Here is a 144179-nt window from a genome sequence, read left to right as displayed (position 1 = left end):
GTGGGTTCTTGTTCTATGTTAGTTGCATGCACTATCCATATTAGCGTATCGTTTTGTTAGTTTGTTAAGTTCTTTATTAGAATGTACGCATGTCACACTGCGCCTTGGTCTCCTCCTTACAACGGTTGTGACGTATATGTAAGCGTTCCTAAGTCTTTTCTTTCAGTGATGGGGTCATAATATTTTGAAGCATAAATCATTCAAAAGATGTGTAGGAAGAAAAAACATTTATTACAGCCGCATCTAGCGGCTACCGGATGTTACGGACCTAACCCCATTCTATGTCCAAGCGCAAATTTCTCTCGTGCCCCTATTTTCAAATCAGGGGTCACGACCCCTAGTTTAGGAAACCTTGCCTTAAGGAAATACTGGAGCACGGATCCTGTGTTTGTAACTCCCTTCTTTGCCACTCTCTTTTCCTAAGACCTCTTCCTAGTTCTGCGTCGATGCCTGCATTTCATCACATTGCTACTGCCAACCTAAGTGACCCCTTACACAAAATAAGTAATGGTCTTACCAGCCTGACATCTGCATTTGGTCCTGTCTTTGTGCAATACAAGGACCTATGCATTGATGAGTCCCTGATGTTATGGAAGGATAGGCTGGCGTTCCATCAATACATTCCCTCCAAAAGGCACAGGTTTGGGGTCAAGTTCTTTGTTATGTGCGACGTGAAGACAGGATTTGTCCAGGAAATTATAGTCTACGCAGGGCCCACCACTGACATCCAACATCATGAGGGATTTGGGGTGTCCGGGTCTGTGGTGATGACCATGCTGGCTCCTCATCTCAGGAAGGGGCACACTTTGTATGTGGACTATTGGTACTGCAGTTCCATACTCTTCAAGCATCTGCACTCCAACAGCACAGGGGCCTGTGGCAAAATCCAGTTGAACAGGGAGGGGATGCCAGTACTCGGAAGCAGAAAAATGCAGAGGGGGAGGTGGGGTTCATCTGAATGACACTGCTGACCTCAGTGACCACATAGTTCATTGCCAGCTAACAGGTGAGATGATTACTGAACAAGTTGTTTTTGTAATTGGACATGCAGTTCACATACAAATCACATACTGTTCCATTGGGCAATTATATAGACAATATCTCACTCACCTTTCCACTCCCTCATCTTCCCCACTCCCTCTACCTCATCTCCATAGGTGAGGTGATTACCGACCAAAAGTACAGAGAGAACTTCATGAGAGAGCTGCTGGTGGAGCACCACACCCCTCGGTGCCCGTCCTGCTGCAGACAATCCCCTATGCCTCACTGCACGGCATTTCCGCTCCAAAGTCCATCAAACTGCTGCTGAAGGCAGTTGCACATGGAAACACTGCAAAGTCTGCCTGTCCAGCACCAGGAAAAGGAAGCAGAGGAGGTAAAGTCTGCCTGTCCAGCACCAGGAGAAGGAAGATCATTTGTAAAAATCCCAATAACTTCACATATCTTCATTGTAAAGAGTTTAAACACCATTTCCCATGCTTGTTCAATGAACCATAAACAATTAACACGCACCTGTGGAACGGTCATTACAGTAGGGAATTAAGGTCACAGTTATGAAAACTTTGGATACTAAAGAGGTCTTTCTACTGACTCTGAAAAACACCAAAATAAAGATGCCCAGGGTCCCTGCTCATCTGTGTGAACGTGCCTTAGGCATGCTGCAAGGAGGCATGAGGACTGCAGATGTGTCCAGGGCAATAAATTGCAATGCCCGTACTGTGAGACGCCTAAGACAGCGTTATAGGAAGACAAGACGGACAGCTGATCGTCCTCTTAGTTGTAGACCAAGTGTAACAAACGAACATCACACCTGCGGGACAGGTACAGGATGGCAACAACAACTGTCCGAGGTACACCAGGAACGCACAATTACTTAAAAATCATACAATGTGATTTTCTAGATTTTTGTCTCTCTCAGTTGAAGTGTACCTATGATAAAAATTACAAACCTCAACATGCTTTGTAAGTAGGAAAACCTGCAAAATCGGCAATGTATCAAATACTTGTTCTCCCCAATGTAAATTGACTAGTTGAAACATAGCCTATAGATAATAAGCAGGCAGCATGTCTTGGTTTGAAGGCAGCACAAGTTAACTGTTCTGTTGTGTAGCAGTCAAATTGTGGAACATTGAGGGCATTCTGACATCAAACTATGTTTTTCTTCAGGGTAGCTTTAGTGTCGCTTAACTTCTTCCAGTGTGAAGTAATTGGTAGCTTGGTAAACTCTATTTTCAGAGTAGCTTCCCCAAAACTGGGGAATAATATCTATAGTCTAAATCACTTTGATTGTACCTAGCCTCTCACTATACCTCTCACAATAAGAAACAAACTCATTTGGAACATTGGAATTAGTTCGCTGACGATGGATGCCATTTTCATCAGTCACATCACAGTGCTAAATTCCCCTCGTCATACAGGATAGACCTCTAATACAGACTTTGGTCATTCATTTCTTTTTAGGATTTGTTTAGGGCTTGTACTAGCCGTCTCATATCACCTGTTCCCATCTGGAGAAGCATAGAGTGTGGAGGAGTATGTACTCTGTAGAGTGAAGTCTCCTCAGTCATCTCCTGACAGTCACAGCATGTCACAGCTCCGGCAGCATGTGAAATGTTCCATTACGACCTAATGAATCAGCACTTGACGCTCCTGCCGTTGGTTCCTCTTTCTACACCTGTTTATGACACATGTTGGTATATCTAACTCATGATTGGCCTCTGATATAAAGGCCCAGTCTGTGGTTAGTGAGGGTTTAATGGAGGCCCATGTGAAAGGCCAGTATTCAAGTTTTATTTTTATTTAACTAGGCAAGTCAGTTAAGAACAGATTCTTATTTACAATGACAGCCTACCAAAAGGCAAAAGACCTCCTGCGGGGACGGGGGCTGGGATTTATAAAAAAAATAAAAAATAAATATAGGACCAAAAACGCATCACGACCAGAGAGACAACACAACACTACATAAAGAGAGACCTCAGACAACAACATAGCATGGCAGCACAACATGACAACAACATGGTGGCAACACAACATGGCAGTAGCACAACATGGTAGCAGCACAAAACATGATACAAACATTATTGGGCACAGACAACAGCACAAAAGGGCAAGAAGGTAGAGACAACAATACATCACGCGAAGCAGCCATGACTGTCAGTAAGCGAGTCCATGATTGAGTCTTGAATGAAGAGATTGAGATAAAACTGTCCATATTAATGTGTCTGCAGTCTAGTCTGGGCTCTCCTGGTGAGGAGACACAGAGGCTAATAACAGTGTCCAGCTAATTAGCTCCAAATTCACAGACCTTGTCATGGGTCATGCCCAACTTCACAAAAACTCATAAGGCAGTATAATTATCTGCTTAGTGGCGAATCCTTGACACACATCTGACCTAACTTGTACTTTCTGCCTCAGTATGTTTGGGGGGATTTCTACAGACTATTTGCCACATTATTCACGTACCATTATCAGAAAAGACCTCAGTCAGTATTAGGATTTAATCAGATCAAGCGTACTGGCGATAGCCGACACCCGCAGAGCTGATGTTTTGGCGGTGTGTCGAAGGTGTAACTGCATCTGTCAAATCCGTGAGTAGCTGCTCTTTATCATTGTCACAAAGCCACACCTGTCCAACTTGCATTAGAAGTTCAGAACATGAAAGTATAGGCTATATAGAAATAATGACGCTCAAATTTGAAATCATTAAACAAAATAATTTGGATTTCTATCAGCCTAATCGAGCTGTAGATTACATCTCACATTTTATTGTTTGAACATGTAAACAAGGCTGCATGGAATTTCTCTTAATACGACTCAGTGCAGCCAATGGCAATGTCTGCATTAGGTACATTATAACGCTAGGAACCGCTTGTGCATACGTATATACTGTACTCTATATCATCGACTGTATCCTTATGTAATACATGTATCACTAGCCACTTTAACTATGCCACTTTGTTTACATACTCATCTCATATGTATATACTGTACTCGATACCATCTACTGTATCTTGCCCATGCTGCTCTGTACCATCACTCATTCATATATCCTTATGTACATATTCTTTATCCCCTTACACTGTGTATAAGACAGTAGTTTTGGAATTGTTAGTTAGATTACTTGTTGGTTATTACTGCATTGTCGGAACTAGAAGCACAAGCATTTCGCTACACTCGCATTAACATCTGCTAACCATGTGTATGTGACAAATAACATTTGATTTGATTTGATTTGGATTTAACAGTGCTAATGCACCGCCAAAACTATTGCTACGCGGATGTCAGCTAAAGAGAATCTGATTGAACAGAGCCCTTCATGATCTCATAGTGTATGTTTTTTTTTTCTTCAAGCAAGCAACAGATCAACAAATCTTGAAACATGATATGCCACTATTATTCTCAGCATGTCTTCAAGTCCTCTCAACAGGTCTGATTTGATTACATTTCTGAAAATGTTTAATAAATGATAATTGAACTGTTCAATTATCAGTTAAATATTATTTATCAGACAAATGTGGGAATGAACCTTAGACAAAGGTCATATCACAAAATCAATTTTTGAATAAGTCGACAATGTAATCCAACATTAACCCTGCAAACTGGAATTTGTGGTTAGGGAATCTCCAGGCCGCCACAAAAGGGTGGCCTAAAGTGGTCAGGATGCTGTGCCATTGTCCCCTTAAGGTTTTGTTTTTATTTATAGGACACTCTTACAACGTTCTGTCACGGTCCCCTGTTTTTTCAGTTGTCTAGTTCAACCTGATGGTTGCAAAGAAACATTTCCCCCTCCCCACAAACAAATAAATACACTTATACCCAGGGAACAGGCACCCACCCATTTTTTTTTTTATGTTGCCATCCCATCAAGGCCCTGATTGGTGAACAAATATTGTAATTGGTTAAGGATTTTTACACTATTTTAGCTGAACAGCATACCACTTACCGTAATAAAACCATTAAAATATAACTAAATTAAATCTAAAATATAGTCACGCAATCCCCCAAAGTGATTATCATAAGAGGGCCATAAACAAAAACTGGTAATGCTGCATACTCAGAATGGTTAAAATCTCACCTTTCTGGTAACAATAGTTATAAATTGCTGAGGTGTATTCCCTTTTGAGGACACCAGCGCAAGTACACAGTACAAATATGATACAAATATATGGTCTATTTACTATTAAACAAAACTGTAAGAATAAGGGTTGAAATGACTTACAGTTGAGGTTGGAAGTTCACATACACTTAGGTTGTAGTCATTAAAAATCATTTTTCAACCACTCCACAAATTTCTTGTTAACAAACTATAGTTTTAGCATGTCGTTTAGGACATCTACTTTGTGCATGACACAAATCATTTTACCAACAATTGTTAACAGGCAGATTATTTCACTTATAATTCACTTCATCACAATTCCAGTGGGTCATAAGTTTACATACACTAAGTTGACTGTTCCTTTAAACAGCTTGGAAAATCCAGAAAATGATGTCATGGCTTCAGAAGCTTCTGATGGGCTAATTGACATAATTTGAGTCAATTGGAGGTGTACCTGTGGATGTATTTCAAGGCCTACCTTCAAACTCAGTGCCTCTTTGCTTGACATCATGGGAAAATCACAAGAAATCATCCAAGAACACATAAAATAGATTGTGGACCTCCACAAGTCTGGTTCATCCTTGGGAGCAATTTCCAAACACCTGAAGGTACCACGTTCATCTGTACAAACAATAGTATGCAAGTATAGACACCATGGGACCACGCAGTTGTCATACCTCTGAAGAAGGAGACGCATTCTGTCTCCTAGAGATGAACGTATTTTGGTGCAAAAAGTGCAAATAAATCACAGAACTACAGCAAAGGACCTTGTGAAGATACTGGGGGAAACAGGTACAAAAGTACCTATATCCATAGTAAAACAAGTCCTATATCGAAATAACCTGAAAGGCTGATCAGCAAGGAAGAAGCCACTGCTCCTAAACTGCCATAAAAAAGCCAGACTACGGTTTGCACATGGGGACATGGGGACAAAGGGGACAAAGATCGTACTTTTTGGAGAAATGTCCTCTGGTCTGATGAAACAAAAATAAGACTGGGAATCACTGGGAATGTGATGAAAGAAATAAAAGTTCAAATCAATAATTCTCTCTACTATTATTCTGACTTTTTACATTCTTAAAATAAAGTGGTGATCCTAACTGACCTAAGACAGGACATTTTTAAAAATTTTTTGAATTAAATGTCAATTGTGAAACCCCTTAGCCAAATACATTTAAATTTGGTTTATGTAAATGACCGACTTCAACTGTATATGTGTCACGCCCTGGTCAAAGTATTTTGTGTTTATCTTCATTTATTTGGTCAGGCCAGGGTGTGGCATGGGTTTTTGTATGTGGTGTGTTGGTATTGGGATTGTAGCTTAGTGGGGTGTTCTAGTTAAGTCTATGGCTGTCTGAAGTGGTTCTCAATCAGAGGCAGGTGTTTATCGTTGTCTCTGATTAGGAACCATATTTAGGCAGCCATATTCTTTGTGTTTCGTGGGTGATTGTCCTTGGTGTCCTCTGTGTTAGTTTGCACCAGTTTAGGCTGTTTCGGTTTTCACATTACGTTTATTGTTTTTGTACAGTTCATGTTTCATCATTGTTAAATAAACATGGATCGCAATCTACACGCCGCATTTTGGTCCGACTCTACTTCACCCGAAGAAAGCCATTACAATATGCTCTATGAATAGTGTAATTCAATGATAAAACACTATAAGATTTCACCTTCCTTGTAACTATAAAATACATATTTGTATGTTTATTGGTAGAGAAAATGTGCATGTTTACTAAAGGTTTCTGATCAAAACGTGTGCCTCCACCACTGTAAAAGTCACTCAGAGCTCTAGCTTGGATTCCTGACCTTGTTGTGAACTTGCCTTTTATCTCATATTAATATTGTCTGTCTATGACAAATAAATGTTTTCTGTTTAAAATCTATGATTTTTTTTTGATTAGTTTGATAAAATTAGAGTTATAAATCAATTTCTGACTGGGCTAAATTGACAAAAAACACTTTCTCTTGCAGCCCTACGATGTAAGAATTCCAGGCATGTGCTTTGTCAGTGGCTGTCGCATAGCGTTCAGCCAGGAGTTGATGGACAGTCGAGCGAATGAAATGGTAGGAGGGACAGCCCAGCTTCAAGTGGTGTCAAATTTCACATCCTACGTCACACAGGTGGAAAAGATATATGCAGCGTTCAAAACAACTGGGAACTGGGAACACGGAAATATATGACTTAATGCAAGCCGTTTCATTCTCTGGTGGCCACAGATCGATTTATTTAAAAATGTCAGTTGGAACCATTACCAGAACCACGCAGGTCCCCTAAATAGGGGCCTTCACATCTAAGAGGTTTAAAAAACAAGTAAAAAACGTACCATTTAATGACTTTACTTGTAATGGTTTGGGACACCAGGGACAACCAGGTGATTTCCTGACTAGCGATGTAGGCAGAAATGTCTGTTTAGCTGGGCATAAGTAAAAGTGGCTGGGCCAACATTTTTCAGCAAAAACATAGCAAAAATACCTGACATATTTAAGTGCAATCACATTGTATCATTTAACAAATGACACCAGATCAATTTGACCAAAAAGCCCGTTATTATTGCTAAGTAGGCAGCGCAAGTGTGCAACTACACAGCCGCTTACAACAACACCGCTGACAAAACAGGCTGACTGAGTCCGAGATTAAACAAACATAATGTAATACACAACGTGTCTATCACAGAGAGAGAGCGCAGTGATAATCATTTTGAAAAAGTATACTCTCACAAAATACGGATAATGGATGCAATGTTCAGTCCAACCTCATGAAATAAAAAACATCAGATCAGATCGACCACTCCCACTCAAAGACGTGATCTACAGTACAGGCACAATAGGTGGATTCAGGGCCATGGACAGCGCATCGGCCAGACACCAGCTCGGCACTGGATTGTAATATGCACAAACAGCTTATTGCAAAAATAATCAAGTAAGGATAGAAAGCCCCTGAAAGTGTTTTTATTCAGCCCAAATGTGCACACTTTTTGCAATATGTAAACAGCCACACAAAATACAATACAAACACTTTAGGCCTATATGTTGAACTGTAAGGAGGGTATGAAATGAATAGCTCACTTTGAATGAGCAAACACTACTGGATAGGCATTCAGCAATGAAAACATGAAATCACTATACGTAATACCACGGCAGGCATGAAAACATGAATTTATCATACACAGCCTAATATCACGGCGGCTACAAATACAACAGATCACTTTGATTGAAACATATACAGGCCTGGCCTACCAAGGTAGGCATGAAAACATTAGGCTAAATCCTAAATAAATAGTATTCCTTTCTGTTTCATGTTTTGCAGTACAAGATGCCTAAATTCGGTGTTGAAGATGGAGATTATTTCATCATAGTCCAAAAAGTCACAAAGGACAACAGGACTAGATTGTTGAGACGTGCAGTCAGTAAGCAAGATGGATGATTTGATACTGCCTGTAGTTGAGAAGAGTCTCTCAACAGTACATGAAGTCATAGGAGGGGTGATGATGGTCCTTAGAAGTCTATTGATGTTAGGAAAAATGTCAGGGCTGCAGCTGTTCAGAACTTCAATAAGGGATGGAAATTCCTGACCTCCCCCACTTTCCTACGCAGTTACATGGTTATAATTTTGGTTTGCGCACTTGTGTGTGTGTGTGTGTGTGTGTGTGTGTGTGTGTGTGTGCGCAAGTAGAAGAACATGTTGACTCACCCTACTTGTAGAGAAACACTAATGCCATCCTCCTCTCTTTCATGTCTATCACTCTGTCATACAGTACACGCTTTTATTTTTTGTTGTCCTAGGCTACCTGGCTAAAATGTTTGCTCGCTAGCCTAACTTCCATTGATGGGCAACGTTAGCTAATTAACATTAGCCTTCAACGTCTAGATCCATATTGATCTTCTATCCTCTCAGGCCAGGGGTACAATAATGTATGAATTAATGGTTGGATCAGAATGGCCGTTATAATCATTGGCCAGTATGGAGAATTAAGTAAAACCACAAGTCCAAATCCCATCTCCATCCGTGCCTAGTTTAGGAAAGGGACAATTTTAGCTAGCTAGCTATTCACGGAGGACAACAAAAGGAGATGCAACAATTTAAGTTGTTTCTGTTAAAAACTTGTTATGGCTGCAATCCCAATACCGGGATCGATATGTAAACTACCAGTGAAAATAGAGGGCGCCAAATTCAAACCACAGAAATCTCATAATTATAATTCCTAAAACATACACGTGTCTTACATAATTTTAAAGGTAATCTTGTTGTTAATCCCACCAAAGTGTCTGATTTCAAATAGGCTTTTCAGCAAAAGCACTACAAATGATCATGTTAGGTCTCCACCAAACCACAATAAGCACAGCCATTTTCCTGCGAAATATAGCATTCACAAAAAGCAGAAATAAAGATAAAATTAATCACTAGCCTTGAATTATCTTCATCAGATGACTCATAGGACTTCATGTTACACAATAAATGCATGTTTTGTTTGATAAAGTTCATATTTATATAAAAAAAATCTGAGTTTACATTGGCTTATTAGATTCATTAGTTCCAAAAACATCAAGTGATTTTGCATAGCCATATCTTTTCAACAGAAATACTCATCATAAATGTAGATGATAATACAAGTTATACACATGGAATTATAGATATACCTCTCCTTAATGCAACCACTCTGTCAGATTTCAAAAAAAGTTTACGGAAAACGCAACACATGCAATAATCTGAGACGGCGCTCAGAACAAATTAGCCGCCATGTTGGAGTCAACAGAAACCAGAAAATAAATTATAAATGTTTCCTTACCTTTGATGAACTTCATCAGAATGCAGTCCTAGGAATCCCAGGTCCACAATAAATGCTTGATTTGTTCGCGTTTGGTAAACAATTCCAAAGTCACAAAGCGCGTCCACTATAACATGACGAAATGTCCAAAAGTTCCTTAACAGTCAGTAGAAACATGTCAAATGATGTACTGAATCAATCTTTAGAATGTTGTTTACATATATCTTGAATAACGTTCCAACCGGAGAATTAGAATGACTTCAGATGACCGGTGGAACGCAGGTCTTTCCCCTGTGAACGCACATGGTGAAAGCATGGTCAACTCGTGGCAGTGGTGACTATTTCCTGTGTCATTCGACCCCCCTTCACATTAGAGTCATCAGACAAAGTTCTATTGACTGTTGACATTAGTGGAAGGCGTAGGAAGTGAAAACTCATCCATATCTCGCTGTAATTTCAATGAGAGCTTGGTTGAAAATCTGCCACCCCCAGAAAAAAAAGTGGAATTTCTCAGGTTTTTGCCTGGTAGATGAGTTCTGTTATACTCACAGAAATAGTGAAATGGTGTTTTCTATCCAATACTACTAATAATATGTATATTAGCAACTGAGACTGAGGAGCTGGCTGTTTACAATGGGCACCTTTTCATCCAAGCTACTCAATACTGCCCCTGCAGCCATAAACAGTTTAAGGACGTATGCGCTCAAAGCGATTTGATAGGAGAGACGCCAAATCCAAGCTGGCTTCCCTTGACACTTTTTTCCCGCCAGGACCATTCACAGTTGAGTTCGCTCAATTTAGCTTATTGGCTAATTGCCAAGGGAAGCCAAATGCTCGCTGGCTTCCCTTGCATTCAATGCTACGGGTGGTAACAATGTCATACTCGTTTGGACCAGACAGCGTCAGATAGATGGTCTACATGTAGATAGACAGAGGGGCACTGTTTGGCTCGCTTGGATGCTTTCTCCTATGAGATACGGTGCCTTGCGAAAGTATTCGGCCCCCTTGAACTTTGCGACCTTTTGCCACATTTCAGGCTTCAAACATAAAGATATAAAACTGTATTTTTTTGTGAAGAATCAACAACAAGTGGGACACAATCATGAAGTGGAACGACATTTATTGGATATTTCAAACTTTTTTAACAAATCAAAAACTGAAAAATTGGGCGTGCAAAATTATTCAGCCCCCTTAAGTTAATACTTTGTAGCGCCACCTTTTGCTGCGATTACAGCTGTAAGTCGCTTGGGGTATGTCTCTATCAGTTTTGCACATCGAGAGACTGACATTTTTTCCCATTCCTCCTTGCAAAACAGCTCGAGCTCAGTGAGGTTGGATGAAGAGCATTTGTGAACAGCAGTTTTCAGTTCTTTCCACAGATTCTCGATTGGATTCAGACCTGGACTTTGACTTGGCCATTCTAACACCTGGATATTTTTTTATTTTTGAACCATTCCATTGTAGATTTTGCTTTATGTTTTGGATCATTGTCTTGTTGGAAGACAAATCTCCGTCCCAGTCTCAGGTCTTTTGCAGACTCCATCAGGTTTTCTTCCAGAATGGTCCTGTATTTGGCTCCATCCATCTTCCCATCAATTTTAACCATCTTCCCTGTCCCTGCTGAAGAAAAGCAGGCCCAAACCATGATGCTGCCACCACCATGTTTGACAGTGGGGATGGTGTGTTCAGGGTGATGAGCTGTGTTGCTTTTACGCCAAACATAATGTTTTGCATTGTTGCCAAAAAGTTCAATTTTGGTTTCATCTGACCAGAGCACCTTCTTCCACATGTTTGGTGTGTCTCCCAGGTGGCTTGTGGCAAACTTTAAACTACACTTTTTATGGATATCTTTAAGAAATGGCTTTCTTCTTGCCACTCTTCCATAAAGGCCAGATATGTGCAATATACGACTGATTGTTGTCCTATGGACAGAGTCTCCCACCTCAGCTGTAGATCTCTGCAGTTCATCCAGAGTGATCATGGGCCTCTTGGCTGCATCTCTGATCAGTCTTCTCCTTGTATGAGCTGAAAGTTTAGAGGGACGGCCAGGTCTTGGTAGATTTGCAGTGGTCTGATACTCCTTCCATTTCAATATTATCGCTTGCACAGTGCTCCTTGGGATGTTTAAAGCTTGGGAAATCTTTTTGTATCCAAATCCGGCTTTAAAATTCTTCAACAACAGTATCTCAGACCTGCCTGGTGTGTTCCTTGTTCTTCATGATGCTCTCTGCGCTTTTAACGGACCTCTGAGACTATCACAGTGCAGGTGCATTTATACGGAGACTTGATTACACACAGGTGGATTGTATTTATCATCATTAGTCATTTAGGTCAACATTGGATCATTCAGAGATCCTCACTGAACTTCTGGAGAGAGTTTGCTGCACTGAAAGTAAAGGGGATGAATAATTTTGCACGCCCAATTTTTCAGTTTTTGATTTGTTAAAAAAGTTTGAAATATCCAATAAATGTCGTTCCACTTCATGATTGTATCCCACTTGTTGTTGATTCTTCACAAAAAAATACAGTTTTATATCTTTATGTTTGAAGCCTGAAATGTGGCAAAAGGTTGCAAAGTTCAAGGGGGCCGAATACTTTCGCAAGGCACTGTACATTCAGCCTCTTCTGAATTGAATTGAAAAAAATATATTAAACACAGAGAGACAAAATAATTGTTCTAATTTATTTGTTTTTTGGAGCAGCCTGGCTTCCCTTAGATCAGCTTGGCGGATGTATTGTTCCTTACTCTTACCACCTGGGGTCAGACCGACGGGAAGTCCAGGATCCAGTTGCAGAGGGAGGTGTTTAGTCCCAGGGTCCCGAGCTTGGTGACGAACTTGGAGGGCACTATGGCGTTGAATGCTGAGCTGTAGTCGACGAACAGCAATTATCCTCTCATAGGTATTCCTCTTTTATAGGATGGCGAGGGCAGTGTGGAGTGCAATGGAAATTGAGTCATCTCTGGATCTGTTGGGGCAGTATGCAATAATATATACTGTAATAATAATATATGCCATTTAGCAGACGCTTTTATTATTTTGTCCTTTTTTTCCATTTGATGGCTGTGCGGAGGTCGTAGTGGGACTTCTTGTCCTGTTTAGCTCATAGCAAAACAATTTCCAGAACCATTTTGACCTGATCACGATTCCTTTCTACAATGAATAGTCCATGTCCTCATGGTTACGTTGATTTAAAACATTACCCGGGCTTTGATTACGGTGGCTTGCGCGGTAGCCTTCAAATTGATCCGTGCACAAGAGTGAGGTTTGCTAGCCTGTTGCTTGAAGCATTCCTCACAAAGGTGCTTCCAATCCTTATCTTTCTCTAACAAATTAGCCTTCCATAGTGGGTTTGAGGATTTTTTTTTTACATAGAACAAACAGCGTCCCTTGTCGAACTGTATTCCAGCCAATAAAATTGTCCATACCACTTCCATGAAAAATACAGCTATTTTTCCATTGATCACTGTAGTGGAGAACACTCATATTTTTGGATGTGTTGGTGGTTCGTCAGACTCATGACGACGAGAAGGGGCAGAGGAATGGTGATAGTGAATTAGCTGGGCTGTGGAAGTAGTAGTAGTAGCTAATATTCTCATGGGCTGCCACTGACAGGCTAGCCTCCTCAACATCCTACTGTTGCATTTTTCAACAATTCAAATTCAATTAATTTGTATTTTTATATATACTGTATATATATATATTTTAAGACAGCCTGATTGGGTGGGCCAGTGTTCAATCTGACAGGGCCTCTGCCCAGTCCGGCCCTGCCGTGGCACCATCATGAAGCGTCCCCTTCTGGTGATTCAATGTCCCATGGATAGCTTTCTATCAAAACCAAATGGGAACATTCTCGTACTGTTGCCTAATGGACATCAAAATACCTTATAATAATGTTATACTGCTACCAAACTGGGACCTGTAATCAACGGCCACAAAATACTACAGTATACTATAGTATAAATACAATACTAGTATAAATACTATAGTAGTCAGTATAATATTTTTGTGGACTTTACTGAAATATTCACTGTAGTGTTTACTGTAGTATACTGTAGTATTTACAGTTAACTATATTATTAAAACTGTAGTCAAAGAAAACCGTGGTATATACTATAATGTAGTATTTTTACAGATTCTATTATACTGCAGTATTCACTGTAGTATTTACTATAGTGTTTTTGTTTAATTATATTTGACATATAAGTGCAGGCTTTCTCCTTGAGGAAAGCTACTGGAGAAATACTAAAAAGAGCAAATTTTCCATAACCTGTAGGTAGTACTGGGGTCTGAACAGATAGTTCAGAGCTTCCGCTCTCTTCTATAACCTGTAGGGAACACAATATATGGTCTATACTTGGCATGTAGGTTTCTCACTTATGGGTGCCACCAATTGGGATATGGGGAGAGGACTGGGCAGAGTATATGGAAGTTAAATACTGTAGTATTCTACAACATTCTATGGTAAGTACTATACATGATCAAGGGATATTACAGTGTGTAGTATAGTATTCTACAGTATACTACAGTTTAGTACATAATTCTACAGTAAGTATTTTAAAGTAAACTGTGGTATTTTTTCATGTGGGTGTCCTCTTATGGTCCTGATGTTAATGTCATGTTTAAATTTTCCTTGAACGTTCTCAGAATGTCAGTGGGATAATGTCTCGCTGAAATCCTTAAAGCAGGGGTGGCCAATAATATTTGCTTGAGGGCCACATTGTGATTAAAACATTTGATGGAGGGCCGTATAGATCTTTTTTCTGAACTTATTAGAAAAAGAATAGGACCATTAAAATTTCTACATTCTTTCTATTTAGTTTTAGAACTTCCAGAGTGGCCTGGAGAATTTTTTTTCTTTAAGGGGAACTGCACCTGCTGATTCGGCTTAGTCTTTTGGCCTGCTACCCAAGACATTTTGGCTGCCATGGCAGAAGCCAAAAGGGAGTTGGCTTGGGGGTGTGTTTAATAGTTATTGGGTGTGTCCTTGACACCAACAAGACACACTCATCTGTCAGAACCTTGTCCACAGCTGTTCCCCCCCCCCCCCCCCACTCAATCACAACAATAAAAAACGAATGCAGTTTGAGTTCAATAACTACAGGCATACAGATGTACTGTATGGTGAAATGCCAGAAGAAGCTGTGAATAGGTTTGTAGCCTACAGAGTAAAATGAGAATTGCTGAATTTAAGTAGATATTCTCAACTAAGTGTTTTGATAACTTTCAAATGTAGTAACAGGTTCATGTAGAATAAACAACCCTTTACATAATACCATAGAAGCAGTGTTATGCTAATATAACCTCTTATGCTATGGGGCAGGATTTTCACATCTGGATGAAAAGCATGCCCAAAGTAAAATGCCTGTTACTCAGGCCCAGAAGCTAGAATATGCATATAATTATTTGGATAGAAAACACTCTGAAGTTTCCAAAACTGTTAAAATAATGTCTGTGAGTATAACAGAACTCATATGGCAGGCAAAAACCTGAGAAATTCAACCAGGAAGTGAGACATCTGAGGTTTGTAGTTTTTCAAGTGATTGCCTATCCAATATCCAGTGTAAATGGGGTCAGATTGCACTTCCTAAGGCTTCCAGTAGATGTCAACAGTCTTTAGAAAGTTGTTTCGGGCTTCTATTGTGAAAGGGGAGTGAATAAGACCACTCACAGTAAGTGGCTCAGCTGAAAACTTTGGGTTGTTTATAGTGCGCGGCTATGACACTTTGTCATCAGGGCACTAACTTAATAATGCTATGCTATACAGATGTAGACTGGCTGTATCTCCAGATTGGATTAGATTCAGGCCGGTGACACCATTAAGGTTTGTTGCTCCTAGTTCACTGTATTAGTCAGACTCAGACATGAGTTAGCTCGTTTTGCACTAGACTATGAGCTACGAACTAACTTACAAATACAACTTGTTGGCTAATGTTAGCTAGCAAGTTAGCCATCAAATGATAATGTTACATAACCAGCAGCAGCTAGATAATATACAATATGGGCTCCCGAGTGTTGCAGCGGTCTAAGGCACTTCATCTCAGTGCTAAAGGCGTCAGTATGGACCCTGGTTCGATTCCAGGCTGGAGTCCCATAGGGCGATGCACAATTGGCCCAGCGTCGTCCAGGTTAGGGTTTGGTCATCATTGTAAATAAGAAGTTGTTCTTAACTGACTTGCCTAGTTAAATAAAGATAAAAAATATATAAAAATTTAAAAACTTGTATGCGCTACAATCTAATTAAGTTGTAATGAGGTAGCTATAGCTAGCTAGTGGACTGTGTTAAGCTAATGTCAGCTAAAATGTTAGCTAGCCTGCCTCGATAGCTAATGTTTGCTAGTCTGCCTTGCTTCGCCAAAAGATACCTAACCTGCATAACCAGCAATAACATTGCTTGCTAAATTATACCAAAAGGGGGAATTAACGGTTGACATAATTGTAATCCATACCCAACCTTAATTTATTCATTGTGACACACTCAGGTTCTGATTTTTGATTTTACTTACATTATCCTATTTACACTTTGTAGTCAATTGGCGGTCGCTCTTTAACCCAGAATAACTCAAACCTCGTGCCGGAGTGAATCAGATACCTGGCCCGCGGGGCCGTATGTTGCCCACCCCTTCCTTAACGAGACATAACAGGAACGTTACTTAATGTCCTTAGCTGTTAGCTGGGAAGTTATTCATACATTCTAAAATAGATGAACATCTTGTAAATGCAAATGCAGTAAATTCAATAATAAAGAAATAAAACATATTTCTGAGTTTTGTACTCAATATCTGACTGTCCAATTTGAACAGAACTGTAGTGATTGTTTCCTTCCCATACTGGGTTGAACATGAGATTCTGAATAATGGGAAATATAACATATACTATTGGCTTTGTGGACTCAAGACAAGACATTGAGGTTTATAACTGCATAAAACATCATAAATATGTCAATTAAATAATTATTTGATGTCAACAAGAGTATCAAGTATTCTGCTTGAGAATGGATGTCCTGTAAAAAAAACAATACAAAGACTGCTTTTAGTGTTACCCGTTATAATAAACTAGGGAGCTGTAATCACAAGGCATATCCAGGATATTAGTTTACTTTTTCTTGAAGTTGTATGCTGCATCTGAGGAACTTTTACTATGCAACATGGTGAACATGATGTACTACTCATCGTCAATTAAAGATTTAATGTAGTGTTTGTCCCATGAACACAGTGGCCCCTCAGGGGTGCGTGCTCAGTCCCCTCCTGTACCCCCTGCTCACTCATGACTGCACGGCCAGGCACAACTAACACCATTCAATTTGCAGATGAGACAGCCATGTGGAAGAAAGAAAGCCGTGTGGAAGAAAACACTTTTTCCAGATACTTTTAAAAACCCCAAACCGGCAAAGCAAAGCTCTCTATAGCTCCGCGTTCAGCATGTGTTGCTCTCTGAGGATTGATTGATTAATCTTATGCTACACAAAGACAAATGACACATTTTTCTAAGCTAATCCAATCAGTTAGTAAACCTTTTGTACCTGTTATTTAAATGGTTGTTCCAGTTTAAATGGCTTCGGTAGGTCCTAACAATGTTCCGAACCCTTGCAGTCATTCTCAATTCAGAGTGCAGTTGAAAAAAAAACTCTGATAGGAAATACCCATCACTCTGCAAGCCAGCATAATGTGACTTGCAGTTAGGGTTGTAAAATGCTGGTAACTTTCCAAGGTTTTCTGGATATGCCAGTTGTAAGATTCCTGGAAACAGTAAGGAGTAAGCAGGAAATCCATAATCCTTCAATCAAGGTTTATAGAAAATCTGGAAAATCTGTGAATTTGGGGAAATCATATTTGCAGTCCTGATGTGGCCTGTAAACCAAGATGTTAAGGCCCCTGTATTAGGGTAAAATTAGGCCTCAAAATAAGGCATTATGAGTTATGTAAAGTATTGTCATAGAGGAAATTATTTTGGAGGTTTTCAGTTAGTTATTTCTGGCCACATGTGAGTGGAAGTGTTGTACCGGTTTAAGTGGTCTCTGGTAGAGGTACATGTTTGCCACTTTCAAGCAACACATGGCCTTGTCACTATGGTGGTTCCCTATAAAAACAAAACATACCTTTTCTAAGAGCACGGTTTTATACCTGTGGGGTATGTGTAAAAGAAGTACTGAGCTATGAACTGGGGTAAAATTATGTACCTGTAACTAAACCTACAAACGATGTACCTTACAGGGTACCACCCCAGTGATAAGAGTTTGTACCTCTTTAGGAACAAATGAAAACTTTTTTTCTAAGTGTAGGGTATTGACATGTGGGTGTTAGGGTTATAGAGCACATTGGGGTAACAGGGCTGTGTTGTATCAGGTAAGTAAATTTAGGTGTGTGGGTAATTGGGCTGAGGTATATACACTAAACAGAAATAAACGCAACATGCAAAAATGTCAAAGATTTTAGTTACAGTTTATATAAGGAAATCAGTCAATTTAATTGTCAATTTAATTTAATCTATGGATTTCACATGACTGGGAATAAAGATATGCATCTGTTGGTCACAGATACCTTTACAAAAAAAGTAGGGACGTAGATCAGTAAGGTCAGTATCTGGTGTGACCACCATTTGTCTTATGCAGCGCGACACGTCTCCTTCGCATAGAGTTGATCAAGCTGTTGATTGCGGCCTGTGGAATGTTGTCGTTCACTTCGAGCATCCCTAACATGGTCAATGGGTGACATATCTGGTGAGTATGAAGGCCAGAACTGGGTCATTTTCAGTTCCAGGAATTGATAATACACATGGGGCTGTGCATCATCATGCTGTAACATGAGGTGAAGACGGCGAATGAATGGCACGACAACGGGCCTCAGGATCTGGTCACGGTATCTCTGTGCATTCAAATTGCCATCGATAAAATGCAATTTTGTTCGTTGTCCATAGCTTATGCCTGCCCATACCATAACCCCACCATGGAGCACTATGCTCACAGTGATGATGACAGCAAATCGCTCGTCCACACAATGCCATAAACGCAGTCTGCCATCTGCCATTACCGTTGAAATTGAGATTCATCTGTAAATAGTACACTTCACCACGTGCCAGTTGCCATCAAAGTGAACATTTGCCCATTGAAGTTGGTTACGACCCTGAAGTGCAGTCAGGTCAAGACACTGGTGAGGATGACGAGCACGCAGATGAGCTTCGCCGAGACGGTTTCTGACAGTTTGTGCAGAAATTCTTTGGTTGACAAAGTTTCATCAGCTGTCCGGGTGGCTGGTCTCAGATAATTCTCCAGGTGAATAAGCAGGATGTGGAAGTCCTGAGTTGGCATGGTTACTCGTGGTCTGTGGTTGTGAGGCCGGTTGGACGTACTGCCAAATTCTCTAAAACGATGTTGGAAGCAGCTTATGGTAGAGAAATGAACATTAAATTCTCTGCATGTGCTCTTTTAGACATTCCTGCAGTCCCTCAAAACTTGAGACATCTGTGGTATTGTGTTGTGACAAAACTGCACATTTTAGAATGGCCTTTAATTGTCCCAAGCACAAGGTACACCTATGTAATGGACATGCTGTTTAATCAGCTTCTTGATATGCCACACCGGTCAGGTAGAGAATGGAGAAATGCTTACTTTCAGAGATCTAAACAAATTTGTGCACAAATTGTGAGAGAAATAAGCTTTTATGGAACATTTCTCAGATGTTTTATTTCAGGTCATCCATTAAAAAAATGGATTAAATAAAAAAAAACATCCTCAATCTACACACTACCTCATAATGACAAAGTGAAAACATGTTTTTAGAAACGTCGGCAAATGTATTAAAAATCAAAATTCCAAATTGAGCTCAGATTCATCATATTCCCTTTGATCATCTTGAGATGTTTCTACACCTTGATTGGAGTCCACCTGTGGTAAATTCAACTGATTGGACATGATTTAGAAAGGCTCACACCTGTCTATACAAAGTCCCACAGTTGACACTATGTCAGAGCAAAAACCAAGCCATGAGGTCGAAGGAATTGTCTGTAGAGCTCTGAGACAGGATTGTGTCGAGGCACAGATCTGGGGAAGGGTACCAAAACATTTCTGCAGCATTGAATGTCCCCAAGAACACAGTGGCCTCCATCATTCTTAAATGGAAGAAGTTTGGAACCACCAAGACTCTTCCTAGAGCTGGCCGCCCGGCCAAACTGAGCAATCGGGGGGAAAGGACCTTGGTCAGGAAGGTGACTAAGAACCCGATTGTCACTCTGACAGAGCTCCAGAGTTTCTCTGTGGAGATGGGAGAATCTCCCAGAAGGAGAACCATCTAAGCAGCACCCCACCAATCAGGCCTTTATAGTAGAGTGGTCAGGCAGAATCCACTCCTCAGTAAAAGGCACATGACAGCCTGCTTGGAGTTTGTCAAAAGGCACCTAAAGGACTTACAATTCTCTGGTCTGATGAAACCAAGATTGAACTCTTTGGCCTGAATGTCAAGCGTCACATCTCGAGGAAACCAGGCACCATCCCTACCATGAAGCATGGTGGTGGCAGCATCATGCTGTGGAGATGTTTTTCAATGGCAGGGACTGGGAGACTAGTCAGGATTGAGTGAAAGATGAACAAAGCAAAGTACAGAGATTTCCTTGATTAAAACCTGCTCCAGAGCACTCCGGACCTCAGACTGGGATGAAGGTTTACCGTCCAACAGGACAATGACCCTAAGCACACAGCCAAAACAACGCAGGAGTGGCTTCGGGACAAGTCTCTGAATGTCCATGAGTTGCCCAGCCAGAGCCCGGACTTGAACTCGATCGAACATCTCTGGAGAGACTTGAAAATAGTTGTGCAGCAACACTCCCTATCCAACCTGACAGAGCTTGAGAGGATCTGCAGAGAAGAATGGGAGAAACTCCGCAAATACAGGTGTTTGTTGCATCATACGCCAAAAAACTTGGTTGTATTCGCTGCCAAAGGTGTTTCAATAAAGTACTGAGTAAAGGGTCTGAATACTTATGTAAATGTGATATTTCAGTTGTTTATTTTTTATATATTTGCAAAAATGTATAAAAACTGTTTTTGCTCTGTCATTAGGGCGTATTGTGTGTAGATTGACGAGGGAAGAAAACAATTGAATCCATGTAACATAACAAAATGTGTTAAAGTCAAGGGGTCTGAATACTTTCCCGAATGCACTGTAAACTGTACCACTAACATGCATAGACCAGTTAACTAATGCATGCAATCATTTGCTTGTTGCATGCAATGTTGAGGTCTTCTCTTCTCTAGGCAGCCTATTCTTAGGCTCAATAAATTGGCTACAGGGTGTCCCAGCATTTACCATCTGGTCTTGAGTTTGAGAGACCAAGCAAACAAACCATTATGGCATAGAACAGTCTGTGGTCCAGCCTTTCACATTGTACAGTATGTGCCTGTGCCTTCATATCTATATTGTTCTGTCTCCCCCTCTTATTTGTGACTTTCTATCCCAATAAAGATCAAACACTAATGAAGAAATATCTAAAAACAAAAGCGAATTGGATCGCACTGTGTTTGTTTCGTGGTAAATGAAACATGTGACCTACTCTTTAACAGTCTAATGTTATCTCAATTTAATACATCAGGGTTATCTCAGAGTACTGAAAAACACCATAGTGGTTATAACTCATTCACTCACTCATTCATAACTCATTCCATCCAGGATCCTGTAAGGTTGGAAATCGATCATACTGTTGATAACAGATGAAAAGAGAGCTACTGTATAAACAGAGCAATAAAAGATCGATTGGCAGTAGAATGGCCTTACTGAACAGTGAGTGACTCAACGTGGTACCATCATAGGATGCCACCTTCCTAAAAAGTAAGTTTGTCAAATATCTGCCCTACTAGAGCTGCCCCAGTCAACTGTAAGTACTGTACTGTACTGCAACAACAAGCACACAGGATGGGATCACTGAGTGCTGAAGTGCATAGAGCTTAAAAATCATCTATCCTCGTTTGCAACACTCGCTACCGAGTTCCAAACTACCTCTGGAAGCAACTTCAGCACAATAACGGTTTGTCGGGAGCTTCATGAAATGAGTTTCCATGGCCGAACAGCCACACACAAGCCTAAGATCACCATGAGCAATGCCAAGCATCGTCTGGAGTGATGTAAAACTCCCCTCCATTGGACTCTGGAGCAGTGGAAACGCATTCTCTGGAGTAATGAATCACGCTTCACCATCTGCCTGTCCAACGGATGAATCTGGGTTTTTCATGGTTCGGGCTAGGCCCCTTAGTTCCAGTGAAAATAAATCTAAGTGCGACAGCATACAATGACAATCTAGACGATTCTGTGCTTCTGAAGCATTATCAACTTTCCCCCAGAAAAGTGTATCAACTGCTGTGCCATTATGCAGAATTTAAAATGTATTTTACTTTGTAGGGATGGACACTCGAATATCTTAATTATAGGCTACCCCGACTTTCCCTGTTTCCTATATCTATCATGTTAAATATTAGCCAGACCATCAATCGGCCTGTCAACCACACATATTCAACTGACAATTTACTGTTAGTTCCCTTCAGTTGGTATAGCCTACATTATCATTCCATTAAATTGCAATGGTTTGTTTAACTTCATTAGCTTCCTCTTTAAATGCTGTCACGGCCATGTGGTTGTTGCTGAGGATCATTAGTAAAAGTTTAAAAAAAAGACATGTAGGCTAAATAAATTGTAATGGAGCAGAGCACAGACCAACAGTTTGAACCCACAATACTTAGCCGTGTCATCATTGTTCCATAGTTAGTGCAGGCAATAGACAAGGGTATAGCCTACTATTGTACACTTTTCATCCTATTATAATTCTACAGTGCCTTCAGAAAGTATTTACACTCCTTAACTTTATACACATTTTCTTGTTACCGCACAAATTTAAAAATGATTAAATGTTCAACGTTAAAGTGGAATAATGTCCATAAGTATTCGTCCCCTTCTTGTGGAAAGCCTAAATAAGTTCAGGAGTAACAATGTGCTTAAAACTTGTTGAGGATAGGGGGCAGTATTTTCACTTTGGATGAATTGCGTGCCCATTAGTGAACTGCATCCTACTCTGTCCTAGATTGCTAATATATGCATATTATTATTACTATATTACTATTGGATAGAAAACACTCTGAAGTTTCTAAGTGTTTGAATTGTCTGTGAGTATAACAGAACTCATAGGGCAGGCAATCTTCCAAACAAGAAGTGAAATTCTGAATGTGGGTCAACTTTGATGTCATCGCCCCCTCCTTTCCCAACAAGATATGGATCTGGTAGCACTTCCTACGCCTTCCACTAGATGTCCTCATTCAGTAGGTGGAATGGAGCTTTTGGTGTGAACTTTGACCGAATGGGAAGGGAAATAGTCACGGTCTTGGCAGAATGCAATTTCCCTGTGGCGCATTTCTCTGTGGGTGCCACCGTCGTTCCATTTGGCTGCAGCTGAAAACGTATGATCAGGTTGGAACGTTATTGGATATATATGAAAATAACATCCTGAAGATTGATCCTCTACTTAGTTTGACCAGTTTATTCGACCTGGAATATATCTTTTTGAAGTTTTCGTGCGAGTTGTCCTGGACCAGCATCAGCTTTTGGGCACGTGAGCTGAAAGTGATAGCAAATGCAGCTAATTGGACAGTAGTATTGGACATTATGGAACAAAACAATTTATTGTGGAACTAGGACTCCTTGCACTGCATTCTGATGAAAGATCACCAAAGGTAAGGGAATATTTATGATGTAATTTCGTATTTCTGTTGACTCCAACATGGCGGAGAAATACTTTTACGTCTGAGAGCTGTCTCAGATTATTATTATAGCATGGTAGGCTTTTTTCGTAACATTTAAAAAAATCTGACACAGCGGTTGCATTAAGAACCAGTGTATCTTTATATGTAGAACATGTATCTTTAGTCAAAGTTTGAGTATTTCTGTTATCTGCCGTAGCTTTCTATAATTCCTCCGGATATTGGAGGCATTTCTGAACATGGCGTCAATGTAAACCGAGATTTGTGGATATAAATATGCATATTATCGAACAAAACATAAATGTATTGTGTAACATGTCATATGAGTGTCATCTGATGAAGATTTTCAAAAGGTTAGGGATTCATTTTATCTCTAATCCTGCTTTTGTGACTATCTTTAGCTGGAAAAAATGGCTGCGTTTTTGCTTTGATTTGGTGGTGGTCTAACAAATATATGTTGTGTTTTCGCTGTAAAACAATTTAAAAATCGGACATGATGGGTAGATGAACAAGATGTTTCTTTCATTTGCTGTATTGGACTTGTTAATTAATGTGTGAAAGTTAAATATTTCGAAAGAATATTTTTTAATTCCCTGCGCCACCTTTTCAGCTGAATGGGGGGGTTGAGTTCCCCTCGGGGATCGCCTTGCCATAACAGGTTTTAACAAGTCACATAGTAAGTTGTATGGACTCACTCTATGTGCAATAGTGTTTATTGAATGAGTACTTCATCTCTGTACCACACACACAATTATCTGAAAGGTCCTCCGTTGGGCAGTGAATTTTAAACAGATTCAACCACAAAGACCATGGAAGTTTTCCGATGCCTCGCAATGAAGGGCACCTATTGGTAGGCATTGAATATTCCTTTTAGCATGGTGTTATTACACTTTGGATGGTGTATCAATACACCCAGTCACTACAAAGATACAGGCGTCCTTCCTAACTAGTTGCTAGAGAGGAAGGAAACTTCAGGGATTTCGCCATTGTTAAGGACGTGGGAGTGTCAGGATAAAAAAAATAATCTGCGGAATGGAGCAAATACCAGGCAAAATCCTAGAGGAAAACTTGGTTCAGTCTGCTTTCCACCAGACACTGGGAGATTTTTCCCCTTTCAGCAGGACAATAACCTGAAACAGGCCAAATACACACTGGAGTTGGTTACCAAGAAGACGGTGAATGTTCGAGTGGCCGATTTACACTTTTGACTTAAATCTACTTTAAAATCTGTCAAGACCTAAAAAATGTTGTCTAGCAATGATCAACAACCAATTTGACAGAGTTTGAAGAATTTTGAAAAGAATGGGACATTTTTGCAGAATCCAGGTGTGGAAAGCTCTTAGACTTACCCAGAAAGACTAACAGCTGTAATCGCTGTCAAAGATGATTCTACAAGTATTGACTCAGGGGTGTGAACACTTCTTTAACTTAGATATTTATTTCATTTTCAATACATTTGCAAACATGTTTTCACTTTGTCATTATGTGGCATTGTGTGAAGATGGGTGAGAGAAAAATGTATTTAATATTCAGGCTGGAACACAACAAAATGTGGAATAAGTCAAGGGTATGAATACTTTCTGAAGGCACTGTATAGTTTGTACACTAATCTTTCAGCATTACCATGGGTTCAAGAACTAAATGTGGCAATTCTCGGGAATTAATCAAACCACCGTTTTCTTTCTTTCATGCATAATCAAATGTATTTATAAAGCCCTCTTTACATCAGCCGATGTCACAAAGCGCTGTACAGAAACCCAGCCTAAAACCCCAAACAGCAAGCAATGCAGCGGTAGAAGCACGGTGGCTAGGACAAACTCCCTAGAAAGGCAGAAGCCTAGGAAGAAACCTCGAGGAACCAGGTTCTGAGGGATGGCCAGTCCTCTTCTGGCCGTGCCGGGTGGAGATTATAACACTACATGGCCAAGATGTTCAAACGTTCATAGATGACCAGCAGGGTCAAATAATAATCATAGTGGTTGTAGAGGGGGCAACAGGTCAGCACCTCAGGAGTAAATGTCAGTTGGCTTTTCATAGCCGATCATTCAGAGATAGAGACAGCAGGTACGTTAGAGAAAGTGTCAAAACCAGTAGGTCACCACAAAGTTGCAAGTCTGGTGAACAGGTCAGGGTTCCATAGCCGCAGGCAGACAAGTGTTTACGGGAGCAGTAGCATGACCAGGTGGACTGGGGACAGCAAGGAGTCATCAGGCCAGGTAGTCCTGAGGCATGCTCCTAGGGCTCAGGTCTTCCGAGAGAAGAGAAAGGATAGAAGGAGAGAGAGTTAGAGGGAGCATACTTAAATTCACATAGGACACCGGATAAGACAGGTGAAACAACAGATTGATCCTAGCCCCCCGACAAACTATTGTAGCATAAATACTGGAGGCTGAGACAGGAGGGGTCGGGAGACACTGTGGCCCCGTCCGACGATACGCCTGGACATGGCCAACCAGGCTGGATATAACCCCACCCACTTTGCCAAAGCACAGCCTCCACAAATGTAAAAAAAAAAAAAAACTGGAGGGATATCGTCAAACCACCAATTTACTACCCTGAGACAAAGCCAAGTATAGCCCACAAAGATCTCCCCCACGGCACAAACCAGAGGGGGTCGCTAACCTAGACAGGAAGATTACGTCGGTGACTCAACCCACTCAGTGACGCACACCTCCTAGGGACGGCATAAAGGCTCGCCAAATCTGTTTTTCTTAATCTTTGATCCCTAATATTCTGAACCTGTTCTATCGATATACAAAATTCGAACTTAAAAAGGTGTACCATATTTAAAGGGATGGCTTAAGATAAGTGTACTGAAAAGCCTATTGAATGAAAATTCCACAAACAAATGTTGGCCAGCAAGCTGGAGGGTTTTCAGCAGTTGAATAGTTCAGAGCTCGCAAGGTAGCCAAACCTGTTGAGCGAGTTACGACTGAATACCAAATACTGAGAAGTGTATAGGAAAGCCGTGAGTAGGAAAGGTGTACATTTCCTAAAGTCTGAATTATGTGATTATGCAACAGGATAGATCGACAGTAGCAGCAGCATACGTGGTGGTGTGTGGCCAATATGCGATTGTTATGTGTAAATCAATTTTTATTGGTCACATACACGTGTTTAGCAGACCTTATTGCGGGTGTAGCGAAATGCTTGTGTTGCCATTTTCAACAGTGCAGTAATATATTTTTTTATATAATAATAATTTTATTCACAATGAATGAAAGAACATGTAAAAACTTCGTACATTTTTCCGCTTTTCGTCCCCCTTTGACCTCCTCCAGAATGTCTTCAAACACATTTACAAAGAAAGGATAAGTCATTGAGTTACATATCAGAAAACAACATTATACAACAATGTTACTTCAATACAAGCAAAAATGTAATAGCCTAACAATTTCAGGCGATTAGGTGATCCTAGAGCAGTAATCTTAAGTGCGGGGGTGGGGCCAAGAGTACTAATCTGGAGGAAGTGTTTGGAGCTGTTCAAAATAGGATATCAGGTCCCAGGTGGAATAAAATGAGTTGGTTGACCCTCGAACGGTATACTTGATAGCCATTTCTACACTAGGCTGCAACTTTATCAAATGCTTTGGAAAGGATTTTAAATATAGTGGACCAATAATCTGTCAGACAGGGACAGGAACAGAACATGTGGGTCAAAGCCACCAAGGGGCTTTTACACCTGTCACATGTACCATCAATATTTTGGTATAATTTGGCCTTGCTGAAATGGACACAGTGAAGTACCTTAAACTGTATAAGGCTGAGCCAGGCACAAGAGGAGCTTCCATTTACCCTAAGTAAGGCACCATTCCAGATATCTCTCCACCTTTCCCACTCAGATGAGATTTTATTGGATGACGGGTTAAGGGACATGATTATCTCAAAAATACCAGATATGAGTCCCTTTAGTTAAAAAGGTGTTTTCAAAAGGGCATCCAGACCCGATCCGGGTGATAGAATTGGAAAGGTTAGGCTTTGAGTGTGAATAAACTGGCAGATTTGGAAATACCTAAATAAACTGGAATGGGTAGATTCAATTTGAAATTGGCAAAGGTGCCATCAAAATAAAGGTCATTAAACTTTGTAAAGCTATTCTTCTGCAACAGCCTGAAAGCTGAATGCAGTTTGCCTGGAAGGAAGAGGTGAGTATTACATATAGGATCTTGAATAGAGGAATCACAGAATTTAAAATGTTGACTGAATTGAGTCCAAATTGTAAGCGTATTGACAACAATTGGATTGGATGTGTAGCGAGAAGCAGAAAGGGGAGATTGGAGGTGAGAAAGGCTGACAAAGAGGAGAAACAGGAGTTGGCTTCTGTTTGACACTAGTCAGTTTCTACGGTGCGAAGCCAGTAAACAATATTTTGTATATTCGCTGCCCAGAAATACATAAAGTTAGGAAGGGCTAGTCCTCCATGGGTTCTACCCCTCTTGCGGAATGCTTTACGTATTCTTGGATTCCCACCCGCCGCATAGAAAAATATATATAAGATTATCCACTGAAGTGAAATAAGACTTGGGTAAAAGAAGTGGGAGACATTGGAACAAGAACAGAAATCTGGGCAATATATTCATCTTGATACAATTCACTTTACCAGCTAAAGTAAAAGGAGAATACTGCATCTCTGAAAATCATGTTTAAGTTTGTTAATCAGAGGAGTAAAGTTCTCATCATGGAGGGAAGACAAGGTAAGGGCGATATTGATCCCTAAATATTTAAAGCCGGACTTGGACATACGAACTGCAATGCTGTAGTATGCTGTGGAATTTGTATTGCCAAGTCATTAATAGGAAACCAGTCACCTTGAGAAATTACAATTATAACCCGATAACACACCAAACATACAGTTGAAGTCGGAAGTTTACATACACTTAGGTTGGAGTAATCACAAATGTATTGTTAACAAACTATAGTTTTGGCAAGTCAGTTAGGACATTACTTTGTGCATGACACAAGTATTTTTTCCAGCAATTGTTTACATACAGATTATTTCACTGTATCACAATTCCAGTGGGTCAGAAGTTTACATACACTAAATTGACTGGGGCTCTAAACAGCTTGGAAAATTCCAGAAGATTATGTCATGGCTTCAGAAGCTTCATTTGACATCATTTGAGTCAATTGGAGTAGTACCTGTGAATGCATTTCAAGGCCTACCTTCAAACTCGGTGCCTCTTTGCTTGACATCATGGGAAAATCAAAAGAAATCAGCTAAGACCTCAAACAAATTGTAGACCTCCACAAGTCTGGTTCATCCCTGGGAGTGTCATGGTCGTCATATGGAGGAGACCAAGGCACAGCGTGGTAAGCGTACATATCTCTTTAATGAAAGCGAGACCACTGAACAAAACGAACTGTGACACTATATGGCTAGTGCAGAACAGGCAACTAAAATAACAACCTACAAAATACCCAAGGAATATGGCTACCTAAATATAAACAGCTGCCTCTGATTGAGAACCAATCTTGGCAACCATAGACATAGACATATAAGCACCTAGACTAGAGATACACCTAGACTAGAGATACCCCTAGACATACAAAAAACCCTAGACAATAGAAAAACTAAACAAACCACCCTTGTCACACCCTGACCTAACCAAAATAATAAAGAAAACAAAGATAACTAAGGTCAGGACGTGACAGGGAGAAGTTTCCTAAGGTGAAGGTACCATGTTCATCTCTACAAACAATAGTACGCAAATATAAACACCATGGGACCACGCAGCTGTCAAACCGCTCAGGAAGCAGACGCGTTCTGTATATTATATATTAGATCTTATTATATCTTATATCTTGATCTTGGTCGCAAAGGGGTTTTCCAAATGGACAATGATCCCATGCATACTTCCAAAGTTGTGGCAAAATGGCTTAAGCACAACAAAGTCAAGGTATTGGAGTGGCCATCACAAAGCCCTGACCTCAACCCTGTAGAAAATCTGTGGGCAGAACTGAAAAAGCGTGTATGAGCAAGGAGGCCTACAAACCTGACTCAGTTACACCATCTCTGTCAAAATTCACCCAACTTGTTGTGGGAAGCTTGTGGAAGGCTACCCGAAATGTTTGACCCAAGTTAAACAATTTTAAGGCAATGCTACTAAATACTAATTAAGTGTATGTAAACTTCTGACCCACTGGGAATGTGATGAAAGACATAAAAGCTGAAATAAGTCATTCTCTCTACTATTATTCTGACATTTCACAGTCTTAAAATAAAGTGGTAATCCTAACTGACCTAAAACAGGGAATTGTTACTAGGATTAAATGTCAGGAATTGTGAAAGACTGAGTTTAAATGTATTTGGCTAAGGTGTATTCAACTTTATGTAGTACATCCACTGTCTCAGGGACACACGCTTCAGGGTCTGAGATACATAAAAGCAAGTCATCTGCATACAAGGAAGCGTTGTGTTCCAGTTCCCATCTGTAGATACCATGTATTGAGGGTGTGGCCTTTAGCAAAATAGAAAGGGGTTCTATCGCCAGGGCAAATAACAGAGGGGACATTGGACATCCCATGAGTGAGGGAAATATGGGAAATATGGTATGGAAAATACTGTGAATGAAGTTTGTCTGTAAGTACTGATGCCTTGGGTGATGAATACAACAGTCGGACCCAGGAAATTAAGTTTGCACCAAAGTCCAAATTTTCCCACTACAGAGAATACATTTCCCATTCCACCCTGTCAAATGCCTTCTCCGCATCTAAAGAGAACCATTTCAGGAAAGTCCGAAATCACAGGAGAGTGTATAACATTAACGACTTTGGGACTGGGGGGCAGTAGTGAGTAGCTTGGATAATAAGGTGCCCAGAGTAAACTGTCTGCTACTCAGGCCCAGTTGCTAATATATGCATATAATTAGTAGATTTGGATAGAAAACACTCTTAAGTTTCTAAAACTGTTTGAATGATGTCTGTGAGTACAACATAACTCATATGGCAGTCAAAAACCTGAGACAAAATCCAACCAGGAAGTGGGAAATCTGCGGTTTGTAGTTTTTCAAGTCATTGCCCATTGAATATACAGTGTCTATGGGGTCATGTTGCACTTCCTAAGGCTTCCACTAGATGTCAACAGTCTTTAGAACCTTGTTTCAGGCTTCTACTGTGAAGGGGGAGAGAATGAGAGCTGTTTCAACCAGAGGTCTGGCAGAGTGCCATGAGCACAGTCTCGCGCGCGCCCGTGAGAGTTAGCTGCGTTCCATTCCATTTCTAAAGACAAAGGAATTCTCCAGTTGAAACATTATTGAAGATTTATGATAAAAACATCTTAACCTGTTAGATCTCTAGGGGCGCTATTTCATTTTTGGATAAAAAACGTTCCCGCTTTAAGCGCGATACAGTTTTGGAAAGAAAACACTCTGAAGTTTCAGAATCTGCAAAGATTTTGTCTATAAGTGCCCCAGAACTCATTCTACAGGCGAAACCAAGATGATGCATCAACCAGGAAATTAGCAGAATTTCTGAAGCTCTGTTTTCCATTGTCTCCTTATATGGCTGTGATTGCGCAAGGAATGAGCCTACACTTTCTGTCGTTCGCCCAAGGTCTTAGCAGCATTGTGACGTATTTGTAGGCATATCATTGGAAGATTGACCATAAGAGACTACATTTTCCAAGTGTCCGCCTGGTGTCCTGTGTGGAATTCGGTGCGCAATTGCCAGCTGCTTGTACTTTTCCATTTGATATAGGGGAGAAACCATGTGTCCAAAAACGATATATCAATGAAGAGATATGTGAAAAACACCTTGATGATTGATTCTAAACGTTTGCCATGTTTTCAGTCGATATTATGGAGTTAATTTGGAAAAAAGTTCACGTTTTGAGGACTGAATTTTCGTTTTTTTTGGTAGTCAAATGTGATGTATAAAACGGAGCTATTTCTAATACACAAAGAATCTTTTTGGAAAAACTGAGCATCTGCCATCTAACTGAGAGTATCCTCATTGAAAACATCAGAAGTTCTTCAAAGGTAAATGATTTTATTTGAAGGCTTTTATGTTTTTGTTGAAATGTTGCGTGCTGGATGCTAATGCTAATGCTAACGCTAAATGCTACACTAGCTAGCTACTTTTACACAAATTATTGTTTTCCTATGGTTGAGAAGCATATTTTGAAAATCTGAGATGACAGTGTTGTTTACAAAAGGCTAAGCTTGCGAGATGGCATATTTATTTCATTTAATTTGCGATTTTCATGAATAGTTAACGTTGCGTTATGGTAATGAGCTTGAGGCTGTAGTCACGATACCGGATCCGGGTTTGGGAGATCAGAGAGGTTAAAGATTGATTATATACATCGTTTTACATGTTTCTACGGACTGTAATATAACTTTTCATCTGAACTTTCGCCTGGACTTGCCCGTGCCTCGTGAGTTAGGATTTGTGAACTAAACGCGTGAACAAAAAGGATATATTTGGACATGAATGATGGACTTTATCGAACAAAACAAACATTTATTGTGGAACTGGGATTCCTGGGAGTGCATTCTGATGAAGATCATCAAAGGAAAGTGAATATTTATAATGCTATTTCTGACTTTTGTGACACCTCTCCTTCTTTGGAAAATGTTTTTCTGTGGCTAGGCAGTGACCTAACATAATCGCAAGGTGTGCTTTCACCTTAAAGCTTTTTTGAAATCTGAAACAGCGGTTGCAATAAGGAGAAGTTTATCTATATTTCCATGCATAACACTTGTATCTTTTATCAATGTTTATTATGTGTATTTCTGTAATTTGATGTGGCTCTCTGCACTTTCACTGGATGTTTGTTTGAGACAATGCATTTCTGAACATAACACCTATTTCAAAGGAGGTTTTTGGACATAAAAATTAACTTTATCGAACAAAACATACATTTATTGTGTAACATGGGGTCCTGGGAGTGCCATCTAATGAAGATCATCAAAGGTTAGGGATTAATTTAATCACTATTTCTGACTTTTGTGAGGGCTCTCCTTGGCTGGAAAATGGTTTTATGGTTTTCTGTGACTATGTGCTGACCTAACATAATCGTTTGGTGTGCTTTAGCTGTAAAGCCTATTTGAAATTGGACACTGTGGTGGTGTAAAATATTTGTATGTTTAAGGAATTTTAATTTTGGGATTTCTGTTGTTTTGAATTTGGCGCCATGCAATTTCACTGGCTGTTGGTGAGGTGGGAGGCTGTAACGGCATTCCTCCTCCTCTTCTGAGCAGGAGGTGGGCCAGTTTGGCCGAAAACTTATTGTAGAATTCGATTGGGTAGCCATCTGGGCCAGGGGATTTCCCACTTTGCATTGCTGTAACTGAATTAATTATCTACCCTAACTGCAAAGGTTAATCAATTTCCTTTCTCTTCTCTGTACTAATGTTAGGAGTTTCCAAATTGTCAAGAAAATCATTCATAGTCTAATTGATTCTGACGTGTAAAGATTCTGACGTGCAATTTTTTAAGGTATTATTGATTTCAGTAGGACTAACTGTTAAGACACCCGAGGAGTTGTGAATTTGAGGGATCAGCTGTGCAACAGATTTGCACTTGAGTTGATTAGCTGGAAGTTGACCAGCCTTTTCTCCATGTTCGTAAATAAAACCGGGTGTGCAGAGTAGCTGCTGCTCACCCTTATCTGTGGATATTAAATTGTACTGAGTTTGAAGACTCAGCCTTCCTTTATAAAGTTCTGGTGATGAGGCAGAGTATTTTTGGTCTAATTCCAGAGTTGTTCTTGTTCATTTTCCTTTGTTTATTGAGAAGAGAGGAATAGGAAATTATTTTGCCTCAAAGAACAACTTGAAGTGTTTCCCAAAGTGTAGATAAAGAGGTCGGTTCTATCTTATTTGTCTCAATAAAGACATCAATTGCATTTCATAAAATGGAGAATTAATTGTTTGAAAGTAAAGATGGGTTAAGTCTCCATGGGGAGTGATCTGTATAGTCCAATGAGAATGAGATGTCGAGCGACAGAGGAGCATAATCACTAATAACAGTATGGCAGTATTCTACTTTCTTAACAGAGGGGAGAAGCGTTATCTATGAAAAGGTTGTCTTTTCTAGAATAGGAGTGGGGTACATGTGAAAGATAGAGAATTCTTTGTTACTGGGAAAAGGAATCTCCATGGCTCTACACATCCTGCCTGGCTCATAAATGCAGACAAAGCGCTGGACATTTTTGAAGGAGATAATGATCTAGTGTTTGAGCGGTCCAAGACTGGGTGGATCACACAATTCAAGTCCCCTCCAAAAATTAAATAGTGTGAGGTGAGATTGGGCAGCAAAAAAATATGTTTGTTAATAAAATCAACATCATCCCAATTTGGAGCATGTACAACCAAAACAGAGGCGTGAAAGAGAGAACCAGATACCATAACAAAACGCCCCTGTGGATCCGAGATGATGTCAGCAGCGGTAAATTGTACTTTCTTATGAATAAGTACTGCTGTTCCCCTTGCCTTAGCATTGAATTTTGAACGGAATATTTGTCCTACCCAAGCTTTACGAAGTCTACCATGATGTGCTGCACACAGATGTGTTTCTTGTAAGAATGCTAAATCAGTTTTTAAATTCTTAAGATGAGCAAATACTCTAGCCCGTTTAACCGGGCCGTTCATTGCCTTGACGTTCCAGCTTGTAAACCTAATTGCTGACACCCCAACTCCCACTCCAATATTTGAAATGTCATTAAAAGTTGAGAGTACTAAATTAAAACTGGAACAGACATGAAAACCCTATAGAAGACCACTTGTGACAAAAGAAAAAGCATGTACCGAAAAGTTAGGCAAAATACTGTTGAATTAGAATATGTAACAATCAGACGGTTAATGAAGGCAAACGACTTTCCCCCAACTCCCTAACATAAAACCCTCAAAAAGCACAACAACAAAAAACACCATACAAAATAACACAGTCCTATGGTCGTCTCTAAGGCGGACCGCAGGCTTCCCCAAATAGGCTCAAACCCCCAGTTAAAAATTGGTCACTTAACTTACCCTCCACAAGAGGGCTCCCAATTATTAACAGAATGATTTACCACGCCAGTTTCAGAATGTTTAAACTCAGATATTAACAGTGTTACTCAGTAGTTGATCAGTTACATCCTCCATTGGCTTTAACAAATGCAAATAGCCAAATAAAATGCTTCTGTTGGTCAAGACTTCGGCCGATGGGTTGTGTTAGGGGAGCTTTCCATGCCATGCTCCTGCAGCTGCACCGCGCATCCACAGGCAGTAAAATATGATACTCAGACGTAGCATGACCACATAGACCATAGCAGGGAATGCACCCAACAAACACAAATACCTAAATATTCCAACGTCAATGAATCTCTGATGAGGCGAAAGCTAAATATATCTAAACACACAGTCTGTCAAGGCTCAGGAGAAGACCAGATGCAGACAGTTTCGAAGTAACAAAAGTTTATTACAAAAACAGGGGGGGCAGACAAACGACAGGTCAAGGGCAGGCAGAGGTCAGTAAATCCAGTGTGGTGTGACAAGGTACAGAACGGCAGGATGGGTCAGGGCAGGCCGGGAAAACAAGAACTAGAGAAAACAGGATCACGGGGAAAACACTGGGAGGCTTGATGAAACAAAACGAACTGGCAACAGACAAACAGATAACACAGGTATAAATACACTGTTGCGCCTACTTCACCACACTGTCTGTGTGGGGGGACCATTTTGTCAGTGATGTGTACGCCAAGGAACTTGAAGCTTTCCAACCTTCTCCACTGCAGTCCCGTCAATGTGGATAGGGAGGTTTATGTGGGCATATGCCGTATGTGTGTATGTTGGGGTGTCAGAGTAAGTGTGAGTGTTTGGGTTGCTGTTATGGAACCCTGACCTGTTCACCGGACGTGCTACCTTGTCCAGGACCTTCTGGTTTTTGACTTTCTCTCTCTACCACACCTACTTTCTCTAACACTGAATGATCGGCCATGTAAAGCCAACTGACATTTGCTCCTGAGGTGCTGACCTGTTGCACCCTCTACAACCACTACAACCATTATTATTATTTGACCCTGCTGGTCATCGATGAATGTTTGAACATGTTGGCCATGTACTGTTATAATCTCCACCTGGCACAGTCAGAAGAGGACTGTCCACCCCTCAGAGCCTGGTTCCTATCTAGGTTTCTTCCTAGGCTCCTGCCTTTCTAGGGAGTTTTTCCTAGCCACCGTGCTTCTACATAGCCATTTTGATTAGCCGTGGGTGTTTCACACTCAGGCGAAATGATGCCGTGTATATCATCATTAGAGTAAATGCGAGGACCTTATGTATAGCACGGGGTGAACACATTTGCTCCAATAACTGATTGCTTTAATTTACCACACTCAATGTCACCCGTTGTCAACAGTCAGCTCAACTACCCCTGTATGACTGTTGAATTGAGGAGACCAGTGGCTACTCTCAACAGCCAAATTATCCTCACAGATGTAAAGTAATTGTGGATCTTTACTTGACAAGCCTTAATGGATTATGGGTACCAACATAGGTCTCTTCCAGATAGTGCTCAATACATTCTTTTTTTAAACTACATGTTTTTAAAATTATCTTTTGACAAACATTTGGTTTGAACATTGGTATGTTCAAAGCTCAGATTGCTTAGATTGGTTGTCACCAATAGACAGCTCTTATGATCCACATTTTCAAGCAAGCATACTGTCCATCTACTGTATATACAGACCTAGAACATAGACACTTCAACACATCTTAATTAAACTAAGTGCACATGTCACACAGTGTGCTACATGTTGGGATGGGACTGGGACTGAGCTGGAGTTTCATTTTATGTGCAAACTAGACTACAAAATGGATATTGTCATCCTCCCCTGCCTCCCTAACCAATTTGTATTCCTAAATGTCAGGATTTCTGAACGTTGCCAGGAGGGACACTCTGCCTCTTCCAGCAGCATTGAAAATGCCCATAGTCTTCTTGTGAGAGCGGTCTCACTGGTACTGGTAGTCTACTCTGCAGCCAAGTCTAAGAAGCATTCCAACCCATCTCCTCTTCGAGTACACAATCTCAAAGGAGTCAATGGGTCTTGAACCTTGATTCGGGATAGAGTGTTGTCCTAAGGCTACGTGGCACTAGTAAACTACTGACACATGAAAAGTAAAGTTGGATATGCAGCACTGAGTGTTAAGACGTAAAGGAGGAGTGGAGAGGGAGCATTAATAGTACTCTGACTATAGGATAGAGCAACTTTGTGCTAACCAGAAAGCCATGGTATGGCACGGCACATAATGACTTCATGTGTGTCCTGGAGAGCATGACGAGCACGGCAGGCGGTAGCTTTGGTTTGTTTATCAGCAGTTTTCCTTTTTGTCAGTCACTGACAGTCACTCAATTAGTCCATGACAGCTAACATTTTTTAGATTAACATTTCAGTATTTATGGCCCAAATGTATTTGTATTATTTTACTAGGCAAGTCAGTTAAGAAATTGTTATTTACAATGACAACCTGCCCCAGCCAAACACTAACCTGGATGACACTGGTCCAATTGTGCATTGCCCTCTGCAACTCCCAATCACAGCTGATGTGATACTGCCTGGAATTGAACCAGGGTCTGATGCCTCTAACGCAGAGATGCAGTGCCTTAGACCGCTGCGCCATTCGGGAGCTCCGAATTACCAACCGGGCACAAAGGGCATGTGTCAAGGGGCCCTGACTTGCAGTCGCTCACTTAGATATAATTGATTTTTTTTTAAACAATGTATTTTCACACTATGAGGTCAAAATAAACTCAGAAATGTATGATAATGCCCTTTTTGTGTAAAAGCTGTTTGAAATGTTTTTATCGAATTTCAGGCTGTTCAGGTAGCATGGGAATTTTTGCCTACATCATGACATCACAATGTGATCTGATTGTAATAGACCAATGACTGAGCTTTGGACATCCTATCAGGGCTGTGTATGTAAATATCTTCACACGATCAGACTGAGCATTTCAAGGGCCAAAGGAGGCTCAGGGAAATAAATGATAGAAAATATACACTGAGTGTACAAAATATTAGGAACACCATCCTAATATTGAGTTGCACCCTCTTTTCCCCCCAGAACAGCCTTAATTCGTCAGGGCATGGACTCTATAAGGTGTCGAAAGCATTCCACAGGGATGCTGGTCCATGTTGACTCAGTTGTGTCAAGTTGGCTGGATGTCCTTTGGGTGGTGGAACATTCTTGATACACAAGGGAAACTGTTGAGAGTGAAAACCCTAGCAGCGTTGCAGTTCTTAACTCAAACTGGTGTGCCTGATATCTACTAGCATACCCCATTCAAATGAAGTTAAATATTCACGCTCTGAATAGCACAGATACACCATCTATGTCTCAATAGTCTCAAGGCTTAAAAATCTTTCTTTAACCTGTCTCCTCCACTTCATTTACACTGATTGAAGTGTATTTAACAGGTGACATCAATAAGGGATCATAGCTTTCACCTGGTCAGTCTATGCCACTATGTATTCTGGAGATATTTTTATTGAATAAACACAGTGATTTATTAGACATACAATGATGTATATAAAAATGATGTTACAAAGACTGCATGGGGGTTTTAGCATGGCATAAGTCGTGGCAAAATGTGTAGAATATCAGGAAATTACATTTTTGCAGTTTTCTCCACCCCATGGGAAAATGGGTTGAATTGTAGGAAATTAGCTGTAAAACTGCAAATGTTTCTCTCTGCCCCAAGGCAAAATGAGTAGCATTGCATTCAATTAATTATACAATTGCAAAATGTTCTCTACACCCCATGGCAAAATGTGTTGAATTGCTGGAGATGAACTTTAAAACTTAAAACGTTTCTCTTCGTCGTCAAGAAGGGGGCCACTAAAATGTTTGCCTGCGTGGTGTGTGGGGAGGGGGGGTTGGGGGGGGGGGGCAATCAAATCTCACCTAGGGCCCCCAAAAGGTCGACCCTGATTATAAGATATCATTATTCAGCCAGAGGAGCAGAGAATGCAGACATCCAGGTGGGCCAGCGGGGGGACAAGGGGGACAGGTTCTGCCTTTCCAACAATGAATCATTCAGTGAGTCATAAAATATAACGATTGCATTGTGCATGAGGAGAGCGCCTGGCTGTCTGCAACTTCACAATTCAAGGCTGCTTTATTGGCTCATGACATGATTACAATGAATGTGAAGGCAGACACAGCAAGGTGCTTCTGTTATACATTGGGAGTTTGGCTCTCAGCTCAGCGGTATGTAAAATGTTTTATTCTGTCTGTACTCTGTACATACAGTGCCTTTGGAAAGTATTCAGACTCCTTTACTTTCCCCACATTTTGTTATGTTGCAGCCTTATTCTAAAATGTATTAAATAAATACAAATCGTCAGCAATCTACACACAATACCCCAAACATGACGAAGCGAAAACAGGTTTAAGAAATGTTTGTAAATGTATAAAACCGAAAAACATGAATTACTTATTTACATAAGTATTTAGACCCTTTGCAGTAAGACTGGGAATTGAGCTCAGATGCATCCTTTTCCCATTGATCATCCTTGAGATGTTTCTACAACTTGATTGGAGTCCACCTGTGGTAAATTCAATTGATTGGACATGATTTGGAAAGGCAAACACCTGTCTGTATAAGGTCCCACAGTTGACACTGTGTGTCAGAGCAAAAACCAAGCCATGAGGTGGAATAACTTGTCCGTAGAGCTCAGAGACAGGATTGTGTCGAGGCACAGATCTGGGGAAGGGTACCAAAACATTTCTGCGGCATTGAAGGTCCCCAAGAACAGAGTGGCCTCTATCATTCTTAAATGGAAGAAGTTTGGAACCACCAAGACTCTTCCTAGAGCTGTCCGCCCGGCCAAACTGAGCAGCAACCGTCAGGGAGATGACCAATAACCCGATGGTCACTCTGACAGAGCTCTAGAGTTCTTCTGTGGAGACGGGAGAACCTTCCAGAAGGACAACCATCTCTGCAGTAATCCATATGTCAGGCCTTTATGGTGAAGTTGCCAGAAGGAAGCCACTCCTCAGTAAAAGGCACATGACAGGCACATGTTATTCAGCGGCAGGGACTTGGAGACTAGTCAGGATCGTGGGAAAGTTGAACGGAGCAAAGTACAAAGAGATCCTTGATGAAAACCTGCTCCAGAGCACCCAGGATATCAGACTGGGGTGAAGGTTCACCTTCCAACAGGACAATGACCCTAAGCACAGAGCCAAAACAACACAGGAGTGGCTTCGGGACAAGTCTCTGCCAGAGCCAGAGCCTGGACTTGAACCCGATCGAAGATCTCTGGAGAGACCTGAAAATAGCTGTAACAGCAACGCTCCCCATCCAACTTGACCATGCTTGATAGGATCTGCAGATAAGAATGGGAGAAACTCCCCAAATACATGTGTGCTAAGCTTGTATCCAAGAAGACTCGAGGCTGTAATCGCTGCCAAAGGTGCTTCAACAAAGTACTGAGTAAAGGGTCTGAATACATATGTAAATGTAATATTTCAGTTGTTTAGTTTTTTGAAATTTGCAAACAATTCTAAAAGCCTGTTTTTGCTTTGTAATTATGGGGCATTGTGTGTAGATTGATAAGGGAAAAAACGATTTAATCCATTTTAAATTAAGGCTGTAACGTAACAAAATGAGGAAAAAGTCAAGGGGTCTGAATACTTTCTGAAGAGACTGTATAACCAAGGTTGATGAAGATTTGAAGTTGTATCTGTATCTAAGAGCATTTGTGTTAGATCCGTGTTAGATCTAACTTTTGTTTCCTATTTGAACGCCGTTGGTGGGTGATGGGCTCTGACTCCTAAACTTGAAATATTGAGTGCCATAATCTGGTTTCTACACCAGAAGTTAATGGTTATCTGTAGGAGGAATGTATATGGTGGAGGCAATGAAGCTTGGAATCTATTGAGTAACGGAAAGGCAATCACATGGTCGCAGTCACTGATAAGGGTGGAGAGATGTTGTTTAGTGAGGAATGGGGGGCCGAGGTCAGGTCACATTAAGGGAGAAGGAACAGTTTATTGCTCGCATCATCATCAAACATGTCTTTGTCTTATGCAGTTGTATGACCCAGTAGGTGAATAAACTTGGTTTGAGCTTTACTAAGCGTCCGTGAGGTTTAGTCGGTTAATTTAGAACCTAACAGGGGGAATAATTTATCTCAGATCTGGATTTTTATTAATTAAATCCGGTGGTCTGATTGACACCAGACAATTGCTTATATAGCACTAGGTTGCAAAGCACATTTCACAAAGACGCCACGTATTGCTTTCTTCCTTTTTTGTAAGTATGGTGTTGGAGCCCTGAGGACATCTCTGTCCTACAGGGAGAGGCTATGGAGCAGCCTGCACCAACACAACTTCATGATGCCGTTATTGCATTGACTTAATGTGGTTTCAGAGTGCCTGTAATCTTATTAGCTTGCCTCTCACAGGAACAGCTCTCATAAGCCACCTCACACTTCCAAATCTGATTGCATCACTGCTCACACCAATGATTCTATATCTTCATTGGTGACATCATGGAACATGTGTTTCCAGCTATGATGTGTTTCTCTGTGTTTATCTGTGTTTATCTCTCATTTTTCCTAACAGGGCAAACTGTAAAACAGTTTTTGAGTGCTACGTTAAAGATGTTTTTGCACACGACTTAAAGGTTAACGTGATGCACAACGACAGTCTCTAAACAAAGTAGGTCACATATTGGTCTTAGTCATGCACGTGCCTCGAAGCACGACACAAGGTGTTCAGTAAGGTTTCACTATGTCATGCTTCTTAACACATTTATGAAGTACATAGAACATAACTGTTAACTCAAACACGCCAACAGCATAGTAAAAATGGACTTGCTTTTAAGCTAATACCAGCCTGGACTCGCTTCAATATTGTATTGACATTGAACACTTGACAGCTTCTATTGTTTTTTGCAATAATGATTGAAGTGGAACAAATAGGAACGGTACGGTACTTCTCTCCTCTACAGTACACACACACACACACACACACACACACACACACACACACACACACACACACACACACACACACACACACACACACACACACACACACACACACACACACACACACCACACACACACACACACACACACCACACACACACACCACACACACACACACACACCACACACACACACACACACACACACACAGTTCTGCATGGCCTTGCTTCCTCGATCCGTGTAATGAGGCGACAGTTGGACAGTTCACGCTTGGCTTGCGACACAACCTTAGGAGCTGCTTGTTGTTCTTTAGGCTTCCGCTAGCCATGGGTGGAGATTTAACCTTGAAATCCATTTGACTTATTTACAACAAAAAAAATGCTGATATGTAATACTTGATTTTTAGAGTTGGGTGGAGATGCAGAGCTTTCAACAATTATTTTTGAAGAATTCTGAACTGTATTTTACAGTAAGAGGATAGTGTTCCAGCCCAGGAAATTAGATGCTTTCAATTTACGTCAAATGTTTTATTTATCTGTTTGAGAGAAACAATGTCATATCTAATTGCTACAAGGAAACCATGTTTCATATTCGTCTACACCAAATATATTTTAGCAGCAGCAGTAATGTAGGCAACACCACCACTTCCATCCATCTGAACAGGGTGTGGTCTCTGCCTGCAATAATAAGCCTGCGGTTGCGGTGGCTAAACTCCAGAGTTATACCTTATCAAATATTAATGTTCATACTCAAGTTAACATGAAATCATTACTTGTGTTGTCACTCGGTACAGTACAGGGTGAGCAGATGGACGTAGTGCTCTAACGCTTGAGTAGCTTGAATATTTAATCCACAGGGCACCATAGGATGTGCGAGGTACAAAGGCTACAAATCACGGTCACGTATGCATCGGATGGTGCATGCGCAACAAATTTGCAGGTGTTAAATCTTGGTGTTGAGGTAAAAAAAAAAAGTGTTGTGTGTGTTATATCTGAGTGTTGAGTCTAGTGGAGTTAACACCAGTGGGATTGAAACTGATACCGCCTGCTGTGAATATGTGTAAGTGTTAACCAGGTGGTGTTGTTGTTAAAATGACTGTACTGTAATTTCCGTTAACTCTCAGAATTTCCGTCAACTCTCAGTTTAGATGATTTGGGTAGTCTCATTAATACATGTCCCTACCTTGGCAATCATTCTTACTGCAGATTGCAGGAGATTTTAAAAGTTCCAATTGTTGGCTCTCCTAACTCTGGTCGGATTCCATTAGGAATGATGTAACACTTTGCAAGCCAGCATAATTACTTGCCGTGGCCTGCAACCCAGGAGTTTCAGACTACTACAGTATGTTAGGGTAAACTAGACTATCAAAGTATGGTATTGTCAAAAATAATATTTATTGTCATAAATAATTGGTTTTTATGATAAAATATTTACTTGGTGAAGGCTACAGGAGTGAAAGCCATTGAATGCACCAATCATGTCTCTGTCACTAGCCAACACAGTAATGGGTGGTACAGGTACCTCTGAAATTCAAGCGAAAAGAACCCTGGGAAATAAAGATGCAAATAAGGCTTTACACCCTACAGTGTTAAAACAACTCCCCAAAAATAGTTCCTGTAACACAGCAGATGTTAATTGCCTAACGCTGAGAAAGTGTAACTGCATCAGCTCTAATATAATGTTAGGGACCCAACACTCTTGGGATGTTTATTAACACTTTGAATAGTGTCAGTTTAACACTATTTCGGTTGTTCATTAGGACTATGGACATTGTTTTTTATCAACACGAATGCGATTGAGCTATAAAAGCCCCACTCGTGGTCTTCTTAAATTAAACTTTTTTTTTGACAGTATGTGGAGCACAATATCACGGAGATGTTCAGAAGGGAGGATCTCCCCCTCAAACTTGTGTTCCATAGGCTGGGATCTGCACTCTGCCGCTGTTGCAAGATCACATTTTTCACTGGCTGTCCACTGGTCGCAAAAACAATGATTTATAGGCAGCTTGAACTTCTTCAATTCAACCATTATTGGGTTAAAATACACATTTACATTTGTGAACAGCCATCCACAACAACCACAATCCGTAAGGTGCAGATAGCTAAACGACAGAGCAGCAGTGGGATTGACATCATTGCGCTATGTAGGCCTAGATATCAATAATAAGTGATATCAAATGAAATTGTACTGGTCGCGTACACATATTTAGCAGATGTTATAGCGGGTGCTTATGAGGGTGCTTATGAGGGTGCTTATGCGAAAAGCTTACGTTCCTAGATCCAACAGTGCAGAAATACCTAACAATAAAAAACAATACAAACAAATCCTAAAAATAAAAAGAAAGGAATTTAGAAGTATAGAAATATTAGTACGAGCTATGTCAGAGTCCGATATATAAATATAGATGATGGGATGTATAGACAGTATCGACAGTAAACGGATAGAAAAGGGGTGTACAGCAGTATTTAAATCGTATAGGCCTTGACTAGAATACAGTATATACAAATGAAGTGGGTAAAACAGTATGTAAACATTATTAAATTGACCAGTGTTCTATGACTTTGTACACAGGGCAGCTGTCTCTAAGGTGCAGGGTTGAGTACCAGGTGGTAGCCGGCAAGTAACAGTGACTAAAGTTCAGGGCAGGATACTGGGCAGAGGCTGGCTAGTGCTGACTATTTGGAGACAGAAGCTGTTTTTTAGTTTCTTGGTCCGAGCTTTGGTGCACCTCTACTGTCTTCGCCTTCTAGATGGTAGAAGGGTGAACAGTCCATGGCTCGGGTGGCTGAGGTCCTTGATAATCTTCTTGGCCTTCCTGTGACACCAGGTGCTGTTGATGTCCGGGCAGGCAGTGTACCCCTGGTGATGCGTTGGGCTGACTACACCACCTGCTGGAAAGCCCTACGGTTGCGGATGGGACACAAACAATAAAGATTGCTTTTATGCAAATTGCTCGTAGGCTTCACCACTGCTGTTGTCCTTAACTCTGTGTTTATTCAAATTGGATGTATAATCTTTGGATGTCAACAGCAGTCTAACCATTGGAAAACAGCATACCACCCTGCATCCCAATTCTGACTTGCTTCTGAAGCTAAGCAGGGTTGGTCCTGAATGGGAGACCAGATGCTGCTGGAAGTGATGTTGGAGTGCCAGTAAGAGGCACCATTTCCAATTATCTAACAATTATACTTGTGCCCCAGGGTAGTGACATTGCCCTGTGTAGGGTGCTGTCTTTTGGATGGGACGTTGAAAGGGTGTCCTGACTCTCTGTGGTCTCTAAAGATTCCATGGCACTTATTGTAAGAGTACAGTGTTAACCCTGGTGTCCTGGCTAAATTCCCAATCTGGCCCTCATATCATCACGGTCACCTAATCATCCCTATGTTTACAATTGGCTCATTCATCCCCTCTCCTCTCCCCTGTAACTATTCCCCAGGTTCTTGCTTTAAATGAGAATATGTTCTCAGTCCACTTACCTGGTAAAAAAAATAAAAACATATCTTGGACTGTAGCCTGTTCCTGCTCTTTTCCCGCGATCCATCAAACACATTTGGTGTCATCATAGTGGTCTCTGACTTGTGGTCAGGGGGAACAAACTTAAACTTGCACCTTTTTGCTGATTTGAATGTCATTGAGAAAAGAGCAAGGTGTCAAAAAAAAGAAGAAGGTTCTAAACCGGAAAACGGTAGGCTACATGATTAGACGGCCATTTGCGCACTCCTTAGACTAACATGTGGTCCGGACTTGGCAGAAACAGGCTTTCAAGACCATTTCAACTCCTACGTGCATCTTCATAGCACTTATCAGACACAGTCTAATTCCCTTAACCCTGTGCGTCCTTTGACAAGACATCTAAGAGGAGAGATAATGGCTCATCCATATGGGGGAAATGAATGGGGTACAAGCAATCTTTATTGTTTGTGTCCCATTGATTAGACTCTAATGCATTCATGCACCTGACAATCTCAATGAGGTGAGAAAGCATTCAAAATGAACATTGCATGAGGTAAGAGAATTAAAAGGCATCCGGAATGTTCTGTAGATGTCACAGAAGGTGCAGCAGCAATTTAACATTATGTCCCTCTGATGTAATGCTTACTAAACGATACGTATCCTTTTGGATTTTCTGTCTCATAAAGGCACGGTAAAGCCTTGAAGTGTGAGCTCTCTTTGAAGAAATTAGACCTGCCTTAAAAAAAGCCATGACATAGCTACTTATCGTACTTTTGACTGAAGTGTTGCTTATCCATGAATTATAAATCTCGTAAAATCCCCCGGGAGTCACCAAATCTGTACACCTCTGGCTATTTCATTCTGGCCGTGTTGAAAAACCATGTATTGTCATGTCATGGCTTTTGGTTCTCAAGCATGACAGGAGATTACTTAACCCCTGACCTTGGCATTTTTGGAGCAAAGTCTCACACAACCTCTACTGTTTTGAATAGGGTCATATTGACCTTGTATTGTAAAGGTTATACATGTGAGGAATACCTCTGAAGTCACCTGACATTGCATGTACCTGATCCTGTGTTCAGTGTTAATTTCATCAACAATAACTATGACGAAAAATACTCTGCAATTATCTGTTTTGATCAAGCCTAAGCATGCAAGCAGAATATTTTATGCAATCCTCTCATTGGTAAAATTGACATTTTTCTATTCCAAGGTCTGATTGAGCTGATCTGCCTGGCTTTCTCATCACAGGTTGTGACCATTGAGCAAGTTGAGGAAGCTAAACTCCTAGGTATAACATTGGTCGGTCAATTATCAGGTTCAAGTCATATTGACAAAGTTGTTGTGAAGATGGGGAGAGGTATGTCTGTTATAAAATATGAACTGTGTTTTTTTTTACCCCAAAATAAACTGTACTAGTTGTTCAGGCTTTAATATTGTACCATCTTGATTACTGTCTGGTAATATGGTCAAGTGCAGCAAAGAAAGATCTAGCAAAGCTGCAGTTGGCTCAAAACAGAGCAGTATGCCTTGCCCTTATTTGCACATACAGAACTAACATCAACAACATGAATGACAGTCTTTCCTGGTTGAGGGTTAGATGAGAGAAATTTTCTAGATTTATGAGAAATACAAAAAAAAAAAAGAATACAGATGGTCTGCCTAATCAAATAACACTCAGCTCGGATACCTATACATACCCCACAATAAATAACATTCAGCTCAGTCACCCATACATACCCCACATTAAATAACATTCAGCTCAGTCACCCATACATACCCCACATTAAATAACATTCAGCTCAGTCACCCACACATACCCCACAATAAATAACATTCAGCTCAGTCACCCATACATACCTCACAATAAATAACATTCAGCTCAGTCACCCATACATACCCCACAATAAATAACGTTCAGCTCAGTCACCCATACATACCCCACATTAAATAACATTCAGCTCAGTCACCCATACATACCCCACAATAAATAACATTCAGCTCAGTCACCCATACATGCCTCACAATAAATAACATTCAGCTCAGTCACCCATACGTACCCCACAATAAATAACATTCAGCTCAGTCACCCATACATACCCCACATTAAATAACATTCAGCTCAGTCACCCATACATACCCCACAATAAATAACATTCAGCTCAGTCACCCATACATACCCCACAATAAATAACATTCAGCTCAGTCACCCATACATACCCCACAATAAATGACATTCAGCTCAGTCACCCATACATACCTCACAATAAATAACGTTCAGCTCAGTCACCCATACATACCCCACATTAAATAACATTCAGCTCAGTCACCCATACATACCCCACAATAAATAACATTCAGCTCAGTCACCCATACATAACTCACAATAAATAACATTCAGCTCAGTCACCCACACATACCCCACAATAAATAACATTCAGCTCAGTCACCCATACATACCTCACAATAAATAACATTCAGCTCAGTCACCCATACATACCCCACAATAAATAACATTCAGCTCAGTCACCCATACATACGTAAGTCAGTTAAGAACAAATTCTTATTTACAATGACGGCCTAGGAACAGTGAGTTAACTGCCTTGTTCAGGGGCAGAACGACAGAGTTTTACCTTGTCAGCTCGGGGAATAAATCTGCCAACCTTTCGGTTACTAGCCCAAACGCTCAAACCACTAGGCTACCTGCCCACCCCCTATCTGAATGTGCACATGATGGAAGTTAGAGGTAGCCTAAATTGAGTACCACAGTATGAGTCATAATACCCATAAAACCTAGCTGTAGAACCCAGAAATGGTTCCAATCGTTTTTCCATCATTCATTTTTCCGTAGGGGATTTTACATCTACTTCATATAAGGTCTGTATTTAATGTAGGCTTACCCTGGCATGATGTTTTTGTAACCACACAAATCTCTTCTGGCAAAGTAACATTTATCAATATATATGAAATGCAAATTAACAGCTACTGCGGCTACCGTACAGAACTACACATCCTGTTGCAAGCTTTGATGCAATCGCTCATTGCCCAACATTGTTATGTTCCATCCATACGTCCATCCCTTCCAGACGATTCCCCCTACCAATGTTGGTCCTCCTCAGTGACCTCACGGCTGAGGGTTTTAATTCTCCTTTTGAGAACTAGAACCATAAGTACAGCCGTATAGCTCATCATAATACTTCACCTCTTCGAGTATATAGTACCCTAGACTGTCCTGATCTTCTGGTTGAGCGTTCCAGATAATTCCTCCATTCCAGCAGAAATGTCCCATCTGCATAGTAGGATTTTACTGTTACTACAGTCAAGTCTGTTGGTTATAGTTTTTGAATATAGACGTAACCATTTTAGTAATCAACATAGCTAGCTAGTAAAATTCACTTTTTTGTTGGTCTTTCAGAAAGGGTGGACCGGAAACCCAGTGACAACATTCAGGTCTGCAGCTGCCATTTTCCTGTGGGAAAGAGAAATGGTCCTGTATTTACCAGAAAAGTTAGCACATCCACCATGGCAGAAGAGGAAGATCCAGACACATCCACCATGGCAGAAGAGGAGGATCCAGACACATCCACCATGGCAGAAGAGGAGGATCCAGACACATCCACCATGGGAGAAGAGGAAGATTCGGACACATCCACCATGGCAGAAGAGGTAGATCCAGACACATCCACCATTGCAGAAGATGAAGATCCAGACACATCCACCATGGCAGAAGAGGGAGATCCAGACACATCCACCATGGCAGAAGAGGGAGATCCAGACACATCCACCATGTCAGAAGAGGGAGATCCAGACCCATCCACCATGGCAGAAGATGAAGATCCAGACACATCCACCATGGCAGAAGAGGGAGATCCAGACACATCCACCATGGCAGACAATAACGTTCCAGGCTCCTCTGCCACTGAAGAATGTAGGAGGCTGCTCTCTGCATAGTCACAGAATGTTCTCACTGAGGTGCATTTTGAGGAAACAGCGCAGCTCAATGTTCTACTGGAGAATAAGCTGTATACCCGTAACAGTTATTCAGCACCACAGCTGTCTCATAAAGTAGTTAGGATGGAAACAGGACTTCCAGACAACGACATGTTCAACATTGTTGTTGATTACTTGGAATGTTACAAGGACTGCGTTGTCTAATTTCCCAAGTGGAGGGTCGAGATGCTGTAATTTGAGGATCAATTGTCTATTGCTCTTTTGAAGTTGCATCACAGCTACACCGACTTGCACCTGGCAATGTTGCCATCACTTTCATTCACGTGATCCACAAGCTTTTTATCATTAGCATCATGAAGATTGTTCCACGTCGGGAGAAGAAACAAATTTGCATGCCTGCGTCTTTCAGGGGTCCAGCATAAACTGCAGGATGGTCATTGACAACCACAAAAGGTTCACAGAGAGTGAGATACATCTCACAAAAGACATAGCGAGAAACAGAATCCATGTTGAAAGGATAAATTCTCAACCAAAAGATTTCAAAATCCTGAGATTCACCCCACCTCATCTGTGTTGTTATAGTAATGTGCTGGAGGAGACTTGCTGTGCACTTGTAAACATCCAAGACCCATTCATCAGAGAAGTAGCTGTTGATTGGGAAACAAGGCCAGACAATAAGGCATGTCGATTGGGTGTTGAGGGACTACTTGTCCCATTGTCCAAGGTGTGTTTATGTTACGATAAACAACGTGTTTTCTGTCCAGATAAAGACGGTGATACAGCATTGAAGAAGATCTACCACTGACCAAATGTCTCTTTGTTTTCCAGGCCAACAGGAGTGCATCCTTCAGACCATCCAGTGAATGGACATCCTGTACCAGTGTGGAGACTACAGTTGGGTCTCCAGTTGTGGAGACAACAGCACATCGAGCCTGTGGACGGACAGGTCAGTAACTCATCAAATATGATACAATATTGTGAAAAACAATGAATTTGTAGATGCATCACCATCTTTACTTTATGAATCCTTTCCCCCATGTTTTAGATGAGGCGTGACATGCGGATCATCAGACTCACCCCACGATAAGCAGTGCATGATCAACGTCACCCTCAGCAAGGAAATATGCTGAAAGTGATTTCTCTCCCATCCTTAGATTCTCTCTCTCTCTCTCTCTCTCTCTCTCTCTCTCGTTAAGCAGTCCAGATGATTTTTGTAGGGTGTGTCCAATCCAACTCTACTTCCTCCTTATTTTTATTTAACTTGGCAAGTCAGTTAAGAACAAATTCTTATTCACAATGACGGCCTACCAAAAGGCGGGGGGACGGGGGCTGGGATTAAATATAAAACATTAAATAAAAATGTAGCACCAAACATATCGCGACAAAAGAGACAACACTACATAAAGAGAGATCTAAGACAACAACATAGCATGGCAGCAACACATGACAACACAGCATGGTAGCAACACAACATGACAACAACATGGTAGCAACACAACTTGGCAGCAGGACAACATGGTAGCAGCACAAAACATGGTACAAACATTACTGGGCACAGACAACAGCACAAAAGGCAAGAAGGTAGAGACCAACAATACATCACGTGAAGCAGCCACAGCTGTCAGTAAGAGTGTCCATATTGGAGTCTTTGAATGAAGAGATGGAGATAAAACTGTCCAGTTTGAGTGTTTGCTGCAGTGAACTGAGAAGAGGAGCGACTCAGGGATGTGTGCTTTGGGGACCTTTAACAGAATGTGACTGGCAGAACGGGTATTGTATGAGTAGGATGAGGGCTGTAGTAGGTAAGATGCTGGAATGCCAGTAGGTAAAATGCCAAATGCAGGGATAGCACATAGCCCTTTGCTTTGATGTTGCTTGCTTTGATGTTGGCAGTTAATTTGAAATATTGTCAGTTAATCATTCCACTTAAACTGTCTGGCTAGTTAGCTGACAAACAAACATGCTGTGCAGATATATCTACAAATTGACCTGGCTAATTGATAGTTTGAGGAGGAGTGACACGATGCTGTGCTGTTACATTTGTAAATTACCTGATATAACAGCAAAATGAGCTTAACTGAAACATCTGCTAACTACATTAATCGTTGCATTATTTCAAATACTGCTGCCATTTTCCATTGGGAAAGAAAAATGGCACTGCATTTACCAGAAAAAGAAGCTCCGCACAATGAATGGGGAAATAAATGATTTAAACATCACAGATATACATTCCCGCTGTTCCCATGATAAAATACAATTTGAATTGTGTCGGGCTACTGAATGAAACTGTGAGGAGATGCACTCAGACCGGCCTTTGTGATTGAACCTCCGTTAACTACACTACTTTAGTTGGCTGATTTGAGCAAAACTTGTATGTAATAAAAACATATTCTGAGAGCCTAGTGTGTGTGTATGAACTATGTGGACAGGAGACGCAACGAGAACGCTCATCCCCCTAAAAAGAACACTAATTGGATATAAAACCTCAAGGTAGGAACAAAAACTAATTTGTGTGCAAAAACTATTTACAATATATTTGCATATGTTCACTGTTGCAGTGCCAATTTTGGGAGCATGTGGTGCTTGAAAAACCCCTCTAGTCCAGCAATAGGATTCTGCCAGATGTCGTCACACTGGTGATGGAGACTTTGGTAGTCCACACAACGAAGAAGCAAGTCTCCCTTCCAGTGATGTGGAGCTGCCCTTGGACCTGGTGCCAGTGGGGATGGTCGTCACGGAGGCGGTAAGACCCTGTCTCTTCCTGGATATAGAAATCCTTCAACTTCACTGCCTCTTCAATGGTAAGGTCCCTTGCACCATAGGGACACTTGACCTCCAACACTGCTGTGGTGCCCCACTATCCGGTGGGGCAGCCAGGATCCCAGACCCCGTGACCGAAAGCCCTGACTGCTGCACATCAATCCCTGTAGCCATTTTGAATGGCTTGATGTGCTCTTCTTGGTTATCGGGCCGACCCTTTTCTCTGTGTATATCAACGATGTCGCTCTTGCTGCGGGTGATTCCCTGATCAACCTCTACACAGACGATACCATTCTGTATACATCTGGCCCTTCTTTGGACACTGTGTTAACAAACCTCCAAACAAGCTTCAGTGCCATACAACACTCCTTCCGTGGCCTCCAACTGCTCTTAAACGCTAGTAAAACTAAATGCATGCTTTTCAACCGTTTGATGCCCGCACCCGCCCACCCAACTAGCATCACTACTCTGGACGGTTCCGACTTAGAATATGTGGAGAACTAGACAAACCTAGGTGTCTGGCTAGACTGTAAACTCTCCTTCCAGACTCATATTACACATCTCCAATCCAAAATTAAATATTGAATCGGCTTCCTAAATCGCAACAAAGCCTCCTTCACTCATGCTGCCAAACATACCCTCGTAAAACTGACTATCCTACCGATCCTTGACTTTGGCGATGTCATCTACAAAATAGCCTCCAACACTGTACTCTGCAAACTGGATGCAGTCTATCACAGTGCCATCCGTTTTGTCACCAAAGCCCCATACACCACCCACCACTGCGACCTGTATGCTCTCGTCAGCTGGCCATCGCTACATATTCGTTGCCAGACCCACTGGCTCCAGGTCATCTATAAGTCTGCTAGGTAAAGCTCCGCCTTATCTCAGCTCACTGGTCACCATAACAACACCCACCCGTAGCACTCGCTCCAGCAGGTATATCTCACTGGTCATCCCCAAAGCAAACACCTCCTTTGGCCTCCATTCCTTCCAGTTCTCTGCTGCCAATGACTGGAACGAATTGCAAAAATCGCTGAAGCTGGAGACATATTTCCCTCACTAACTTTAAACATCAGCTATCTGAGGAGCTAACCGATCACTGCAGCTGTACACAGCCCATCTGTAAATAGCCCATTCAATCTACCTACCTCATCCCCATATTGTTTTTATTTACTTTTCTGCTCTTTTGCACACCTGTATTTCTACTTGCACATCATCATCTGCACATCTATCACTCCAGTGTTAATTTGCTAAATTGTAATTACTTCGCTACCATGACCTATGTATTGCCTTACCTCCTCATGCCATTTGCACACACTGTATATAGACTTTCTTTATTTCTATTGTGTTATTGACTGTATGTTTGTTTATTCCGTGTGTAACTCTGTGTTGTTGTTTGTGTCACACTGCTTTGCTTTATCTTGGCCAGGTCGCAGTTGTACATGAGAATTTGCTCTCAACTAGCCTACCTGGTTAAATAAAGGTGAAATAAAAAATTAATTAAAATATATGTGCCCCACTTTACAGACAACATCCCATCCAATGACTGTGATCTGAGGACCCTTTTTAGCAGCGACGGAGTAATGTTCTTGGCCCTAACCTGGCCGTCAACCTCTCGCTCCTCACGGTGTGCCAGTTGGGTGTGGTGTGCTATCCAACTGTTGACTGTTGTATAGCCTCCTGCTGCTCCACCGACAGCGCCATGCCAGCCAGGATGCCTGCATGGGGATGACAGAGAGGATAGCAGTTGTTCTGGCTCAGGTTCAAGGAGCCATGTCATTCCACTGAACCTCTCCTGAAGTTCCTCTTCTGTGGGCTCTCGGGTCAGAGGGTTGTAGTCTTCGACCGGGTACAGGTCCTCCACTGACTGCACCTGGTCGGGCACAGCTGGCTTCCTCCACTCGCATTACACATCTGTACAGCTAATATCGTGAATCACAAAAACAGCTGCATAGCTACACTTATGAGCTGCACGGGGTCATCTGCATGTGGTAGAGACCTGCCAAGAGGAAGGATGCCTAAATGCCATGTCTTTCAATGCATGAGTTTGAACACCTTGAAATGCACTTGTAAGAAATGTGCATTACCAATCAAGTTTGATTTGATTGATGCCATTACAGACAATATTTAATAAACTGTCATTTTAACATGAGGACAAGTGCATTTTTTTACATAAACTTTATCACTTGACATATCAATCATACAGTGGGAAGGATCCCATAAATCAAGACTGTGTGAATGCATGTACCACTCAGAATAAATATACTGAACAAAGATACAAACACAACATGCCACAATTTCAAAGATTTGAGTGAGTTACAGTTCATATAAGGAAATCAGTCAATTGATATAAATGAATTGTGCCCTAATCTATGGATTTCACAAAATAGGGACATGGATCAGAAAACCAGTCAGTATCTGGTGTGACCACCTTTTGTCTCATGCTGCCTTGACTAATCTTCTTCGCATAGAGTTGATCAGGCTGTTGATTGTGGCCTGTGTAATGTTGTCCCACTCCTCTTCAATGGCTGTGCGAAGTTGCTGGATATTGGCGGGAACTGGAACACGCTGTCGTACATGTCGATCCAGAGTATCCCAAGCATGGTCAATGGGTAACATATATGGTGAGTATGCAGGCCATGGAAGAACTGGGACATTTTCAGCTTGCAGGAATTGTGTACAGACCCATTGGGCCTGCATTGTCATGCTGAAACATGAGGTGATGGCGGCAGATGAATGGCACGACAATGGGCCTCAGGATCTCGTCATGCCATCTCTGTGCATTCATATTGCCATTGATAAAATGCAATTGTGCTCGTTGTCTGTAGCTTATGCCTGCCCATACCATACCACCACCATGGGGTGCTCTTTTCACAACGTTAACATCAGCTAACCGCTCGCCCACACGTGGTCTGTGGTTGTGAAGATGAGAGTCTCATCTTTCCATAGAGGGGTCATCATAGCTTGGTCGCTACAGATGATTTTGTGAGAAGACCGATTTTCGAGATGTCTCATGGTCTGACAAACACAGCTCTAGCTCTGTCACCTTTCACCACAAATGTGGAAGTGGGACATTGGTGGATGCGGTCGATTGAGAGGCATCCAATGCAAAACAGATATCTCTAGCTTAAACTGACGTTTTTTTATGGGTATTTTTGTATTATGCTAATTTAGTTACATAGTAGTATGGGCAACTTAATGTGGATGTGCAATTACGTATTCCTTGTTCCAATAACTGATGGCACTAGACCCTTATTATCATGTAATTACATAGTAACATCTATGTAACTACTAAAGGAAAGGGCAAGGGGGATACCTAGTCAGTTGTACATCTGAATGCATTCAACTGAAATGTGTCTTCCGCATTCAACCCAAACCCTCTGCTTCAGAGAGGTGCGGGGGGCTGCCTTAAACGACGTCCACGCCATAGGCGCCAGGGGAACAGTGGTTTAACTGCCTTGCTCAGGGGCAGGACAATTGATTTTTACCTTGTCAGCTCAGGGATTCGCTCCTACCCGCCAGGCTACCTACCATACCTGCCGCTACAGGTAAAAAGTTACATAGTAATAATGTAACGCATTACCCAAAATGTAATGTATTGCATTATACAGAAAGTGTATTTTTGACATGATTTCCAATGTCAAAATATGTCGGTGCTTCTAGGGTTAAAAACAAACATTTTCTTCTATCTAAAGCACTCGGACTAGGCTGTAGATATACAGGACATTACCAGCTCCCACAGACTTCAAAACGACCTCTACACAATGTTCTCAGCTTAGGGAAGCCTGAGGAGGACAATTCACAGTTTTTGTGAAATTAGATCATTCGTCTCAATCAAGACTATGCTCCTGGCACAAAGATATACTGTACAAATCAAGTAAATATTGAATGAGTCATGTCAATCGATTAAACAAGGATCTGTGAAATACCAGATAGAGCATACCACAGAAGACCAGTTAGTCTTAAGACTAAGGGGCTGATGCTAATTACCCGCATGTTTCTTTCTCTCTCTCTCTTGTGGCCTTGTTAAGAAGGACAAGGTGTTTCTTATTCAGTCCCACCTGGGGACCTTCTATTTTCCAGCTGTGCTAGCTGAATCTCACACTGCTCAAAAGAAGAGAGCTAGAGAGAGCACTATCACACAGTCCTCCTCCACATGAACCTGGCCATGAAAACAACTACAAGGATGGAAGCATTGAAGATCTGAACACAAAGACACAGCCAGCCTTCACGTGAAATAAAATGACACTTATTCTATGAAAGACGTACAGTTGAAGTCAGAAGTTTACATACAGTTAGGTTGGAGTCATTAAACTTGTTTTCAACCACTCCACAAATGTCTTTTTAACAAACTTTAGTTTTGGCAAGTAGTTTAAGACATCTACTTTGTCCATGACACAAGTCATTTTTCCAACAACTGTTTACAGGCAGAATATTTCACTTATAATTCACTGTATCACAGTTGCAGTGGGTCAGAAGTTTACATGCACTAAGTTGACTGTGCCTTTAAATAGCTTGAAAAATTCCAGAAATCAATTCCTCAAATCATCATTTGAGTCAATTGAAGGTGTACCTGTGGATGTATTTCAAGGCCTACCTTCAAACTCAGTGCCTCGTTGCTTGACATCATGGGAAAATCAAAAGAAATCAGCCAAAATTGTAGACCTCCACAAGTCTGGTTCATCCTTGGGAGCAATTTTCAAACACCTGATGGTACCGCGTTCATCTGTACAACCAATAGTATGCAAGTATAAACCCCATGGGACAACTCAGCCATCATACCGCTCGGGAAGGAGACGCATTCTGTCTCCTAGAGATGAACGTACTTTGGTGCGAAAAGTGCAAATCAATCCCAGAACAACAGCAAAGGACCTTGTGAAGATGCTGGAGGAAACAGGTACAAAGGTATTTATATCCACAGTAAAACAAGTCCTATATCGACATAACCTGAAAGTCCGCTCAGCAAGGAAGAAGCCACTTCTCCAAAACCTCATAAAAAAGTCAGACTACGGTTTGCCAATACACATGGGGACAAAGATCATACTTGTTATGCAAATGTCCTCCGGTCTGATGAAACAAAAAATGGAACTGTTTGGCCATATTGACCATTGTTATTTTTGGAGGAAAAAGTAGAAGGCTTGCAAGCCGAAGAACACCACCCCAATCATGAATCACGGGGGTGGCAGCATCATGTTGTGGGGGTGCTTTGCTGCAGGAGGGACTGGTGCACTTCACAAAGTAGATGGCGTCATGAGGATGGAAAATTATGTTGATATATTGAAGCAACATCTCAAGACATCAGTCAGGAAGTTAAAGCTTGGTTGCAAATGGGTCTTCCAAATGGACAATGACCCCAAGCATACTTTCAAAGTTGTGGCAAAATGGCTTAAGGACAAAGTCAAGGTATTGGAATGGCCATCACAAAGCCTTGACCTCAATCCTATAGAAAATTTGTGGGCAGAACTGAAAAAGCGTGTGCGAGCAAGGAGGCCTACAAACCTGACTCAGTTACACCAGCTCTGTCAGGAGGAATCTGCCAAAATTCACCCAACTTATTGTGGGAAGCTTGTGGAAGGCTACCCAAAACGTTAAACAATGTAAAGGCAATGCTACCAAATACTAATTGAGTGTATGTAAACTTCTGACCTACTGGGAATGTGATGAAAGAAATAAAAGCTGAAATAAATCATTCTCTCTGCTATTATTCTGACATTTCACATTCTTAAAATAAAGTGGTGATCCTAACTGGCCTAAGACAGGGAATTTTTACTCTGATTAAATGTCAGGAATTTGCAAAAAAAACTGTTTAGATGTATTTGGCCAAGGTGTATGTAAACTTCCGATTTCAACTGTATGTGTTATGTAACATTAGTAAGACATTACAGGGTTGCATAGGAAAACACGTGTGATTTATTTAAAAGGTGTGGAGGCCCATAGGCAGTTTGCATGATATTTCCTCTTTTCAACTTTGCAAAAGTAGTGGAGCAATTTTGGCAGATAGACCCCTTCCCCCCCAACTATGACACATAGCATGAGGCCCACCCAAGGCAGGACCTCCTTACCCCTGCACTTTGACCTGAAATAGATCCTATTCACATTGCAAGATTCCAACAAGGATTTCACAAGTATTGTATTTTCCTCCAACCTCGCAGATAGTGTTTCAGACAAAACTCGCCTTGAGCCCTGGCAAGTGCAGCAAGATACAATGCCATAAGTAATTCCTTACCTTTGAGTTTGGGCACCAGATAGAGGTTGGTCGCCCTGTCCCCTTCAGCGAGAATACATTAAAAAGGAATTGCTTCAACGCTTGTGGTCTGGAAGCCTATAACGGCGCTCCTAGCGTGAAAAATGCCACAGCATGACATTTTGAATGCTTTTATTTCTTGAAGAGACGGCTGCTGGAAGCCCCATGAGTGAAATCCAGTGAGGCTCTTCCTCTCCTGCTCCTACTCCTGCCCTTGAGATGAGTCACAGTGGCTCTGATACTGAGAGGGTTGGAGAAGTCAATGATGATTGAGGATGCTGCAATTAAATGACCATAAATATAGAATTAACAGCCCTTTCCATTCTGAGTGGTAAAACTTCAGGGTATATTTTTGTTAGGATTAAATAAACGTTGTTCTTCCTCTAACAAATGTTGCTGTAATAGCTTACATTCGATAATGGTCTGAAAAATGACTTGGTAACAAGAATGCCTACCAAGACTTGAAGATTCAGTGAGGAGGATTAATCGGAAGTTGTATAAAACGTGTACATGAATTCTCATTCTCTAACAATTGGTTTGTTGGTTTTCATACTATAGTATGTTGGACCATCTGACATGGTTCCTCTCGCACCTGGAATTTGCTGTGAAGTTCCACTGGAAACTACTGTAGTAGGTTTCTGAATGCAATTACCGCTGTTACATAATTGAAGCTGCTCTCTGTCTCTCCCCAGCAGAATGGTTCTGAGCGCTGTTTGAACTCTCTGATTAAAAAATAATTTCCTAATCAAAGGCTTCACTTCTTAAGTGAGGAATGTGTCATCTGTGTCCCTCAGTTTCATTCTCATATTGACCATTAACTTGAACCATTATTTGTTATCTTCAGACCATGTTCGAGAAGCAATGAAGTTAAGAGTAATTTCACAAGGAAACTTTGCACCTAATACAGTAAAGTTTCAAAGTCTTCCAAATATGTTGACCGTATGTCTCTGTTGTCTAATGTTAATGTTTATAATTATAAAGTATGATATGAACTGAAAGTTTTGTCAATTGAAGCACAACTATGGTAAAAGTCTTGTCAAAGCTAAGTGTGAACTTTACAACAAATTGTTCACAGGTTTTCTACTTTAATATTACGATTTTACTGTAATAACCTTTTATCCGAGAGCATATAGAGCATAACAAAGAGAGAGTACTAGAGTTGAAAGGTTATGCTGAGATTAATGGACTGGGGCAGAAGTCAGGTTTCAAAATAGATCCTCTATGGAGCAAGACTAACCGCGTTACTTTATTCCATTAAAAGTCAAAAAGTCAGAAATACAAAGGAGAGAAAAGTCCCTCAGCTTGAAAAGTTGGCATGTTAGTATTAATACATGACAGGCTATGCACAAAGCAGTCATCTTAGTGAGACGAGATCACTTCTGCAAGGTTTCATGTTGTTCTGAATATTGAATGGGTGAGAGATTGTGGCAAGCTGGTCATGTTAAAAATCTGCACGCATTATGTCAACAAAAACCAGTCAGATGCATTATTCAAAGAAGTCTCGCAGCAGGTAATTAGAGGGGGAAAAAACATATTATGATATAAGCAATGCATGGTTGTGTAAAAGTTCCTGTGTGAACAGACCACCTGAAGACAAGGCCATCAGGCCCTAACAAAGATTCTTATCCTGTACATACTCACTACTGGTTTACAAAGGTTCTTATCCTCTACATGGCGGGTGGGTCCAGAGATGCATCCTCTCTTATCGTCACTCATTGCCTAGGTTTACCTCCACTGTACCCGCACCCTACCATACCTCTGTCTGTACATTATGCCCCGAATCTATCCTACCACACCCAGAAATCTGTTCCTTTTATTCTCTGTCCCCAACACACTAGACGACCAGTTTTGCTAGCCTTTAGCCATACCCTCATCCTACTCCTCCTCTGTTCCTCTGGTGATGTGGAGGTTAACCCAGGCCCTGCTCTCATTTGTTGACTTCTGTAACCGTAAAAGCCTTGGTTTCATGCATGTTAACATCAGAAGCCTCCTCCCTAAGTTTGTTTTTTTCACTGCTTTAGCACACTCCGCTAATCCTGATGTCCTAGCCGTGTCTGAATCCTGGTTTAGGAAGGCCACCAAAAATTATGAGATTTTCATCCCCAACTACAACATTTTCCATCAAGATAGAACTGCCAAAGGCAGAGTTCTACTGCAGAGATAGCTTGCAAAGTTCTGTCATACTTTCCAGATCTATGCACAAACAGTTCGATCTTCTAATTAAAAAAAATAATCTCTCCAGAAATAAGTCTTACTGTTGCCGCCTGTTAAAGACCCCCCTCAGCTCCCGAACAGAGTTCGTTCTGTTAGGTGACCTAAACTGAGATGTGCTTAAACCTCTTCATTCTACCCCCTCCTTTTTCAAACATTCTGTTAAAAATCGCGCAACATTTCAGCGTCCTGCTACTCATGCCAGGGAATATAGTATATGCATATGATTAGTATGTGTGGATAGAAAACACTCTGAAGTTTCTAAAACTGGTTAAATCACGGCTGTGACTATAACAGAGCGTGTGTTTCATCAAAAAGCGCAAGAAAAACTGGTCACTGAAAGCTGAAAAAAGTATCCATGCGCCACTTTCATGTATTGTTTAAAGGACACCAAATTAAATATGGACACGGATGCAATTCCTACAGTTTCCACACGATGTCGCCAAAAACGTCATTTTCATTGACAAAAATCCTTTGAGACATGACCAATAGATCCGTCATTCCATCCAGCCTACAACAATCGATTTTGGAAGATTGAAAAATGGACATTGTTTTCTTGAGTAGCTGCTATTGAATACAGATCGCCCAGTGATCAATTTGATCGCTTATTAACGTTTACAAATACCTAAAGTTGGGTTACAAAAGTAGGTTGAAGTGTTTTGTCAAAGAATATAGGCAACTTATATAATTTTTAAAAATGACGTTGCGTTGGAAGAGAGCTTTTTTCCTGAACCAGAAAGGCTATACAAATGGATATTTTGGGCATACATGGACATATTTAATCAGGAAAAAGACCCATTTGTGATGTTTATGGAACATATAGGAGTGCCAACAAAGAATATCATCAAAGGTAATGAATGTTTTATATTTTATTTCTGCGTTTTTGTGTAGCGCCTGCTACGCTAATTCTTTTGTTTACGTCCCCTTCAGGTATATTGGGGTGTTGCATGCTATCAGATAATAGCTTCTCATGCTTTTGCCGAAAAGCATTTTAAAAATCTGACTTGTTGGCTAGATTCACAACGAGTGTAGCTTTAATTCAATACCCTGCATGTGTATTTTAATGAACGTTTGAGTTTTAACGAGTACATTTAGCATTTAGCATAGCGCATTTGCATTTCCAGGTGCCTAGTTGAGACGTCTGCGTCTCAAGTAGGATCAAGAATTAACACCCCAGCAATCCTACAATCTAACCTAGATACCCTCAATCTCACACAAATTATCAAGGAACCCACCAGGTACAACCCTAAATTCGTAAACATGGGCACCCTCATAGATATTATCCTGACCAACTTGCCCTCCAAATATACCTCTGCTGTTTTCAATCAGGATCTCAGCGATCACTGTCTCATTGCCCAAATCGACTATGGGTCCGCGGTCAAATGACCACCCTCATCACTGTCAAACGCACTCTAAAACACTTCAGAGAGCAGGCCTTTCTAATCGACCTTGCCGGGTATCCTGGAAGGATATTGACCTCATCCCGTCAGTAGAGAATGCCTGGTTGTTCTTTAAAAGTAATTTCCTCACCATCTTAAATAAGTATGCCCCTTTCAAAAAAAATTGAACTAACTAACAGATGTAGCCCTTGGTTCACTCCAGACCTGACTGCCCTCGACCAGACCAAAAATATCCTGTGGCGGACTGCATTAGCATCGAATAGTCCCCGTGATATGGAATGTTGCAGGAAAGTCAGGAACCAATACACACAGTCAGTTAGGAAAGCAAAGGCTAGCTTTTTCAAACAGAAATTTGCATCCTGGAGATCTAACTCCCCCAAAAATTGGGACACTGTAAAGTCCATGGAAAATAAGAGCACCTCCTCCCAGCTGCCCACTGTACTGAGGCTAGGAAACACTGTCACCACCGATAAATCCACGATAATCAAGAATTTCAAAAAGCATTTCTCTACGGCTGGCCATGCTTTCCTCCTGGCTACCCCAACCCCGGACAACAGCTCCGCACCCCCCGCAGCTACTTGCCCAAGCCTCCCCCGCTTCTCCTTCACCAAAATCCAGATAGCAGATGTTCTGAAAAAGCTGAAAAACCTGGACCTGTACAAATCAGCTGGGCTAGACAATCTGGACCCTCTCTTTCTAAAATTATCCAGCTGGCCAAGGTTTTCGACACCGTCAATCACCGTATTCTTATCGGCAGACTCAACAGACTTGGTATCTCAAATGACTACCTCGCCTGGTTCACCAACTACTTCTCAGATAGAGTTCAGTGTGTCAAATCGGAGGGCCTGTTGTCCGGACCTCTGGGAGTCTCTATGGGGGTACAACAGGGTGCAATTCTCGGGCTGACTCTTTTCTCTGTATATATCAACGATGTCGCTCTTGCTGCTGGTGATTCCCTGATCCACCTCTACGCAGACGGCACCATTCTGTATACATCTGGTCCTTCTTTGGACACTGTGTTAACAAACCTCCAAACGAGCTTCAGTGCCATACAACACTTCTTCTGTGGCCTCAAACTGCTCTTAAACGCTAGTAAAACTAAATGCATGCTCTTCAACCGATCGCTGCCCGCACCTGCCCACCCGTCTAGTATCACTACTCTGGACGGTTGTGACTTAGAATATGTGGAGAACTATACATACCTAGGTGTCTGGCTAGACTGTCAACTCTCCTTCCAGACTCATATTACACATCTCCAATCCAAAATTAAATCTAGAATTGGTTTCCTATTTCGCAACAAAGCCTCCTTCACTCATGCTGCCAAACATACCCTCATAAAACTGACTATCCTACCAATCCTCGACTTCGGCGATGTCATTAAAAAATAGCCTCCAACACTTTACTCACCTAACTGGATGCAGTTTATCACAGTGCCATCCATTTTGTCACCAAAGCCCCATATACCACCCACCACTGCGACACTTTACTCACCTAACTGGATGCAGTTTATCACAGTGCCATCCATTTTGTCACCAAAGCCCCATATACCACCCACCACTGCGACCTGTAAGCTCTCGTCAGCTGGCCATCGCTACATATTTGTCACCAGAGGCACTGGCTCCAGGTCATCTATACGTCTGCTAGGTAAAGCTCTGCCTTATCTCAGCTCACTGGTCACCATAACAACACCCACACGTAGCACGCGGTCCATCAGGTATATCTCACTGGTCATCCCAAAGCCAACACCTCCTTTGGCCTCCTTTCCTTCCAGTTCTCTGCTGCCAATGACTGGAACGAATTGCAAAAATCGCTGAAGTTGGAGAGATATCTCTCTCACTAACTTTAAGCATCAGCTATCTGAGCTGCTTACCGATCACCGCAGCTGTACACAGCCCATCTGTAAATAGCCCATTCAGTCTACCTACCTCATCCCGATATTGCTTTCATTTACTTTTTTGCTCTTTTGCCCACCAGTATTTCTACTTGCACATCATCATCTACACATCTATCACTCCAGTGTTAATTTGTTAAATTGTAATTACTTCGCTACCATGGCCTATTTATTGCCTTACCTCCTCACGCCATTTGCACACACTGTATATAGACTTTTTCTATCGTGTTATTGACTGTATGTTTGTTTATTCCATGTGTAACTCTGTGTTGATGTTTGTGTCGCACTGCTTTGCTTTATCTTGGCCAGGTCGCAGTTGTAATTGAGACTAGCCTACCTGGTTAAATAAAGGTGAAGTTTTTGCAAAGGTTCTTATCCTCTACATACTCACTGCAGTTTCTTTCGGCAACGTAAATTAGACTCCAGAGGAGAAAAATGCTTGATTTTCATGGATTGACAAATGATGGTCTCTAACTCATTATTGGAATAATTATTTGCAGTACACTAATGCGTTTTTAACAACCCCAATGGACAATATGATCACTAGTTTGTGTGGCCTATCATCATTTCAGGCCAAGTGACCTAACAGTGAATGAATTGATATGGATTAAGAATGTGTTGCCCTTGGTGATACATATCCAGCTACTGTTAATTGAAATGTATAACACTATTACTGCAGTGCTTAGGCCTCTTTGTTTCAAGAACACTGGGACCTAACATTCGGTTCCCAGCATATTCCTGTCCCCAAACAGGAAGTGAATGATTATACCCATGAACATGAGTATTATCTAATGTTCATGTTTGACTAATGGCAGTGATTGGGAGGCTAGATCATCCAGCTAGATCATCAATGCTCTACAGTGAGGACCTTATCAATGAAGGGGTCAGACGTCTGGTCATAGTCATAGTCTTTTTAAATGTCATTTCACACCTTGAGAACATTGAAAATGCACTGACAGCAATAACAGTAGATGATTGATTGTAAGTGTTCAGCTGATTTACAGTGTACCTCATGGGGGTTTAATTATTCTTTGAGCCATTGCAGTACAGTTGGGATAGCTGAAGCGATGGTGAGGAGTAACCCATCTAAAACTCACTTGGGATTCACTTGTACACTATGCTATTCCCATAAGAATGTGCTTGTCTTACTTATACTTGGGGGTGTACTATTCATCCCTGGTGTCCTTAACCTTCCGGAAGGTACACATCTTTGTTGTCTCTCAACAACAAGTAATCTCAACTTGTACCCCCACTTTTGCCCTTAGAACAGCCTCAATTTGTCAGGGCATGAACTCGAGAAGGTGTCGAAAGCATTCCACAGGGAAACTGGCCCATGTTGACTCCAATGCTTCCCACGTTTGAGTCAAGTCGGCTGGATGTTCTTTAGGTGGTGGACCATTCTTGATGCACACAGGAAACTGTTGAGTGTGAAAAAACAGAGTAAATGGAACATAAACAACATTATTTTTTCAGATAGAAATAACACCATTCTCCATGCACTGTAATTTACACATTGATATGAACTATTGATAAGAGCTAAGTAAATGAGTAAGGCATTTCCATAAGGTGATTCTAAATATAGATTTTTTTTAAAATAAATTATTTGTTTTAAATATATTTTACCTTGTGATCCCTGGAGACAAATGTGAAACCAGTCATATGCAGCAAACTGAAGCATATCAACACATCCCCTTTTCCAAATTTATGAAACGCTGGCCTTATAACTTGCAATAAAGAAATTTGGAGACCCAAGTTATAGACTTCTGTAGCCATGGGCAAATGACAGTACAGCACCAAACCTACAGAGTTGACTTGTGATTTCTAGAATGTTCTAATTATGCTCTGCTTTTTTGACACTGCACTCCACTGCAGGCTCTAGTTTGAACTTATATTGATTATTGTCCAGTCATATGGTCAGGCGCTGAATATAATGACCCAGATTGCCCAGAACAGAGCAGCACATTTTGCTCTTCTCTGTAATCTGAGGGCTAATATCAATACTATGCATGCCAGTCTTTCTTGGCTAACAGTTTATGAGAGACTGACTGCATCACTTCTTGTTTTTATAAGAAACATTCATTTCAAATTGTTTGCATAGTCAACTTACTCACATCACTGACACACACACTTACACCACAGACATGACGCCAAGGGTCTTTGCACAGTACCCAGGTCAGGAACAAATTGGAACAGCAAACCTGGTTTCAAAAAACAAATAAAGCAACACCTCATGGCACATCGCCTCTCCCGCACAATCTCTAATACACACTCTACATACCCACATATTATTGTTCTTTGGTTGTGTTGTTTCTTTTATTAAATTTGTGTAAATTTGTGTGTCTTTAGTTGTAGTTTTTTATTTATTTAATCATGTCATGTCTATATTAAGGTTTTTAAATGTATGTAAATTGTAAAGTCTAAGCTGTAGACGTTGGCATTGGCTAATGGGGATCCTAATAAAACCAATCAAAAAATTGTGCTCTGACTTTCGCTGTACTTTTTTACAATTTGTATCATGTTAAATATTAGCCACTATCAGTAGCCACCATCAATTGTACCCACATACATTTATCACTGTCACATTAGTGTCAGTTTTCTTACATTTTGCATCATTCCATTACATAGTTAGTTTACCTTTCTTTCCTCTGTCATGTTTGCGTGGTTGTTCCTGAGGATTGCTAGCAATAGTCGATCATATTAAGCTAACTTATTATAAGTTGTGTAATCATTTGGGACATGTAGCCTATTTGAATCATTATGGAACGTAGACCATAGGTATCAGTGTAAACCTGGAGCCTGACGCATGGTTCATGACGACTGGACCGTTGTCATCACAGTTCCATGATTAGTGAGGATTATTTGGGTAGATTTATAGGACTACTGTTGAACCCCTAATGTACACTTTTCCCACCTTACAATATTTTATGGTTTGAACAATTGAATATGTCATCTTTCAGGATGAAACCACTGTATTGTTTTTTAATTCACCAATATATTTTGAGCGTGAAGGCTCTCCAAAATATTTTTTTGTATTATTCATGAATGACCCTACATAATATAAAAGATCAGAGTATTTTTAAATCAACCAATTGTTGCTGAAAGTCGACGAATATGTGTGTACTTAGGTCTACATGGCTTTCTTTCCTTGACCCCTAACTGTTCTCTCCATATATTCTAGTGTCTCTCGAGAAAAGTCTAATTAAAGGTACACACAATTAGATAAATGTTCAGAAAACCCTATTGAATGAAAACTCCACGAGAAATCTGTTGGCCAGCAAGTGGGAGGGTGTTCAGTGGTTGAATTACATTTATTAACCGCGAGCAAGTAAGGCGTGCATAAGAAAGGCGTAAATGTGCGAAGTCTGAATCGGGCCCTATATGAGTATATTATTTATTCATACATTATATATGATTGTTTTTGCTTTTTGCTTTGAACTGATAACCGGTTTTGAAGTTTGTCTTGTTGAATGAATGAGGGAACGAATGAGTAATTAGAAGCCCGAAAGACTTTCAAATTCGTATTGTTAGTCCAATTGTTGCTAGATTTCAAACACATTTTATTTAATCCCATCATTCACAGTAGTAATAATAAGGATAATAATAAAATGATGTGTTTTATTGTCACATACACCAGATAGGTGCAGTGAAATGTGTTGTTTTACAGGGTCAGCCAGAGTAGTATGGCGCCCCTGGAGCAAATGAGGGCCTGTACAGTCTAAAGGCGTCAGCATGCTTCAGTTCGGCTGGCGCCCAGCCAGCCGAACCGAACGAGTGTGCCCGCATACTCCCTTGAAAAAATAGAAAAATCATTAACAGTACTGTTTGTCCATTTTGAGATGCCGTAGCCATGCCGTGGATTTGTTTTAAGAAGGTCATATCATTTAGCTATTTGATAGTATCAAAAAATATATTTGAAAATCATTATGTTGAAATCTTTTATTTGGCCTATACAAACGCATTGAATAACGGATTCACTACATGGAACATAAGTCCCAAAAATAAAATAAAAAGGAAGTTTGTTCTGAAGTGTGTGTCCTATATTTGAGAGATATAAGAAAGATCTGGAAACATTTTCATTCATTGTTTTTACACCTATTTAACCCTTTATATTGGCACTAAACAGTCTCCATACTTACATCCATACATTTTTTTCAACTGGTACCGGGGGACCTTCAGACGAGAGCAAAACAACTGACATGTATGTGTTCGTTAGAGTGTCACCTTACGATAGAGGGGTCATAATGTAGGCCAAACCATTCGGACGCTACAGACAATTTTGTGAGAAAACCAATTTTTGGGATGTCTCATGATCTGACAAATACTGCTCTAGCTCTATCACCGTTCACTGCAGACGTGGAAGTACAACATCGGGGGATGCAGTGGATAGACACGCAATCAATGCAAAGAACAGATATATCTCGCTTAAACTGACAGATTTTTATGGAGATTGTTTTTGTTATGCTAATTACATTTCCGACAGGATGCTCTCAATGATGCATCTGCAGAAGTTTGTGAGGGTCTTAGGGGCCAATTGAAAATTATGAACTATGTTTCACATCTCTGTGTGTGAAACACTAATTTTACTTGACCAAGATAGATGAGCTGCGGTAATCAATCGTTCCTATTTGCCACCATTCATATCTAGCTACTGTCAGTGACTCAAGAACAATCAAAGGTATTTATCGAAACAAAAAGTCCAAGTGGAACAGAAGAGAAGTGCTGTAATTTATCAGGAGTTGGCATCCGCAAACTATCGAGCAGGTCTCTTTTGAGTAATGCCAATAAAACCCAAGCGCCTGTGATTGGGTCCTGTGATGTTGCCTTGGGCCCTTACAGTATCGATCCTGAGCATGTTTGTGTTCCTGAATGATTCATGTGTTATGGAAATTGCCTATGGAATACAAATGGGATCTATGTTTAAATGCTGAGATAAAAGTACTAGTGCTCGTTATACAAGTATTAACAACCCTTTCACTCAAAAAGTTTAGTCCATGAGGTCCAGTGGAAATATTGTTTCTGGTTAAATATTGAATTTATTAAATATTCCTATTAGAAAGTTAACCTTGAATGACTGTATGATTGTCTGGAAAAACTATTGTCTTTAAAAATATAGATATTTCTCCAAAACAATGATTTGCACCTATTTAACTATTTTACCTACTGTACATTATGCCAATACATGTGTGGAGGAATCTAAAAGACCATATTCCCCTGAAAGTTAAGTCAATGATAGTTTGGATGATACTATTTGGAAAGGAACTCTGTGCAGGAGGCACATTTCCCATTACATTACTGCCTTTCGTTGAAATGGGCTGACAGATGCCTTAAGCATATAATGCAAAGTCCCATAGGTTCAATGCTGCCTAGAAACTGTCAAAAGAGGACTGCAACAAATTCCTTCAGTAAAACAGCAGAATGTAAATGAGAATTTTCACTATTGAAGTGATTCTATTGCCATTATTTCATTCATATTTTCTTTACAAAGTATTGTGTTATTGCTTTTACAGTACATTTGGAAAGTATTCAGACCCCTTGACTTTTTCCATATTTTGTTACATTTCAGCCTTATTCTAAAATGTATTTAATAGTTTTTTTCCCCTCAACAATCTTCACAAAATACCCCACAATGACGAAGCAAAAACAGGTTTTAAGATTTTTTTTGCTAAAACAAAATAATTAAAATTAGGAAATATTTAATTTACATACAGTACCAGTCCAAAGTTTTGACACCATTTTCTACATTGTAGAATAATAGTGAAGACGTCAAAACTATGAAATAACACATATGGAATCATTACCAAAAAAAGTGTTAAACAAATCAAAATACATTTTATATTTGAGATTCTTCAAAGTAGACAACCTTTGCCTTGATGACAGCTTCGCACACTCTTGGCATTCTCTCAATCTGCTTCATGAGGAATGCTTTTCCTACAGTCTTGAATGAGTTCCCACATATGCTGAGCACGTGTTGCCTGCTTTTCCTTCACTCTGTGGTCCAACTCGTCCCAAACCATCTCAATTAGGTTGAGGTTGGGTGTTTGTGGAGGCCAGGTCATCTGATGCAACACTCAATCACTCTCCTTCTTGGCCAAATAGCCCTTACACAGCCTAGAGGTGTGTTGGGTCATTGTCCTGTTGAAAAAAAAATGATAATCCCACTAAGAAAACCAGATGGGATGGCATATCGCTGCAGAATGTTGTGGTGGTTAAGTGTGCCTTGAATTCTAAATTAATCACAGACAGTGTCACCAGTAAAGAACCCCCACACCGTCACACCTCCTCCTCCATGCTTCAGGGTGGGAACCACAAATGCACAGATCATCCGTTCACCTACTCTGCATCTCACAAAGACACGGTAGTTGTAACCAAAAATCTCAAATTTCGAGTCATCAGACCAAAGGACATATTTCCACTGGTCTAATGTCCATTGCTCGTGTTCCTTGGCCCAAGAAAGTCTCTTCTTCTTATTCGTGTTTTTTAGTAGTGGTTTCTTTGCAGCAATTCAACAATGAAGGAATAATTCATGCAGTCTCCTCTGAACAGTTGATGTTGAGATGTGTCTGTTACTTGAACTCCGTGAAGCATTTATTTGGCCTGCAATCTGAGGTGAAGTTAACTCTGATGAACTTATCCTCTGCAGCAGAAGTAACTCTCGGTCTTCCTTTCCTGTGGTGCTCCTCATGAGAGCCAGTTTCATCATAGCGCTTGATGTTTTTTGCGACTGCACTTGAATAAACTTCTTGAAGTTTTCCGGATTGACTGACATTCACGACTTAAAGCTTATTTGAGATGTTCTTGCAATGATATGGATTTGGTCTTTTACCAAATAGGGCTATCTTCTTACTCATGAAGCTGGTTGAGAGAATGCCAAGAGTGTGCAAAGCTGTCATTAAGGCAAAGGGTGGCTACTTCAAAAAATGTCAAATTTAAAATACATTTTGATTTGTTAAACACTTTTTTTGGTTACTACATGATTCCATATGTGTTATTTCATATTTTGTATATTTTGTATGTATTTTGTATGTCTTCAGTGTTATTCTATAACTTGACTGGTACTGTAAGTATTTAGATCCTTTACTCAGTACTTTGTTGAAGCACCTTTGGGTATGTCGCTAAAAGCTTGGCACACCTGTATTTAGAGAGTTTCTCCCATTCTCTCATCAGATCCTCTCAGGCTCTGTCAGGTTGTCTGGCCACTCTACCATATAGGCCTGATTGGTGGAGTACTGCAGAGATGGTTGTCCTTCTGGAAGGTTCTCCCATCTCTGCAGAGGAACTCTGGGGCTCTGTCAGAGTGACCATCGGGTTCTTAGTCACCTCCCTGACCAAGGCCCTTCTCCCTCAGATTGCTCAGTTTTGCCTGGCTGCCAGCTCTAAGAAGAGTCTTGGCGGTTCCAAACTTCTTCCATTTAAGAATGATGGAGGCCACGGTGTACTTGGGGACCTTCAATGCTGCAGAATTTTTTTGGTACCCTTCCCCAGATCTGTGCCTTGACACAATCCTGTCTCAGAGCTCTATGGACAATTCCTTCTACCTCATGGCTTGGTTTTTGCTCTGACATGCACTGTCAACTGTGGGACCTTATATAGACAGGTGTGTGCCTTTCCAAATCATGTCCAATCAATTTAATTGGTGACAGGATTTACCTGAGCTCAATTCTGAGTGTCATACTTATGTAAATAAGGTATTTCTGTTTTTAAATTTTATAAATTAGCAAAAAAAATTGAAAAACCTGTTTTCGGTGTGTCATTATGGTGTATTGTGTGTAAAAAAAAAATCAATTTTACTGTCACGTCCTGACCTTAGTTCCTTTTTATATCCCTATTTTAATTTGGTCAGGGCGTGAGTTGGGGTGGGCATTCTATGTGTTGTTCTATGTTTTTGTATTTCTGTGTTTGGCCTGGTATGGTTCCCAATCAGAGGCAGTTGTTTATCGTTGTCTCTGATTGGGAACCATACTTAGGCAGCCTGTTTTCCCACTATGATTTGTGGGTAGTTGTTTTCTGTTTTGTGTTTCTGCACCTTGTTTACGTTTTCGTTCATTCTCTTTGTTATTTTGTTTTGTGTTCAGTTAAAATAAAAATAACATGAACACTTACCACGCTGCGCTTTGGTCCACACCTTCTTCAGACGAACATCGTTACATTTAGAATAAGTCTGTAACGTAAAAAGGGTCTGAATACTTTCCGAATGCACTGTATATTGGCTAGTACTACTGGGAGTGGTGGGATTCAATTCAATTAGTTTGAAATCCCGCAACAATTGGACGAACAATATGAATTTGAAAGTCTTTTCATTTAAATGAAAGGAGTCAGTCACACCCTTCTATGACCTATTAGATATTCAGTGGTAGGAAAGCATTATTACACTTAATATATTTCCAATATCCTTGAGATTGGCCTTGAATTCACAGTGTGCCGGTGCATCGGCAACCCCGCATTGATTTATGTCTGTTTCAATGTTGTTTTCAGCAGGTCTCCACTCTTGGGTTTCGCAATAATTACATCTTCATGATACATTCCAGCGTAATCAAGAAAAAAATGTTGGTTTCTCAGGAGGTTAAACATTGTATTTATCCAAATATAAAATGTTATTACGTTACTAAGCTGCCAGAGACAAGACAATCACTATTGACAATGCTTTCCCTTCTGTGGAGTTGATAACCAGGAACAGAGGCTATTTTTCCTACTCATACAAAGCAAGCTGGTGATTAACTATACATTATTCATTTGCTTGAATAGATAACATAACAAATGTAAGAAAGAGAATACTTTATTTGTAATATATTTATACTTTTACACAAGTAAAATAAAATGCATATGAATGAAGAGTGAATGAAAAGAAAGCACTCTTTTGAGAATGCTAACTGTAACCACAGCGTGACAAGAAAACTAAACCCAGAAATATCAAGGTCTCGGTTCAATCTGTAGTACTGAATGTCAGCATGACAACCTGTTTGAAACGTAAAGGCAATGTTCCTACGTTCGAGGAGACTGCATTCACGGTAAACGCTGCATGTGTCAGCTCAATCTGGCTAAGGCTGAACTTTGGCGAGACGGATTGAATCGAGACCAAAGCATTTGTGCGTTTACACTTATGAACATAAAAATAGCATTTAAATCAATGTTTCACTCTAAAAAAAAAAGGATTAACAAAAATACATGGAGTAAGATCTGTCACATCTTTGGGGTTGTTATGAAGGAAACCTCGAAAGGTTCTGGATTTTAAACAGTAGCACTGTTTCATTGTCTTTGTAATAACCAGTCACCACCATTGGCAGAGTAAGCTTAGAGACGATAGGACCTCCCTGAAGAAGTCATTTTCATAGCTGAGCAAAACATACAGTATCAACTGGGCACAAATCCATTAAATATATACATTTGGAATTGACATACTGTAGAAAGGCATCCATTTGTTGATGTGTGTTTTTTTAGCGCTTCCATTTCTCTTTTCAGATTCATATCTTTAGATCTATGAAAGATTTCCCCCTTCCCACCACTGGTACTTAGCAGGGCCTCCTGTACTGGCCTTACACTGGCCCATATTATCCCTCTGTGATTGTAATTCCTAACAGAAGTCTAAGGATAGCCAAAACAAAAGAAGAATGATAAGCCTCCATGCTCCGATTGTAGATCCGTGGGACTTGAGACACAGAGAGTCTGACATGTTCTCCTTTGTACACATTTTCTTTTTTTCAGGGTCATTGGAGGGATCTAGATCCTCTGATGAATGGTCCAGATTGTTAGATAATGTTCCTCCTGGCCCATCGTTCAGGCTCTCTTTGTTCTGGGGTTCGTTGGGGTCAGCTTCCATAAGCTTAGTTTTGGAGATGTTTTCCTTCTCCTTCAGAGGATTGTTGGTGATTTGTCTGCTGTTGTAGGAGGACTGATCTGGAAGACCCTTACTGGAGATGATGGAGGACTTGTCGTTGTCTGAGAGGCAGCACCTAGGAATACCAGCCCTAAGTGGACTCTCCGTGGTGAGTTTTCCAGAGCGAGCCTTAGAACTGAACACACTAACCCAAGTATGTTGAGAGCTCTCATAACAACCCTCCAGGTCAGGGTTCTTTAGTCGTTTCAGGTCTTTCCCAGCCAGTCTAGCTGGAACATGGCACTCAAGCTCTGAGCTAGACCCTTTGAAGCCCTTGAACCAGTCCCACAGGGTCCTGGCCCGGCAGTCACAGATCCACTGGTTCCCATTCAGACGCAGGTACTGGAGGGACACCAATGGGTCCATGGTCTCCCCTGTCAACACTGTTAAATTATTGAAGAACAGAAACAAAGTGGTCAGCTTGCGCAGGTCATGAAATGCCTTGCGCTGGACAAAGGTCACTAGATTCTGATGGAGAAGCAAGCGATCCAGGCTTACCAAGCCGCGCAGCATGTGATCCGTCACAGTCTTTATCTTGTTGTTGTGGAGGAACAGGTAGGTCAGGTTAGCCAGGTCCAGAAACGTATCGTCATGCAGAGTTAGTAAACTGTTGTCCTGGAGATAGAGGTGCTGCAGGGAAAAGAGTCCCCTAAACACACCCACAGGCAGCTCAGACAAGCCACACCTGTGCAGATGCAGGGTGTGCAGTCTGGAGAGGCCTCTGAAAGCTGTGGGGCTGATGATCCTTAAATCATTGTCCCCTATGTCCAGCTCCTCCAGCCTCTCCAGGCCGTAAAAGGCCCCGGCCTCAATGTGGCTGATGTTGTTGGAGTAGAGCCAGAGGACGGTAAGGTTCCTGCAGGGGCTGAAGCTGGTGGAGCGCACCACAGTTAGCTTGTTGTTCTGGAGGAAAATTCGTTGGCTGTGGACCGGGATCTCTGTGGGGATGGAGTAGAGGCCCTGCTGCTGGCAGGCCAGGGTGGGCCGTGGCTCGCTGTGGCATATGCATGGCGCTGGGCAGCCCTCCACTCGACCCTCTATCGGAGGCACTAATTGAAGCCAGAGGATCAGAATGTAGAGTTCGCCAACTGCAAATGAGAAAGACACGAGTGGATAATGAGAGTTTGTTGGAGTTCACAGAAAAAAATCATCCAAAATAAATAAGGTGCTATCATTTAGCATACTGTAGCACATTTAAACAGTCCCTTAAAATTACTCACAGTTTCTATAAAAGCTAGCACCTAAAAATAATGGAAAATAAAATAATACAAGTAGAATTGTGGAATTAATTTTATGCGAGAATATTTTGATGTTACATATTTAAATGTAGTGTTCTTTAGATTTTATGATTTTATGGAATGAGGCAGCAACACACTACCTTCCATAAAATGGCCGTGGCCATATTTGCAAACCTTAAAATGAATCAGTTTTGCAAGTCATAACAGTGTAGAAGATCCTGGTTTAGTTTTCGCTGGCTGTGCCATAACATTTCATCTCTGTTCAGACATCTAACTGAATAAGAACGGTGACATTCTCTTTTCTTCATGTATTTGAATGAAAAATGGAATTCAAAGACATCAGGGCAAACGCCAAAGGGATTATACAGCCCCACAGAAACCAATATTTATTAAGTGAAATGGATATAATGCACTTATGACACTCAGTCAATTTACATCAAAAACTCTGCATTTCCCCCTATGAGTAAAGCACACTTTACTAATCTAAAAGTGGAGAGCAGCTGGATTACACACCAGCTGGAGATTTATCTCAAATTGGCTAGCTTTTTACCAGTTCAGTTTCAATCCTTTTCTGGAAGCACAGACCAGAGAGAGGAAGAGGAAGGAAAACGATGGAGGGAGGGAGGAAATGAGAGAGTGGGGGTGGGGGTTGGACTATTTCACAAATTAATAAAACATTGGTGGGTTGAGCAAAAAATCCTCCACACTAACAGAACAAATGGAACTAATCACATATGAGGACACCTGGGAATTGCCACTCGGCCTGTGCTAGAGATCTCAGAGTGGATTTGCATGCTTGAAAGGGCAATTGACACAGGTCTCTCATGCCAGTGCTGACATCACATGTAACCTTGTGGAATGCCTACTGCAGATGAGATCAGACAGAACTCGTCTCCAGTGCAGGATGTGCTTTCCTCCTACGGTTACTACACTGTAAGTCTCTCTTATCGTAAAAGGATACCCCAATTTTATAGAACCAACGTATTTGCTTTCATTGCCTTTAAAACGTGCCATTATCCTCAAAGGTTTTACATTGCGTTACTAAGTGCTTCACCAACACATTTTATGGACTACAGGTATTTGCCTGTTGATATGTGCAGTTAATTCATGGAAACAAGAGGAATATAAAATGGTTGTAATAATGGCTATGAGCAATTTAGAATTTGTGAGGCTTGTGAAGGCTGTCAGACCGGCAACAGTGAGACTGGAGTCTAATAGGGCACAGTTTTTTTTTTAAACAGAAGGAGTGATAATTTGTAGACAAAGCATCTTCAAACCAGATGGCTTTTAAATAACAGACAAATCATGACTCCAAAGCCAAAGAACCAACAACTGACTGACACATAGATGAATAGAGAGAGAGCGAGAGAATGATGCTTGTGAACAAAACAATAGATAACGCTAATTCACACAATATAATCTATTTGTATTCTAGTCATTTCATCAGAGCAATTCCAACTAGACAGTCATATTATTAGCATTGCCCGATATGTTCTGGGATGTGGGCATTGCCCACCGGACTCAGAAGCAGGCCTTAGTCACCTAAATTGAAAAATCCCCTGGCACAGATGCTAGTTTTGGGACTATTAGACCTCTCCGAAGAAATGCTCACAGCTCCAGCATTATTTTCTCTATCGTAAAAGTCCCCACGGCTAATTATTATGTAAATTAAGCCATCATAATTTCAGGCACTAAGCGGTGGTTCCCAAATGAGTACTGTATTTGGACACTGTAAGAACTAAACAGAATGTGTGCATTTTCGGACCATAAATTGAAAGCTAAAACTGTACAATGCACTCAAAGATGTAGGTAAGTATTGACATAAGAGTCATTTCATGTCATTTCAGCAAGCCATGACAACCACCATCTCCGATTGTTCTGAAATCGTTTCTGTAGTTAGAAACAGGTAAGATTGGCATTCCTGATTTTTGAGAAATTAATATATTGATTGCACCCAAATTGGCGATTTTAAATGTCATTTATAGGATTTAGACAATATTCAATAAATATTCTGTAGTACCCAAAATTCGATCTGGACAAAACATTTTCCTACCAATGAGTAAGACATTAGGAATAAGAAAAGGTTTAAAGCCCCCCACAGACCCCCCACTCCACACAACAATCCCATCCCAACAACCAGTATACTGTATAAATTCTTTATGTTTATGTAGTATAAGCAGTTTCCCTGTATTCCCTGTGAATCTGGTGATGTTTTTTTCCACCACTATTCAGAGAAATTAGTAATTGAAGTCGCTTGCATTGATTACCATCAAGTAGTGTGGAAGTACCATATTTGGAGCATTAGTTGCTGCTGTTCCTGCTATACCGCCTCACTATTTTCTCCATTTTGCTTGTCTCTTGGGTTTATTAAATAGATCACAACATTTCCTTTGCAACTTTGGGAAGAAAACCAATAGATTGTGCTCATGATGAAAACATGAGGGCGGCATGTAGCCTAGTGGTTGAAGCGTTGGACTAATAACCAAATGGTTGAAAGATCGAATCCCTGAGCTGTCAATGTAAAAATCTGTTGTTCTACCCCTGAACAAGGCAGTTAACCCACTGTTCCTAGGCTGTCATTGAAAATAAGAATTTATTCGTAACTGACTTGCCTAGTTAAATAAAGATAAAATAGTGTGGTCATCCTCATAGTTCAAGCCAGTCCTCTGTGAAAGCAATTCAGTTTGTCCTTCTCTTAGAAACATAATGCTTCCACCCAACAATCCTTAAATAGTCCACAAGTGACAGCTCTCTGAAAGGGCTATCCCTATGGTGCAATTATAATATGAAGACTTTTCCTACAAGCCCATAAACGTTGATGGAGAAATGGGATAGGGGACTAAAATGTTGTGACAACACTAATACAATAATATAATGCAATATATTGCATGGCTTTGTCAAACTATGTAATGCATTCCCTGTGGATCTGGTGATGTTTTTTTCCACCACTGTTCAGAGAAATTAGTCATTGAAGTCTCAATTTTGCTCGTCTCTTATGTTTATTAAATAGATCACAGCATTTCCTTTGCAACTTTGTCAACTACAACAAAAATATCAGGAAATATCGCTATATGTATTGTGATTAGTGGCATTGACCAACCAACCCAACCTAATACCATTACCAAACACTTCACAGTGTGTGTTTGGGACTTTTACCATTGAAGACCATAATACTGAATCTATTAGAACTGCTGTAGCCTAATCATTTGCTTGTTCAACTGGAATGGTCTAACAGTAACTAATCTAGACCTTTTGTGAAGGGAATAAACCATACACAAAGGGGCCGTTTCTTGGACACAGATGAAGCGTAAGAGAAGACCTGAATTGCTTTCACGGAGGACTTGAATTGTGAGGCTGACCACACAATGTATTTTCTTCATGAGCCAAATCGATTGGTTTTCTTCCCAAAGTTGCAAAGGAAATGTTGTGATCTGTTTAATAAACACAAGAGACCAGAGAAGTGGATGAAATAGTGAGCGGTATAGCAGGAACAGCAGCATCTAATGGTCAAAACACTACTTCATGATAAACGATGTAAGCAACTTCAATGACTCATTTCTCTGAACGGGGGGGGGGGGGACATCACCAGATTCACAGGGAATACATTACATAGTATGGAAAATCAATACAAAACTACAGCTTCATACTACTTGTCAAACATAGAGACTTGAAACTTATACTGGTTGTTGGGGTGGGATTGGCGTGGGGTGAGGGGGTCCGTAGATTTTTTGGGGGAGATTTTAGAGATTTTCCATGTTTTACTCATTAGTAGGAAGAAGTTCGGTCCAAATCAGATGTTGGGTACTATATTTATTGAATATTATCCTATAAATTCCTATAAATTAAAATGGCCAATAAAAGTCAGATAAATGAAAATGGCCAATTTGGGTGCAAACAATTAGCTTAATTATTTTCAAAAAAATAAAGTTGCAGGAATGCTTATTGTATCAGTTACTAACTACATAACCAATTTCAGAACAATCTAAGATGGTGGGTGTTGAAATCCTCTTTCTAAGGTGGAACAACTCATAATGTGTTTACAGTAAATTCACAGCAACGTATCATCAAATGTCTTAACAGGGTGTAAAGATTTACAGGACCCCCATTATTTGGAAGCCAATGGAATCCAACCTTAGCCATTGTACAGATATCTTGCAATCACTTTGCACCATTGAGAAAGGACCTATAAAAATACAGCTACAGATGTAGGATTTTAATTTGATCACCCAGGTTGCAGGTGCAAACATGTTTATTAATTATAATCCACATAATAATTAACATTTCCTTTTTGCTGCAAGATTATTTTCCTGCTGTAGCAAACTGGCTCAAATTAAGATCCTAGATCTCTATTAGATTGCCTCCTCCCAGCACAATTCTCAAGAGACAGCGGACTATGACATACTTTTTCATATAAAACCAATCTTTGCACTGCTTGGAAGTCTATGGCTATTATATGTGGCAGCCATCCCAGTGGTACTTTCAGAGGGAGAAAAAAGCATAGCTTTCAGCACCAAGCAATGCGAGAAGAAAAAGCTGATGCTTGCTAGACAGGATGCCACAGTACAGACAGTCACAACAAGCTATTAAAACTGCAGAGCGTTGAGGTCAGCTCGGGAAGAAGTGTTTGCAGTAAATATCCATGAAGTCAACTCGACAGGTTAAAACCACACAACCCAGCAAACTGTATCAGTAAAGATGAAGGATCTTCATTTGAGCCAATTTGCTACAGCAGGAAAAGAATCCTCTAGCAACAGGAAATGCAAACATTTATGTGGATTATATGTAATTAATGGATATTTTTCTGAAAACTTTAGAAACCATTATAAACCTAAAATACACCATAAATGTGCATTTCGTTCTGTGCAGGAAAATTCTCAGCAACAAAAGAGTGATCAAATTACGATCCTACATCGGTATTTGAACAAAATAATTTGTTTCAGATTTGAATCAGATTTTTAAATCAAATGAATCAGTTAGAATGAATTCCAGTATAAATGAATTCCAGATATAAACTAATACTGTAATTGCAGATCTGGCAGCATATTGCAAAATCAATATATCCCTGGTTAAACCAACTAGCAGACACAGACAGAGCATCACATCAGTCACAGACTTTGTAAAAAATATACCGCAAGATTATTCCCAATGAACGAATAGGTATTAAGTGCACCGGTGTGCATATGTGCATAGCAATAGGTGTATCCTTGTGCATCATCTACATTCATGACAGACTGGTGCTTTTTAAAAACCTCTTTAATGTGTCATGAAACAGTTTGACAAGTGTTTCTCTGACTGTGACGTGCACGTCATCAGAAAAAAGCAAAGACATATATATATTTTTTGCACCAAGAGGCAAGAGAGATAGGGTGCTTCAACCCATCACAAAAAAAACTCAACTAAAGTTTGACGGTGTTCTAAAAGGTTTTCTTCATCCAGGCATGTGTTGTGCTGAATATCCTATGGCGGAGGAAAAGGTCCTGCATTATTGACTAGCTGCTCCTGTTCGGGGGTGCCTGGGTACACTAAGCCCTCGTGGTGGAAAATGGTTTCTGCAGTAACGAGGAGCGATAAGGCACAAGGCCACTGAACCCCGGTGCCTCTAGATCATCGCATGGCCAGGCACTGGAGTTTCTCATTGCACAGCTGATAAGAGATTCTCAGCCACAGCCCTTTATTGATCCATCACCTTTTCATTTAGTGAGCTGTCCAGTCTAAGCCCTGCCGTTCCCTACCCTCCACAGCACAGCACCCCTGCTGGCCAGCCTAGCCAGGCATCCCTGTTGGTCTTGTTCCCTTTATTTTCTCATCCTCTTATCTCGCTTTTGCTGAACAACAACCAAAATGTAAGCTGACGTGAAATTAGTTTGTGTACCTCACTCGACTTGGCCCTGAATATAGGGGTAGGAGGTGTTGAGCAAGCTGAAGACAGCGTTCTGATAAGAGGCTGTGTTTGAGGGCAACTGTGATGGTGGAGGATTGCACAGCTGTAAGGACCCCTATCTGCTGCCTCCACTGTTAATGCTGTCACAGAGTAGAAGAGAAGGAGAGACTGAGCCCACCGTCCTCTTGCCTGTCACTGACAGAGTCTGAGCTGCCTTGGTACTGCTGTACTCATACGGAAAAGAAAACATATAAAATATAGTTTTTTAATAAGAAAATGTAGGATACATGTGAAATATTTACAATTGGCCAAATAATGTATATACTGTATATGAAAAGTATCTAATACATGTTAAATACATTCCCACACATATTACGAAATGTATTTCAAATGTACTGTATATATAAACACATGTATGTAAAAATGTATATCACACTATTTGTGAAATGGATTGGAAAGTGAATTAAACCTATTTCAAAATATATTCTGAAAAACATGAAATAATGTATTTTAGAATATGGTTTCACATATTTATCAATATTTGATCAATATATTTGAAAAAAATGTCTTTGGAAATGTTTTGTAAAATATTTCCAAATACAACACCCATTTAAATGTATTTGTAATAATTATAAATATTCACTACTGTTCAAAAGTTTGGGATCACTTAGAAATGTTCTTGTTTTTGAAAGAAAATCTACTTTTTTGCCCATTAAAATAACATCAAATTGATCAGAAATACAGTGTAGACATTGTTAATGATGTAAATGACTATCGTAGCTGGAAACGGCAGATTTTTTATGGAATATCTACATAGGCGTACAGAGGCCCATTATTAGCAACCATCACTCCTGTGTTCCAATGGCACCTTGTGTTAGCTAATCCAAGTTTATAATTGTAAAAGGCTAATTGATAATTTGAAAACCATTTAGAAATTATGTTAGCACAGCTGAAAACTGTTGTTAAGGATTAAAGAAGCTATAAAACTGGACATCTTTTGACTAGTTGAGTATCTGGAGCATCAGCATTTGTGGGTCCAATTACAGGCTCAAAATGGCAAGAAACAAATCACTTTCTTCTGAAACTTGTCAGTCTATTCTTGTTCTTAGAAATGAAGGCTATTCCATGCGGGATATTGCCAAGAAACTGAAGATCTCGTACAACGCTGAGTACTACTCCCTACACAGAACACAGCAAACTGGCTCTAGCCAGAATAGAAAGAGGAGTGGGAGGAGTGGGAGGCCCCGGTGCACAACTGAGCAAGAGGACAAGTACATTAGAGTGTCTAGTTTGAGAAACAGACGCCTCACAATTCCTCAACTGTCAGCTTTATTAAATAGTACCCGCAAAACTCCAGTCTCAACGTCAACAGTGAAGAGGCAACTCCGGGATGCTGGCCTTCTAGGCAGAGTTGCAAAGGAAAAGCCGTATCTCTGTCCAGTGTCTGTGTTCTAAATATTGTATTTTTTATTTGCCAGTCTGAGATATGACTTATTTTTCACATTAGCTCAACAGTGCCGTGGGGGGATACCGATCCAATAGAGGTTAACACCCGTCCGCTTAACCAATGTGTCAGAGGAAACACTGGTTAACTGCACCCGGGCCGCCACAAGGAATTGCTATAGCGCAATGAGCCAAGTAAAGCCCCCCCCCTCGGCCAAACCTCCCCTAAACCCAACTGTGCACCACCCTATGGGACTCCCAGTAATGGCCGTTTGTGATACAGTCCAGGATTGAACCCGGGTCTGTACCACAAGCACTGTGATGCAGTGCCTTAGACCACTGTGCCACTCAGGAGGCCATAATTGTTATTTTTTTATAAAAATGTAATAGAAAATATAATTAACCTTTAGTAGGTTATTTGGTACCATTAGGACCACAGAACTGGCAGTGTACAAGCTTAACCTTAAACTACAGAACAAAACAGAACACATTAACTGGTATGACAATCCATCACAAGAGTGGCCAAAAAAATCATTAAGATTTAACCTCTCCTCCAAGTCTTCTAATTGGCTGCCACCGCTACAATATATTTTGTTAAAAGAACATGATACTGTACATTAAGGGTCATGTAGTGACTCCATAACTTTCATGTGCATATGACAAATAAACAAACAAACTTAATGAGAGCATTGACTTGATGAGAGCATTGTCACTCTATGTAAAGGGGAGACTAACGAACATGAGTGTGTTCTCCGTTTTGCTCTACGACCCTCACGAATGTGACGGGACTCATCTGAAGGTAACCCATACAAACGAATGGAAGTATCACGGTAGTTTTGTGGCAACAAAAATAAGGGGTTAAATATGTGTCCAAAAAAAATGAAAATATTTCCTGAATTTTCTGGTCTCCAAGATATAGGACAGACACTTTAAAACCTAATTCTTTATGTTTTTTTGTTTTTGTTACTTTCTTTTTTGCCATTTATGAATGTGTTAGTCAGTGCATTTATATTGGCTATGGTAGTAAAGGTAACACTTGGAATGAAAAGTTTAGCAAACAAAACAAAATGGCTGCGGAACCAGTTTTTAATAAGTTAGTTATTAACTACATTTATGGGTGTTTTCTTTTTTACAGTGTAAGACTGCTAAATAGCTATAAGACCGCTAAATAGTCCATGTAACCATTGAATTATCTGCATTGACCCTATCTTGCACTGACTCACAAGACTATATATACACTCACTCACACACTTCACTGACACTCTCACACAAAACCCACACAAATTCACATACACTACATACGAACACTACACACATAACACACACACGCATACCGACACATACATACGGTGCCTTCAGAAAGTATTCATACCCCTTGACTTTTTCCACATTTTGTTAAATTGAGATTTTGTGTCACTGGCCTACACACAATACCATAATGTCAAAGTGTAATATATTTAGAGACATTTTTACAAATGAATTACGAATGAAAAGCTGAAATATATTGAGTTAATAACTATTCAACCACTTTGTTATGGCAAGCCTAAATAAGTTCATGATGAAAAATGTAATAAGTTAATAAGTTGAATAGACTCACTCTATGTGCAATAATAGTGTTTAACGTGATTTTTGAATGACTACTGTACCTCCTCTCTGTACCTCACACATAATACTGTTCAGGGATTACCGTTCAGGGATGTCCCCATGAGGCCAACGGTGACATTAAAACAGTTACATAGTTTAATGGCTGTGATTTGTGAAAACTGAGGATGGATCAACAATGCTCCACAATACTAACCTAAATTACAGAATGAAAATAAGGAATCCTGTACAGAATAAAAAAAATATGGCAAACATGCATCCTGTTTGCAATAAGACACTGGAGTAAAACTGTAAACAATTTGGCTAAGATATTATGTTTATGTCCTGAATACAAAAGTGTTATGTTTGGGGTAAATCCAACACAACACATCACTGAGTACCACTCTTCATATTTTACAGCATGGTGGTGGCTGCATCATGTTATGGGTATACTTGTCATCGGGAAGGACTACAGTGTTTTTTTTTAGGATAGAAAGAAATGGAATAGAGCTAAGCACAGGCAAAATCCTAGAGGAAAACTTGCTTCAGTCTGCTTTCCAACAGACACTGGGAGATGATCAACAACCAACTTGATGGAGCTTAAAGAATTAGTGGAAATATTGTACAATCCAGGTATGCAAAGCTCTTAGAGACTTAACCAGAAAGACTCACAGCTGTCACCGCAGCCAAAGAGGATTCTAACATGTATTGACTCAGGGGTGTGAATACGTATGTAAATTATATATATCTTTATTTCATTTTCAATACATTTGCAAACATTTCTAAAAACATGTTTTCACTTTGTCATTAAGGGGTATTATGTGTAGATGGATGAGAGAAAAACATGCATTTAATAAAAATTGTATTCAGTCTGTAACACAACAAAATGTGGAATAAGTTAAAGGGTATGAATACTTCCTGAAGGCACTGTACAGTATGGACACTAGTCTTCCAACATTACCATGGGTTGAAGAACTAAATGTGACAACTTTCAGAATGAATCAAACCACCGTTTTCTTCCATTTGTTCATAAAGGCTCTCCAAACCTGTTTTTTTATGGTTCATAAATACTTTCCTAAACCTAAATAATCGACAAGATCAGAGTATTTTTCAATCTACCAATTGGTGCTGAAATGGAGACGAATATGCATATATTTATACCTCATTTATACAAGATCGATATACAACATTCTAACTAAAAGGTGTACCGTATTTAAAGGGATGGCTTAAGATAAGTGCACTGAAATGAAATGAAATGAAATGAATGAAAACTCCACAAACAAATCTCTTGGCCAGCAAGTGGGATTTCATTTATTATACATTTGCTAACATTTCTAAAAACATGTTTTCACTTTGTCATTATGGGGTATAGTGTGTAGTTGGAAAGAAAATCTATTTAATACATTTTTTCATTCCGTCTGTAACAACAAAACAAGTTAAAGGGTATGAATACTTCCTGAATACTTCCTGAAGACACACACATACACTTTCACACTCAACATATGCAGCTGCTACTCTGTTTTTTATTCTTACACTTATTCGTATTTATTCTGATGCCTAGTCACTTTACCCTGCCTCTATGTACATATCTACCACAAATACCTCGTATTTGATCTGGTACTGGTACTCCCTGTATATAGCTTTGTTCTTGTGCATTTTATTCCTCTTATAGAGTTACTTTTATTTATTGTATTTTTTAAAATCTGCATCAATGGGAAGGGCTCGTAAGCAAGTATTTCACAGTAAACCCGTATGCGCATGTGACAAATAAAATGTGATTTGATTTGGAGAAATCAATAAATCTGATTTTCAATAGGAATACCGACTTGGTAAAGTGCAAAAATGTAGCATTTTGACATGTCCCTCCATGCCCCCTCTAAGAAGATATTAACCCATTAAACCTCCAAAATACTCCATGTTTCCACCATCACTGTAAAGCCCTAGTTATTTAGGTGACTTTGAGAAAGTTCTTTCTGAAGATGATTGTTTATTTCTTGTGATTCATGTACGTCTGTCCCTCATTTTAAGGTCAACCCTGTTACTGGAATTGAACTCTTGCTTTATTCCTTTTAAAATATTTCTTCCAAAATCAACATTGAACATCTAATAGTCAAATTATAGTGTAAAAACAGGTGAGCTGGTTCTACTCTTTTTGGCCATTTCCGGGAGTTTAATACTGTGCCTACAGTATTAATCAGCTGCCTAAAACTTGCCATAGCAATATTTATGTAGCAGCTTATATTTTACAACAGTGCCAGTGCACGCACACTGGCTTTCTTCTGAAATATGGAAGGCTCTATGTGTGACTCCTGTGCCAATACTCATACGTTTGGAATTAAGCCTATGATTATGTAAGCCCAACCTGGAATTTTGTTTGTTAAAAGGAGGAGCCACCTTGAATTCATCCTATTTTGGACGTTTTCAATGGGTACACTCTCCAGCATGAATATCATGAAGACTTCAAAACGAGTTTGATTGTATTGGGTCCCATGTCAGTCTGCTTGAAAGCCAAACCAGTTCTCACCTCACCATCCTCCCATTGATAATAGAACAAAGCTCAAAATGTATATTTTTTTCATGGAGGCTGAAAGGTTGAGTTATACAGCACCAGTCTTCTTCACCTGTACTGCAAATAGTCTCACATTGCATCCATTATGCAGCAATGTTTCACAAGAAAAGTGGAGCTTGCCTTTCCAATCCATCCACAGTGAAAGGCAGGTTCCTGCTCTGTAATCTTTATCAATAAAAGAGAACATCTCAGAAGTAACAAAGGATGAAAGCCCTGCCAAACCTGAGTAATTTCACAGAAACAGGCCAACATGGCAAATTATGCCAATTGAAGTAGAAACTGCGAAGCGATGGAGACACAAACGGTGACAGCAACAGCTCCTTCCCATATACCTATAATCATAAATGGGAGAAAAAAATCCCTGTTACATCAGCTTTCTATCAAAATGCTTTAACGTTCCAATGCAGCAGTTTTTTTTTTATCTCAATATCAAATCATTTCTGGGTAACAAAACCTTACTGTGATTGTTTTGAATTAAATTGTTCAAAAAGAAACAAAAATAGCTTCATAGCAAAGAGCAATTTCTCAAGCAAGAATTTAGCTAGGACTGTATGAGAGTGGTCTGACTGGGAAGGGGAAAACTGAAAACTAGCAGTTATTGGCAGAGAGGTTCGGAACTCTCTTTCTTATTGGTCATTGATGTAACCAGGCAGGCCAAAACTCCATCCCACTACAACAGGCTGAAATTTCAGGCAAACAAACAGCTCTTAAAGTAAAAGGGCATCATCATAATTTCATAGTATTATTCCAACCTCATAGTGTGGAAATACATTTTAGCTAATTTTGCAGACACTCTTATCCAGAGCAACTTACAATAGTGAGTTCATACATCTCCTTCATACTGGTCCCCCATGGGAATCAAACCCACAACCATGGCATTGCAAGCCACATGCTCTACCAACTAAGCCACACAGGACCCAGAGTATAGAAAACATTTCCATGACATAGACTGACCAGATGAATCCAGGTGAAAGCTATGATCCCTTATTGATGTCACTTGTTAAATCCACTTCAATCGGGGTAGATGAAGGTGAGGAGACAGGTTAAAGAAGGATTTTTAAGCCTTGAGACAATTGACACATGGATTGTGTATGTGTGCCATTCAGAGGGTGAATGGGCAAGACAAAAGTGCCTTGCACAGTGCAGTCAACTCAATATTAGGAAGGTGTTCTGAATTTTAGGTATTCGCAGGAAATCATGTTTTTGACTGCGCTGGGCCTTCAGCATCATGTTGTCATTACTAATAGAGTTAGATTTGTATGGGAGTCACACTTTGTGTCGCTACTGCTTTGGTTCATGACTGTGTGGTGGTCCTTGAGTGGGCGAATGATGCGAAAAGCATTAGCATGCCCTCTAGTGTTAGCACAAGCCTCCCTGCTGGTGTGACTGGCTAGCATAGTGACCAGGCTGTCAAATGACAGCGGATATCCAACCTGACGTATTTAAGTGCCACAGCAAGCAGACCATGGAGAGAGCACATGCCAAAGACAGCCAGGGGGAAAAAAAGGGCTGTGTGATGTTGCATCCTAATGGCCCTCATAAAAACCTGGCATATCTGCCATAGATCATCCATACAGTGCATTATATGGCTTAGCCTATTTGAATATCTCAAATATCTTGTGTGTTTTGTCACATATGCACACACAAATAGGAATGCCGGTGTTCGATCGTACAGTTATACTGATCAAACAGCATTATTTTCAGATATGAATAAGCTGTCTGTCTGTACACAATCCTTTATGTACTTTGGCAGCTTGAATTTAAATTGTATCAATGAATCAACTTAATAAGCATCACACTCTCCATTTCTCCCTGCTTCTCTCCATCCCTCTTTGTCTTTCACACCCTCTGTTTCTTACCTCTGTAAGTCGTCTCTACCTTGCATCTCTCACGCTCGCTCTCTCATTCCCACCCACATTGACCTAGCATCGATCATCTGCCCTACCCCCTCCTGATATATATCATTTTGGAATGAAACTCTTCAAATACAGTTGATCTGTCTCTCGCAAAGACTGAAATACAGAGGCTGAAGTTCTAAACCATAGTATGGGAAACCATCAAAGTGAGTAGGTAATACTTTTGGAAAATAAAATCCCCAGAGAAGCTTCTGACTGTGGATAAGGGCAAATTGGATTAATAACACTATCTGCTTTATTAAGCTACACTATCATAATGTTTGATTCTGTTCATTTGTGGGTGACCTGGTGTCTTTGTTCCTCAAGTGATTTGTGAGTGGGACCTGAAACAACACTGGCAGACCTGCCTGGCAGTTCAAACTCACTTAGTAATGCCATTGTGCTCCACTCGGCAGAGCAAATGGGTCATCCCACTAAAATGGAGAGAGAAATAAGAGTGTGTGTGAAGAGATACAGAGTTCGTAGTAAAAAAGCCACTTGAAACTACCAGGCTTAAAAAGCTAGCAGAGTACTGATGACAGAATTGTCCAACAAAGGATGGCCTACATAACACAGTTATAACCATGACATAAACAGTAATTAATGACAGCTGATGTCAGAATAAGATCAGTTAGTCGGCAAAAATAATTCTCAGTCAGCAAAACACAAAAAGTCCATAACTATCTAAAAGGAAAGCCCGAAAATAAATCCTCACGACACAGATGAATCCTACAAACTATCATCTGACATTTACAGGTGATAATGCCTGTCCAAACTCGTATCAACCCTTTGTAGCTTTTGCACCTTTCTAAAAGACACTGAAGGGAAACTGCAAAAAAATAAGAATTTAGGAGATGAATGCCTATTTTTAAACTGAACCCAAAAGGAGGAAGGAGTAAACAAACAATGACTTGAAATTCTTTAGAAATGTATTCCTTTGTGTGGCATTAATCCACATGCAAAGCAGATTGGTTGTGTTTGGATGACTTGTCCTTCCATGAGAAAGGATTTGCTGAAGATGGGGTTTGAGTCCTATAGGCAGTATGGATAAATAGAGGAGCAGAATGCAGCCAGGCAGACTAGTGAAAAACAGACCGCAGTTCCACTGTAAAGTGAAATTGATCTTGTTGCCAGTCAGATATATCTTGACCATATCCATGTGCTCCATACTGGGCTCCTCCCAATCAACACAGTCTATTGGATTACCAGGTAATTAATTAACTTTAAAAGTTATTGGAACTCCATTGGAAACTCAAATTCTTCCCCATCCAATCTCAGTGTTCCTGACTGAGAAGTGAGCAGCGATATCACTATCATGATATCATGTTTACCATAGGGCCTGCTAACATACAGTAGAGTGCTTTGTAGGAAATCTCATAATATCTGACCTAATCCACAATTCCACAAAAATTATCTTACAGAGCAGAGTGATTTTGGAGAGGGCAGTAACAGTGATTCACTGCAGCTTGCTGTATTTCATATATGGAAAATATTTTACTGAGGAAGATGAAGGTTAGAAAATCCAATGCTGGTTGGTGTACACATGTACACACTTTAGCAGGACTCTTGAGCATCCAGGCTTTTCATGCTCAATGGAAAAATGATGTAAAGTGGCAAGGAAAAGTATGTGAACCCTTTGGAATTACCTGGATTTCTGGTTGGACTTAGATGAAGATCCGATCAAATTTTATGACCAATTTATGCAGAAATGCAGGTAATTCCAATGGGTTCACATACTTTTCCTTGCCACTGTACGCTGCTGCTACTGTTTATGATCTATCCTGTTGCCCAGTCACTTTATTCCTAGATATATGTACATACAGTATCTACCTCAATTATCTCGTACCTCTGCACATCGGTACTGGTACCCCATGCATATAGCCAAGTTATCGTTGCTCATTGTGTATTTATTCCTTGTGTTATTTTTCTACATTTTTCTCTCTGCATAGTTGGGAAGGGCCCTTAAGTAAGCATTTCACTATTAGTCCACACTTGTTGTTTACGAAGCATGTGAGAAATACAATTTGATTTGATTCAAACCCTCAATCAGACCACAGAGAGGACATCACAAAGACCTAATACGCTGTTGTCCCTGCTAGGCCTGCTGAGCCTAACCTAGACAGCTATGATAGACAGGGACACAACCCTGGCCTGTATAGCGGCCAGCATTTAAGGAATAGATATCACTGAAACTATGCTATTATAAAGGCAAGCTGAAATCTCGAGATGTTTCCATTCTGTCCTCTAAACCGTCATGGTAAGTTGCAGCTTTTGTTAAAGCCAGGCTAAAAGTGTGGGCTGCATGAAGAGAGGGGCATCAATATTCTATTACCTTTCTTCTTCTTCAGAATTTCCCTTTTGAGAGAGCGCTTTTGAGAATCCTCTGTTCTCTAGTCGTCCAAATTTCCCTGTCTTCCCGAGAGGCCTGAGATGTCCCACCAGTCTCTCATTCGATGTGCGTTTGTGCAGTATCTTTAAGGGGAAATTCATTTTAAATTCAAAAACAAAAGCTCTGGCATTATTTATAACATGCCCTGTCAGAACTCTCTGGTAGGGCTCCTTCTGCATGGGGTTGGGAAATGAATAGGGTTGGAAACGGGAGCCCCGATTCAGTTCCAGGGGAGAAGTCTAGTAGAAGTTATTACATTAATGGAGATAAAAGCAAAAGATTACTAACCTTTTCTTTTCCCACTAGACATTCTGTAGTTTCTTCATACTTGCATTAACATAGAGTACACTGCATGAAAATCCTGGGTAACTTATTGGTGTGCTAACGAATCATCACGGCGTAGGAATGAACCATATTTGTGGCCTTACTGCTCTATTGTGTTTAGCCAGTTAGGCCACCAATGTATTATCAGGAGCAGTAGCATAGCCAGCAGTAGCGTAGCCAGAGATTCATTGGCTTGTGGGCCAGCAGGAATTTGGGTAGGCCAAAAAAATAAAAACAAACACACATTTTGCCATGGGGCAGAGAGGAAAATGTGCCGTTTTATAGCTAATCTCATGCTATTCTACACATTTTGCCATGAGGCTGAGAGAACATGTTGCATTTTTAAAGCTAATTAAAGCTAAAATATACTGTAGGTGCGTTAACTGTGATAAAGGCAATGGATTATGAGCTGTCTTGTTTGCTAAATGAACATATTAAGTAGGCAGTGGCATGGTGCATATAGCCAAAGAAGCACAATTTGCCTCAATTGGTCATATTTGTGGTTTATTGGGGGTGGGGCTTACAATTAGTTATTTTTGGCCACCAATCCCATGAGAGTGAATGTCGTTCCAGTGCACTGCTTGCTATGAATTCTATCTGATGGTGTTTGCATGTTTAGGTAAAAATACAAATAATGTCCCGTTTGGAACACTGACAAGTAGAGAGGGTATTTATTTTTGCTTGGGTGGGCCTTGTCAGGGTGGGTGGGTAGGTGGGCCTGGCTCCCCAGTGGGTGGGTGGGTAGGTGGGCCTGGCTCCCCAGCGGGTGGGTGGGTAGGTGGGCCTGGCTCCCCAGTGGGTGGGTGGGTAGGTGGGCCTACCCGTGCCTATGCGGCTGTTCAGGAAAGGCTACACCATCTTTTTTTCATGCCTCAATACAGCACAATCTCACAACCTGACGGTCCGTGTGCAGGCTTTTCACAGACTCACTTCTCTCGCTGAATTAATGTATTCACTTGTTATTATTCAAAGAAACTCAACACTTTATTGCACTTGTTTAAAAGTGCAAGTTTAATGTTGTGAAGCTGATCGCTATAAACCTTTGTTTTTATTCTCTTTTTAAGTTAATCAAATTAAGGATACTTTTCTACCATAGTAAGTGGGTATGCAATGCTTGGTGCACTCTGACTGGATCCATGTCAGTGAAACAGTTAACTGTTCTTAGCTCTGTTCGTTAACTCATCTGCTTCTCATTCCCTTCTCCCTTCTCTCCATATGTTGTAAAGGACTGCAGCATATAATGATGAGACCAGTGGGATGGTCATCATTTTTTTTTTTACCTTTGAAAGATTTAGGAGCACTTTCATGGGACATTATATCTCCACACAAGAGCTCTGGCTCCAGTCTTCTTGCTTGTACTCACATTGTCCACCAACAGCATGGGCGCCATCTGTTCATATGGAAGTAGGAGGCAAACTATGCCAATGCGCCCATAATGTGTGATGGATTAGTGCAATCTGTTAATACAGCAATAAGGCACTCGAGGGGGTGTGTGTTTTGATTATGATGATTGTCGGTTGTGCTCCAATCCCTGAATACCGTCAACATGCACAGCCAGGACAATAATCACGATAACGTACAAGCTCCAGTTCTTTATTGTTTTTATAATAACTTTTCTATTGTATCTTTTTTTTCACACCTAGTCAATAGTTATTGGCTTTATTTAAAAAAGCTCATGATTGCCTTAAAATGGCAATCTGCAGTTCAATCAATAACACTCCGCCACTGTTTTGGTTAAAAGCCGAGGGGTGAGGCCGGAGGAATGTAACCAATTTCAAAGACGGAGCCATGGATTCAAGTACTGACCACCAACATTCTAGTTTTAACCATGTTTTGAGGCTATACACTGTCTGTTCACATTTACATTGTTTACCAACATTGGGTTAAACAAGCCTATATTTTGGATTCTGACAGCTGAACTAAGCTCTTGCAGCATTTATAAGTTACATTATTCAATAATTAATGGCTGTATACAATTTATTTAAAAGTTTTAAAAAATGATGTATCAATCACAGATTTCCCCTTTAACTACAGGTTTGACTTGCTGAGGGTGTTATGAACTAGACTGAGGGAAAAAAAACACTGAAATATTGCTGAATCTCTGCATTGTCTCTATATCGATCAATTCTATGGAATGTCTACAGTCACGCCGACAGGATCCTAATTTTCTTAATGCTTGTAGTCTACAGTACTGCTTGCAATTATTGAACAAGAATTGCACTTTGTTTGCACCAATCACACCATCATTGTAATGTTAATTGTGAAGCGAAAATTCTGAGAGTAGTTGTCATTCATGTTAAATACATTGGAAATATGTGGGAGATATTTTTTGGGGGAGAATGTAATGTATGGATGCTGGTTGATGCAACCGAGTGTTCTTACTGGCATGAGTAAGAACACATGGCATGTATGATACATATAGTACTCTGCAGTGGGATGTTTCAGGCGATGCATTTATGATGCCCAAGGAGAGGTATGAACCATCACCTTCAAGCTGTTCTCAAAATCCCATCATGTCAGAAAAACAATGTGGATAGTAGTGTTGCAACCTGGGAGTCTGTGCCTTTCCTCAGAAAATAAAATATTCTCAGCTGACATTACAACGTATCTTACGTGGGAAAGTATTGCATTCTTTTATTCTGCTATCAGTAAGGATACAGTGCCTTGCAAAAGTATTCATCCCCTTTGGCGTTTTTCCTATTTTGTTGCATTACAACCTGTGTGTAATTTATATTGATTTTTTTATTTGGATTTCATGTAATGGACATAAACAAAATAGTCCAAATTGGTGAAGTCAAATGAAAGTGGTGCGTGCATACTGTATATATTCACCCGCCTTTGCTATGAAGCCCCTAAATAAGATCTGGTGCAACCAATTACCTTCAGAAGTCACATAATTAGTTAAATAAATTCCACCTGTGTGCAATCTAAGTGTCACATGATCTTTCACATGATCTCAGTATATATACACCTGTTCTGAAAGGCCCCAGTGTCTGTAACACCACTAAGCAAGCGGCACCACCAAGCAAGCGGCACCATGAAGACCTAGGAGTTCTCCAAACAGGTCAGGGACAAAGTCGTGGAGAAGTTGGGTTGGGTTATAAAAAAATATCAGAAACTTTGAACATCCCACAGAGCACCATTATTAAAACATTTAAAATATGGCACCACAACAAACCTGCCAAGAGAAGGCCACCCACCAAAACTCACACACCAGGCAAGGAGGACAGTAATCAGAGAGGCAACAAAGACACCAAAGATAACACTGAGGGAGCTGCAATGCTCCACAGCTGAGAATGGAGTACCTGTCCATAGGACCACTTTAAGCCGTACACTCCACAAAGCTGGGCTTTACGGAAGAATGGCCAGAAAAAAGCCATTGCTTAAAGAAAAAAATAAGGAAACACATTTGGTATTCATCAAAAGGCATGTGAGAGACTCCCCAAACATATGGAAGAAGGTACTCTGGTTAGATGAGACTAAAATAGAGGTTTTTGGCCATCAAGGAAAATGCTATGTCTGGCGCAAACCCAACACCTCTCATCACCCCGAGACCACCATCCCCACAGTGAAGCATGGTGGTGGCAGCATCATTCTGTGGGTATGTTTTTCATCGGCAGGGATGGGGATCTGGTCAGAATTGAAGGAATGATGGATGGTGCTAAATACAGGGAAATTCTTGAGGGAAATCTGTTTGTCTTCAAGAGATTTGAGACTGGGGCAGAGGTTCAACTTCCAGCAGGACAACGACCCTAAGCATACTGCTAAAACAACACTTGAGTGGTTTAAAGGGAAACATTTAAATGTTGAAGAATGGGCAAAAATCCCAGTGACTAGATGTGCCAAGCTTATAGAGACATACCCCATGAGACTTGCAGCTGTAATTGCTGCAAAGGGTGGCTCTACAAAGTATTGACTTTGGGGGGGGGGGGGGGGGGGGGGGTGAATAGTTATACAAGCTCAAGTTTTCTGTTTTTTTGTCTTTGCATCTCCAAAGTGGTAAGCATGTTATGTAAATCAAACTATACAAACCCTCAAAAAACATATTTTAATTCCAGGTTGTAAGGCAACAAAATAGGAAAAATGCCAAGGGGGTTAATATTTTCGCAAGCCACTTACAAGTTTGAACGCTAGTCTCAATGCTGCGTTACTTATTTATTGAAACACTGATTATTGGCTTACTGGCACATGCGTCTATGTCTTCATCAGAATCATCATCATCACGGCATAATCATCATAACACTCTCATAGACCAGTTTACTCTCCCAAAACGCCTCATTGCATCACAGAGCTCTGCCTGTATTAACATGGATGTACCATGAACCAAAATGAGTTCTAACCACAGTAAATCCCATCGGTGTCATTCAATATCCATTGATCCACACTGTTCAGTGTATGAGGAAACCATTTACAGCACAGACAATGATCTGTGGCTTTACGCTACAATATCCAAGCAAAGGAAAATGCAAGTTTACCCATGAAGGTCTGTGTGATCTAGTTGAAGATGCACATCTGCCACACACTTTTCCTCTCTAAAATGGCTGCCTCCATCTGGCTCAATTATCAATCAACCAAGCCATTGTTCCCATCCTCTACAACACGCAGAATAATGAGCAGCACATGCCTTCCACCAATAAACCTTTTAATGGTAGATCCCGCCCCCTCCATGTCCACAACTAATTGAACCATAAAATCTCCAGCGAGCTAATGAAAGGGGCTCACCCACACCATGCTCACACACAGGAATGGATCTAACCCTTCTTCAATTACGTCTTAGCTAAGGCCAAAGGCGTAGCTAATGGATTTCAATAAATGAGGCTGGCTGCCCCAGACAATTTGGATGTTGATTTATGTGTGCTGAGCTGTAGAGGGAGAGTGGTTGACGTACAGGAGCACTATAGCAGGAGGATCTGTGAACGTGTCCGTAGGTGTTTCTCCTATAGGAATATCATGCTCTGCAGAGTGTTATGACCACCGGCTCAACCTTTTAGAGGTGATAGGTTTAGGGAAGGATTTACCTTTAAGCTGCTGGCTACATTCCTGGTGTTAAAACACTGATGTTTCCACTCAACATAACAAACATAACAAATCGTAAGAGCATCTGACTGATCTTTAAAGCTGAACAAACACAGCAGAGCCGTAACAAAGGAATTCGGATTATTTTCTTGGATAGGAAAGGATTCATGCTTTGTTCTCACTAGCAAAAAATGCTATATTTACAGTGCAGACTGTTCTCAAGGTCTTCCCTCCAATAGATAAGAATGAACAAGACTACTTATACGATTTATAACAATTGTCAGTGGAGACCAGATAATTACTCTCTCTCTTCCTACAGACCAAAGTGTAACTGTGCACACTATAGGGAACTAAGACTAGCTATACCTGTCATGCTTGTCATATTGCAAAATGCCTCAGACACTTTTTATACACAACAAACTGTAGATAACTCCAGATATCCATTCTTCCTCAATCCTCTGTCTCTTGTCTCATCTTTGCTCTTACTTCATAACATGGTTTTCAATATCTGCTCTCAAGTATTCTACATGCCTCTAATCCCAACACCCTGTAAGCAATCTCTCACATTCTCTCTCAGATTCTCTCTCTCTCACACATTCTCTCTCACATTCTCTCTCTCTCTCTCTTACATTCTCTCTCTCTCTCTCGCTCTCTCTCTCTCTCTCTCTCTCTCTCTCTCTCTGAAGATGGCGACGTACTGTATGGTTGCCCTCTTGCAAGCTCTGACCCAATTTAAATATTGTGTTATCCTTTTGGTGTTTATCTTGACTGTTTTTGCACAAAATGTGTCCACTATCATTTTTTATGATCAACAATAACCTCAATTCCGGCTTCAACTTCGACTCATCTGCCCTGGGCTCTATGTGTACCTTCGACCCAATCTTTGGACTAACCAATAGGAAATGCCGAGGCAGAAGAGTGGGCATCCTGATGAGAATAAGGTTAAGGTATAACCGGCTACCACTTCTCTCTATTCTATTGTATTGGCCAGTCACTTGATAAAAAGATGGATAACCTCCAATCGTGGATTTGCTACCAACGAGACTCATAACTACAATATTCTCTGTTTTTCTGAAGGATGGCTTTCGTACAAGATAACCCCCATGACTCTCCAACTCGAAAGATTCTCCATTTACCGAACGGACAAGACATTGGATTCAGGGAAATCCAGTGAGGAATGGGGATGTCTCTTCACGAGACACAGGTGGTACATAATGCCCAACTTCTATCAACACGTCTCCTTTGTCACTAGGGTCGAAAGAGTCCTAGACCACTTACTCAACCCACAAGCAAGCATACAATAATTATAATAATAATAATAACACACTACATTACCAAAAGTATGTGGACAACTGCTTGTCGAACATCTCATTCCAAAATCATGGGCCGTAATATGGAGTTGGTCCCCCCTTCGCTGTCATCCAGCCTCCACTCTTCTGGGAAGGCGTTCCACTAGATGTTGGAACATTGCTTCAGGGACTCACTTCCATTGAGCCATGTGCAGGCCAGTCAAGTTCTTCCACACCGATCTCGACAAAGCATTTCTGTATGGACCTCTCTTTGTGCAAGGGGGCATTGTCATGCTGAAACAGGAAAAGGCCTTCCCCAAACTGTTGCCACAAAGTTGGAAACAAAGAATCATCTAGAATGTAATTTTATGCTGTAGCATTAGGATTTCCCTTTACTGGAACTAAGGGACCTAGCACAAATCATGAAAAACAGCCGCAGACCATTATTTCTCCTCTACCAAACTTTACAATTGGTACTATGCATGGGGGCAGGTAGCATTCTCCTGGCATCTGCCAATCCCAGCTTTGTTCATTGGACTGCCAAACTGTGAAGCGTGATTCATCACTCCAGATAACGCATTTCCACTGCTCCAGTGTCCAATGGCGGTGAGCTTTACACCACTCCAGCCGAAGCTTGGCATTCCGCATGGTGATCTTTGGCTTGAGTGCGGATGCTCGGCCATGGAAACCCATTTCACTGAGCTCCCAAAGAACAGCTCTTGTGCTGACATTGCTTCCAGAGGCAGTGTGGAACTCGGTAGTGAGTGTTGCAACCGAGGACAGACGATCTTCACACGCTTCAGCACTCGGCGGTCCCGTTCTGTGAGCTTGTGTGGCCTACCACTTCTTGTCTGAGCCGTTGTTGCTCCTAGATATTTCCACTTCACAATAACAGCACTTACCGTTGACCGGGGCAGCTCTAGCGGGGCAGAAATTTGATGAACTGACTTTTTGGAAAGGAGGCATCCTATGCTCTTCTGTATGGCCATTCTAGTGCCAATATTTGGCTATGGAGATTGCGTGAGTGTGTACTTGATTTTATACACCTGTCAGCAACGGGTGTGGCTAAAATAGCAGAGTCCACTAATTTGAAGGGCTGTCCACATACTTTTGTATATAGTGTACATGGGACTGAGAGTGCAGTATTCATACCCCTTGACTTTTTCCACATTTTGTTACTTTACAGCCTTATTCTAAAATGGATTAAATTGTTTTTATTCCTCATTAATCTACACACAATACCCATAATGAAAAGTAAAAACAGACTTCTAGATTTTTTTGCAAATGTACCAACAGAAAAAGGTGGAAATATCATATTTACATAAGTATTCAGATCCTTTATTCAGTACTTTGTTGAAGCACCTTTGGCAGTGATTACAGCCTCGAGTATTCTTGGGTATGATGCTAAAAGCTTGGCACACCTGTCTTTGGGTAGTTTTTCCCATTCTTCTCTGCAGATCATCTCAAGCTCTGTCAGGTTGGATGGGGAGGATTGCTGCACAGCTATTTTTAGGTTGATCCAGAGATGTTCGATCGGGTTCAAGTCCGGGACCTGGCTGGGCCACTCAAGGACATTGAGACTTGTCCCCAAGCAACTCCTGCATTGTCTTGGCTGTGTGCTTAGGATCGTTGTCCTGTTGGAAGGTGAATCTTCGCCCCAGTCTGAAGTCCTGAGTGCTCTGGAGTAGATTTTCATCAAGGATCTTTCTGTACTTTGCGCCGTTCATCTTTCCCTCGATCCTAGTCTCCCAGTCCCTGACGCTGAAAAACATCCCTACAGCATGATGCTGCCACCACCATACTTCACCGTAGGGATGGTGCCAGGTTTCCTCCAGATGTGACACTTGGCATTCAGGCAAAATAGTTCTATCTTGGTTTCATCAGACCAGAGAATCTTGTTTCTTATGGTCAGAGAGTCTTTAGGTGTCTTTTGGCAAACTCCAAGCGGGATTATCATGTGTCTTTTACTGAAGAGTAGCTGGCCACTACCATGAAGGCCTGAATGGTGGAGTGCTGCAGAGATGGTTGTCCTTCTGGAACGTTATCCCATCTCCACAGAGGAACTCTGGAGCTCTTTCAGAGTGACCATTGGGTTCTTGGTCACCTCCCTGATCAAGGCTCTTCTCCCTCGATTGCTCAGTGTGGAAGGGCGTCCAGCTCTAGGAAGATTCTTGGTGGTTCCAAGCTTCTTCCATTTAAGAGTGATGGAGGCCACTGTGTTCTTGGGAACCTTCAGTGCTGCATACATTTTTTGGTACCCTTCCTCAGATATCTGCCTCGGCACTTTCCTGCCTCGGAGCTCTACGTTTTTGCTTTGAAATGCACTGTCAACTGTTGGTATTTTAATCAGACAGGTGTGTGCCTTTCCAAATCATGTCCAATCAATAGAATTTACCACAGGTGGACCCCAATCAGAAACAGCTCCGGATGATCAATGGAAACAGGATGCACCTGAGCTCAATTTAGAGTCTCATAGCAAATGGTCTGAATATTTATGTAAATAAGGTATTTCTGTTTTTATTTTTCTAATAACCTTTTTTCGCTTTGTCATTATGGGGTATTGTGTATAGCTTGATGAGGAAAAAATGTTTTTCAATCCATTTTAGATTAAGGCTGTAACCTAACAAAATGTGGAAAAGGGGAAGGGGTCTGAATACTTTCCGAATATACAGCGCTTTTCAAGGGCCCTAAGTCGCTTTACAATTGTAGAAATTAAAAAGAAAAACAGCAAAACAGTAGTCAAAACAAAACATCAGACTAAACAAAACATAAACAAAAGAGAGAGTAGTCTCAAAGAATGGAAAGAGTATGATGTATGGGGAGGGAAGGGTTGGGATCTGGATACGAACACGGTTTAGGGTAAGGGCTGGGATTGGGATATGGATACAAACCAGGGATAGGGTAAGAGGCGTGATTGGGGTTAGGAAACGAACCCGGTTCAGGGTAATGGTAGGGTAATGGTTTGATTTAGGTGCAGTTCAGTATGGTGAAGAGAGGAGTGTATTTGGGTAGGGGGAGCTTAAGGGCAGAACTTGTCAAAGAGGTGGGGCTTTAGGAGGCACTGAAAGATAGTGATGGAGTCAGAGTAATGCCTGGCTGGAGGGAAGGAGTTCCAGAGCCTAGGAGGTAGTCTGGAAAAGACCATGTCGCCGAAACTATGGAGCTTCAACCTGGGCATGACCTGCTGTGGTGGATCGGAGTGTGCATGTGTGTTGGTGGGGGAAAAAAAGGTCTGAGAGGTACATCGGGGCAAGATGGTGAAGGGCTTTGTAGGTCAGAAAGAGGATATTGTAGTCAACGCGTTGGGAGACAGGGAGCCAGTGCAGTTCACTGTCAGGACCAAGTGTGGGTGAGAAGTCGGGCTGCAGAGTTTTGAACCATCTGGCGCTTATGGAGGGAGCTTGGGTTAACGCTGGAGAGTTGTCGGGTTGCAGTAGTCAAGACGCGAGGAGATGAATGCATGTATGAGGTTTTCAGCGGCAGGACGGGAGAGGGAGGACCTGACTTTGGCAATGTTGCGGTGGTGGAAAAATTATGATTTGTCCAAGATGATGGCAAGATTGCATGCATGAAGGGAGGGAGAAACAGTCGTGTCGTCAATGGGAGGGTGAGGTTGCCAGCTTTGGTGAGGGTGGATTTGGGAAGAGTTCCGTTGTATCACTGTTGAGCTTAAGAAAGTTTTGTTGCATCCATGTTATTATTGCAGAGAGGCAGGATTCAATGTGGGTCATAGACGGGTTGAGGAGGGATTTGGTGCTGAGGTAGATCTGGGTGTCATCGGCATAGCAGTGGAAGTCAAGGATAAAGTGATGGAGGATCTGACCAAGAGGGAGGATGTAGATAATGAAGAGTAAGGGACCCAACACGAACCAAACTGGAGGGGTTCGGACATGTTGTTGATGAGCAGGTGGGTTTGTAATTGGGAGGCAACAGTATGTTCCAGAGTCTTGGCAAGGAAGGGGTGGTTGGAAATGGGGCAGAAGTTATTGAGGATGGTGGTGTCCAGTTTTATTATGATGGGGGTGACTGCAGCTGTTTTGTAGTTGGAGGGGACAGTTCCGTGGTCGAGGGAGATGTTGACAATGTTTGTGATGGACAGAGAGTAGGCAGGAAGGCAGGCAGGCTTTGATGAGAAGACTGGGGAAAGGACCCAGGGAGCAAGTTGTAGTCTTGGATAACATGATGAGTTTGAGATATACTGTAGGGAGAGTCAATGGAGACAAATTCGGAGAGCCGGGTTTCAGGTGTGACGGTTGGGAGGTTGACAGGGGGAGGGGCAGCTGAGGGAGATTGATCAGTCAGTAATGAGTTTATTTTGGTGAGCATGTCCTTGAAAAACTGAAGAAATTAGTTGCACAGCTCAGTGGAGGGAGTAGAGAAGGTGTCATCATGGGGCTAAAGTAGTTTGCTGACAGTGGAGAAGAGAGTCCGGGAGTTCTTACTGTGGCAGTCATTGTTGTTAGAGAAGTAAGTGGACCTTGCAGCACAGCGGTACACGCTAAGCTAAAGGACAGAGCTACCGCACACATCACAGCCAATCACAATGTTACAACTGAGGAGACGATCGCGTGCAAGAAGTCCCGCTACGACCTCCGCAGAGCTATCAAACAGGCAAAAGGACAATATAGGAACAAGGTGGAATCTTATTACACAAGCTCTGACGCTCGACGCATGTGGCAGGGGCTCCAGTCCATTACGGATTACAAAGGAAGACTTAGCCGTGATCTGCCCAATGATGAATGCTTCTCTATCAGACAAACTCAATGCATTTCATGCACACTTCAACAAAAACAACACCGAGCCATGCAAGAGGGCCTCCACCGTCCCACTGGACTGAGTGATCTCTGTTTGCTGACGACACGACGGTGCTAGGACTGACCACCAACGGCGATGAGACATCCTAAAGGGAGGAGGTCAGAGACATGGCAATGTCAGGACAATGCCAGGAAAACAACCTCTCCCACAACGTTAGCAAGACCAAGGAGCTGATCGTGGACTACAGGAAACAGGGGTGCGGGCTTCAAGTTCCTCAGTGTCCACATTATTGAGGTCTTAACATGGTCCTCTCACACCAGAACAGTCGTAAAGAAGGCATGACAGCACCTCTTCTCCATCAGGAGGCTGAAATTATTTGGTATGGTCCCTCAGATCCTCAGGAACATTTACAGTTGCACCATCGAACGCATCCTGACTGGTTGTATCACCGTCTGGTATGGCAACTGCAACGCCCTCGACAGGAAAGCCCTACAATGGGTGGTGCAAACAGCCCAACCCATTACTGGGGGCAAGCTCCCAGCCATCCAGGATGTACATGCCAGGCAGTGTCCGAGAAAGCCTTGAAAAATTGCCAAGACTCCAGCCACCCGAGACATGGACAGTTCTCCATGCTCCTGTCTGACATGTGGTGCCGTTTCATCAAGGCTCAGACTCCCTGGCCATGTCACTGTTAAAAATGACTATTCTCCCTCTCCCATAGACTATCCACGCTAACTATCCACGCCAATCTACAGGACTCTACCAACTCAGACACACACACCTTCACTGACACTCTTACTCATACGCACACACACGTACTCACATACACACACTCACACACACCCTCACTCACACACTCATTACTGAAGCCACACACTTAAACCCACACGCACACAGCTCGTCAAACCTACGCTGCTGTTCATTGATTGTTGATTGCAATTACCATGAGTATCTACTGTATTTGGGTCATGGGAAGGGTTAGCTAAAATATATTACATGTATATATTACCATTAGTATGCCATTGCCATGCTATGTGGTTGTTGCCATGTTATGTGGTTGTCTTATGTCTCACTTTATGTAGTGTTTGGGTGTCTCTCTTGTTGTGATGTGTGTTTTGTCCTATATTGTATTTATTTATATATTTTTAATCCCCCGTCACCGCAGGAGGCCTTATGCATTTGGGTAGGCCGTCATTGTAAATAAGAATTTGTTCTTAACTGACTTGCCTAGTTAAATAAAGGTTAAATAAAAACAAAAGTATATTACCATAAATATTGATATATTCCTGCTACCCGTCACTTTTCAGCCCTGTTTACATGTATAATGTATTCTACTACCAGTCACTTTGTATGTATAAACCTACCTCAACCACTCTAGTACCCCTGCATATTGAATAAGGTACTGGTACTGACCTGTATTTACTAGCATTTCTTGTTTCTTCAACTCATTATAGTGTACTACATTTTTTATAATTCTATGCTTTTTTTCTGTATTATTATATAGATGTTTTATTCTGTGCATGTGGAGAATAAACTTTAAATGTCTCTCTCTCACACTCACGCACACTTTGCACCCTGGTTTCTCGCTGCCTAGATTTCTAGCACACACTTAGATACTTCCAACCTCTGCTCTCTCCCACTCTCTCTGCTGTCCTTCTCTCTCTCTCCCTCTCTCTCTCTCTCTCTCTCTCTGCACTCCCTCTCTCTCTGCACTCCCTCTCTCTCTGCTCTCCCTCTCTCTCTGCTCTCCCTCTCTCTCTGCTCTCCCTCTCTCTCTGCTCTCCCTCTCTCTCTGCTCTCCCTCTCTCTCTGCTTCCTTTGAGCTATGGATCGTTTGATGTATTTTCAGCACACTGGGCATTTGGTTAGGATTATTATTAATTATTCAGGTCTGTTCTTCTCTACTCTTCTACCTGGTGTGATAGACAGGGGTCCAGCCTCACTCCCTGGGCCTGGTGGTGAATCATACTTTATGTATAATCATACTTCATGTATATTAAATTCATATTTTGGAGGCATACAGTGGCATCACAGATGGACAGACAAGGTAAAAGTAGGCATGTAATCACTCATACAAAACAAGCAACACAACCTGGTCTCATAAAGTAAATGTAACATAGTAAACATAAATCCAAGACACTCAAATTAGTTTATGATTCATTTGGCATGGTTACATAAGACAGATGGTTAATTAAGGCAAAAATGAAAGTAGGGTGATTGGTTGGGTTGGATGGGTAGACATATAAATGTCTGGCAACCCAAAGGTTGAGAGTTCAAATCTCATCACAGACGACTTTAGCATTATAGCTACTTTGCAACTACTTAGCATGTTAGCTAACCCTTCCCATACCCAAAGGTTGCGAGTTTGAATCTCACCATTGACAACTTTAGCTAATTAGCAACTTGACAACTAACTTTTTAGCTCCATTGCAACTACTTAAAATGTTAGTTAACCCTTCACCTAACCCTCATCTTAATCATTTTAGCTAAACCTTCACCTAACCCTCACCTCAACCATTTTAGCTCATCCTTCACCTAACCCTCACCTTAACCCTTTTATCTAACCCTTCATCTAACCCTCACCTTAACCCTTTTAGCTAACCCTTCCCTTAACATGAACCCTTTTAGCTAACCCTTCACCTAGCCTTAACCCTTTTAGCTAACCCTTCCCCTAACCCTTTTAGCTAACCCTTCCCCTAACCCTAACCCTTTTAACTAACCCTTCCCCTAATCTTAACCCTTTTAGCTAACCCTTCCCCTAATCTTAACCCATTTAGCTACCCCTTCCCCTAACCTTAACCGTTTTAGCTAACCCTTCCCCTAACCTTTTTAGCTAAACCTTCTCCTACCCTAACCTTAACTCTTTAACCTAACTCCTAAACTTAACTCTAACCTTAACCCTAACCCCTAGCCTAGCTAACGTTAGCCACCTCAGCACCAAGCTAGAATTTGTAACATATCATACGTTTAGCAAAATCGTAACAAATTGAACATTTTGCAAATTGGTAACATTGTACGTTTTGCAAATTCATAACATATTGAACGTTTTGCAAATTCTTAAAATATAATAAGAATTGTAATTTGTAGCATATCATGTGATGGACATCTACAAATTAATACATAAAATACCATATGAAACATAACATATCATACTAAATGGAGTGTCTTGGATTAACATACATAATAATACAAAATGCTCTGAGACCAGGTTGTGCTATCAGGTAATACACATGCCCTGCCCAATCCCCAACTCCCCATTGCGTGACTAGATCCAATTTGACTTACAACATGAGCAGTGAACAGTGCAATGGATAAATACATTTCATGAGCTCTGGTGTCCATCAAAACCGCTTAGCATGACAAGGGTGATTGCTCATGGTGGACAATATTCTTAAAGTTTCTGGCAAAGAGAGGGAAAACAAACGTTGCGCAGAACCCCTTTTTTGAGAAATCTGAGAAATTGAACCCTTGGAATCTCACATGAGTAAACTGGAATAACTCAGGCTTTACCTATAAAACAACATGACATGTTAACCATGCATGTTTTATGTGTTCCAAGTAACTATTATGTAACATTACAAGATAATATAAGCCTATTTAAAAGATCAATGTAAAAAAAAAATACATTGACATGTTAAAGTATGGCACCTAATAGAAAACACATTGAACAAGAAAACTGTAAATCAAGTAGATGTATATACGTCAGTAAATTGGCTCAGTTGGTAGAGGATGGCACCGCCAGGGTCGTGGGTTCGATTCCCAGGGCCACCCATACGTAAAATGTATGCATGCGTGACCTTAAAATGCGTTGGATTAAAGCATCTGCTAAATGGTACATGTTATATTTTATTACAGTAGTAAACACTGACAGGTCTAAAAAAAAATTCTCCAAATAACCATAAAATACTGTGCAAATGGATCACATTATGTTAAATCATTATGTAAAAGACAAACAAGCAAGCAAACACACAAACAACACATTTGGATCTGATGTAAACGTAGCCCATACATACATACCTCGGATAAAAACGGACTTCATTTTGGAAATAGAATCCAAAAGGCACCCCTTGTGTGCGTGGTAAAATACTCGTTCTCTGATTGAAAAACAAAGACCCCGGTCAAAGAGATGGCAGTGGAAAATCCAGGGCACCGTCCATGAAAACTTTAGCCCAAGGTTTTAACATAGAACGGAGGTGGAGAACGCGGTCCCCTCTTCACGCCGCGCTCAGTCATTTGAGAGATGCGCGGGAAACAAAACCTTTTTTTTTTTACATTCGAATACAGGCAACCCAAAGGAACGTCTCCAAATGGACCACATAAACGCACGGGTGGCAGCAATCCAAACGGCAATAGGCTACAAAATTAAAACCATCAGCAGTCACAACGCAATCCACGGTTAGGAAAAGGCATATATCCAACCGTCCTTCGTTTAGTTTCCAACGTAGAGTTATCCTAGATGAGTGCACTGCCGGTTGGCTTGTGAGGGTGGGGATCCAAAGATATGCGCCTCTCTATCAGCATAGAACAAGACAAGGCAGAGGGAGCTGCATGCGCGCGCGGTCGTGTTCTTAGTGAACGTGAGAAGGTAACTGAGGTCATAGTGCTCCTGAACTTCTCTGCACTCTTTGGTCAGAACCCACATCATGGGACAACAACCACATAGAACGGATGATCCCAACAACAAACGATAATGCGCAGTTCAGGCACGTTATGTGATGAACAGCAGAACATATTGTTTCTGATTATTTAGCGATAGGCATTGGCAGTGTGCTCTTGATTTATATCGACCCATATAATTTTAACATAACAAAGAAAATGACATAGAAAACTAAGGTCTTATATGATATTCGTAATAGGTGGTTCGTGGTTGAGATCTCGCTGTCAGACTATTCTAAATTAAGATAGAGACGCCTCCCAGCGGTAGTGTGTGAACACCTCCCCGATTTTATAAGCCTATATTAAATTCCGAACAGCAAATTGCTGTAAAAGGAAAATAGAAACCAATGTCGCTGCTTCATGTGTCGGTGACACACTTCAACAGAGATTGATGTTTGAGCTTTTCCACCTAGGCTTTTCCACCTAGGCTCGTGTATATGCGAATCAGCACCATGGACAGCACACGTAGCCACCGCACTCTTTCCTCAGACGGGTAAAGTTCAGATGACTGTCAGTTGTAATTACTGGTCATGTTTCCATGATCGATGGTTGTTTTGGCTCCATGTGTTTAATGACCATTGTGTGCGAATAATAGCAGGCCTAACTAATGCAATGCAAATTAACACATTGTCTGCTAGATTGAAAACGATTTTGTTTCGTAGAGAACATATACAGGGGAGTAAACAAAATATGAAAGGAGAGGCACAACCCCTTTGTATTTTATATGTACACTTAATTAATCAAATGTGTGTATTCCAGAAAGACAGTGCTGATGTTATAGTAGAATGTTTCAGTGATGGCCCTAGACAACGTACAGCCCAAAGAAAACAAGAGCAGAAATCTGTTAGGATGAGTAATTGGTGGAAAAACTCTGCATGTATTATTTGTATTTATTTAACCAGGCACGTCAGTAAAGAACACATTCTTGTTGACAATGGACGGCCTGGGAACAGTTGGTTAACTGCTTTGTTCAGCGGCAGAAAGACAGATTTTCACTTTGTCAGCTCGGGGATTCGATCTAGCAAACGTTCAGTTACTGGCCTAGCGCTCTAACCACTAGGCTATCAGTCTCTATGTCACGTTTGGCATCTATTCACATGACACAGACATTCTTTATTCCATATTGGCTGGGACTTCTCGCCCCTTCTTATGAGATGTAGCTAATTTGCCTCTCCAAGCTGACAATATGCTGCACCCCACTGCATTGTCTTTCAGCGAGAAAGCCAAACCTCATTAACATCTTGGAATCAGGACAATGTCAAATAGCTTATGTTAAGCTCTTTTTACTCATACTCACATTTCATCATTTAATTGGATTGTCTAACACTCCCTGCTGTCTGCAAGCTGCAAGATGGGGGAGGGGGGGGGGTGTTAGTATGTAAATGTGGTGACTTCTGTAAACTGCATGTCTAAACCTGCCTACCCTAACAATGTGTGTACAGTACATAAGAACATCTGGCAGACACCAAGCATCTCAATATAATGTGGAAGTAACTCTACATGGTCATATGAAGGACCTCTCTCTTTTCCTCACAGTAGGTCAGTTCAAGGTTGACAATCTGCATATCAACCAATACATTTTAACTGGAGCAATCAGTGTATCAAATTTGCCATACAGTACAGCTATAACTAGGCTGTAAAGCATTCATTCACACTGCAACTAGACAGCAAGCACAATAAATGTAACATGCTCTGCTGCCTCTTGCAAACAGAAGTTTATATGAAGTAATTATTAGCTTATTATTTTTTAACTGCTCACTCTAGTTTTTGTCTGTACTGTATTTGTCCCATCCCTGTGACACATGGTCCACACTTGTGTTGTGCATTAGTGAACAGCTTTTGCCAGGTCAATTTTTCTGAGGCAGGAATTAATGATGCGGTCATAAATGAGGTATTTTCCCTCATCTGCTTATGGAATTGTCACAACGAAGCCAGCCTTTCTGATATATGATTGTCAGCTATTGTAACATGCACTTATTTACTTACAGACATATAATAAACAATCATGTCTGGCTGCAGGTATTTATCAAAAGACAAACACTTTATTCACACCTCTTTTAAAATGCATACATTTATGCTGTTGATGTTGCTATGTTCAGAAACATGCTAAAAAAATATTCCACACTTACTGTATCTTATATCAATGTTCTATGCACTGTCCTTTGATATTAGGCTTACTGTGAGCTTGGAGGCACAGACAGTTCTATATTTTTCTAAATTGGTTGGTTTGTAGTAGAAAAGCTCTGTTTACCGTGTTTGTCTCAGAAAAGTCATATTTTTCAGCAAACTGCATGAAATTACACATTGACACAAGGAAGGTAATATAATTGTTACAAGTTTTGCCCTCAGGCATGCAGACTTCATGGATTTTGACTCAGCTTGTATGTCTAGCTGTATTCTCTGCGTCACAAAAACAAGTTTTCTTTATGTACGATCTATCCACAGCATCTCCAGAACTCGACCCGTCTCCCACTCACTCCCAATTATATACGGAGCCTGTGATTGAGCAATGCAAACTACTGTGGGTGTTTCAACCGTTAGGGGAGCGGGTGAAACAGAAAGGGCTTTGTGATTCAGACTTTCTGAAGTGCCTATGACACACTGTTTGTAGTGTTATTCATTCTACTTTCAGAAAGCTTTCCTGGTCTATTTGAAGACATCTCCAAAAACACTTTACATTTCCCCAAGATGCATTGGGGTGCAGCTTCAGCAATACTATCAGGAAATAGGCACAGACATGTACTGTAAGAGAAGGTTCCAAAAACAACATTTTATTTAGAACCACAAATCATCCTACGCTCTTAGGAAAAAAGGGCTTCTGAAAGGTTTCTTTGGCTGTCCCCATTGGAGAAGTCTTTTTTGTTGTTGTTCCAGGTTGGGTTCCATGTAGAACCCTTTGTGGAAAGGGTTTAACATGGAACCCAAAAACGGTTCGACTAGGAACTAAAAAGGGTTCTACCTGGAAGCAACAAGGATTTTAGATTCTAGATATCCCTTTTTTTCTAAGATTGTAGTACCATCTTGCTACTGTTAGAAAGAGCTGTGAGCAGCTGCAGCAAAGGTCTCTAAGGACAGGCAATTTTCTGTACAGTAAACTTGAGCAAGAGCCTTATGATGGACCCTCCAGCACCACATTCTAATATTCTTAAGACAGTGTTCGGGAGCAGAAACCCAAAGCTTCTTATCTGGGGATGAAAAAGTCAATAGGAACATGAATTAATAATTCCTAAGCTCATCAGCAGCGCATAGCTCACCAGAGCAGACATTTTGTGTACAGTCATGAATTACTTCTGTGCATACATCAGGCAGGAAAGAACACATTCGTGTTTGACATTGTGGGACTTCCAATATGGGTGGAAGACACTGATGGGCCCATGTCCAAACAGGAGAAAGCTTGCCATCTGCCAATGACAGAGAGTCAAAGATGGTCACATCTGCTCTTTTCACCAGTTTGGCATTAGCATCAGACATCCATGCAGGAGACTCGTAGACACAAAACATTCAGCAAAAGGACTGATAACTAGTAGTCAAGTCACAGACTTTTATTATGCAATCCTTCCAGCACCTTATTAGTAATCTATGAGCAATTATACTCTTTAAATACGCTGAAAATTCCTTGTGCAGATACCTGGATTGATCCCCCTCATTGTGGTCCTCTGGAGCTCAGTTTGTAGAGCATGACATTTGCAATGCCATGGTAGTGGGTTTGATTCCTGGGACCACCCATACATAAAATGTATGACTGTAAGTTACTTTGGATAAAGCATCTGCTAAATGACTCTTATTATGTTATGAACAAAACCTACAGTAGCTCAAGATCCAGAATCATTCATGAAGTGACCGGTAAGAACCTATTTCTGTCTCCAATGGAAGATAAGAAGGAAGAGGGCAATTCCACTGTAACAGATTTGCCCTGAGACTCACATTTTTCACTTAAAATGTATGCCAAACAAAACCCATTGATTTCAAAGTTTAACAAACCAACTCTGTCCACAAAGGACTTCCTTTAACAATTGACACAGACATTTTTACCAAAACACATTTACTGAAAGAACTGTGCAGATGCAAAGTTTGGTAACAGAGTTTTTGTAAAATCTCCCTCCGTTTTTTTATGTGACTACGTTTTCCAAAATCTGTTAAAAATGTTGGAGCGTTGTCCCGAGTTTTTAGTCTTGCTTTGATCACCAGACAACAGAAAGAGAAAGAAAACCATTATCAGCTGAACATAAGCAAGTGGAAGAGAGGACATTAGCAGGTGACCTAACTGGTTTGTGCTTACTGTGATGCCTGCATTTCTCAAACATAGAGACTCTGAGCTTTCATTTGACACCCAATTTGAGATGTTTCTATGAACTTCACATGTTGGTGCTCATGGGTCCTTTTACATGGAAATGACCTATTATACAGGAGTGCATTTCTAATTAAACTTCAAATGTAATGAAAAAGGAAGCTCAGAGAGATGCGTCAACCTCAAATTGCCACGTTTATACAGCAGTGGTTCAACATAATTACCCTCGTGAATTATCCTCAGCCACAAAGCAAAATAAAACATTTTGTTCTGATTGCTACTCAAAATGTGTACATGACAATGACAATATGTCAGTGATGTGTTTCCAGTGAGTTCTTTCTACAAGGGCTAGAACAGCCAAGGTTATGTAAAGTTCAGTTACTTCTCAACCCTAATATAGAAGGGGCATATGTATGGCTTAGTGGAGGGTTGCAAGGGGAGTGCATATTACCGGAAACTTTCGATGTTTACCAATAAACTACCAGAATGTTGGTATATTTTAAGGATTTTATATAATCAATCACAAGACATCTAGTGGCCCTTTTGGATACTACAGATTATTACAGGTGTCTGTAACTATCTCTGGCCCTCTGTGTGGCCTTATCACATGTAAAATATGTGGCATAATTCAATAAGATAAAGATTTTAAATAAAAATCTGAATGAGAAAGCTGTAAAACATTACCCTAAATATAAACAATCAACTTAGTGAAATCTATTTGTGTTTAATATAAGGACTTTCATCATGTTATGCCAAAATGTATTTTGTTTTCAATGTTTTGGTGTGAAACTGGTGGCAGTTGTGAAGAAAAGTTAATTTGAAGAGTTGCAGAGTAAATAGAAAATAATGCTTAGATTCTTTTTTCATTTATTAGGATATTTTCTCTTGAACCATGTGGTCTATCTGCTAGACACTCATGGACAATATGGACACAGATATAATACATTTATACTATATGTGAATACATTTTTAAAAAGATACTCAAGTATACATTTCCAAAGTTACGAGAGATTGCCATAGATTTTCTGTTAATTACCAAAAGAGATTCCAGTGAACTTTGGTAAATTAGGGGTGGCTTTGCGACTGTACCTGGGCACCTGGGTACATTATCTTTGTCAAGGTGCATTGTCTATATGTGTTGACTGACCTTTCCTACATTCAGATAAATTGCAGGGGGATGGTGTTCTCTGACAAGGTACCAGCATATTGCATCACCATATATAATACTGTATGAAGACTTATGACTAATCTCTTCCACAGTAGTGTGTTTTACACATGTCTTCATATCATTATACAGTAGAGTATTATTTATGGTGATGCAATATGCTGGTACCTTGTCAGAGAACACCATCCCTTTGCAATTTATCTGAATGTTAGACAACAACTGCAATCATATAGGGTCACTAGGGCGCGATGAGACAAGGATATCCCTACCGGCCAAACCCTCCCTAAACTGGACGACACTAGACCAATTGTGCATCGCCCTATGGACCTCACGGTCGTGGCCGGCTGCGACAGAGGCTTGAACCCAGAGCGATGCAGTGACCTAGACCACTGCGCCATCCGGGAGGCCTTGATGAACAATTACATCCTCAGGTTTCTTCTCTGCTGGTGATGCAGATAGAAGACGAATGGGGAGGAAGAGAGGGAAATGCTTTCTTCTGGATCATTATGTTCATAGATCAACAGCAGCTTGGATTTCACATTTTCAGTCTCATCTACCTATTCAAATAGCTAGCTGGCTCTTTGGGGTGGTCAAGACCCGAGTTTCTGCAGTTGTAATATATGATGATACAGATGCACAATCAAACTAAATCAAATCATAACTTTACCTAATTCAAATCTGGGCCACTTAGCTTTGCATTCATGGAATTTGCTCTGTGTGTTATAAATGAATCGGCCTACATTCAATCCACATGACATTTGGTGATAAAATGCATTTCAGCCTTATGATTATAATAAGCTTCAAGTTCCTCGGCGTACACATCACTGACAAACTGAAATGGTCCACCCACACAGACAGTGTGGTGAAGAAGGCCCCAACAGCGCCTCCTCAACCTCAGGAGGCTGAAAAAAATGTATTGGCACCTACAACCCTCACAAACTTTTACAGATGCACAATTGAGAGCATCCTGTCGGGCTGTATCACCGCCTGGTACGGCAACCGCGCCGCCCGCAACCAAGGGCTCCCCAGAGGGTGGTGTGGTTTGCCCAAAGCATCAAACTATCTGCCCTCCAGGACACCTACAGCACCCGATGTCACAGGAAGGCCAAAAGGATCATCAAGGACAACAACCACTCGAGCCACTGCCTGTTCACCCCGCTATCATCCAGAAGGCGAGGTCAGTACAGGTGCATAAAAGCTGGGACCGAGAGACTGAAAAAAGCTTCGGTATCTCATGGCCATCAGTCTGTTAAATACTGTTAAATAGCCATCACTAGCACATTAGAGGCTGCTGCCCTATATACATTCACTTGGAATCACTGGCCACTTTAATAATGGAACACTAGTCACTTTAATAATGTTTACATATTTTGCATTACTCATCTCATATGTATATACTGTATTCTATCCAATTCTACTGTATCTTAGTCTATGCCACTCTTACATTGCTCGCCCAAATATGTATATATTCTCAATTCCATTCCTTTACTTTAGATTTGCGTGTATTGTTGAGAAATTGTTAGATATTACTGTTAGATAATACTGCACAGTAAGAGCCAGAAACACAAGCATTTCACTACACCCGCAATAACATCTGCTAAGCACGTATATGTGATGAATACAATTTGATTTGATTTGAAGTAGTCACATCTCACCACCAATCTGACATTCCTCAGAATTCACACCATCCAAAGCAAGCAGACCTGCAACGACATGTGAAGAAGGGAGAAGGCCACAGACAATAGATCCACCTCTTTGTGCCTTCACCAACCTGTGCCTGAGGCATCCTACACCCCAACACCCCCATATTATTTATGTCATCCTATATCTTGTGTTATATAGGGATGACTGCACCTTGCAAACTGGAACGTGACTGCCGTTGTTTTGCGAACAAGCGGTCTCAAAGGTCTGACAGCTATTGTGAGATCTGGAAATGATGCCGTTCACCCCTCGGTTCTAAGTGTTACATAGAAACACAGTCTCGGTGTTGCTCTCTGTGAATTGGAGCCCAGTGATGTGTAAACAAGCCCCTGTCATATTAATATTCCACAGGGCGAAAGTCAAGGCTAAGCTCCTGGTGCTAATATACACAACCGGGGGAAAATAGTGTTTGTGGAAGCCAATGTCTGCAGAACACAGAGAATAATGACATTTTAAACCATATAGGAAGAAAAAATATTCTGAACAACAAACAGGTGCCCTTACAGTAAACCACTCACTGCCTGGTAAAGAGCTTATGTGAAACTAACCCCACTGCCTTTATCCAAGACAAATTAGCCAGGCCATTTTAATAACGGCACACATATACATCTCCAAATAATGTGTCAGTGTTCTGTCAGCAGAGTCTGACTGTCTCACCAGCAGCAGCAGCTTGTCTGGTGAGAGAGTCTTCATACAGCAGGAACATTTGATCCCATCTGTAATTGATATTCATGTAATCCCTCCTCCAATTCCAGGTGGTTAGACATGCTAAAATCAGTGCAATCCCTTCTGCTCGTGCTGTAAAGCCTTCTCCTGCTTTGGCAAATTGATGTGTGTCCCGGAGGGCCTCGATGCACATTAATCTGCTTAATCCAAATGTAATTGCTGCCTGCTTCATCTCCCCAGAATGCCTCTGACAGGTATACTGAGTGGTGTTTTATCATCACACAGGGCAGTATTTCCTTGTCTGTTCTGTTGTAGAAAAGAAGAGACTCATTGTCATCTTCACACCCTTGCTACTGGTCTGGTAAACATTCAAGGGCATTGCATAAGGCTTACATACATTTATCCTACAGAGTGTACTAGGGGTGTTGACTGCTCTGCCTGAAAAATATAAATATAAAAAGGGCAAACACAATGTTCTGTCATTGTGTGCTGAGTATGTTTAAAGGCCAAACATTTCTCTCCCTGTTTTTGGAATCTCTCAGAATTATTAATGGCCCAAATTCAGACTTGAGAAGGAGAGCACACCCATTCACCCCTCTTTGCTGACTCTAGCAGAAATGATACAACTCCTAAAGTGCAAAGTTTACTTTTGATAAAGTGGTACTGAAGAAAGCCTTTGTTTTTGTGTTTAATCCTGCTTAAGACCGAGGTTGTCCCATGATCGATTACAGGTCAGCCGATGATGGATGGCATAATGTTTTCAAATGTTTACTTCAAGACAATTTATTCTTCTGAGCTGACCTAGTTGTAGGTCCACATACCATACATGGTGGTGCTGCCAACTTGGCCCTTTTTGTTCCCAATCAAGTTCTCTACTCAACTTTTCATTCATCTCAAGTATAATGTACTTAACAACAAAAAACAACACAAACAATACCCCCTGACAAACCATGTTTTTCTTCTTCTCTCATTGTTTTATCTACTCTGAGTGTTCAAAACTCTTTCCATGACATAGACTGACCAGATGAATCCAGGTGAAAGCTATGATCCCTTATTGATGTCATGTGTTAAATCCACTTCAATCAGTGTAGATGAAGGGGAGGAGACAGGTTAAAGAAGGATTTTTAAGCCTTGAGTCAATTGAGACATGGATTATGTATGAGTGCCATTCAGAGGGTGAATGGGCAAGACAAAATATTGAAGTGCCTTTGAACGGGGTATGGTAGTAGGTGCCAGGCGCACCAGTTTGGGTCAAGAACTGCAATGCTGCTGGGTTTTTCATGCTCAACATTTTCCCATGTGTATCAAGAATGGTCCACCACTCAAAGGACATCCAGACAAATTGACACAACTGTGGGAAGCATTGGAGTCAACATGGGCCAGTATCATGGTAACTCAATATTAGGAAGATGTTCTTAAAATGTTGTACACTTATTAGTCAAATTTAACAAAATCTGAGAATAAAATGTATTAGGAAAACAAGATGAAAACAAGATGAGACTTGTGAACAACAGCAATAAGGAAAGGCCTTGCCAGGCTTAGAGATACACTACAGAATCTGATTGATATGTCTTGATAGTGTGTCTTGGGTTGGGGATGTGAGATACATGTCACCATTGGCCAGTGCAGCTGGACTAAGAGTAGAGGACGTATCCTGGCTCCCCGGGCCTCCACACACACAGGAGCTCATTAGAAGTTAATTAATCAAGACTATTGATCTGTTGTAACTTCCCTGTGCTGGTGCCTGGGTGGAGCTCAGGGTTCAAGTTTATCACGGCAGCCTCCACAGGGATGAAAGTCTGTAGGCTCCTTGAGCTGACCTGAAGAGGCTGGGGGGAGTCCGGGTGGCGCCATTTCAACTCTTTACCCCCAGTAACTCCAGCCACCCCATTCTCTCTGTCTCTCACTCACTTGTTTTCTCTCTTTCTCAAGGGAACTACAATAATAACTATGCCAATCCCAAAATACATTTTTATTTGTTTACATATAGGGGGAATAAAGAATCGTTTTTGTGAATACAAAGCAAAAGTAAATTAACAAATGGAGAATAATTGGACTCTATATAAGATAAAGAAATGTGTTTACTTTGTTATTATTGTATGTGATTATGTTCACTACCGGTCAAAGGTTTTAGAACACCTACTCATTCAAGGGTTTATCTTTATTTGTACTATTTTATACATTGTAGAATAATAGTGAAGACACAAAAACTATGAAATAACACATATGGAATCATGCAGTAACCAAAAAAGTGTTAAACAAATCCAAATATAGGTTATATTTGAGATTGGAGGTGTGTTGGTTCATTGTCCTGTTAAAAAATGATAGTCCCACTAAGCACCAACCAGATGGGATGGCGTATCGCTGCAGAATGTTGTGGTAGCCGTGCTGGTTAATCACAGACAGTTTCACCAGCAAAGCACCCCACACCTTGATACCTTCTCCTCCATGCTTTACGGTAGGGAAATAAACATGCGGATATCATGCATTCACCCACACCACATCTCACAAAGACACGGTGATTGGAACCAAAAATCTCCAATTTGGACTCCAGACCAAACAACAAATTTCCACCGGTCTAATGTCCATTGCTTTTATTTCTTGGCCTAAGCAAGTCTCTTCTTAATATTGGTGTCCTTTGGTAGTGGTTTCTTTGCAGCAATTCGATCATGAAGCCCTGATATACACAGTCTCCTGTGAAAAGTTGATGTTGAGATGTGTCTGTTACTTGAACTCTGTGAAGCATTTATTTGGGATTTCATTTCTGAGGCTGGTAACTCTAATGAACTTATCCTCTTCAGCAGAGGTAACTCTGGGTCTTCAATTCCTGTGTCAGTCCTCATGAGAGCCTGTTTCATCATATGGTTTTTGCGACTGCACTAAGGCTAATGTTCTAAAGTGTTATTCTATTTTCTCTTATAATATGCCTAGCCTCAACTGTCAACCTTTATGTAAAAACTAAAATTATATATTCAGTACCAGTCAAATGTTCGGGCACAACTACTCATTCAAGGATTTTTCTTTATTTTAATTATTTTCTACATAGTAGTATAATAGTGAAGACATCAAAACTATGAAATAACACATATGCAATCAGAAAGTATTCACACTCCTTGTCTTTCTCTACATTTTGTTGTGTTACATCCTGAATTTAAAATAGATTACATTCAGATTTGTTTGCCACTGACCTACACACAATAAATGTATAAATGTCACCTTGTCCGAGAGAGATTTACATGGTCACCAAAACATCACACCAGTGTAAGCATACACAAAACACAGCCCTTATCGTCACAACAGCCTTTGCTTTGGCTCCCCCTCCTGTCCAGCTCAGGAGTTCGGCGTCGCCGGACTTCTAGCTGCTGCCGAACCTGCTGCTGGCAAACGCCCTTCACTCATCAACCCCGGACTTACCTCGTCATCATTACACACATCTGGTTCCAATCCCCACTCTATCAGTGCATATATACTCCCTCTTACAGTTGTCATTGTAAATGTTGCTTGTTTTCCTGAGAGGAATATTGCTTACTATTTCCTGACTACTTTATTATTTTGCACATTGGGTTTCATCCTGCTTTTATATATGGCGCTTTAATAAATTCAGTATTTCTAAACCTGCGACTGCCTCCTGCCTACTCCTCTCTACACTTGCGACAGAATGACCGACCCAAGAGAACAGGAAGCAGCAGGACATCCCGACCTCTCCACTATAGGAGCAAAGCTCCTATACCACGACTTGTGCCTGGAGCACCTTGGGACTGCCATGGATGAGGTGCTCTGGCACGTACGCCAGCTGCATGCTATGCCACCACCTTCCCAGCTTTCCATGGTCGTTCTAACCACCCCATCACCATCTACATCACCCAGTCCGATCAGCAAAGTCCACCTGCCCCTCCCGGAATGGTTTGACGGCACCCCAGCTCACTGTAGGGGGTTTCAAATCAAATCAAATCAAATCAAATCAAATTTTATTTGTCACATACACATGGTTAGCAGATGTTAATGCGAGTGTAGCGAAATGCTTGTGCTTCTAGTTCCGACAATGCAGTAATAACCAACAAGTAATCTAACTAACAATTCCAAAACTACTGTCTTGTACACAGTGTAAGGGGATAAAGAATATGTACATAAGGATATATGAATGAGTGATGGTACAGAGCAGCATAGGCAAGATACAGTAGATGGTATCGAGTACAGTATGTACAAATGAGATGAGTATGTAAACAAAGTGGCATAGTTTAAAGTGGCTAGTGATACATGTATTACATAAGGATACAGTCGATGATATAGAGTACAGTATATACGTATGCATATGAGATGACTAATGTAGGGTAAGTAACATTATATAAGGTAGCATTGTTTAAAGTGGCTAGTGATATATTTACATCATTTCCCATCAATTCCCATTATTAAAGTGGCTGGAGTTGAGTCAGTGTCAGTGTGTTGGCAGCAGCCACTCAATGTTAGTGGTGGCTGTTTAACAGTCTGATGGCCTTGAGATAGAAGCTGTTTTTCAGTCTCTCGGTCCCAGCTTTGATGCACCTGTACTGACCTCGCCTTCTGGATGATAGCGGGGTGAACAGGCAGTGGCTCGGGTGGTTGATGTCCTTGATGATCTTTATGGCCTTCCTGTGACATCGGGTGGTGTAGGTGTCCTGGAGGGCAGGTAGTTTGACCCCGGTGATGCGTTGTGCAGACCTCACCACCCTATGGAGAGCCTTACGGTTGAGGGCGGAGCAGTTGCCGTACCAGGCGGTGATACAGCCCGCCAGGATGCTCTCGATTGTGCATCTGTAGAAGTTTGAGAGTGCTTTTGGTGACAAGCCAAATTTCTTCAGCCTCCTGAGGTTGAAGAGGCGCTGCTGCGCCTTCTTCACAATGCTGTCTGTGTGAGTGGACCAATTCAGTTTGTCTGTGATGTGTATGCCGAGGAACTTAAAACTTGCTACCCTCTCCACTACTGTTCCATCGATGTGGATAGGGGGGTGTTCCCTCTGCTGTTTCCTGAAGTCCACAATCATCTCCTTAGTTTTGTTGACGTTGAGTGTGAGGTTATTTTCCTGACACCACACTCCGAGGGCCCTCACCTCCTCCCTGTAGGCCGTCTCGTCGTTGTTGGTAATCAAGCCTACCACTGTTGTGTCGTCCGCAAACTTGATGATTGAGTTGGAGGCGTGCGTGGCCACGCAGTCGTGGGTGAACAGGGAGTACAGGAGAGGGCTCAGAACGCACCCTTGTGGGGCCCCAGTGTTGAGGATCAGCGGGGAGGAGATGTTGTTGCCTACCCTCACCACCTGGGGGCGGCCCGTCAGGAAGTCCAGTACCCAGTTGCACAGGGCGGAATCGAGACCCAGAGTCTCGAGCTTGATGACGAGCTTGGAGGGTACTATGGTGTTGAATGCCGAGCTGTAGTCAATGAACAGCATTCTCACATGGGTATTCCTCTTGTCCAGATGGGTTAGGGCAGTGTGCAGTGTGGTTGAGATTGCATCGTCTGTGGACCTATTTGGGCGGTAAGCAAATTGGAGTGGGTCTAGGGTGTCAGGTAGGGTGGAGGTGATATGGTCCTTGACTAGTCTCTCAAAGCACTTCATGATGACGGAAGTGAGTGCTACGGGGCGGTAGTCGTTTAGCTCAGTTACCTTAGCTTTCTTGGGAACAGGAACAATGGTGGCCCTCTTGAAGCATGTGGGAACAGCAGACTGGTATAGGGATTGATTGAATATGTCCGTAAACACACCGGCCAGCTGGTCTGCGCATGCTCTGAGGGCGCGGCTGGGGATGCCGTCTGGGCCTGCAGCCTTGCGAGGGTTAACACGTTTAAATGTCTTACTCACCTCGGCTGCAGTGAAGGAGAGACCGCATGTTTTCGTTGCCGGCCGTGTCAGTGGCACTGTATTGTCCTCAAAGCGGGCAAAAAAGTTGTTTAGTCTGCCTGGGAGCAGGACATCCTGGTCCGTGACTGGGCTGGATTTCTTCCTGTAGTCCGTGATTGACTGTAGACCCTGCCACATGCCTCTTGTGTCTGAGCCGTTGAATTGAGATTCTACTTTGTCTCTGTACTGACGCTTAGCTTGTTTGATAGCCTTGCGGAGGGAATAGCTGCACTGTTTGTATTCGGTCATGTTACCAGACACCTTCCCCTGATTAAAAGCAGTGGTTCGCGCTTTCAGTTTCACGCGAATGCTGCCATCAATCCACGGTTTCTGGTTAGGGAATGTTTTAATCGTTGCTATGGGAACGACATCTTCAACGCACGTTCTAATGAACTCACACACCGAATCAGCGTATTCGTCAATGTTGTTGTCTGACGCAATACGAAACATGTCCCAGTCCACGTGGTGGAAGCAGTCTTGGAGTGTGGAGTCAGCTTGGTCGGACCAGCGTTGGACAGACCTCAGCGTGGGAGCCTCTTGTTTTAGTTTCTGTCTGTAGGCAGGGATCAACAAAATGGAGTCGTGGTCAGCTTTTCCGAAAGGGGGGCGGGGCAGGGCCTTATATGCGTCGCGGAAGTTAGAGTAACAATGATCCAAGGTCTTTCCCCCCCTGGTTGCGCAATCGATATGCTGATAAAATTTAGGGAGTCTTGTTTTCAGATTAGCCTTGTTAAAATCCCCAGCTACAATGAATGCAGCCTCCGGATGAATGTTTTCCAGTTTGCAAAGAGTTAAATAAAGTTCGTTCAGAGCCATCGATGTGTCTGCTTGGGGGGGGGATGTATACGGCTGTGATTATAATCGAAGAGAATTCTCTTGGTAGATAATGCGGTCTACATTTGATTGTGAGGAATTCTAAATCAGGTGAACAGAAGGATTTGAGTTCCTGTATGTTTCTTTCATCACACCATGTCACGTTAGTCATAAGGCATACGCCGCCGCCCCTCTTCTTACCAGAAAGTTGTTTGTTTCTGTCTGCGCGATGTGTGGAGAAACCCGTTGGCTGCACCGCTTCGGATAGAGTCTCTCCAGTGAGCCACGTTTCCGTGAAGCAAAGAACGTTACAGTCTCTGATGTCCCTCTGGAATGCTACCCTTGCTCGGATTTCATCAACCTTGTTGTCAAGAGACTGGACATTGGCAAGAAGAATGCTAGGGAGTGGTGCACGATGTGCCCGTCTCCGGAGTCTGACCAGAAGACCGCCTCGTTTCCCTCTTTTTCTGAGTTTTTTTTTTTTTGGGTCGCTGCATGGAATCCACTCAGTTGTCCTGTTTGTAAGGCAGAACACAGGATCCGCGTCGCGAAAAACATATTCTTGGTAGTACTGATGGTGAGTTGATGCTGATCTTATATTCAGTAGTTCTTCTCGACTGTATGTAATGAAACCTAAGATGAGCTGGGGTACTAATGTAAGAAATAACACGTAAAAAAACAAAAAACTCCATAGTTTCCTAGGAACGCGAAGCGAGGCGGCCATCTCTGTCGGCGCCGGAAGTAGACAATATTTCCCCTGCAGTGTGAACTCCACCTTGCCCGTCATGCCGGGACGGCCTCGGAGAGGGACAAGGTGGCCTTGGTGATCTCGGTGCTCTGGAGGGGAGGCTCTCTTCTCTCACATCATCTGGCCCTGCGGGATCCCGGATGACATCGTGTCTGACCGTGGTCCTCAGTTCACCTCCGTTGTCTGGGGGTCACGGTCAGCCTCACCTCTGGGTACCGTCCCCAATCAAATGGGCAGGTACAGTGGGGAGAACAAGTATTTGATACACTGCCAATTTTGCAGGTTTCCCTACTTACAAAGCATGTAGAGGTCTGTAATTTTTATCATTTATTCAACTGTGAGAGACAGAATCTAAAACAAGAATCCAGAAAATCACATTGTATGATTTTTAAGAAATTAATTTGCATTTTATTGCATTACATAAGTATTTGATATATCAGAAAAGCAGAACTTAATATTTGGTGCAGAAACCTTTGTTTGCAATTACAGAGATCATACGTTTCCTGTAGTTCTTGACCAGGTTTGCACACACTGCAGCAGGGATTTTGGCCCACTCCTCCATACAGACCTTCTCCAGATCCTTCAGGTTTCGGGGCTGTCGCTGGGCAATACGGACTTTCGGCTCCCTCCAAAGATTTTCTATTGGGTTCAGGTCTGGAGACTGGCTAGGCCACTCCAGGACCTTGAGATGCTTCTTACGGAGCCACTCCTTAGTTGCCCTGGCTGTGTGTTTTGGGTTGTTGTCATGCTGGAAGACCCAGCCACGACCCATCTTCAATGCTCCTACTGAGGGAAGGAGGTTGTTGACCAAGATCTCGTGATACATGGCCCCATCCATCCTCCCATCAATACGGTGTAGTCGTCCAGTCCCCTTTGCAGAAAAGCATTCCCACAGAATGATGTTTCCACCTCCATGCTTCATGGTTGGGATGGTGTTCTTGGGGTTGTACTCATCCTTCTTCCTCCAAATACGGCGAGTGGAGTTTAGACCAAAAAGCTCTATTTTTGTCTCATCAGACCACATGACCTTCTCCCATTCCTCCTCTGGATCATCCAGATGGTCATTGGCAAACTTCAGACGGGCCTGGACATGCGCTGGCTTGAGCAGGGGGACCTTGCGTGCGCTGCAGGATTTTAATCCATGACGGCGTAGTGTGCTACTAATGGTTTTCTTTGAGACTGTGGTCCCAGCTCTCTTCAGGTCATTGACCAGGTCCTGCCGTATAGTTCTGGGCTGATCCCTCACCTTCCTCATGATCATTGATGCCCCACGAGGTGAGATCTTGCATGGAGCCCCAGACCGAGGGTGATTGACTTCTTGAACTTCTTCCATTTTCTAATAATTGCGCCAACAGTTGTTGCCTTCTCACCAAGCTGCTTGCCTATTGTCCTGTAGCCCATTCCAGCCTTGTGCAGGTCTACAATTTTATCCCTTATGTCCTTACACAACTCTCTGGTCTTGGCCATTGTGGAGAGGTTGGAGTCTGTTTGATTGAGTGTGTGGACAGGTGTCTTTTATACAGGTAACGAGTTCAAACAGGTGCAGTTAATACAGGTAATGAGTGGAGAACAGGAGGGCTTCTTAAAGAAAAAAAAACAGGTCTGTGAGAGCCAGAATTCCTACTGGTTGGTAGGTGATCAAATACTAAAGTCATGCAATCAAATGCAAATTAGTTACTTAAAAATCATACAATGTGATTTTCTGGATTTTTGTTTTAGATTCCGTCTCTCACAGTTGAAGTGTACCTAAGATAAAAATTACAGACCTCTACATGCTTTGTAAGTAGGAAAACCTGCAAAATCGTCAGTGTATCAAATACTTGTTCTCCCCACTGTATAAAGGGTAAATCAGGAACAGGGTAGGTACCTTCTTAGTTACTGCCAGGAACGGCCGGGGGAGTGGGCTGCGTTTCTTCCTTGGGCAAAATACACACAACTCCCTCCGTCACTCCTCTACTAACCTCACACCCTTTGTGTGTTCTAGGCTATCAGCCGACCCTGGCACCGGAGTCAGATCGAGGCTCTTGAAGTGGATGATTGGTTCCGACACTCCGAGGAGGTATGGAACACACAGCGCACACCTGTCTCCAGCGCGTCGTCCTCCGGCAGAAGGAGCAGGCCGATCGTCACTGCAGTGTGGCCTCAGTCTTTCACCCCAGTGACCGGGTATGGCTTTCTACAAAGGACCTGCACCTCCACCTGCCCTGCCGGAAGCTGAGCCCGCGGTTTGTGGGGCCATTCAAAGTCCTGAGGAGTGTCAATGAGGTGACGTACAGATTACAGCTCCCCATCAATTACTTGGACGTCGAGGGGGCCCCAGCGTACTCTGTCCGGCGGCCTGTTGGACTCCCGGCATCGTGGGCGTCTCTTCAGTTCCTGGTCAACTTGGAGGGGTACGGTCCCGAAGAGGAGTACTGGGTTCGGCAGATGGGCAGATGGGGTTTGTACAGTCACACCAGCCTTCACTTTGGCTCCCCCTTTAGTCAAGCTCAGGCATTCGGCGTCGCCGGCCTTCTCGCTGCTGCCAAACCTGCTGCTGGCCCGGCTCTTCACTCATCAACCCCGGACTTGTCTTGTCATCATTACACACACTTGGCTCCAATTCTCGCTCTCACTCTCTCTCTCGCTCTCTCCTTGTTTTCCTGAGTACTTTATTTTGCACCTTGGGTTTCGTCCAGTTTTATTAAATTCAGTAGTTCTAAATCTGCGACTGCCTACCCCTTTCTAAACTTGTGACACTTAATTTAAGTGTTTCTAAAATCCCCTATGGGGAAAAAACTATTGGAACCATTTCCCTGTTTGACTGCTAGGTTTTATGAGTATTATGACAGCACCACTGTGGGGCTTTATACTAACCTAATTGACTTAGTTAAAAGACGGAACCCTGTAAAGAATACAAATATTCCACAACATGCATCCGGCTTGTAATAAGGCACTAAAGTAAAACTGCAAAGAAATACAAAGCCTTATGTTTGGGGCAAATCCAACACATCACTGAGGATCACTCTTCATATTTTCAAGCATAGTGGTGGCTGCATGATGTTATGGGTATGCTTGTCATTTGCAAGGGAGTTTTTTTTACGATATAAAAAAATGGAAGAGAGCTAAGCACAGGCAACATCTGGTTCAGTCTGCGATCCAACATACAATGGGAGATTAATTCACTTTTCAACAGGAGAATAACTGAAAACATAAGGCCAAATATACACTGGAGTTGCTTACCAAGATGGCATTGAATGTTCTTGAGTGGCTTAGTTAAAGTATTGGCTTGAAAATCTAGGGTAAGGATTCAATCGCTGTCTAGCGATGATCAACAACCAACTTGGCAGAGCTTGAATAATTTTTTAAAGAATAATGTTGAAATATTGTACAATCCAGGTGTGCAAAGTTCTTATCACTGCCAAAGGTGATTCTAACATGTATTGACTTAGGGGGTTGAATACTTATGTAAATAAGATATTTCTGTATTTCATTTCAATAAAAAATAAACTTTGTTATGGGGTATTGTGTGTGTAAATGGGTGAGAAAATGAAATAAATGTAATCCATTTAGAATTCAGGCTGTGACACAAAATGTGTAATAAGTCAAGGGGTATGAATACTTTCTGATGGCACTGTACCAGCTCTGGGGTTCTATTTTAATAAACCTAATGTAATGGTACATCTTAGCATTGGCGGTAACATATAGGTACAGGGGTATGTCAGAAATATTTTAGCTATTTTCACAAGTGGAATTATGGGTGCAGTAGCTGGTGTGGAAGAGATGGGTTTTGATAAATGAACAAATCAAATCAAAGTATTTGTCATGTACAAGTAGACCGTGAAATGTTTACTTACAAGCCATTAACCAACAATGCAGTTTTCAGAAAAATAAGTGTTAAGTATGAAATAGATAAGTGAAAAATTAAAATAAATAATTAAAGAGCAGCAGTAAAATAACAGTAGCGAGGTCATAAACAGAGGATACCGGTACAGAGTCAATGTGCGGGGGGCACCGGTTAGTCGAGGTCATTTAGGTAATATGTACATGTAGGTAGAGTTATTAAAGTGACTATGCATAGATAATAACGGAGAGTAGCAGCAGCGTAGAAGGGGGGTCAATGCAAATACTCTGGGTAGCCATTTGATTGGATGTTCAGGAGTCTTATGGCTTCCGGGTGGAAGCTGTTTAGAAGCCTCTTGGACCTAGACTTGGCGCTAACTTGTTATGCTCCATGCCTTACATTTGTAACTTGTTAGCAAATGTGTAACATCAGCAACTGTAAATCATTTTACTAGCTAGCTATGTAACATAATTGATGAAGGTTGACATTGTTATGATTATGTCTGTGCATGCATTTGAATCTCACAAAATTATAGGCATGATGCAAGATAGGATTCCAAACAGATGTAAATAACAAGTTTTGCATATCCAGCAAGCTAGAAGGCTATGTTTACTAGAAAACAGTGAGGATAAACAATAATACAACAGTTTACTCTTGTAAATCTCTAAAACTGCAGCTGGTTTTACTATAAAAAAATATATTTTTCCAAAGCATGCCTGATAGACATGGCTGTATGTAGATACTGTCTGATTACCTACCTAGGCTAATTTGTACAGTCTGGTCCCTGTGCAAAGGTTGAGGGTTATGCCATATCTCTTTCTGTTAGGCTAGATATTATTGTAAATGTAATCTCTCTGCCTGTGGACATGTACTGTATGCATGTTCAACTAGTCTACTCTAATGTTGATGTTATGCTGGCACGGTTCAACCTCATGTTCAAACTGTACAATAAAGTTGAATCGCTTCATTTTTTTGTCTTAGAGACGATACCGTGTGTTGCCTGGGATTCTCCCTGGAATGGATTCTAGATACAGAAATAGAATTCCTTTGCCTGTATGTGTAGCAAAAGCTTATCCCGTGAACTGTATCCCTATCGAGCGATTAGACATTATGCCCGATTTCAAGCGGATAACTCATGAGGAGCTGAACGTCAGTTTGATCATGACAACACTCCTCCCACAACTTTACAAGTATTCCCTGAACATGCTGTATGTTTCATTGGAATGGCAATTTCATCATGACCACTTCTCCCATCATCTGCCTATCGCCAGTTCTCTTAGCTACAGATTGTTACACCAGATAATGTGATTTAAGCAAAGATTTTGTGTATACATTACTGGGAGTTACAAGATAAGTACTGTTTAGCACAGCAAATTTGACCAACCTTAGCGATGCCATCTTCATCCTCGATTCTGGGGTACAAGAGTCTCATAAAATGTCTCTGTCCAGTTGCAGTGGGTCAGCTTGCATTTAGAAAATGCTCCGTTATAAAAAATAAATACTTTTTTTAGCTCCATAAAGTAATCCAACAATATGTTGGTCATGTCATCATGACATGCAGCACTTTGGGGTGGACACCAACCTGTCTCGATCAATGAAAGAAGACTTGAAATAGACAAGATGTCGGCAAATCTTTGGGTAAATCACATTATCTGGTGTAACAATCTGAAGCTACAGTTCTCTGCACGTGTGTGTCTCTACATATGAGACACACTCAGACACACTGAACTGTGCTACACCATTCATACACTTTTTTTGCATGTTAATTTTACCTTATATCATTCTTGTTGAATACCCAGTTCTCTTGAGTTAGCATTAAATAGAGTACACTCCCCTGTATTATAGTTTTTGAGAAATAAACAAACATTCTTTGGATATCTGAATGTCTAGTATCTGTTTGATGCTACAGAGCCATGTACAGTTTATATAAATATCTTCTGTGAATCAATAAGGGCAGACAAATTTCAAAGATTGATGGAAAATATCCATATTTATTTGATGGTGGTTCTACATCAGGGCTCTCCAACCCTGTTCCTGGAGAGCTACCATCCTGTAGATTTTCACTCCAACCCTAATCTAGCCCACCTGATTCTAATAATTAGCTGGTTGATAAGATTAACCAGCTTAATTACAACTGAGGTTGGAGCGAAAACCTACAGGAGGGTAGGTATCCAGGAACAGGGTTGGAGATCCCTGTTCTACATGGTCTTATGCTGAGCCAAACTGGCTGCTTTTACACAGGCAGCCCAATTCTGATCTTTTTTCTACTAATTGGTCTTAATCACATCAGATCTTTTTCAGAACTGATCTGATTGTTCAAAAAAACAATTAGTGAAAATAAATGTCAGAATTGGGCTTCCTTTGTAAACACAGCTATAGTCCTTTATCCGGCTTCGATACACTGACAATGGTGTTCAGCATGGTGGGTTGGGGAAGCTGAGACTCTTTGTGCTTATGGCGGTGGGCTTGTCCTGTGTGCGGTGAACGGCCAGCTGGATAAGACTCTGCCAAAAGTGGTGTATGGCTTCTTAACCACCAAGTGTTTGGTCCTCTAGCAAAATATTTGCAGGTACTGCACATCTCCTGGAAAGACATGGTCGTGGTGTTAGCATTTTACACTTTTTGTGAAAGGGACATAGGGCAAAACACCTTTGTTAGTAAAGGTATCAACCGAATGGGACCGGCTAGCGTATTGTTTCGGGACAATGAGGGGATATTGTGAGATGCTTTTGAGAGGAACGATCAGTCAACAAAGTGAATGGGCTGGGGGGCTAAAGAAGGTATAACAAGTCTGAGGAAGGCAGTTCTTACAAAGTATGAATTGTTGTATGTGGGAGATTGAGGAGAAATGGCACCTTAATCGCTCTCATACACAACAATGCATTTACTGTCTAAGCACAACCCTGCACAACCAAAAACACCTTCCTCTTCTCAAATAACTGTCTGTAAACCTCCCCCTGCCCATTGACTTTGACAGGTTATTCTTGTCAATAGTAGCCCTTTGCAGGGCAATTTTGTAGTCTTTGTATTGTGTCTTGAGAATCTGCAGAGAGAAGAATGAGCTGGTTCCGGAGCTAGGGGTTGGAGGCGTATGTTGGTGGAATCAGATTCTGTACCATCTACAACAAAACACAACAATACACAATTGAATCACCCCACAAATGTTATTGATCTGTAACGGTGACTAACCCCATTCCGTACAAATTTGCACAACCGCAGCACTCAAACGAGGCTGCAATGAAAACTAAATGGGGCTGTAGTGACTGTGTTGCATCAAAATCCGGGGTGTGAACTAAGTTTCGATTCAGCGTTGATTGACATAGTAATGGACTAATAGTATTCGAGAAAATATGAAAAAACGGACACCTCTGGCGCGGTGTAACGTGTCACTGCGTAACGTACGGCATGCATTGAGCAACTCACCAGGGGCAGCCCTTCTCTCGCACATTGAAAACAAGAAAGGGGTCAGGGTAAGGGGGATACCTAGTCAATTGTGCAACTGAATGCATACATTTTTTTGTGTCATCACTGCAAACCACCATGACTCTCAAAAGCCGCTGTTTACTTCTGAAGATAACCGCCCTAAAAACCAGATTCAAATTCGACACAAACCTTCAAATAGGTATGCAATGACACATTATATCAACTCTTTATAGTGTTTTATTTACATTTTAGAGGTGATACGTTGGACAGATCGGGTGAAAAACGCTGTTTCCCCACACGACATATCTCACGACATATCTCATATCCCTTCACTATAACGCAGTAGGTTTCGCTTCCCCACTCTCCATTTAAAAAAATACCCGGCAGAGCTCATTGCCTTCTTCAATCATGCAGAGACAGGCATCATGAAGGTCTCGTCGTGGATTTATCTGGAAAGGGGAGAAATTGTGCTTTACAATGGTACTGATATTTCAGTTGATCTGGAAGTATTACGTTTTTTGGGCACTAAAATAAGGTCAATTGTACGGACCAGTGCAATGTACAAAAGTAAGTTAGTTACCGTTATTAGACTGGCTAGCTAAGCATATCTAACATGGACATTTCAATATTATCAGTTTGCTGTTAGCTAACTAGCGTCACTAAATTGGCAGCAAGATTGCTAGCCAGCTGAGACTGGCTGAGAACCAACTAACCAACCAGAGGATTTATACATATTTATCATGTTACATTTCCTCAAATAAAAACAACCAAGACTACAACACAACCATGGCCAAGAAAACAAAAATAGCTTTGTTAAGAAACTAGTTAGCTAGTTATGAACCACATATAGCTTTAGTCAATGTTTGAACCCCAAACGCACATGTAAACAGACCCTCAGTTCAGTTGTGCACTGCAAGTGTGCAAATGCATTCTCCCATTAGACTCACCACATTCGACGAACAGCATCGCCGTTTCAAACATGTAGAATACATTCTAGCTTCTACCGTCATACGCTCCTTCTCCTGCCTTGACATGATTATAAACCACATTTGTGCTAACTGAGTAACACAGTGTCAAGATACTTTTCAGGGAGTTCCTAGAAAATCTGAAGTTGCCTTCAACAAGTAAAAAGTAGTCAGGGGTTGTGTGTGCTGCAGCTAGGTGCACCCAGGTAAAACAACATCAGAATCATTGAGGGGGTTCGATTAATCTCATCCGGGCGCCCGGATCACAAGCATTTCGCTACACTCGCATTAACATCTGCTAACCATGTGTATGTGACAAATAAAATTTGATTTGATGTAGGTGTGTTTAACACCGGCTGAAAGTTGATCATATTCGATTTGGAACCGGGCTGCCTCCCAGATGTGATCCAGGTGCCCACTCTGTCCGACAGCCCAGATGTGATCCAGGTGCCCACTCTGTCCGACAGCCCAGATTTGATCCAGGTGCCCACTCTGTCCGACAGCCCAGATGTGATCCAGGTTCCCACTCTGTCCGACAGCCCAGATGTGATCCAGGTGCCCACTCTGTCCGACAGCCCAGATGTGATCCAGGTTCCCACTCTGTCCGACAGCCCAGATGTGATCCAGGTTCCCACTCTGTCCGACAGCCCAGATGTAATCCAGGTGCCCACTCTGTCCGACAGCCCAGATGTGATCCAGGTGCCCACTCTGTCCGACAGCCCAGATGTGATCCAGGTGCCCACTCTGTCCGACAGCCCAGATGTGATCCAGGTGCCCACTCTGTCCGACAGCCCAGATGTGATCCAGGTGCCCACTCTGTCCGACAGCCCAGATGTGATCCAGGTGCCCACTCTGTCCGACAGCCCAGATGTGATCCAGGTGCCCACTCTGTCCGACAGCCCAGATGTGATCCAGGTGCCCACCCTGTCCGACAGCCCAGATGTGATCCAGGTTCCCACTCTGTCCGACAGCGAAGTCGTCTCAAAACAAAAGTGACATAATTAAGCATTTCTAGTAATGAGCAGGATTCTGTGTTTTCACGTGCAAAAGTGATTGCTTTTGCTAAAAACATTTTATCTGCCTTCCATCCCCGCTTTCGCCCAACAATGTGACGGGCCATAGAACCAGATTAATCTAACAGCCTCTCTGCTTGCTTAAATTGTGTGCCATGCTGTGCGCAGTCAATAGAAAATGACATTCTTGCTAACTTGGTTAGCTACGTGATTAAATTTGTCTGTTATTAACAAATCAACTGTTTTAGACTATTGTATTTTAACCAAGCAAGAGAAATAAACAAACAAAATAGTTTTGGAACGAACGCTTCAATACTGTTCATTTAAATGTTCTGTCAAAATCCGTTTTAACTGCAGGGTTTGTACTGTAATGGCTAGAGGTACCGCCTGTATATCTGACGATTGTGGGTTAGCCTCCTGGAGGATACATTTGGAAAATGATTTTGTTTATAGTTTGACAGCCCCCTACTAACACACATACACTAACACTTAGTTTCATGTATTAGGTGGCTCTTAGGAGCCTTTGGGTTTGTGGAGTGGCAGGCATGTGGCAGTGAGTGTGGTGGTTTGTACTACTGAGTGTGTCTTGTTAGAACGGAGGAGACACCAGCTCCCATACTCTCAAGGAAGAGGTCAGTGGCCTCATCCGTGAGATGCACGCCATCCCTACAGTACTGTCTAGGGACACAGTGCTTCATGGCAGAGTGGCAGATTGTGGGAATGCGCCTGTGATGGAGAAATGCAAGCTGGAACTGACATGACATGTCAGAACTGACATGTGGAACTGACAAACGACTTATGCCAATTCAAGTGCACGCAGTAAACTTGGTACTTTGCACACTATCAATGCTTAAAATGTATGGTCTGTTCCAAATCTGTGCGTTCTCCCTCCTGTTTTCATATTTATACTTCAATTTATAAATGAGGACACGTGTGCTCTTTGATTGGAGTTGGACAGCTGTGTACAATGCAAACATTATTAAAGTGACCAGTGTTCCATTATTAAAGTGACCAGTGTTCCATTATTAAAGTGACCAGTGTTCTATGTCTACAGTACATAGGGAAGCAGCCTCTAAGGTGCACGGTTAAGTAACCGGGTGGTAGCCAGCATTACTTAGGACATTTGTAGCTAAAGGTTTGTTTTCAAAGGTTTAGAGCACCTATCCAATTTCAGATTTGTAAACATGTCTGTCGTTTCTCTTAAGCATTTTGTACTCTACTAACTTTGCATTTTGCAGGTGTTTCTCAGCAGTTTGTCGTTTGTATCAGGAGGTAATAATTGCTCTTGACGATCCACAAGGTTATGCAGTTGTTTTGTTCAAGCCCAGCGCCATAAGCCTTTTCAAAGAGCATAATTCATACTCTTCAGAGCGATAATGGACATAACAGTGTCCTGCTATTAAAATGATGCATACCGGTATAAAGTATATATGCCATTTGGCTGTATGTATTTTTAGATATAGGCCTATGGTAAATGTGTATTATTGTTGCGTCACCATCATTGTTGCAAAAACAAAATCAAGTGCAAACATAACTTTAACATTTGATTTTGACAGAGGTAATGAACTGTTCATTGATCAGCACAGCAATTGATAAAACAGGACCATGTTTTTGAGCTTATGTCAATATTACACAGGTAAGCTAACAGTTACAGAAATCAGGAATGTGTCCAACACACCACCACCTCTTGTTATGTTGGACACCTACTGACCCAAAAGTGTTATTATGATACATTTTTTTCAATGACATGTATTGCTAAAATAAAGGTTTAAGGAAATACATGCATGCACCACATTACTACAAGACAAAACAGGTCAATCAAGCCTGGTGGTCTTTTAAGTATAAAAGCAAAGCTTGCTTTTTTTATTTAAAAAAGCTTGAAAAGGTAGTGAAATGGGATAATACACTACATGACAAAAGTAGGTGGACACCTGCTCGTCAGACATCTCATTTCAAAATCATGGACATTAATATGGAGTTGGTCCCCCTTTTGCTGCAATAACAGCCTCCACTCTTCTGATAAGGCTTTCTACTAGATGTTGGAACATTGCTGCGGGGACTTGTTTCCATTCAGTCACAAGAGCATTAGTGAGGTAGGCACGGGTGTTGGGCGATTAGGCCTGGCTCACAATCGGCGTTCCAAATCATCCTAAAGATGGGGTTGAGGTCAGGGCTCTGTGCAGGCTAGTCAAGTTCTTCCACACTGATCTCGACAAACCCTAACCCTAACCCTGGTCATCCAGGCATCGGTCGGACGGTGCACTGTCTTAGTGGGAAGTACTGGTGGCCCACTTTGGTTAAGGACGTGAGGGTTTATGTTTCCTCCTGCTCGTGTGTGCCCAGTGTAAGGCTCCTAGGCACCTGCCCAGAGGTAAGTTACAACCCTTACCCGTTCCACAACGGGCTTGGTCGCACCTGTCAGTGGATTTCCTTACCAATCTTCCTCCCTCAAAGGGAAACACCACGATCCTGGTCGTTGTGGACCGTTTTTCTAAACCCTGCCGTCTCCTCCCTCTGCCCGGTTTCCCAACGGCCCTACAGACTGCGGAGGCCTTGTTTACGAACGTCTTCTGGCACTACGGGGTGCCTGAGGATATACTGTCTGATTGTGGTCCCCAGTTCACTTCGAGGGTCTGGAGCGCGTTTATGGAACGTCTGGGGGTCTCGATCAGCCTTACCTCAGGTTTTCACCTCGAGAGTAATGGGCAGGTGGAGCGAGTGAACCAGAATGTGGGTAGGTTTCTGAGGTTTTATTGCCAGGACCGGCCGGGGGAACGGGCGGTGTTCGTGCCCTGGGCAGAGATGGCCCAGAACTCGCTCCGCCACTCCTCCACTAACCTCTCCCCATTCCAATGCGTAATGGGGTACCAGCCGGTTCTGGCGCCTTGGCATCAGAGTCAGATCGAGGCTCCTGCGGTAGACGACTGGTTCAGGTGCACGGAGGCGACATGGGACGCCGCTCATGTTCACCTTCAGCGGGCCGTGCTGCGCCAGAAAGCCAGCGCAGACCGTCACCGCAGTGAGGCCCCGGTGTTTGCACCGGGGAACCGGGTCTGGCTCTCGACCTGAACCCTGCCCCTCCGCCTGCCCTCCCGGAAGTTGGGGCAGCGGTTTGTGGGGCCATTTAAAGTCCTGAGGAGACTGAACGAGGTTAGTTACAGGTTACAACTTCCCCCCGATTACCGTATTAACCCCTCGTTCCATGTGTCTCTCCTCATGCCAGTGGCGGCTGGCCCTCCCCAGAAGTCTGAGGGGCGGGAGGTTCCTCTGCGTATTCCGTTCGCTCTATACTGGATTTGAGGCGTCGGGCGAGGGGCCTTCAGTACCTTGTGGAGTGGGAGGAGTATCGTCCAGAGGAGAGAGGCTGGGTTCCGGTGGAGGATGTGTTGAGTTTAGTGCTAACTGACCATTATACCAGAAACGAAAGTGGGAGGCCCAGGTGCACAACTGAGCATGAGGACAAGTACATTAGAGTGTCCAGATTGCGAAACAGACGCCTCACAAGTCCTCAACTGGCAGCTTCATTAAATAGTACCCACAAAACACTAGTCTCAACGTCAACAGTGAAGAGGCGACTCCGGGATGAGATCACAGTGCAGGTGCATTTATACGGAGACTTGATTACACACAGGTGGATTGTATTTATCATCATTAGTCATTTAGGTCAACATTGGATCATTCAGAGATCCTCACTGAACTTCTGGAGAGAGTTTGCTGCACTGAAAGTAAAGGGGCTGAATAATTTTGCACGCCCAATTTTTCAGTTTTTGATTTGTTAAAAAAGTTTGAAATATCCAATAAATGTCGTTCCACTTCATGATTGTGTCCCACTTGTTGTTGATTCTTCACAAAAAAATACCGTTTTATATCTTTATGTTTGAAGCCTGAAATGTGGCAAAAGGTCACAAAGTTCAAGGGGCCCGAATACTTTCGCAAGGCACTGTATTTGCACAGCTGTATTTTTGTAGTTCACTGCTTCCTATGGCTCCCCTTTCTGGCTATTGGGACAAAATTCATTGTGACGTTTAAAAAATGTATATGACAGAGTATCCCGGACAAATGATCACATTTACAAAGAGGGAAAGACAGGAGGACTATCCGTACCAAACTTTAAATTGTATTTCCAGGTACTAGCATTTCGCCCCATCCCAATTTGGTGTAGTATAGAAATAAATATGGTATGTCCTATTTGCCAAAACGAAATAAAAAGTTTGTCACAAAAAAAAAGAATAGACCAGACTGTGTAAATGCAGCCTATGTCCTACAATGAAAGTAAATGTTCAATTAAATTCAGTCCCAAAATCCTAAATTAATCAAAGATCCAATTAATCCAGCGAAAGATCTCACTTGTGTCAAGTGTGTATCAAGTGTGAAAACAAGTTTTAAACAGCAAACAGCTTTCTGACACAGTGTGTGTGTGTGTATGTGTGTGTGTGTGTGTGTGTGTGTGTGTGTGTGTGTGTGTGTGTGTGTGTGTGTGTGTGTGTGTGTGTGTGTGTCTGTGTTTGTGTGTGTGTGTGTGTGTGTGTATGTGTGTGCGCACATGCATGAGTGTCTATGTGCTTGTGATTGTGAAACTCTGTTCACCTCATAAACCCTACAGGCGGAGCTTTCGGTGTGCATATCTCATTTCAGTCCCATCATTATCCCGATGACGAACAGCATCTCCCTCTTGCCGGTGCACAGCGGAAAAATGTGACACATTAATTAATCCAAATTGTATGAAATGGATTCTGATTCTGAGCAGCTCATGGAAACAGCTGTTTCAGGATAATATTACTGGATTGGCCTCTGCCTCATCCAGGGTTGATTGCAATGGTCTACCATGGGATGCAGGGTGGGATTATGTAGAATTAACCCAGATTCATAGAACAGTCACACTCTAAAACACTGGGAAAGAAGGCTTTGTTGCCTTACCCTGTAACAGTCCTAGTACATTGTGTCTGACATACAGTGCCTTGCGAAAGTATTCGGCCCCCTTGATCTTTGCAACCTTTTGCCACATTTCAAGCTTCAAACATGAAGATATAAAACTGTATTTTTTTGTGAAGAATCAACAACAAGTGGGACACAATCATGAAGTGGAACGACATTTATTGGATATTTCAAACTTTTTTAACAAATCAAAAACTGAAAAATTGGGCGTGCTAAATTATTCAGCCCCTTTACTTTCAGTGCAGCAAACTCTCTCCAGAAGTTCAGTGAGGATCTCTGAATGATCCAATGTTGACCTAAATGACTAATGATGATAAATACAATCCACCTGTGTGTAATCAAGTCGGATTTGGATACAAAAAGATTTCCCAAGCTTTAACCATCCCAAGGAGCACTGTGCAAGCGATAATATTGAAATGGAAGGAGTATCAGACCACTGCAAATCTACCAAGACCTGGCCGTCCCTCTAAACTTTCAGCTCATACAAGGAGAAGACTGATCAGAGATGCAGCCAAGAGGCCCATGATCACTCTGGATGAACTGCAGAGATCTACAGCTGAGGTGGGAGACTCTGTCCATAGGACAACAATCAGTCGTATATTGCACAAATCTGGCCTTTATGGAAGAGTGGCAAGAAGAAAGCCATTTCTTAAAGATATCCATAAAAAGTGTTGTTTAAAGTTTGCCACAAGCCACCTGGGAGACACACCAAACATGTGGAAGAAGGTGCTCTGGTCAGATGAAACCAAAATTGAACTTTTTGGCAACAATGCAAAACGTTATGTTTGGCATAAAAGCAACACAGCTCATCACACTGAACACACCATCCCCACTGTCAAACATGGTGGTGGCAGCATCATGGTTTGGGCCTGCTTTTCTTCAGCAGGGACAGGGAAGATGGTTAAAATTGATGGGAAGATGGATGGAGCCAAATACAGGACCATTCTGGAAGAAAACCTGATGGAGTCTGCAAAAGACCTGAGACTGGGACGGAGATTTGTCTTCCAACAAGACAATGATCCAAAACATAAAGCAAAATCTACAATGGAATGGTTCAAAAATAAACATATCCAGGTGTTAGAATGGCCAAGTCAAAGTCCAGACCTGAATCCAATCGAGAATCTGTGGAAAGAACTGAAAACTGCTGTTCACAAATGCTCTCCATCCAACCTCACTGAGCTCGAGCTGTTTTGCAAGGAGGAATGGGAAAAAATGTCAGTCTCTCGATGTGCAAAACTGATAGAGACATACCCCAAGCGACTTACAGCTGTAATCGCAGCAAAAGGTGTCGCTACAAAGTATTAACTTAAGGGGGCTGAATAATTTTGCACGCCCAATTTTTCAGTTTTTGATTTGTTAAAAAAGTTTGAAATATCCAATAAATGTCGTTCCACTTCATGATTGTGTCCCACTTGTTGTTGATTCTTCACAAAAAAATACAGTTTTATATCTTTATGTTTGAAGCCTGAAATGTGGCAAAAGGTCGCAAAGTTCAAGGGGGCCGAATACTTTCGCAAGGCACTGTATGTCTGATGATGCAGTTTTACTATGTCTGCCGGGGAAAGATTGACACCTCAGATAATTTACCTGTTCAATTATTTATTTAGGCACCACGAGGCTTTGATAGGGCCCAGCTACATATCCAAACCTTCAACAGCCAGGGGGGGCATTAAAGATACAAAGTTACTCCTATTCAGCTCTACTTTATGACCCATTTGGTGCTATGGCTCAGCCTAATTGCTATGGAATGGAGTGGAGAATTGCTTTAGTATTGCCTTGTTTGGCTCCAAACAAAATCATTTACAAGTGATAATTCTTCACGCAGTTTAAGTCATTAAGTTGAAGAAAGGCGTGAAGAGAATGTGAAATTGTACCAATCCATTGAACATCTTCACTCTCATCGCCGATTGTCCTGACAGTTTAATAGCCGCTCGACCAATTAGTAATTTATCTCCTCATTATTGCTTTTACGTGATCATTAGTATTAGTTTAATTGTTTATCAGATGTATGGTGTTCTTACTAATCTGGTTTGGGCCATTTCCATCAAGACAATTAGGAAATGTTTGTAGGACACAAAATTATCTAGAGTTTTTGTTTACTCCCATGGTGTTTGTATCTTAAACGCATTAATAGCCATTTTAAACATCCTTTCAAACTGTTTGCCTTCTGCTTTGTTTGTAATAAAGTATATTCAGCACTGGCCAGTGGGTCATTGATTTATAGTCAAGACTTATTCCAACACCTTCCTTTTGCTTGTTGATAGTTTGGACCACAGCTCAGCTTGGTCTCATAGACTAGATGTAAAATATTACATTTAAATCCAGGACACTTAAATGAGTATGATATGTTACGTTTGGTATGGTTACATAAGACAGAAGATTACTTAAGGCAAGAATGAAAGTAGGGTGATTGGTTGTGGTGGATGGGTGAGTGTATAATGTGAGCCTCTAGCAATCCAAAGGTTGCGTATTTGAATCTCATCACGGACAACTTTGCAACTACTTAGCATGTTAGCTAACCTTAACCTCAACCCTTTAAACTTAACCCTAACCTCAACATTAATCCCTGCCCCTAGCCTAGCTAATGTTAGCCACCTAGCCCCCTAGCAAAAGTTTGCTTCAACAAATTGGAATTCGCAACATATGCTAAGTTCCGCAAATTCATAACATATTGTACGAATTGTAATTCGTAGCATATCATACGAATTGTAATTTGTAATATCTCATACGAAATGGTTGATGAACATCCACAAATAAATACATACCATAGGAAATGTAACATTCTTACTACTTGGAATGTCCTACGTTGTCTTTACTATATTACGTCTACCCCTTAGTCCAAGATGCACAGCTAACTGCACCATTTCTCTCTGTGAAGCCTGTTCTGTGTTGCACCTCCTGGCTGATTCTGATTCTGTACAGAATGAAGAGTGGAGTTTAATTCCACATCACTTCCCCAATTAATCTTCAGAGGCTTTAATTAGCCTGTCTGTCTCCTGTCAGATTTGTGTGTGCAGTGCTGTTGAACTTGGCTCTGTAGCTGTGTCTTAACTCAGACGGGGCTAATTTGTTTTTAGCAGGAGAGCTGAAAGTTATCTCTTAGCTCTGTCATGTCCGAATCTAGATCAACTCAGATCTGCAGTTGTTGAACATGAAGTTATCAGGTTACCTCTCTGCAGTCTCCAGAGAACAACACAAGATCAGAAAGGACAGATAAACTAGGTTCCTCTGTAACCCACACAGTTTCATTGTTCCTTGAGAGAGCGAGAGAGCGAGCGAGATCATGAGTAGATGGGGTTCCCACATTTTTCAGCATGTTTTTACAAAAAGATAGATTTAAAGTTAGATAAACTTGGATTTTACCACAAGGACATATACAGGATTCCGCTCCAAATCAAAACTCCAGATCAGATCAATTAGCACTGAGGTGTGAAGTGAGAGGTGTCAAAGCTCTTAAGCCCAACAATGGCAGGAGAGTTTGCCTCCCCCACCCAAATGCAGAGTCCATGGAAGCCCCCTCCATCTGTGCAGAGGTCATTACAATACAGTACCGCCTGATTACATCTCTGTTTTGAACTGATATGCAGCCAGGACACTTCAGTTGTAAATTACCTCATTAAGAAACAATATTGTTGCCTTGATCACATCAGAAGATATCCTCCTCGCAATCTCCAAAATACAACAGCCACAGAACAACTTTGTTTGGACGTCGTAAAGGACAATTCGTGGAAACTGAAGAGATATTGCTAGCTAACAACCCCCTTTTCAATGTGAAAAAAAAGCTGGACAGAGTCTTGCTAGCTACGTTAGCTAGTTAGCTGGGATTTTCTACAAGGAATCTGCCTCCAGAAAAAAGCTTCTCCCAAGTGGGTGTGACACCTGCTTCCATTGCCTGCTCCACTGCTGCTTGGATTCCAACTGGTGATATGTTCACCGTCTGCCCTGGCCAGTCTCTCCCTGTCTGGTACAGGTACTCCCACCACACTCCCCCCTCTCTCCCAAGCTTTCACTCGCCTCCAGCACACACGCACTGTTGGGACGAGTGACTCTGAACTTACAATGGCTAGCCCCAAGTCGTTATATTTTTTTTCTTGTGCTTTATGCTATTTGCCTCATGACTCTCCTTTCATGCTCTGTTGATTATGAACTTGCTTGTTTACCCAACCGTGGGACCGACTATGCTCGTTCCCACACTCAGGACTCTGACTCTCTATTGGTTACATGGACTCTTGGACTCTCCCATCCTATTCTAACCACCTCTCGTCGACTTTGTATTCATGTTACCTGATGAATTTGCTGTACAATATGATCTTTTTGCCATCTAATGCACATTCAAATGTCATAAATCATTGATTGTATTACTTCTGATGATACCTGGAAATGTCCATGTACACCCAGGCCCATCTACTGTTGCTAGCCCCAATTCTGACTTGTGATCTGATATCTCCTTCACTAATTTCTGCTCTCATAAAAGCCTGGGTTTTCTGCATGTTAATTTACACTAGAAGCTTATTACCTCAATTTTATCAACTGTGGGTTCACAGCTCTTATCCAGATGTGTTGGTCATTACTGAGACGTGGGTAAGAAAAAGTGTTTTGAACACTAATGTTAATCTTTCTGGTTATAACCTTTTTCGGCAAGACAGATCTTCCAAAGGTGGTGGAGTGGCAATCTTTACCAAGGAACACCTTCAATGCTCGGTTGTCTCCACCAAGTCTGTCCCCAAACAATTTGATTTGCTGGTTTTATGCATTAAACTTTCAAATAGCTCTTTGTTGACTATTGCTGGGTGCTATCGTCCAACATCAGCATTGGCCTGTACCCTACCTGCCCTAAGCTCTCTCCTGGCCACTTACTAAGTCTGAATTTGTTAGGTGTCCTACACCGGGACATGCTTAAACCACCTGACCAAGTCCTCAAGCAATGGGACTCCATAAATCTTTTTCAGATTATTACCAATCCCACAAGGCATGACTCCAAACACCCAGAAAAGGCTACTCTCATTGATGTTATCCTCACAAATAATCCTGATAGGTATCAGTCTAGTGTTTTCTGTAATAACCTTAGTATTCACTGTTTTACCACCTGTGTTCGTAATGACTGCTCAGTGAAACTACCTGTCCTGACTTGTCATAGACGCTTGCTAAAAAACTTTAATGAGCAATTCTTCCTTCATGACCTGGCCTCTGTAAATTGGTATAGAATCAGCTTGATCCCCTCTGTCGAAGACGCTTGGACCTTCTATTTTGATATTTTCAGTGGTATTTTTAACAAACGCCCCCATAAAGAAAATTAGAATTAAAAACAGATTCAGCCAAAAGTTGTCAAAAGTTTTGGAAAAAATTGTCAATAATCATCTGACTGGCTTTCTTGATGTAGTATTCTCTCTAGTATGCAATCTGGTTTCAGCTCAGGTTATGGATGTGTCACTGCAATCTTAAAGATCCTAAATTATGTCAACATTGCCATTGATTCTAAGCAATGTTGTGCTGCTATTTTTATTGACTTGGCCAAAGCTTTTGATACAGTAGACCATTCCATTCTTGTGGGCCGGCTAAGGAGTATTGGTGTGTCTGAGGGTTCTTTGGCCTGGTTTGCTAACTAAATCTCTCAAAGAGTGCAGTGTATAAAATCAGAATATCTGCTGTCTCTGTCACTGCCTGTCACTAGGGAGTACCCCAAGGCTCGATCCTAGGCCCCGCGCTCTTCTCAACAACAGCAGGAATCTCTCTCATCCATTTATATGCAGATGATACTGTCTTACACTCAGCTGGCCCCTCCCTGGATTTTGTGTTAAATGCTCTACAACAAAGTGTTCCTAGTCGCCAATAAGCTTTCTCTGCCCTTAACCTTGTTCTGAACACCTCCAAAACAAAGGTAATGTGGTTTGGTAAGAAGAATGCCCCTCTCCCCACAGGTGTGATTACTACCTCTGAGGGCTTAGAGCTTGAGGTAGTGACTTCATACAAGTACTTGGGAGTATGGCTAGACGGTACACTGTCCTTCTCTCAGCACATTTCCCAGCTGCAGGCTAAGGTTAAATCAAGACCTGGTTTCCTCTATCGTAATCGCTCCTTTTTCACCCCAGCTGCCAAACTAACCCTGATTCAGATGACCATCCTACCCATGCTAGAATACAGAGAAGTAATTTATATATCTGCAGGTAAGGGTGCTCTCGAGCGACTAGATGTTCTTTACCATTCGGTCATCAGATTTTCCACCAATGCTCCTTATAGGACACATCACTGCACTCTATTCTCCTCTATAAACTGGTTATCTGTGTACACCTGTCGCAAGACCCAGTGGTTGATGCTTATTTATAAAACTCTCTTAGGCCTCACTCCCCCCTATTTGAGATACCTATTGCAGCCCTCATCCTCCACATACAACACCTGTTCTGCCATTCACATTCTGTTAAAGGTCCCCAAAGCACACACATCCCTGGGTCGCTCCTCTTTTCAGTTCGCTGCAAGCTAGCGACTGGAACGAGCTGCAGCAAACATTAAAACTGGACAGTTTTATCTCCATCTCTACGTTTAAAGACTCAATCATGGACAATCTTACTGACAGCTGTGGCTGCTTAACGTGATGTATTGTTGTCTCTACCTTCTTGCCCTTTGTGCTGTTGTCTGTGCCCAATAATGTTTGTACCATGTTTTGTGTTGCTACTATGTTGTGCTGCTGCCATGTGTTGCTACCATGTTGTTGTCATGTTGTGTTGCTACCATGTTGTGTTGTTGTCTTAGGTCTCGTTTTATGTAGTGTTGTGATTTCGCTCTTGTTGTGATATGTGTTTTGTCCTATATTTATATATTTTACTTTATTTTTTTATTTTTAATCCCCGCCCCATCCCTGCAGAAGGCCTTTTGCCTTTTGGTAGGCCGTCATCGTAAATAAGATTTTTTTCTTAACTGACTTGCCTAGTTAAATAAAGGTTAAATAAAAACACAACATAAAAGAGGAAGAGGCGAAGCAAGAGCGTTTATGCAACATTTTTTCTTCCGTCCCTCTCCCCGCCCCGAACCAGGGACCCTCTGCACACATCAACAACAGCCACCCTCAAAGCATCATTACCCATCGCGCCACAAAAGCCACGGCCCTTGCAGGGCAAGGGGAACAACTACTTCAAGGTCTCAGAGCAAGTGACGTCCCCGATTGAAACGCTATTAGTGCACACCCCGCTAAGTAGCTAGCCATTTCACACCAGTTACATTTACTCCACCCAAAATCTGTCCAAGAAAATAAGTGAGGAATTTGTGTATTGAGGTCAAGGAGATTTTCGAATTTGGTCAACAAAAAATGTCATTGATAATTTGCTAAGTTTGGCTTATTTGGTCTAATATACGTTGTTTAATGGTTAGGCTGTTACGAATACACTGAAGTGGAAGCATCCTACTTTTTTAAAAACTACTTAATATTTGCCCTCTCATTGGCTAGGAAATGAATTTCCATTGATAGTGCAATGACTGCTCTATCCTGTCAATATAATATATAATCTTTGCTTAAGATGTGTAGGTCGTAGGCTTCGCCCCAGTCACTTGCTAGCCACACCCATAGTCACTCCGTTTGAGTAAGTAAGGGCAGAAGTAGAGAGGAAACCCTCTATTATGCCTTGTTTTGACTGTTGCTGCTAAGGAGACTTCCACATCCTGTCGGTCACACCCTCTCAGAGATCAGAGATCGGATTGGCTCACATTACAATGCTCTCTAGCTCCCTTCAGCTCTCAGGACACAACATGGTAAATCCTGTGACTTTTGTTTACTACTGAATCCATTAGCTGCTGGGTTTGACTTGACTGCCATCGTGTGGTTGTAATGTATAACACTGTACCAAAGGTTCTTATATCTAAACCAAGATCGTCCCACCCTTTCAAATGGGAACAAATGAGTCATCGTGGGCAGAGCCAAGCACGAGCTAGCAAGATCCTATTGGTGCATTCAAGCATATATTTGCATATTTCCGTTAGGGAACGCCTACTCTGTGATGTGTGTGTGTGCAATAACTCAATTAGTCGTTGCACTCCTTTGACTTTGGCAAAAGGTAAAGTCTACAAACGTCACTCCACTCTGTTCGTAACAGATTATAGTTTTGGGAACAGAAAACTGTATTGAGATCAAGTGTTTCATGGATTAGAACATTTGCAGAATGTCGGCCAGAATGTCTCGTTTCATCTTCTCCCACTGCCGGGCACTGGGCTTCCTTGGAAACACCAAGCGGATGCTTGACATTTTACATCCGGTGAAATATCTGTCTCATTGTTCTGTCTGCGACTGTACCATCAAAGACAGTACAGTATGAAGTTAGCCTAAAATTGCTTCTCCCGATGTCATGGCGATGTCGGCTGGCAAAGCTCATGCGTAGAAACACGTCGTTGGGTCTAACAGTCGTCTACTCCGATATAAAGTTTTCTTTACGAAAATGTGTCAATT

The 144179-nt window shown here is 41.4% G+C and overlaps 2 protein-coding genes across 2 annotated transcripts; one reads left to right on the top strand and one right to left on the bottom strand.

Annotated features, from left to right (window-relative positions):
* Positions 1-48384: 48384 nt before the first annotated feature.
* On the top strand, positions 48385-53831 carry LOC149983264 (uncharacterized). Its single transcript, XM_090236608.1, has 4 exons — positions 48385-49640; positions 49745-49862; positions 49962-51659; positions 53207-53831. Exon 1 carries the CDS (start codon positions 48488-48490, stop codon positions 48914-48916), a length of 429 nt encoding a protein of 142 aa, XP_090092734.1. The 5' UTR covers positions 48385-48487; the 3' UTR covers positions 48917-49640; positions 49745-49862; positions 49962-51659; positions 53207-53831.
* An 18353-nt stretch (positions 53832-72184) lies between these two features.
* Positions 72185-106476, bottom strand: LOC110523754 (reticulon-4 receptor-like). The gene is made up of 2 exons (XM_021602728.3): positions 105694-106476; positions 72185-74384 (listed from the first exon to the last, which is right to left on the bottom strand). Exons 1-2 carry the CDS (start codon positions 105713-105715, stop codon positions 72994-72996), a joined length of 1413 nt encoding a protein of 470 aa, XP_021458403.1. The 5' UTR covers positions 105716-106476; the 3' UTR covers positions 72185-72993.
* Positions 106477-144179: the final 37703 nt, after the last annotated feature.

Source organism: Oncorhynchus mykiss, chromosome 5 (genome assembly GCF_057628025.1).
Source record: "Oncorhynchus mykiss isolate SJ-2025 chromosome 5, ASM5762802v1, whole genome shotgun sequence".
Taxonomy (NCBI): Eukaryota; Metazoa; Chordata; class Actinopteri; order Salmoniformes; family Salmonidae; genus Oncorhynchus; species Oncorhynchus mykiss.
The sequence above is the reverse complement of the archived record's forward strand: the minus strand, read 5'-3'. Positions and strand labels throughout refer to the sequence as shown.

What these genes read in the sequence shown, in the direction of transcription:
- LOC149983264 (XM_090236608.1), top strand. Translation starts at nt 48,488, where the DNA reads ATGGCAGAAGAGGAAGATCCAGACACATCCACCATGGCAGAAGAGGAG.
- LOC110523754 (XM_021602728.3), bottom strand. Translation starts at nt 105,715, where the DNA reads ATGAAGTCCGTTTTTATCCGAG. An exon ending in GAAGTCCGTTTTTATCCGAG is followed by an intron (nt 74,385 to 105,693) that starts GTATGTATGTAT and finishes TCTCATTTGCAG; the next exon opens with TTGGCGAACTCTACATTCTG.